Source organism: Chenopodium album, chromosome 21 (assembly GCF_948465745.1).
Source record: "Chenopodium album chromosome 21, dcCheAlbu1.1, whole genome shotgun sequence".
Classification (NCBI taxonomy): Eukaryota; Viridiplantae; Streptophyta; class Magnoliopsida; order Caryophyllales; family Amaranthaceae; genus Chenopodium; species Chenopodium album.
The window spans coordinates 26,935,791-27,079,969 of NC_137854.1; the positions used below are offsets into that span (position 1 = coordinate 26,935,791).

Sequence of the window (144,179 nt, forward strand, 5' to 3'; positions counted from 1 at the left end):
TTAGGTAATTAAGATGTTTTTGGAAAAATTGAGCTAAAAATAAAAGGTATAAAGAATATTGCATGATGTAACTGATATTTCTTAAATTTATACAAATTTTCTTATCTTTGTTAAATCTAAAATTGCATAATTTATTTATTTCACTTTCTCTAAGGTATATAGACAATATAGTCATCATCTCTATTAAAATAAAATATAGACATAATAGTATATAACCGAACTACTACTTGTTTGTTGTCAAAAGTAAGTCAAATATAAAGTTAAGTATAATATTACTTACTACTTGTATTAAGTATTACTTGTTAAAAAAAAATTGCAAAAATTATATTAATTGACCTTTCTTTTCTTTGTTAAGTCTTTTTTTGAAGGGTATATTTGTTAAGTCTAAGATTGTTTTTTTTTTAAGAGTATATTCGTTAAATCAAAGATTGTTTTTTTAAAGGGAAGATTGCATAATTATATATCATCATAATATATATATTAGGACAATCATGGTATATTTAGTATATTTACTTGGTGATTATTTTTGTTTCCTTAATTTTAGGAGATAATAAATTGATGATGGGAACATTTATATATTCATATCTTTGATATTATTAAATCTTTGTCATATAATTTCTCCATAGATCGTAAGATTTTTTTTTTTTAATTTAGATACATGCAAAATATTTGTTTCTTTAAATAATTTTTTGTTTTTAAAAAATATACTAAGAACACACCAGGAGATGACACGTGTCATGGCTGGTGTGTCTTTTAGTATATAGTTATTGATAACATAAAATACATCTTTAAATAATATAGTATACCTCTGAAAATAATATGATATGATAAAAACCTAGAGTACAAAGAGCATCGTACTCCAAGAGTATAATAGAAATTGCGAATAGGGATGGCAGGTGGGTATAAAAAAGCGGGTCCCGCACCGCACCAGCCCCAGTTGGTGCGGGTATGGGTACAAGCTTGGCGGGTATGGGTATAAAAGTCATACCCGCCGTGGATAGTGGGTAGGTGGTGGATTTTGAATAATACCCGCCCAATACCCGCCCAATACCCGCCTACCTGCCTAATTACCCGCATACCCGCCCAAATACCCACCAATGTAAGACTATTAGTATATTATTATTTTAGTTTTAGTTTTGATTTTTAGGAAATAAGACTATCATTATTTTAGTTTTAGTATTAGTATTTGTTATGATGTCAGACTACTTTAATTGTTTGTATTTCAAATTAACTATATATTTGCAATAATTTTTAGTGTATAATGACTGTTTATATGAGAAATTTATATAAAAAAACTGATATTTCGTTAGCGGGTAAAGGCGGGTAAACGCAGGTGGTAGATATCCACTTGGGTGGTGGAGCGGGTGTGGGTTTAGGTTTCTACCCGCTTAGGCGGGTGTGGGTGTTGAAAAATTACCCGCCGCGGGTGGCGGGTAGGTGGTGGGTATAAAATATTTTGGCGGGTGTGGGTATGGGGGAGGGGGTACCCGCACCCGCACCGCCCAATTGCCATCCCTAATTGCGAACTATGATTACCCATAACCTGGCCCTCTAGGTAGTTGCAAAGAAGACATTAGAAAGAATCTCATCAATGTGCTTGAAATTCTTTTGAATCTCAACAAAGGAAAAGGAAGAAATTACAAGTTTCAAGATGGCAAACATATAAATAAATAGTTAAAGATGTGCATCGTTGTAAAATCAGCTAATAGTGTAAGTGGTTCTAGTTCTACCATGAACAGTGCAAATTTCGGCCATTTATTTACATGTTTGCCCTTTGATAAACAACTCATGTTTATCAAAATGATAAACCAGATCTCCTTGAGGAAAAGGCAATTGATTGGATGTCTAAAGAGGTGTTGGAAAATCGCAAATCAGAAGTTTACATTAGAAAAAGGAATTTGTTAACATATAATAGAGCTTTAATCTTCAAACAAGATTGGAGAATTTACCAGATTCCCTGCTTTACTAGGTAGAGTTCTGAAGGAAATACAGGCGCTAAGTAGGAAAGTATGTAAATTTTCACGGTCCTATGAAAGCCTATGCAACACTGCAAGGATGGAAGCCTATGCAACACTGCTTGGATGGTGCAACCAGGAACTATAACAGCCTTAACAGGGATTGAAAATGGAATTTCGATATTTGGAAGAAGATACTTGGGTCACCAAAGAATAAACATAAATGACAATGTCAGCAATTTTGACTAGGAAAGGCTGAGCCATGGAAATGTGACGCTACTGTAGAGAATATCTACAGAAGCAATAGAGGGAGGGGGATCCTTGTTTACCATTAGTATACTACAAACAATAACAAGAATGACGAGCTTTATTGGAACATTACAGGCAATGAGAACTACCCTGAAAAATCAGGGTGTAGAGCTGTAGAATGTAGAAGCCCTAATAACCTTTCAGGATAATGAAACTGATGAACAAAAATATATTTTCTAGGAAATTTTGGAAGATCAATTTGCCATAAAGCCCATAAGTCTCTTCTGTGGGTGGAAGGTAATTAATGGAGTCACTCCTGCATTATGGGACTTTAGATACAAGGTGAAACTATTAAAACATCATAAAAGCCTTACTGTCTCATCAGAGATATCAATCAAACATTCCAATTGTCCGGTGTCTAGAAGAGATTTGCCATGCTCGAACCAAGAACAGAGTAGATGATCAAAACTTGGAACCCAGATGCTAGATTAAATCTTCATCAGATATATGTTAATGACAATGAAGATCCCATAATGGAGCAAAAAATTTCCTCCCAACCTTATAAAGCATTGAGCCGTGACCAAAACAGGAATATGGACAGTATAGATGAAGCAAGGAATTGATTTCAAACAAAAGCAGCTGAAGCTTTTAAGGCAGAGGACAAGTAGCTGAGAATGATCCTACCATTATGTATGTGGTTGGAGCTTGGGAGGGGAGGAAAGATTCCAAAAGATGGAATGGAGGAGCACAATGGGTCATCTACCAAAACAACATTCAGAAAGGATCATAGCAACTCAGGCACTGCAAACAAAGATGAAAGGCTATCTGCCTTTGTGATGGAATGGAGATCTAAACGAACTGCATGAAAGCTACTAAGGCAAAAAAAACACCCTACGACCGTGAAATTGGAATAACAGAACTTGGCATGGGTCAGGTGTCGCTAGAGCTCATGTGTGGCTATTAAGGCCAGAAAAGGAACAACCAATTTTTTAAAATAAATAAATAAATGAAAATATAAAATTAAATCAACAAATAAATGAATAAGATCTCAAATATTTAATAGGTAAACAAAACTTGACTTTTTCACAAAAGAAGTTTTCTAAAAAAGGAATTTTCTCATTGCTACTGAATAGAATCAACATTGGAAGATGCGAGACCATTGTCTCCTAGAGTCCACATTAGATTTTCTTAACAGCAGTAACACAACAGCACAGGTAAAAAATTTCAGAATTGTGATACAAGGGTATATACTACATTTGCTCAGCAAACTGCACAACATAGCTGTGAACTGTATCCTAGCAGCTCAAAAGCGCAAAAAGACAATGCCAGCTTTTAAGATCAAAAAGGTTTGCAACCTTCAGTGACTGCAATCCTCTATTTTAAGATTTAGTAATAAAAGGGATAACCCAAAGAACGAATTAATGAAAATCTTGATATACTAAAATATAATAAAGCTATTAACTTACATTAGGATAAAGTGCGCCTATTGAAAGATTCTATAGTTATGTTGGCTGTAAAAGCTGGAATTGAGTTCAGCTTTCGAATAAACATCTCAACCTACAAAAAAAAAGAGGGAAAATTGTTCCTCAATTCAAGGGAAAAGATTCAACGAGAAAACCTATATATGCTTCGGCTTGTAATTAGAATTCCATGTAATCTACCTGTCGCGATATGTCACGCTGTTTTGCATAGTCATTTATCTACAAGATCCAAATATCATATATTAATACAGCATCAAATTGAAAAACACAGTAACAGGAGTTAAAGTTTGTGAAGATTGAAGTCTCCCAATAAAACATTAGAAGATAGTGTGTATGCAGGAGGATATTACATATCATACAAGCTGTCAGAGCTTCACTATTCATGTAGATTCACTTGTTATTAGCACTTCTTGATACACAACATCAAAAATGTATTAAGCTGTTTATTTCCATATTATAAGATCATAAAATAATTTGCCTTACCAAAATGTTTGTGTTACCCGACTCGTATTCAAATTCTAGCTTCTCATCATCACTTTGCGCATAGATAGATTGAAGCGTGAAACGCGTTATAGGAATACCATTTGGACGATGTTGATCATCCATAACAATCTGTCAAATCATGTATGAGTAGATGCAAATGAGACTCAGCACATGTTCACACTTAATAAATTAGATCTGAACAAAATTGCATATGAAATGAATCTCAGCTCAAAACCTATAAACACTTTTGTGTATCTCCCTTTTGCGCTCCTAGCAGTTTCAAACTTTCAATTCATTCGATCACATCAATTTCTTGCTTAGCAATTATAGATTCTTTGATACAACACTTGCATGTTAATATTAATTTACACATCTACTAATGCAACAGATTTACTCCAAATTGCTATTTGCAGGAGCAACCAAAGTTGTACTCCATAGGAATCAGACCTAAGAAGATTTTTGAAATTTCATTTGTAGGATTTACTTGTTTATCATAATAAAAATATAAGAAGAAAATTAAGGGTTGATGAGTAAATTTTCTCCAAGTCATCTTGCATTCTCTGAATCTCAAATATTTCACTTTCTACATCTATGAAAAAAATTGTATTCTGATCAATCAGCGGATAATACTATGTTAGAAAAGAAAGAAGAAATTATTTTTAATCAAAGAAAGACGAATACATGTACTCCCTCCATTTATATTTCACTGTCTAATTTGAAATTAGTGGAAATTCCAATGCAAATGGAACCACCTAATATATTAAGGATAAACATATATTTCATCTGTTCTCCTAATATTACAACAATTACCATTTTAAGAAGTTTCACATGTATTGCAACATTACCATACATGCACATGTTCACATGGGTACTTTTCTTTATTTTTCTCTATCTCACTCCTTATCTTAAATCCTGTGTCTTCCCCCCTTGTACAATATTAGGGGAACAGAGGAATTACTTCAAAACATCATCATAAGGGGATTTTTTGTTTCCAAATATATATTATTTATATATTTTTGCAATACGTAACTTGAAATATGTTAGTTACAATATTGCATTGAGAAATGTGTAGATTCTAAATAGGATAATCAATTAGGAATAGAGGGAGTAATTTTTTGTTTCACAATAGGATATTTTTCCTCAAAAACATTTTAAGCCGATGCCTTCAAGACTATTCTAAAATTACAATTTATGATGTGTAATTTTTTTTTTTTTTTAATTGCAATATACCTTATAACCAAAAAGTTCACAGCATGCCCTCCTGAAAACTGAGATTCTATCAGCAAACACAGTCTTGTACCTGGCCCACAATAGTTTACATGTAAGTACATGTCGAAATATGGAGACTAAAGTTAGCAAATCAGCTACTAATCCTGACCTTTCCTCACGCTTCTCAAGTGTTGCTATTTGCTCTTTCAACTGCACTATTTTACCAGATATATAAGAGTCCACTAGCTGCCCCGCATCAGCTGTTACATTTATTAAAAAAAAAAAAAAGAAAAAAAAAAAGAAAGAAAAAAAAAAGAAAGAAGATAAAAAAAAAAAAATGTTAATTCCTGAAGGCGGCTCCACCGTCAACAAAGATCCATTTTCTTAGGAAAAAGCAAGAAGCTGCACCATAGAGGGCAAAGTAGCCAAAAATAAATGAAAAATTAAATTTAAAAATAAATAAATAAATAAAAAAAAAAAAAAAAAAAAAAGCCAATGCAAAATATATAAACTAAAAACAAAAAAATTCAGCATGCCTACCTTAAAAATGTGGTGAAAAAGAGAAATAAAGAAACAAAAGAATCATTTTTATTGAAACATAGCCTTGGTTGGGGAGGTCAGCCTATAACTGTTTCTAGTTAAAAGGATACTGTTCAATGTCATTTTTTTTTTTGTGGGGGGGGGGGGGGGGGGGGGGGGAATCAGGGAGCCTTTTAATAATTTGTTGTAAGTTCTGTAATAAACATACGAAAAGCTAAGTAATTTTCATGCTTTACTAGTTGCTAGCTGTTTAATGTTTTCCAGATAAGAGAATTAATGTCGTTATGGAGGAAGCGGATCAAATATCCATGTAAACAGAATATTAAAAGTGAAAAGTCCAATCCTGTTTTACATTTGACAGACACATTCAAGGTAAGACCCTGGTCCCAGACTCCCAGGACGCATAAGTTCAGACTCTAAAAACATTATTATATTCCCTCATGAATCTTTTCAGAAACGTATGTTTCATTATCATTACCCATATAGTAGACAGAATGAAGCAACAAGTAATAAACAAATAAGAGGACACATAGTTCACCAAATGATACTGAAACAGAGTGTTTAATACTTCCTTAGTTCCCTAGTAATGCCGGTAAAAAAGGAGAGGGGGTGGAGATGGAGGTTGTAATTGAAAAACATGAAGAACGTGGGAATGGTGACTGGGTCCTGGTGAAGTGGAAGAGTCAGAAGTGGGATATGTAGGGGTGGGTGGGTCATAAACATAGGGGGAGTATTGTGGAGTTTTTTAATTAATTTTTTTATTTAACAGTAAATAGGAATATTACATAACAAAAATTACCTGAAAAAGAAATGGGTCAATTAAACAGAAATTTCCTAAATATGAATGTTTTTTATTAGTTTCTCTTAAACTCTAATAGACCAGCTAGGAACAAAAGCTTTTCTAAAAAACCCATTTAGCAGGCACTAGAATTTGGGTGCACATGATGCTTTGCACTAAGGTTTAACAAAAAATAAGTCAAGTTCATTGTGTTTGGAAACATAAGTTCAGCAAATTCAAGTTCTCTAAGTCATTGAGCAACACTTGGGTTTTTCAACTTCAGTGTACAATGAGTTAGTCAACTATCTCACTAAATCACACTTTGGTTTACGATTACAATTTATTAAATCTACTATCTCAACCATCAATCCTTTAGCTTTAATTTGTGCAATACACAGTCAGGGAGTCAAGAGTTTAATAGAAATACTCCACTATTTTGTAGAGATAAGGTCAAAAAAGACTTTGCAATTTTGTGTTCAGCTTCAAAGAGTCTTATTACAGACTGCATGCGTCTAACCCTCGCCTCATATAAGAGTAGTGGTATGTATGCTACGTTTATTTCTAATGCTGAATCAACAAATGACGAGGCACTCATACATTCTTCCAAAGTCTAAAACTTTTGAACTTGAAACCTATAAAATGTTATTCCATAAAAAGGGATTTATTGTGTTGTTGACTGACATGGTAATATACCATGGAAAGGGAGACCTGAAGGGAAATTTTCAATAAGTTGCTCTGACTCTGGTACACAAATCTGACACGTATATAAATCCAAGCATCTAACTCAACAATTTTGAGACAAACTTTAACGATTTTGGTCAAATAAAAACGGTTGAAGTGTCCTACCCATTTTGAAGTGTCAAAATACGAAACGGGTACTTAAAAGTGAAATGAAGAGCCCAAGTAACATAGCTAACAAGGTTTCCTCAATATCAAATTGATCCTTTCTTTAGATAAAAGATGGTGGATACTTGTTTGACCCAACTAACATTCATAAGAAAATCATGGTTGAAAAATAGAAAGCTTCAAATGCTACCAAAGTTGAGTTATTCATATCCTTTAGCAGTTTAGCTACATACAAAAGAGAATAATTGAAATGACAGCCAAAGGAAGGAACAGGATATGAAAAACAAAATTACATTTTAATTTCAGGAACTGTGTGAATCATCGCAAGAATAAAATGCAATAAAGTTAAGTAAATATAGTTTGGACCTGATTGTTTCTTTAGTTCTTCCACAACCTGAAGTTTCTCATTAGCCTTCTGAAGTTCACATTGTAAGGCTTCTATAGTTTGTCTAGCCTCACTCTCAACCCCCAGAGCATTCACCATTCGCAGAACTTTTGTATTAGCAGATGAAAAATCACCATGTCCTAACTGCAGAGAAGAAAACAAATGAATCAATAATGCTGTATCAAGAAAAGAAAAGAAAAATTAGAAAAAAGAAAAGAAAAAAAAGAGGCACTATATAGCTGGTAGCATATTAACATTATGGTTCACTCTCTGTTGTAGAATGCACATACCTGCACCTGTCCTTTACAAAGTCAAAGCTCTTCCCCAACTAGCCTTAACATATCATGCATACACATCATTACAAGACAATGTCAATGACAAAAGAAAGCCACAATCAACTTGTGGGCTTGCTCACATAGACGAGGGAAGAACAATTGTAAGCTCCTACAACCCTCCCCTCCTCTCATCCTCCTCCACCCCCCCCCCCCCCAACCCACCCACCCACAAAAAAAAAATAAAAAAACACACTACGCTGAACATCAGCCATACAATTGTACAGGAGCATTTGAGTTATATATTGATCTTGCCAAGGAGACTACAAGAAAATCAGCAAAAGACTGATGCTCTAGGTATCTTAAATGCCACTATTAGCATTTTTTCTGCCCCTACACTTAACTTGGGCTTGTGGTCCAGTACCAGTGTACCAAATAAATCCAACTTCAAAGAAGAGAAAATTGATGCCAGCAATTTTTTAACAATATTCACTTCCCACTAGTATCAGTCTACACTTCAATAATGTGCATACATGTCACCCTAAAAATAAAAGAGGTAAAGGAATATAGAAAAATAACCACCCAGCACCCACAACTAACCACAGACCCACAACATATAACCATCCATCAATAGATAACCACACGTAACCAATCACTACCTGTAACTATGTGCTACATATAGAACTGTTGACAGTAACCTTCCAAGCATGCCTCTATCACACTACAGCTTTCCTGACCAGGTAATAATAGTCCAAGAACTTTTTGCTTTCTAAGCCCATACGTATAGAGCTTTAAACTTTGTTTATGGAAAGTATGGACCATGCTTGAGAATCCTATTGCACTTTGCAACATGTGATTCAAACTTTAATCGTTTGGAACTTCTCTTTAATTAAATTATGGTTTTGTCTTTATGTTAAAACGGTAACATCCAAAGATTTTCATATTAAGCATGGAGAAATTTTTATTTATGAAGACCAACTGTAACCTTCACTACTATCCTTCCATTACCTAAACTCCATTAATACTAATACTAATACTAATACTAATACTAATACTTACACTAATACTAATACTAATACTAATACTAATACTAATACTAATAGTAATACTAATACTAATACTAATAATAACACTAATACTAATACTTTACCAACATTAATACTAATACTACTATTAATGCTACTTCTAATACATATACTAAAGCATGCAGACTAAGTTAATGCCTCAGAAAAAGATGGTGGACACACACTGTATCCTAACCACATTAAACAAAACATTCAAGAGGAACATTGACAGCCAACAATGCAACAATGAATGATTTTCCATGTAATTATCACAGTACAAGACACACATCCAAGAACACCTAAATGAACTAGACAAATTTCAACTAGAGTAAAGAATATACAAAAACTTTAAAGCAATAATTCCTTTCTTTTTCGTAATAAGCAGTCATACTTTGGACTCCAAAAGAGCAATCTCAGAACGAAGTCGGTCACCCTCTCTCTCTAAAGACTTTATTTTTCGTGCTTCACTGTTTAGCTTCTCATTCAGCATCCTAATCTCGTTATGATGACGATCATCAGCAGCTTTATGTTCACTAAGATTGATCTCCAATTCTTTGATGTAAGTGTCTTTTTGGACAAGAGATGATTCAAGCCCCTGAATTCAGAACACAAATAAAATAAATTACTTAGACAACCATGCAAGTGCACAGTAATTACAAACTGATGAGGAAACTGAAAAAACCTGAGTTAAGGCTCTCCCGACAGCTTCATTACCAGGCTCTACATTCGTTTGCTGTTTCAGTTCATTATAAGCAGTTCTTAATTGATCTCTTTCTTCATTAACTGATGATAGCTGCATTTTTCAAAGGAAAATAAGAACAAAGGATGAGTGCAAAATAGGGTAAACAAGACGGAAAGGAAACCAATGAAAAGTATTTAAAGTTGAACAAATAGAAAATGCAAACCTCACTCAGACACGAAAAACTTTTCCATGTAAAAACTCAGACACCAACATCTCAATCTAATTGACGGCAAGCCTTTCATGAGACTAAATAGGATTCCCTAGTGCTAAAACTTATACATTATCAGCATGTCCTTAGGTTAGACACTATTTAGGGGGTGTTTGGTTTGAGTATTTTAAAGAGGTGGAAACGGAATCAGCTTTCCGTTACCCTTACAATGCGTTTGGTTCACGAGTAAAGAAACAAAACCCGTTACCTTGTGGTAACCGTTTCCACCCTTTTGTTTCCTGGGTAAATCTTGGGGAAACAATTAACGTTACTTGGCTTTAACACAAAAAACCAAACTCTTCTCCCTCCTCTCTCCTCTCTCCTCTCTCCTCTCCCCTCTCCTTCGACATTTTTCATCAGAATTCCCAAATTTTTTCAACAATTTTCCTGATAATTCTTTGAAGAAAACAGCAATTCTCCAAATTTCGCTCAATTTTTTTTCAATTACCTATTTCAAATCACCAAGAATCCACAATCTCAGGTTTGTTATCTCTCAATTTTTTGTCGAAAAAAACCCTAGATTTTGATTATGTGTTGAATTTGTATATTTTTCATTCTGATTGTTTGTATTATGATTTTATATCTCGAAATACAGATTGTTATTTAATTTCCATAATTTCGATTTTTTGCTGAAATTGATAGTATGTATTGCTATAATTGCTGATTATTTTGTATTTTCCCTTTAAATTTTCCCCAATCACCAAGAAGAAAGGGATTGGTTATCATTGTTTACGTTTCCTTAGTAATACCAAACAAGTAGTAAGGGTAACACTATATATTACCCTTTCCCCTCCTAATTTGTTTCCATTCCCTTACATTTTCTAATTTGATACCAAACACCCCCTTAAAGTGAAATGAAGAGTCCAATAGTGGTACTATGTACGCAAGTCTTCTTTCATGTTTAGGTGCCATGTGCATGAGGATTGTGGAATCTTCAGTTTGCCCCTAAATTATAGCAGATCTGTTGCAAATGTGCAGCTTGAAAAGTCTGGAACTGGCTAGGGAGAGGAAATTACTATGCATCCATGTAAGTGGTTTGAACCAAACTTGAGCATCATTTTAAAATCCACCTTTTCTGTAGGATATGGTAACTCATATAGCTTCCTTTTGGGCTCAGGTGACAAAGGTTTTCAAGTTTTACTCAGTTTTCAAGATTCAAAGCAATTAAAATAATTCGTAATAAATTTGAAAATTAATCTTCTACTTCTATATCTTTGTACAAACATATTTTTTACCTGACTACAAAATGTAGCTCCTTTCATAGTAGCACCTTTATTCACAGTGATTCTGTTCAGACTTATACCCTATTGTAACTTTTAGGGCTGCACTTTAGTGCTGAACATAAATCCTAGAATTTAACATGAGTCTCAGCTCTTGTAGTTACAAGATGGTGGGCTGCAACATTCAGGCTGTACTAAGCATAGGCTTATTTGTTCCCTCATTATATTTACAATTAGATATAGCATTAGTGCATTGCCCAATTCTAAAATATTTCAAGAAGATTATACTGTTATAAATAGCTACTTAAGACACATCACTTTTAGGTTCACTTTACAATCATAACATTGACAGACCACGAAAAAAGATGCATACGAATGAATTTAATTTTATCTGTAAGGTTAAATAGCTTTAAGCTCAGAGTCATGGGTTGGTAGCTGTAATTCATTATTTTACTATCTGGATTCTGGAGCAACTCTTAGACTCATTCCAATTATAAGTATATCAGACTTCTTAAATTTCCTTTACTTTTTGACATAAGAGCACTTAAGAGAAACTGCATAAAGAACAAGGGGCAACAGTATAAACAGAGGTAAAATGTCTCCCAGATTCTAAACGTTGTCTAGTCTAGAACTCTAATTCTCAACCTTTTCTTGCTCAAAATAACCTCTTGTGAAAGGACCACCTGTAACTCTACAGCAGTAGACCAATTAAACAACAATCAATCAACTGAAAACTAAAAGATTCATTGAAATTTGGGCAAACCAAAAATCTAAGTTAATTTACCAGAATACTGGAAAGGAAAGGGCAGTCAATTGAGCAACAAAGTAACAGTCAATCTGATTAAAGTATAGAAGTCCTTGAAAGAAAATTAGAGGAAAGAGTTACAGTAAAACATACTTTCGATTTGAGTTCCTTAATTTCTAACTTCAACAATTCCTCCCTCTCCTTAGCTAATGCTGTTTCTGATTCAACATTTTTTTTATCAAACTCAGCACCCTCTAGAGCTACCTCAAGTTGTTTCAAGCGTGTGTTTGCCTCTCCTAGCTTTGCCATGCCGTCTATCACCTCCCTGTATCACCAAAAAAACACTCAGCATGAAATCATGACATACTGTGGCACGCTTATTAGCACAAATGGACAAATCAGATAGATAAGGCAGATATATAAGAGGCACATCCCAAAGTCCAGCTTCATCTAAACTTGTGCTCATGTTTAAAAAATATCACGACTGTCGGGAGGATCACAGTAATGGTCGGTGTCATAGAAGCAACATCTCAAAGGTGTTACAGCCAGCTTTACTGCGATTGTGGCATGAATTTACAAATTGGAGAAATTCCACTTTATTGACCAAATGAATGTTGGAAACATACTTATTAGATGGTAAGAGCACACTTTTCATAGAACCTTATAATTTTATATTAATCACTGGAGGAAAAAAAAAAGGTACTCAGCATTTACAGTGCCTAAACAATGAAAGTAAACACTAACTATACTTAAACATACAAAGTATAGCAGTAACATAATAGACCATAATGGATTAACAAGCACATGATTTTAATAAACACATGTGCCAGAACAAATTTTCACAATAACACTAATCTGAGAATCTTTTATATGAAGACCTTCAAGTAACTAAACAGCCTTGATTTGATTCCATATGTATACAGCACATATCCAGCGTTCATCAAAACCTCTTTATAAGATAAGCAACTCTATATCTTGATGGATTAGTAGACAAAACAAAAGAATATAAATTGACAGCAGTACCCGTCAAATAATATTTATATAATCTTTTACATTGTTTAGAATAACACGGAATTTTAATCTCTGGCATCACAACAGCAGCACATGAGACTTTTTTTCTCCTTCATAAACATTGCACATCACATTTCATCCATGAAAGTTAGTCTTCTTTCTCAAATTTAATAAGTTCAATTTTTTTGTTTACCTGACAGCAAAAAGAACAAAATAAAAACAAAATGTAGGGTAACCATGAACCTTAGACTTAATGTTTGAGAAGAATAAGCGGAAGGAAAGGTGTCAGGGGGTTATATGAAATCAAATATTAGTGCGTAAGATAATAGGTTTATCTTAATGTATATTTTCAAAATGTAACTCCCTTCGTCCTCAAATTATTGTCCTCTTTAGGCTTAGGCATGCATATATATTAAGAATTAATAGTAGAGTAGTGTAGCTTTTTTTTGGTAGATAGTGGAAAAGTAAGGGTAAGAAAATATGATCAGGAGAGATAGGGTTAGAGGAGGCCCCATATCACATGAGATATCTAGAAAAAGAGTGATACTAGTAAAATTGGTAGAGGGACCAACAAAAAATGGGTAGGATGAGTTACATGAGTGAAATTATCAGGAATATATTTTGTTAAGGACTGACCAAAATAGAATACTAGACAATAATTGAGGATGGAAGAAGTAGAATCTTTTAATTAAATGTATCAATAGTCAAAATTGTGCATCGACAAACAAGTCAGTCTAAGGGAGAATATATTAATAATCAACTTAGTGCGTTGGACGTTGGTAACTAGTTTGGTAGAGTAAGTTATTCTGAAACCCATGTAATAAACTACTTCAACTTAATTCAAACTAAAATACGTTCTAAATTAAATTTTGGCGTTCCAACATATTCTACTAAGTTCCAACATATTCAGATTAGTTCTAATAGATCTAGGGTCAAATGAGAAAGACCTTATAATGAGAAGGATGAGAAGTAATCTAGTGCGTTCAAATAAATTGATCTAATGGCTCTCATTACATTTTATTAATGGAAAAGATGTAAATAATATAAAACCTACTTTCCCCAATTCCATTTCTCTTCCCTTGTTCCTCTCCTTCTCTTTCCTCCATATTAATCACTTTTCCCATTTTTTTATCTCTAAGTGTGATGAAAAGATGATTCAATAATACGAGAAAATTTCCCCCATTTCTCTCTCTCTCACTCTCTCTCTCTCTCTTTCTCCCCTCCCTAATCATCCCTTTCAAGTTTTCTATTTTCCTTTGTTTTACTTCATTTCAATTCTTGAAATTTTAATCTCTTCACTTTTCACTTAGTTGAACTCTAAATTCGGTGAGTAACTTTTTGTTCTTCTTAGTAATTTAGGGTTATGTTTGAGTGTGAGATGCATGGTTTATTGAAAGGAATTAAGTAGAGAAAATGGATATGGAAGAAAGAAAGCTGAGAAAAAGCTTGATGGAGGAGAGAAAGTCTGCTGTGGCAAAGAGCGATAAGGAGGGGAAAACTTGAAAAATAACTTTGCATAATTTTTAAGCTATATGTGCACATTTTTTCAAGTAAATGTGCATAAAATTTTAACTAAATGTGCATAAATTTTCAACTAAATGTGCAATAATTATATTTTTAAGCTAAATCTGCTTATACTTTTAAAGAAGTGTGCATATTTTTTGTTCAAAACGTGAGATTTTTTTAGCTAATCTCATATGCGGTGGTAGTCACAAATTATTTTTCTCTCTCCCTCATCTTTTCTCTTTCCAATGTCATCTTTCCTCTTATTTTTCCAAGATTAGAAATATCATAACCTGGTGCATGGAAGAATAAATAAGATTCTATGGAAGCATAATTTTACACAAATGAAATTTGATCGTTACTTAAATTTGCATGGTCTAGATTCCTTCTCATTTTTCTCATTATAAGATCCTTCTCATTGGATGTCAACCCAATTCTAATACATTCTACTAAGTTCAATTCATAGCTAAATAAACTTCTAAAGTTTTAATTATCCGATTCAAAAAGTCCCTACGAGTCAATGCAAATGCCACATTTGAAAAAGATTTAAAGTTAATAGATGGTTATAATAAGAATATTTAAATCAGTAATATACTTCATTTTAAGTCAATTGGGGATATCTTTAAGAGGGTCTTTAGTCCGAGTTATTAATGTTCGAGCTAATTTTAGGTTGGATTAGTCTCCCACGTTTGGGATGGGATTCGGGTCACATCTAGTCTAACATTTTTCAATCAGGTCAATTTGCCATTTATATTAGATCAATTTGCCATTTATATTAGACTAATTGGTTACCTATCTATAACATATTGATATTCTAATATGAATTTAAATAAAACAACATGGTATCCCCCATAGGCCATATGCTTCGCCATTCAAAAGGTATGATGTACTACTTAAAAAGGATATTGCAAGCATGTGAAAAAGGAATTTAAAGGAACTTGTTAATAGAATTTATGGGTAATTACATAATGGAAGTTATAGAATACAATTTTTTCCTCATGATTATATGGCATATAGATTTATGTCCAAATTATACACATCCATATGGTACATTGAATCATCACGATGACACTATTCAACGCTTTAATGTTTTGTATTCTATAAGGAAGTATTACCTTTATTCCTAAATGTTCTTAACACTTTACTTTCTTACACTACCAATGCAAATCTTTAACAATTAATATCTCTAAGTATGTATTTGTTACATATATGAAAAATATGATCCCAAAAGTGCACAATAAGACGAATCTCACAAGACAACACATGAATACATTCTTCCATAAAATCCTTATTTATAAATTACTCAAGATGGTCAAAGTGTAATTTGTAAATAGTGTCAAGAATGAAACTGTAAAGGACATTAAGCAATGGAGGCAGTAATTTCTATTTATTTATTATTTTCCAAGCATACAATAATATACTTAATTAAGCTTTTCTATCAAATGTGACTACTGAACTATTAAGAACTTGGCGAGAAAAGCCTTTGTTTGCTACCAGAAAACATATGTACTTCTAGAATTCCAAGGGTTTTAGCTCCATATTTGCATAAATTACGTATTGAACAAGAAGATAGAAATCAAAATTGTGCTGCAAGTTTAGGCACATACTTCTGTAGAGCAACAAACTTAAGGGGGACATCGTCAGAAGATTCAACTCCGGGAATTTCTTTCAAGATTTTCTTCCAAGAAGCCAATTCATCCTCCAGTACATTCATACTTAACTGAGTCTCTTGTAACTTGGTTAGCTCTGCCTCTGCTCTTTCCCTCCGCCTTTTTTCTTCTATGAGCTTCTCCTTCAACAACTCGATGTTCTCATGAGATGCTTTCAACTTCCTTGCCTCAAGCACTTCACACTCCTATAAATGTACAGAACCAAGAATAAAGAGATCTGGTGAGAATCAATACCACACATGTCAAGTTATCAGCAGATAACAAGCAGAAAAAAGCTGACAACAAAAAAAGCAATGAGACCAATGCCTGAAGCCTCGACTTTACACAGTCACGGAGAGAGCTTATCTAAATGCAAAGAATCTCTAACACTTCTGGCTTTATGTTAAACGATTTATTAAGTGACATAATAACACCCTTTTATCTATGAACTTACTTTGTTCACCCCCCCCCCCCCCCCAACCCACAATTTAGGTGATGTTCAAATAATATTGAGCAGAAAAATTAGAGAATCCACAGCAATATACTCCCCAGGAACTAGAAACAGATAAGAGCTACAAGAAAGAATCACTATACCAGCCTCATAAACACACATATCCAAAGTACCACTTGTCTTAGATTCAGAAATGATTTTTTTTTTTAAATGAAATACTGAGACAGTGTACCGTCAATCCTCTAGGGACCAAGAATACAATGAAACACTATACCAGCCTCGCCTCAATTGAGTAAACAAATTTCAGGAAAGACCAGTGATCAAGCGCCCAACTGTCCATAGAGTATAAAAAAATATAAATAAATAAATAAACACTCGCAAAAAGGGTTACTGCAAGACCCCTACTGATTTTTTTTTTAATCATTTTTCTTCGGTCAATTGACGGTAACTTGTAACAAATCATGTTACCCCAAATCATTTTGGGACTAAGGCTTTGTTGTTGTTTTCTTCAATTAATTACCCTCATAAGCTATGTTATTCAGAATCTATATTTTAATTAAAGTATATGTCGTATTCTGATTCTATGACCAAAATCCTGAAAAAAATTCATAAAATTGTTTAGTCGGACACTTGGACATTGTCAAAGACCGGTTTCTCAAGGCGAGGTTAAGCTAATTAATGACACGAATTAAGGGGAAAGCTTGATTACTTGATTGATTAAACGAAACTAAACGATTACAAAGGATTGTCAAGAGGTCATCAATCTCATGGTAGCTTTAGGCTACTACCTCTCTTAGGGTTTCTTCACTCAATACTTGACTTACTACACTCCATCCTTACTTATACTAAGTTTTACTAATACTAAGAAAATACATGTGACTGATAAACACTAAAATAGCAAAACCAAAATAAGACATAAATGAAACTAGCTGCTTGCTTCCCCTAATGTTCTCTTAATTAGTTTTGTCCCTTCTTCTTTGTTGAGATTAACTCAACTTGTTGTCTTGACTCAACTTGCTGTCTCCATCATTAACCCTTCTAGATGACCATTACTTGCTCCCTTTGATGACCGGTGTTCTCTCCTGGTTTGGGCCTCCTGTTGTACACTTTTATGGGATGGCCGTACCTCCAACTGAGTCCATAACAGCTGGGTTTGAGCAACAGCTGGGTTTGAGCAACGTAGTGCATAAGGTGCCACCAGTAAATTATGCTGCTCAATTCTACCAACACTCGTAACAATAGTACAGCACATGAAGTAGAGTTACAAAATATGGAATTCTCCTCTGCTCTTACAAAAAATTAAGGCAGTAAAAGGGAAAACAAAAGATTGGATCCACCAGCAGACACCTTGTCTCTGCTATCTAGGTTGCTATAGGAACAGAAAAAGAGGAGAAAATTAGGAACTGAGGCAACAACTATACAACTGACTAATACTAGCCTTAATCTCCTTCGACAAATTATTTCCCTTTTATATTTAGAATTATAAAAAATAAAAATAAAAAATAAATTAAAAAAAAAAAAGTCAAAGCCCTCATAAAACATTCACAATTCCAAGGAACCATATTCTACCCAATTGCTCATGTCAACAGAGAACTCCACTCGATTAATTATTAAGAGAATCACTAAAATATAAACCATCAGAAATACCAATTAACAATTCTTAATCCATCTTTCTCGTTTCCCAATATGTCCTTAATTATCACTGATGTGACACCCATCAATCCTTAAATCAGTTTGCAACGAAAGAAGCAATAACTAAAACATCTTACGATTTCATCTCTGCCCAAGCTTTACCAGTTAAGATAAAGGATTCACCATTTAACTAGAGCATTTTTGACAGAAGGCCTAAAAACTCTAAAAAAATTTAATCCCTACAACTTTTAATGTATCTAAGAGAACAAGCCTGAGCCACATCTTGCAGGTAAAACTAAAGCTGCAGATTTTCCAAGCTACCCTGCAGCCACAGCCCCTCTCCCTTCCTACCAATAATTCTTTTGGTGAGACAAAAGCCTTGACTTTTGAAATCCTATACATGCATTGAAAGAAAAAGGCACAAGAAAATGACTTTAAAATACAATACACATACATAATTTCTTAGCTCCTCCTGCAAATGCTTCACTAAGACATCATTCTGAGAAGAACCAGAACCCTCCTCTGGGCATGTAAAGCTTGATATTTTTGTTTCCAGCTCATTCTTTTCTTGCAAACACTGCAAATTTCACAACATACTATAAATAAAAAGTATAGAAGAGAAAAGGAGTCTTCTCAAAATATATATTTGTAACACATACAAATTAAAAATAAACTTTCAAAGAATAGAAACACTAGACCATGCCACCACACTCCTGAAAATCACGAGTTGGACTCCGCTAAAGCAAGTTATTAAATACATAATAAACTCTTTAAATATATACAAGTAAAACTCTGCACTTCCTTATTGGGGCTGTTTAGTCCTTTATTCTTGATCTTCATTAAATAGTCTAAAAATCAATTACGAAGCATTTCAATAGCAATTTCATTCAAAAATTTAATCTTTTATAAACCTCGACTAATTCAAGGAAGAGGATAATGGTTACATATTGCAATTTCAAAAGATATATATATAGAAAAAGGGGAAATACGCACGCATACACAAAACATACACACAAACACAAGTTAAGATATACAATTCTTTTAAAATGAGACTGAAATTACAAAAGGGGATAAGGACTGGAAGTCTATCATACTCAAGCATGGAGGCAAATATAGAAAAAGGAAAAAAATTCCAGACTCACAATGCATCAAAAAGGATATGACATAGATATTCCCATTAGATGTGTCTAAACCCTAAAGAGAGGCTAAAAACTCCACCTGATCCCATAAAGAAGCCTAAGAAGATTCTAAATCACAAAAAATCCATTAATTCCTCTCTGATTCTTTGAATCAGGTACTGCAATATGAGCCAAAAATGGCAATGCAGGAAAAAAAAAATTAAAAAAAAAAATAGTTTGTAGTAAGCCCCTTTGAGGTTGAATGACACCTATGGGATGACATAAAGTAAGCAAAAATATATAGAATTTTTCCAACCTTATTGAGCTGTTTGCTAACATCTTCCAGCTTCTCCTTTAACTGCTCTGACTCCTTTAAAGCATTATTAGATTGGAATTGCGCTCTTTCAAGCTTAAAAAAATGATCAAAAGAAATTAGGAAGAAACATGATAAATATATATTATAGATTTTTGAAAGGAACAATGTAATTAAAATCCATCATTTCTACTCACTTCAGCCCTTAACCTAGACATAGAAAGCTTTGAATCTCCTTTTAAATTCTTGAGTTCGTCTTGTAGATGCTTCTTTTCTCTTTCTGTGCTGTCTGAAAGCTGGTTTAGCTTCCGCTCTAAACTTTTAGCTTTTTCTTCAGCAGCAGCTGCTGAAGATTCTGAACTTCTGTGCATGCTTTCTTCCTTTTGGAGCTTAACCTGAAATGCAATTCCAAAAAAGAGCTCAAAGGTTAATAACATTGAGGTAAGTTTTATATCTCGTTGTAGTAAAATTTGTCTCCTTTATTCTTTCTATTACTAATTAAATCATCTCAAGCAAGTAAAAACTACAATACAAAAACACTAACATAGTATATCACAACCCCTAAATCTTAAGTTAGTACTCGCCTCAAGTTCATTGCATTGTTGTATTTGTTTCGTCAGTCGCTCCTGAGATTCCTTGATCTCCTTCAAGAGCTTATCCTGCAGTGACTGCTCACGGCCTCTAGCAGCAGCAAGCTCCTGCTCAGCATACAGAAATTGATCTCGATATTTCTTCCCTTCTTCTTCTGAAATGATATTATGAGCAGACATTTAACCAATTCCATCTCTATTGCTAGCAATAATGCCATACGAAGGAACCCGAAAGCATAATAAATAGATGAAGTATAGAAAAAATGAAAGAAACAGGTACTCCTTGACTTAATTATTTGACTCTAAGGCCAAAAAGAAGTTAATGTGAAGCTCAACTTTTATTCAGAATATAAAAGTGTTCAATACATAGAATATGTTGCTCAAATAAAATTTCTCATAAACTACCTGCTGTCAAGAGGTTTGTCGCTCAATGTCGCTAATTTGGACTGATTTTCAGCAATTGTTTTTTCCATGCTAGCATAATTATCCAAAAGCTCAGCTTTAACCTGCAAGACAATACAAGACTATTATAAGTACACGATCAATTTGTAAAACCATCAACGGCTACATTTACAAACTATAAAAGACCAAGACAAACAAGTATGCAACCAAAAAGAAACTTCTATTACTACTTCCATGGCTCCAGCCTCCACCTTCTGGAACTTATAGTCAATCAGTCACATTGCAACCTTCTGCTTTCATCACAACCTCGCTAATATACGTCACACAAAGTGTCATATTCCATCTCTCACCTACTTAGGTAAGGGTTATGTACCAAAATCTATTCATATTCTACAAAATGTAAAAATTTATCTCAACATACTAAAACAGTATACTCCGCATGTGACTTTAAATCCGGACCGAGGAGCATTTATTATTCAAATAAGCTAAGGCAATGATGAACATTTCGTGTCCTGCCATTACCTCAAAGTTGGTAAACACACTACTCACCATGAAATTATGAATTGGCAATAACCATGAAAATCAACATTGCATGCAATTGTTGGCATACAGGAGTAATATATAACAACAATTGCTTCAATTATAAAATCAAGCAAATAAATTTAGGCTAATCACTAGAAAAAATATGAATTGGCATTAACCATAAAAATCAACACTGCATTTGATTTCTTTATGCAATTGTTGGTATATAGTACCAACAATTGCTTCAATTATAAAATCAAGCAAATAAAACCACCATTTAATTTGACAAAGCAAAGTTATATAATAAGAAACCATACCATTTGGCGGCATTGATAGGTACAAAGCAAATGATCGGAAGGAAGAGGAGAAGATTCGGGTTGCGGCGAAGGAGGATCCTCGTAGATGACAAGGCGGCCGGCGGGAGAATCATCTTCCGGAGGAATAGATTCGGCCCTCCGTTTCCTTGGAGGTGGAGTTCTCAATATCATTTTTGGTCAAAATTCAATTCCTTAGTATGATATGCTAGGGTTCTGTGTGTTTTTGGAATTGCAAATTTGGGTTTTTGCTATCGACTATTTGAAATGAACTGAAAGGCGCCAAATTTGATGATTACAATTTCACGCTCTGCGTGTTGTTTTTAGTTGTATTAGAGTATCAAAATTGGAATTGGAACTGGAATTGGAAGGGATGAACAAATATGAAGTGTGACTTGTGTGAGGGTTGTACGGACGGAGAAGCGGTGAGTTCTTTGAATTTTTAAAAACACCAATTCAATGCTGGTGCCCTGGTGCTGTGGTGGACTGGGGTATATACTTAAGTCAAAAAATCCATTACTTTAACATGAAAATATATTTATGTTATATACAAGAATTTTAAGGATACACATTAGATAAATTTATTAAAATTTTTTTTAAAAAAATTACCTGTATGAAACTGTGCATCTGCCAAGCCAAAATGGCACTAGTTGCAAGACTAGGAGATTCGAACCTCGAACTACTTATAATAAAATTGACTACTCAACCATTTAAAGCCAATTATCAAATATGTTACAAATTTGAAAAATGAAATATACATAACTATAAACCACATAGTTAAATTATTAAAAAATAAAACACACATTCATTCAAAGCAAAAAATAAATAAAACGACAGATAGGCATTATCCGTATTAATGATTTAAGGCGGGTATTGAATTACCTTGACAACTTGACTCTTTATTCCCAATTATTTTTTATTTTTATTTGTTAAAAAAGAAGACCTTTATTTTTTTCATTAATGTAAAATTGAAGTGCCAGAACTATCTTATACTTTATAAAATTGATTAATTACATGAGTGGAGTAACCATGATTAAGAAAATTGGTGTTTTGTTGATGGCTTTGGATTTGGGATATAAGTTGATGGGACTTCACGGGATATTAAAATAATAATAATAATAATAATAATAAATTAAAAAAAAGAGGTTTGGTTTGACAATGTCGATGTCAAAATTCAAAATTCTTAGGAAAAAAAAAACACCAATTAAAGGATTACAAAAAATCAAAACTAAACAATCTTTGTTTACACAACAGTAATATAATATTGCAAGCACTAAAAAACAAATAGGGGGTATTACAAAAAAAAAAAAAAAAAAAAAAAAAAAAAAAAAAAAAAAGCCTTGACAAAGACAATTTCAAAATACAAAATCCATAAAATAAAATTCTCCCATTGTACAATAACAAAAGCAGAGGCAACGCCCGGGCTACTCACTAGTTATACATAATAATGTGAATTTTCAAAATTTTAAATAACTAGCTTAGATCTCGAACACAAAGTTGTAACAAAATTTTAAACGTAGTAATAAATTGCAACCTTTAGTAGTCAAACAATAATTTGCACAAAAGAGAGATCAGGCTTATTTTTTCTTCTTTATATATCTATAAACCATATAAAAGTTCAAGTGTGAAATCACTGTAGCTTAGTAACAGTGCTTTCTTATGAATAGTAAAAACTTGAGCTATTACACTCTTGCCCTCGATTGTAAAACCTTTCCAATTTCGCCCAAGATTGTGTTGACCGTTTTTTCTTGCATAGGTGGTTTTTCTTTTACTTGCATGGGTGGGTTTAGGTGTCTTGTCGTGTCTGACTGACAGGTAAGGCTAAGGTTAATTTATTTATTTATTTTTTTTAAGAAATTTCCTATTAATTGCCCATTAGGAGTTGAATGTTTCCTTATGTTGTTGTAAGCACAGTTTAGGCTTGATGGATTGCTATTTGTGTATTTGATTTTCGCTCTCAATAATGCATGATTAATTATATTATGATATTCGTTTCAATTAATCAGATTGTGTTACCGTAATTAGGCTTAGGGTGTATTGCATGTATAGTGAGTGGGAATAGGTAACTTACTCTTGAGCTATTGTACTTTCTACTACTGTTTCACTGTCTCCATTGCTTAAGTCGGTGATATTGGGATTATTAGCTTAGTTCATTTCTCATTTGTGGTTTGTGTGGAGGATTCTAGAGTAGCAGTAGTCATTCATTTCATCTCTGTAAGTGCGATTTGTACTGTTTATTTTGTTTCCTTTTGAATTTCCTTTTTTTTCCTCCTTCGTGTTACAGATTGGTAATTTACATTCTGTTTTTTTTTTTTAAAAAAAATGTCACCTTTTTTGAATCTGTTATATTAGAATTTAGCATTAAAATTTGGCTGAAAGAATTGCCTTATTGTATTGTATGTATATGATGGTGTACATTGTTAGGCATGCATTAATGTTTTGGATTAATAATTATAGATTCTGGTTCTGTTTAGAGGTGTTTTACTTTGTTATTTCTGTGCTTCCTGCTTCTTACAGATTATAAATGTTAATTTTGGGCGTATATCGTTAGTTGTGCATGAATGTTTTTGGTTACTCTTGGGTAGTAGATGTATTTTATCAGTTAGTTAGTTTGTTTCTTGTAAATTTTTAAAATTAGAGATATGCTTGCATAGTTTGTTTGTGATGATATTCACCTGTGTTTGTGTGGTTAATAATTAATGCTTATTTGTATGTTGCCTTTTAGCTTTTGTTTTTTTTTAACTTTTTCTCTTCTTTTTTGGGTTTTTTTTTTATTTTTTTGGGGTGGGGGTGGGGGTTGTTTGTGTTTCTTGGTGGGTCTTTCAGGCACGTTGGAAGCACTGTGGATCTTCTTGTTAGTGTTGGGTACTTGTCGTTTTCCAGGTGGTGTGCTCCTTAATGCATATGCTCTTACATTTCTATTATGCTTACTTGCTTTTGAATTGAAATATGTATGTCTTTATTTGTGTTGTTTGTTACACTGTTGGTATTCTGGCTTTAATACTTTATGTTTGTTGGTTGGAAGGTATTACAATTGGCTTTTATTCTTTTTTGATGGGTTATGTGTTGTTTGGGTATTCAAGCTTACTTCTTAGATGAGAGTAGGACTTTCTTTCTTGAGTACATAGGCCTTTCTTTCTTGAGTATATATAGAAATTGGATGAGAAAAGTAAATCGAGCCAAAAATGGTTTATAGTTGTTCTATGTCATGTTTTCAGGTTGGTTCAAGTAAAAAAATGGTACATAGCTTATCCTGTTTGTTATAGTCTTTAAAAAAAGGATGTTGAGTTGTTTTTTGGTCCATGTGCCTTGGATGTAGTGTCCAGCATGGTGTTTGTATTTGTTTTCATGTCCTTAGGGAAATGTCCGCTGCTGCGATGATGCAATGACTGTATGTCTAAATATGGGTGTTGCCATTACAGGTTATGCCTGCAAGACCCAGCAAGGTTTACATTCCTTTTGAGCCTCTTTTGCAAAAGATAACTTCTTAGCTGCAGTTCCCAGCACCAGTTTATGGTTTCATAGATAGTGCTAGGAATAATGCCTGGGTGCAAGATGTTCGGCCAAATAGTCGATCACATTTAACGTTCTTTGGTGGTGATGCAACTACAGTCTAGGAATCCCGTGAAAGGGCAGCCCATAAGGCTGTGAAAAAACTGATATTTCTTTTTGGTGTTAAGGTATCTGACTTTACATATGATCAGATTAGGCTCCATGAATTGTGTTTGAAGCTGTTTAGGAACAAATGTGCTGAATTATTGCAAAATAAAGGGAAATCTCCTTAGCCAGTTGCAAAGGAGAGCTCTAGACATGGCTTGGGTGTGGACAGTGTACATGTATCCATTGATTATGCACAAGTGTTGGTGATTGTTGTGCGGAAAACTGCTGCATCTGTAACAACAATTGAAACAACTTGGGTAGAGGGTCATGGCTTTGTCTCATGGGTTATGATTAGCTATCCCCGAAGTAATAGTGGAATGGAATGCATTTTTAGTGAGTTCTGTGCTTCAGCAAGCGTTGCTAAGCAAAGGGTTTCGAAGAAGACTGTGTTTTACTTAGCTTGTAAGTATAACCTTGAGATAGTTGATGCTAACTATGGAGCTACAGCGAAGATGAGTAGAGAGTGCTACTTGTTAAGAGAGAAGTACTTAATTTTAAAGGCACATCTTCACCGATTGGAACATGCTCCTCCACAAGCTCCTGCTAAATCGTCCGTAGTTCATGAGGAAAATGTAGCCCCAGTTGATGAAGCTGCCCATGTCCCCGTTGGGAGCACTCTGCCAGTTACTCCAGCTAAGTGTAAGAAACTACTACAAGTGGCTCATGAACAAGAATTAGAGGCAGGCACCTCGGGACAGGCAGTATCTGGTTTGCTGGAATTAGGACAGTTGTTTTGTGGTTCTGAGTCGACTTAGTTAGTTATGTTTAGCTGTAGGGGATGATGATTTTTGTGTCCTTTTGCTGTGTATATTTAAAGCCAGCTGATAATTCCCTTTGATTTGTATCATATTTTGTATAGAAAGTGTTGTTAGGGTATGGGGACTGTTGGTTTTGTTCCTGATAATGTTAGTATGGAGGCAGAGTGCTGCTCCTGTGTTTGTATTGTAAGGTAATTAGAGCAGCATATATAGGATTGCTGCTCCTTTTGTTGTAATGAAACTATGGCTTTAAGTGTCTATGTAGTAGTTCTCCATATGTAATGAATTGTTATATCTTTAATTATATTATTAGTGTTAGTTGTGATTAACATGTTGGATCATGTATGTTGATTAACAGTGTTATGTTGCTCATGTTTAATACTTGTTGCATAACTTGTGATCTACAAATGAAATTAAATGCATATTATTGTTTTTGGGATGCAGATTCCAAGCATATATATTATGATGCAAAATATCGGTGTTCCTATTATTGCATCTGGAAGTTAGCAGAAATTGGTGGTGTCTTTATTTATGGGTATTACTGCCTTCCTATTTACATAGTGATATGAATTGTATTGTGGAATGCAATTAGGTTTCATTAGTGCACTTATTAATATGTACATGTAGCGCTTTTTACTTTTTTAGTAAATAAACGTATTTTGAACTTCATAGATTGTCAGTATGGTATTCCGTGTTTATCACGTAAAAGTTATGACAGAATGAAAAAGGCTTCCCAACAGGCATCTCAGTTAGCTAAATATAGGTATATTTTTACACATTGTTGCCAATTGTATATAAGGCCTTTTTTGGAGTAAGGTGTGAGTTCAATATTAAACTGAATTTGTTTCATGGTCAATTACAAGTGAACAACAAGCCAGACAACCTTCTGTTTCACGCATTTCGAAACGAAATCGGTTACTGAATGGATCCATGGAAGTGCAGTCTGATAGGTATTCTTATATATTGAAGGGGATTAATTTTCTGAATTTGTGAGATTTTTAAATGTGCATAGGCTTGTGTGCAGAATACTGTCAGATTGTGTGCCTATTACGTCTAGCAATGAAACAGCCCAGGCATCCTTAAGGTACTTATCAGTATTTCCGGAGAATATATAAGTTGCTTGTGTTTTGAAACCACATGACTGATTCATTTGGTTTCTGTTGCCATACTTTCACTGAATTCAGTAAGCAGCACGGACCTAAGAAGCTATCACGATCACGTGTAACTAAAAAAAATGTAGTCTTGATGAAATGGCGCAGATACAACCAAAGAGGTACATGGTCTGTTAATCGGTGTTGTAGGTTTTTTGAATGATACCGGTTGTAATGCTGTTTTCTTTCTATGTAGTAGCTCAGTGCACAAGAAAAGGAAATCTCAGCCAAAACCCAAGCCACAGTGTAGGTTGCTGAGTAGCTACTTTTCATAGAAATATGTATTTGTCATTGCTGTGTTATTTGAGGATGGTTTGTTTATTCATATGTATAGAATTTGTATTCATGCAGTCATTCCTGTTGCTGTGTCTGGTCAACCACTTTCAATTGCACCTCTGAAATTACCGTCTCCTGCACGGTTTGTGAAATGTGGCGCAAAGAAGTTTGCTTTTGAAACTCTGAAATTCTATTGTGGTGATGGAGATATCAAAATTGCAACAAATGAATACCCTCCAGAACTTAAGCGATTGTTTACCTCAAAAGATGAAGATGCAGTTCACTTCCGAACTTATGTTAGGCTTTACAATAACTTATTTGCATTTAGTTCTTTAGGAGGGAAGTTTGATGCAGGAACATATAAAGGCATATATGTATTTAAGATGCACGGGCAGATGTATCATTTTGTTCCAAATTTATTACCTGATAATGGTGCCCCTAAATATTTGCAGCTGTACTTTTATGATGGACAGGATGAGGCTAAAAATAGACTTAAATGTTTTACAGAAGTGAGGCAAGAAGCGATTGATATTCTCATGCGTGTGTCTTAGCAGAATCCATATGTAGTGTTCTTTCGGTCTCTTAAGGAAAGGCAACTCACTGTAGACACAAAAATTATCCTGAATCAGAGTACAGTGCTAGATCAGCGTGTCTACAACGCTCCTGCTGTGGATGATGTTGCGGTAATATGGCAAGAAGATGCATCATCCAGTCAGAGCTTAGGTCCTCATATCTTAGTCTATGGAAAAGGTGAAGAGTCTCATAGGATATATCATAACTATGGCTGTTATGATCCACTACAATATCCTTTATTATTCCCTCGTGGAGAATGCGATTGGACTCAAGGATTAAAGAAGCAGTCTCATGGAACTGCAAGACAAACTGTTTCATTGCCAGATCCTATAATGTCCTGTGCCGTGCACAATGCTGAGGATTTGCTGAATGAAGAGGATAAGAGTAAGTTTGTTCTATAGAAGCCTAAATGTACTACATATTTTACGTAATTGTGTCCTGTTTAGTTAATGGATGATGAATAACTGTGAATGTTTTTATTATGCAGGAGCATCTAAGAAGAACACTAGAGCAGAGCAAGAGAGTACTACGCCTACAAGTTGCAAATTCGCCCTAAAAACCTGTTGCTGAGAGCTGGTAGATGTTTCCAGCAATATATAGTTGACATGTATGTCAAGATTGAAAACACTCATCTGGATTATTTTCGAAATAATCAACAGAGTATACGGGCTGAATTATATCAGGGTATTTTAGATTCATTAGACTATGGAGAGACTGTTGCTCGTAATGTAGGGCGTACGGTAATCTTACCCCCGACATTTATTGGAGGACCTCGAGATATGAAGAAACGGTACCTCAATGCCATGGCTTTGGTTCAACGATATGGAAAACTTGATTTCTTTGTAACTATTACTTGTAATGCTAACTGGCCTGAAATAAAAGCCGAGTTAGCCCCTGGTGAAACAGCACAGGATCGTCCTGATTTAGTAGCCAGGATTTTTAGAGCCAAATTATTACTTTTAAAGAAGGAAATAATGGATAAACAAATCATTGGTGAAGTTTCTGCAATGGTGTATGTAGTTGAGTTCCAAAAAAGAGGGTTACCACATGCTCATGTCTTAATCATATTGAAATCACAGTGGAAAATGAAATGTCCTGCTGATTATGATAAGTTTGTGTGCGCTGAGATACCATCTGTCAGTAATAATAGTCTACGTAAAACTGTTCTGGCACATATGATGCATGATCCTTGTGGTGTATTAAATCCAGAGTGCCCATGTATGCGTAACAAGGCTGGTACATTGGTCTGTAAAAATAAATTTCCAAAACAGTTTTCGGATGAAACTACTAATAATAAAGATGGTTATCCTATTTACAGGAGGCGTGATACGGTAGAAATGGTAAAGATACGTGGCACATATCTTGATAATCTGTGGGTTATTCCATATAATCTTTACCTTTCAACACTGTTTGATTGCTATTTAAGTGTTGAGGTCTGCTCTACGATTAAAGCAGTGAAGTATCTATATAAGTATGTATATAAGGGCCATGATAGAGTGTCATTCAATATAGTGCCTAGAGAGGATACTTCTGTTGATGAAATCAAGCAGTTCCAATCGGAAGATGGGTATCACCTTGTGAAGCTGCCTGGAGAATATTTAGTTTTGATTTATTTGAAATGCATCCTCCAGTTCTACCATTGCAAATACATTTGCCAAATGCACAAACTGTGCATTTGCATTCACATGAGAGATTACAAGCTATTGTTGCTAATTCTAAACGGTCACGTACTCAGCTGGCTGAATTTTTTGCAGTCAATGCAGCCATTGAAGGAGGTACAGGGCACCTGTATGGTGAATTTTGTGAACATTACAAATGGGAAGCAAGTAGTAAACAATGGAAGGAACGAGTTTTAGATAGATTTTCTGTTGGTCGGTTGGCATTTGTATATCCTGCAGAAGGGGAACGTTTTTTCTTACGCCTACTGCTACTCAATGTCAGAAGTCCAACTTCATTTAAGGATCTTCGAACTGTGAATGGCCATGTATACCCGACTTTTCATGATGCAGCCTTGAAGTTAGGTTTAATAGAAAATGATGATGTTGCAGACTTAATATTGTCCGAGGCTTCAGAGGTGCAAATGCCTAATGCTTTACGCAGATTATTTGCAACAGTGCTGATGTTTTGTCAGACAGCTGATCGATCTGCTTTATGGCTTAAGTTCTACCCCTTTTTGTCTGAGGATTTCAGTCATAAATATGCTAACAATGTGTTAAAGATTCATCAGTTAACTGTGCGGTCTATTGAGGGATACCTTGAAGCTATGGGCAAATCATTGTCAACATTTGGTTTAGAGTATCTAAATGCTCAGGCTGATGTTGAGTTTAGGAGAACAAAGGATATTATTGAGCTCTTGATGCTCCTATCCCAGAAGAATGCCTTTCATGCCGGTCTAGGCTAAAATTCTGAACAAAATGCTGCATTTTCATGTATTTTGCAATATGTCATGGAAGGGAAACCAGAAGCTTTTTTATTGATGGTCCGGGAGGGATTGGTAAAACGTTTTTATACAATGCTTTATATGCAGAGGTTAGACTCATGAACAAGATCGTTTTGCCAACAGCAACATCGAGTATTGCTGCAGCAAATATACCTTCAGGGCGCACAACCCATTCAAGGTTTAAGATCCCACTTGATAGTGATGCTTCATTGGCTTGTGATGTTCCTAAACAAGGAAGTTTGGCAGCATTATTGAAGGAAACTACATTGATAATCTGGGATGAAGCTTTGATGGCTAAAAAACATAATATTGAATCCTTGGATTTACTACTGCAAGATATATGTGATAATAAAACTATGTTTGGAGGTAAAGTTGTTGTGTTTGGAGGTGATTTTAGGCAAGTGTTGCCAGTTGTACCTCACAGGTTAATGAAAGAAGCAGTAGAAACCAGTATTGTGACTTCGTATTTATGGCCTAAATTCATCAAATACAGATTGGTAGAAAATATTAGAGCTCGAGAGGATTTATCTTACTCTAAATTCTTACTAGCCTTGGGTAATGGTGAGCTGCAAGATTCAGAATCTGCTTATATACATTTACTAGCTCAGGTTGCACAGTTTTGTGACAATGAAGAGGATTTAGCTTCTGAACTGCTAAGAACAACGTTCCCTGAAATGATGCAGGGTAATCTCTCTACAGACAGTTTTATCAATCGGGCAATCTTGACGCCGTTAAATGATGAAGTGGATTCCATTAATGCCTTTATGATAGAACAATTTCAGGGGAGATCTGTTACATACAAGAGTTTTGACATCATGTGGAATGATTCATGCAATATATATCCTACAAAGTTCATGAACAGCTTATGTCCAGGTGGAATGAGCCCTCATGAGCTTGTGCTCAAGGAAAACTGTCCAGTTATCTTGCTAAGCAACCTGCTTCCGTCATTAGGTTTGTGCAATGGTACATGTCTTACTTGTAAACGATTCTTTCCAAATGTCATTCAGTGTGAAATTGCTACTGGGCAGTACAAGGGAGTGACAGGCTAAATTCGTATAACCTAATAAAAAATAGTTACCTAAGTCCACTAGCTTATGCAGATAGGGAAGTAGGGTCGAATCCACAGGGAAACAAGTCTTTCTACTCCTAAATAATTAATATAGTCTAAATTATTAGAGTAACAAATATTTGTTGTGATTATAAACTATACTACGAAGATTATGAGTAAAGAGAGTAATTAAGGAAGAAATCAATAATAATAAAGCCTAGGGCATAGGTTCACTAATAAACAATATTCCAGGGCAAACACAATAATCAATCATCAATGCATTAATTAATCAGATCATAAAGGGCTTTCGCTACGTATTACAATCACAAAATTAATTTACCGGTATTAAATCTCATCTCTCGAATCTCGACCTAACCATTTATAAATTAATCTGCCTATTGAAACTAAGCCTAAACATCAATTCTCATCTCTCGAATCTCAAATCAATATTGCTAAACTCATACAATTAAACCTGGCCAAATCTAATTGCATAGCATTTAAACAATCAATAGGAAATCAATTAAGCATTAATAATCAACCATCATAAAATTACCCCTTCATATTATTTATTGGATCCCCATAAACCCTAGAAGGAAAACTACTCAGACATAATTAAAACTAAGCAAAACATAATAATTAAACAAGACATGAAGAAAATAGAATGAACAAAATACTGAGATTAATTAAGAGAGAAATCGTACCAAGACGGCGGAATTACAATAGAGTTGAGGAACAAGAAGGAATAAAAGTCTAGAGAGAGAAAGTTAAGTAGAGAGAAGGAAGAATAAAAACTAGAGTAAGGAATAATGAATAGATTCTAAACTTGCCTAAAAAATTACATTAATACTAAGCAAGCTTTATTCGCTAAAACAAATTAATCGGAACTAAGATTCCCTAAAAGCCACGCGCGCCCGGTCGGGCAAGGGGCCGCCCGACCGGGCCCGCCTTTTTTCTCCTCTGCTGGCTTCTCGCGCCCGTCCGGGCGCGTCTCTGGGCGCGTCTCTGGGCGCGTCTCCGGGCGCTCTGATGCTTCGCCCCGCCCGGCCGGGCGCGCCTTCGGGCGGAGCTCTTGGTCCGGGCAAAATGCTTGGGCCACCAAACAAACCTCGATTGGGCCTCTTATCCTTGGCCCAATCCGAGTTCCCTCCTTGGATCTTCATAACCGAGCCCTTAATCACCGATTGGTAACTCCGATCGGTCTTGGGCTATCGAACGTGGTCGCGGTCTTCCAACACTTGTAGATGCTCCTCGAAAAACCCGGGAAAATGCTCCAAGTACGCAAATTCCTACAAAACTCAAGCAAAACTACCAAAGCACTGGAAAACACAAATTAGTAATAAAAGTGGCTCGTAGGAGCCAAAAACACTGCTAATTACGACCAAGGGACGGGGATAAATATATATATGAAATGAACACATCAAACTCCCCCAAGCCAAACCTTTGTTTGTCCCTAAGCAAAGAGCTCCTCAATGAACAATAAAACATGCCTCACCCCAATATAAAAATTCAAGCACAAACCCTTCAAGGCAAATCAAATGAACATGCTTCAAAATCAACCAATCCTATCCATCTAATCACCCTTCCTCCCCAACAATTGTCAAGTAGAGCAAACCAGAAGAGCATATAGAATTCAAGACTAGTGCTCACACACTCAACTCTCATTTATGTGGCGAGTAAAAGATGTACTCGATCGCTCTCCACCCCAACCCCTTTAATGTGAACAATGCCCTCCCAAACTCACAACACTCGTGTGTTTAAAAAGACATACACTCAACCTAATAGTCGACTCGGAATATGTCAAGTCATAACTTGCATTGATAAACAACACTTTCATATTTACACAACTCTATGCACAAGATCAAAAGGTCTTTTAAAGCTTGTAACATAAGGCTAGGGTGAAAGGGTAGGATAAATTTAGGAATATGTGAGAGAAAAGCCTTGCTAAAAGGGAGCCATATCCTAACAAACCCATGACCAAAGATAATGATCATAATCATCTCCAACAAAACTAACTCCAACACAAATCCACCAAATATACTCCAATCAATATAAACAATCCCAATACTTACAAAATTCACTCATAAAAATATGATAATATAAACTAGAGTGAATAAACAAACTCAAACTCAAATATTTACAATGAAACTCAATTTTTTTCTTTCTTTTCTTTTGATAAACCTTCACTTAGAACATTTGAACATCAAACACTTTTTTTTTTCTTTTGCTCTTTTTTTTTCTCTTTTTTTTTTTTTTAGAAGTTCACTTTCTTTTTTTTTATTTTCTCACTTTTTTTTTTGAACTTCTTTTTTTCATCACACTTTTACTTTTTTTTTCTCAAATATATACACTATAAAACTCATCAAAACAAAAATATGATCAAGAACAAATAACTTCTCGAACCCACCCAAATTGTGCAAATAATGTGCACACTACAAACTCCCTCACCTCACTCACTAATAGCTCCCCCAAGCCAAGCTTGGGACTAGTAATCAATGGGGCAAACATGACTTGTAATGTGGCTAAAAACAATAAAAAGTCAAGGCAACAACATGGGTAGCAAGAAGGGAACAAATGTATCTAAAATCATCTGAAGGGGTGGTGGATAGGCCTAGCACTAGCATGTTGTGCAGAAACATGAGAAATACCAGTCAAAGCAAAATAAACATCCTCCATTTTAAACTCAGCATTCCATTGCCTATCTAATTCATGTTCCAGTTCAAATAATTTACAGAATTCCACAAAAGAAAGAGTGATGTTTTTATTATTAAGCCTAAAAATTAATTTTGGACCACTTTTATGATTTTGAATAACAAGAGAAGACAAAAATTCACAAGTTAATTCACGGTATGTCGAATAATGCATATCTACAAATTTACGCATACCAATATCATTCAGAAATCTCCTAACAAAACCATAAATACCTAAAGCTTCTAAAGTGGGACGGTGTAACCACCATGAGGGAATTACCTCTCGTCCGAAGAGCACCTCCAACTTCTCCCGTTGTTCCGCCGTCGCGATCTTGATCGTCGGCCATTGAGGGAGTTGAAGAGCCGGGTCATATTGTTGGGATGACCCGCTTGAGCTACCCCCGAGAAAGTTTCTCGCTCTTTTAGCCGCCATTAGTGGTGGTCGGAAATTAATTTTTTAGTGGAAACTGAAAAATTTTGATATAGGAATGTAGAGGATGAAGAGAGGAGTAAGAATATGTAAAAAAATTTGGATTTGGGTGAGAAATGGAGGAGAAATCTTAGAGAGAAGTTAGAGGAAAATATGAACTTAGAGAGAGAAAGTAATGGCGGAGAAGGAGAAGGAAAAAAGAAAGAAAGAAGAAAGGAGGAAGAAGAAGAAAAAGAAGGAGGAGACGCGGAAAAAAAGCGTCGCGCCCGGCCGGGCGGCATGTGGCCCGGTCGGGCGATCTGGTAGCCTTCCAGAATTGAGCTCGCGCCCGGTCGGGCGCTCATTCCGCCCGATCGGGCGATCTTTACCAATTTTCCAGCCTTCTTCTCGTGCCCGATCGGGCGTGCCTTCGCCCGATCGGGCGATTTTCTTTCCAAAACTTGTTTCTTCTCGCGCCCGATCGGGCGCCATCCAGCCCGGTCGGGCCAATTTAAAGTCCGTATACGTCAACTCTCGCGCCCGGTCGGGCGTGGCTCCGCCCGACCGGGCCCGAGAGTAAGGTTGGACGACTCAACTTTCTTCAAATTTGGCTAACTCTTTTCCTCTAATCTGCACCAAAAACTCATGAAATTCATTAAATTCCCTCCTCTCTCCTCTCATAAGAAAAAGAAGAAAAATAAAAACAAGTAAAATACGGGTTGCCTCCCGCAAAGCGCTGGTTTATCTAGGTCCCGCACGACCTTCTTACCATAGTTTTCTCAAGGTGAGCTGGAACTAGTCAGGTGTAGTAGTTCAACTGCACCAGTCGTAGCCCCGTCATGATAAATCTTAAGCCGCTGACCATTTACCTTGAACTCATTACCATGCTCATCAAACAACTCTACAGAACCGAACTTGTTGGCCCTTTTTACAGTGAAAGGACCCGACCACCTTGACTTCAACTTTCCTGGGAACAGTTTAAGCCTAGAGTTGAACAACAACACCTTATCACCCTCTTTGAATTCTCTCGGAAGGATCATCTTGTCGTGCCATCTCTTAGTCTTCTCCTTGTAGACTCCCGCACTATCATAGGCCATCAACCTAAACTCATCAAGCTGGTTAAGTTGTAGAAGCCTATTTTCTCCCGCTAGCTTAGCGTCCAAATTGAGCTCCTTAATAGCCCAATATGCCTTGTACTCTAATTCCACCGGAAGATGACATGCTTTACCATACACAAGTCTATAGGGAGTGGTACCTATAGGGGTCTTAAATGCGGTTCTATATGCCCAAAGGGTGTCATCCAACTTATCGCTCCAATCTTTCCTAGATTTTGCTACCACCTTCTCTAAGATGACCTTAATCTCACGATTAGACACTTCGACTTGGCCACTAGTTTGGGGATGGTAAGCTAACCCTGTCCTATGGTAAACACCATACTTCTTTAGGAGGGTATCTAACTTCCGCTCATGAAAGTGGGATCCTCCGTCACTGATTATGGCTCTAGGCACTCCAAATCTAGGAAAAATAGTCTTCTTGAAAAGCCTATGGACTACCTTGGCATCATTGGTAGGAGTGGCAATGGCTTCTACCCACTTGGATACATAATCTACGGCGACTAGTATATAACGGTTCCCTCTAGAAGAAGGGAACGGTCCCATGTAATCAACACCCCAAACATCAAAAATTTCAACTTCCAAAATCCCAGTTTGAGGCATCTCATGCCGCCGCGAGATGTTGCCAGTCCTCTGGCAAGAGTCACAAGCCTACACAAAAATGTTAGCATCCTTGAACATGGTGGGCCAATAGAATCCTGACTCATTTATCTTGGCCACTGTTTTAGAGGGACCATGATGTCCTCCATAAGGTGAAGTGTGGCAGCTAGTGAGAATACCATGCACCTCCCATTCGGGGACACACCTGCGAAATAATCCATCTGCACACTCACGAAACAAAAAAGGATCATCCCAAAAATAATGTTTAACATCATAAAGGAATTTCTTTTTTTGTTGGTAGGACAAGTCAAGAGGTAGAGTACCACCCACTAAATAATTTGCAAAATCGGCGTACCAGGGGTGTTGCTCTACAACTGCATACAGGTTGTCATCAGGGAATGAATCATCTATAGGGAGAGAATCCTTACCCTCATCATACCTGATTCGTGACAAGTGATCTGCCACTACGTTCTCTACACCCTTTTTGTCCCTTATTTCAATGTTGAAATCCTGGAGCAAGAGAACCCACCGGAGTAGCCTAGGTTTTGATTCAGCTTTGGCTATCAAGTACTTTAGAGCTGCATGGTCAGTAAAAACAATAACTTTAGAACCAACTAGATATGATCTAAATTTTTCTAAAGCATAAATGACAGCTAAAAACTCCTTCTCCGTGGTGGCATAATTGACTTGAGCCTCATCCAAAGTTTTACTAGCATAGTAGATAGCATGTAAAACTTTGTCCTTCCTCTGTCCAAGCACGGCTCCTAGAGCAAAGTCGCTTGCATCACACATGATCTCGAAAGGAAGATTCCAATCGGGAGCACATATGATGGGTGCCGATATCAAAGCCTGCTTAATCCTGTTGAAAGACTCAAGACACTCGTCATTAAAACAAAAGGTGCATCCTTAAGCAAAAGTTGAGTAAGTGGTTTAGCAATTTTAGAAAAATCTTTGATAAAACGGCGATAAAACCCCGCATGACCCAAGAAACTCCTAACTCCCTTAACATTAACTGGGGGAGGTAATTGCTCAATCACTGAAATCTTAGCTTTGTCTACCTGTATGCCCTTATCAGATACAATGTGACCCAGGACTACTCCCTCTGTCACCATAAAGTGACATTTCTCCCAATTTAAAACCAAGTTGCATTCTTCACATCTTTTCAGGATTTTAGCTAAATTAATTAGGCATGAATCAAATGAAGAACCATAGACACTAAAATCATCCATAAAGACTTCCATGATAGACTCTATGAAATCAGAAAAAATGCTCATCATGCAACGTTGAAAAGTAGCAGGTGCATTACATAAACCAAAAGGCATTCTACGATATGCAAAAGTGCCATAAGGGCATGTAAATGTAGTCTTTTCCTGATCTTCAGGGTGGATCGGAATTTGGAAAAATCCCGAATACCCATCCAAATAGCAAAAGAACTTATGGTTAGCTAACCTCTCAAGCATTTGATCAATAAAGGGGAGAGGGAAATGGTCCTTTTTAGTGGCGACATTTAATCTACGATAATCAATGCACATACGCCACCCTATAACAGTTCTAGTGGGAATTAATTCATTTTTAACATTTTTAATCACAGTCATCCCACCCTTCTTAGGAACCACCTGTACAGGACTTACCCATTTAGAGTCAGAAATAGGATAGATAATACCTGCATCAAGTAATTTCATAACCTCTTTCTTGACTACCTCTTGCATATTGGGATTCAACCTCCTCTGGGGTTGAATGCAGGGCTTGTAGTTGTCCTCTAAGTGTATCCTATGCATACAAAAATCTGGGCTTATACCCTTGAGATCATCAATACTGTACCCTATTGCCCTTTTATGGGTTCGGAGAACCTCTAGAAGTTGGGAAGTTTGTGGGTCATCAAGTGCAGTACTAATGATCACAGGGTGCATTTCCTGCTCATCAAGAAAAACATATTTTAAATGAGAAGGGAGAGGTTTTAGTTCAGGTTTCTTTACCTCTGCAGGTTTCGATTCCTGAACTAATTTTACTACCTTCTTATTCTCTTTGTCATCAAGTTCTTCTATGGCAAGAGCTTTCTCAATAACATCCACCTCCTTGCTCCAGACACTCGCATCACCTGCAGACAAATTACCACAAAGTATTTCTTCCAAGGGATCCCTTGCAAGAATCTGTGTCAAGCTATCTTCACAAATATCGTCCATTATATCGATAACATCAATCAAACAACAGTTTTCCTCAAGCATAGGACCTTTTAAAACCTTCCCTAAATTAAAAGTAATATTATCATCACCAACAGATAGGGTTAGTTTACCATTTTTAACATCTATAATGGCTCCTGCAGTATGGAGAAAAGGCCTACCTAATATAATGGGTATTTGTGTATCCTCAGCCATGTCTAAAACAACAAAATCAACAGGGATGAAAAATTTACCAACTCTAACAGGGACGTCCTCTAAAATACCTAGGGGATATTTAATAGAACGGTCTGCCATTTGCAAAGTAATGTTAGTAATTTTTAATTCTCCCATATTCAATTTAGAACAGATAGACGATGGCATTAAACTAACAGAAGCACCCAAATCACATAATGCTTTATCTATGAAGACATTACCAATATGACAAGGGATAGAAAAACTACCAGGATCCTTTAATTTTGGGGGAGATTTATTTTGTAACAATGCACTACACTCCTCAGTAAAAGCTACAGTTTCTACCTCATTAAAGGCCCTCTTCCTAGTCAAAATATCTTTCATAAATTTAGCATATGCAGGAACCTGTGTGATAAGTTCAGTAAAAGGAACCGTTACCTGCAAATTTTTAACAACCTCCAGAAACTTACCAAACTGCTTATCCAACTTAGTCTTTAGTTGGCGATTAGGGAATGGTAATTTGATAACTGGTGGTGCTTCCCTACTCTTCCCCTGGGGTGCATCCTTCCCTGAGGTTGTACCCTGCAATGAATCATCAGAAATATTAGTGTCTAGAATTTTACCCTGCAGCCCTGCAGGGGGAATCGGTACAACGGAATCAGGATTAGCAATATTAGTTAATTCAGGTTCATCCTCTTTGGGCATTTGGGGCCCATCGTAGTGTGAACCACTCCTTAGGGTGATTTCATTAGCATGATCCGTAGGTTGAATTCCCTGCGCTGGTAAAGCTCCCTGCTGACGAGATTGAAGGGTAGAGGACAATTGAGCTATTTGGGTGTCCATGACTTTATTATGGGCTATAATAGAGTCAATCTGTTGGTCTCTACTCTCCATATGTTTTTGCATACTGGTCAGCATTGCCCTAATTTCTGATAAAGCAGGGTCAGAAGATGTAGTAGGGGCTTGTGATGGGGGTTTTTGGTTAGCACGAGGGTGATAATATTTCTGCTATGGAGGGGGTGCTTGTTGTGGTTGTTGTGGAGGTGGAGGATTTTGAACATTGGTGCTACGGTAAGATAGGTAGGGATGGTTCTTGTAGCCAGGATTGTAAGAATTGGAGTATGGGTTATTTTGCTTGTAGGTTTGAAAGCATTAACTTGCTCCATTGAACTCCTGCAATCTTGTTCATAATGACCTACACTTCCACAATTTTCACAGAAAGCATCATTAGCATTATTAGAAACAGCAGAAACATTAGCAACAGAATTAGGATTGTTAGTAGTAAGGTTATCTAGTTTCTGGCAAATAGAAGTAAGCTGGGCTTGCAATAAAGTTACTGAATGAACATGATGCTTGCCCTTGTTAGCATAACCTCTAGCATTCCCATATTGGGAATTATGGATTGCCATATCTTCAATAACCTGACCTGCATCATCAACATTTAAATTCATAAATCTACCGCTAGCTGCGGAATCTAAAATTGTCCTAGATGCATTTCCTAAGCCATTGTAAAAAGCTTAAATCAACTGCCACTTTGCCAAATTGTGGTGGGGACACTCCCTCTGCAGATCCTTAAATCTTTCCCAAGCTTCATATATGATGTGTGTCATAAATGGCACACATTTGATGAGCATTTAGGTCCTTTTTGTCCTCTTTTCATAGCTTTCTTGCTCAATAAATGTTCGATTTTATGCTTTCTCTCTCTTTTCTACCTTCCTATGGTTTTCTAGTATTTTCTCTTTTATTTCTTTTATTTTCGTTATTATAGTTGTTTTCTCTTTACTTTAGATTTCATAGGTTTAGTTTTATTTTATTTTAGTTTATTTGATTTTACTTTCATTTCATTTCCTTTACTTTATTTTATTTTCATTTTATTATTTTTCCTTCCTTTATTATTTTCATTTTTATTTTATTTCTTTTACTTTTATTTGTCGGTTTTAGTTTTATTTCACTTTGTTTTATTTCTCGGTTTTATATGTGTTTTGTAGGTATTTGTTCCAAGTCCGAGTTGGTATTAGCTACTGCTTAGTTTGGTCTTCATCATCATCATGGTAATGATAGTGACGGTGATGAAAGGAGGCAGGAAATTCTCCTCCATTTCCCCTGTTCCCGCTCCTCACATCAACAACAATTACTCTACCCCAAGCTGCTGCCTTTCCCCTGTTCCCGCAACTCCCTCACCACGCAATTAACCACCTCTTCCAGCCAGCCACCAACACGCCGTCAAGTCAGCCACCATTTCCAGCAGCAACTAATCAGCAATCGCAGCCACTCAAGCAAACACCTCAGCCACCACGCAACACACAACAACAATTCCCGCAAACCACCTCACAACAACAATTGCAGCAACACCAGTCACCACCAATTGCGCCTCCCTTTCCTCCGCAACCGCCGCTGCTCCTCCTTCATTCATACCTCAGCAGGTGCGGGCGCACATTCTACGAATGCGGCCGCACCCAGCTGGGTATTGTTTGAGCCGTTGATTGATGAAGTTTGATGATGATGAGCGGCTCTGATTGTTCGTGATTAAGGGAATGGCTGTGCGAAGCATGGGATAATTCCCAATATTAGAGCAGCAATTCGAAGCCTCCCCTGATTCCTTATTTGGGGATTTTGGTTTTATTTTATTTTCCAATTAATTTTCTATTTTCCTTTTTACTTTCTTTTCCTTTTGTTATTTTTATTTTATTATTTCTTTCCTTTTCCTTTTCTCTTTATTTTTATTTTCTATTTTAATTCCTATTTTATTTTCTTTTATCCTTGTATTTTATAAATACCCATTTTTGGGTAGAGAGAGAAACAAGTAGAATTATATTAGAATTACAATTAGATCATTTTCCTAGCTTAGTTGAGAGCTTCTCTCTCTAGTTTAGGGTTAATTTTAGGAGTAGATTTTAGAGAGAGAAAGTGAGGAATTTCAATAGTGATTGAGAGATTGAAGATCCAAATGTGACAATTGTATTGGAGATCTACTCTATTATCAAAGAGCATTTCTAAACTCTATCTCATTTATTGCTTTGTTTAATATTCATTGTTTTGATTGATTGATTAGATTGGAATTTTATGATTTGATGATTGATTTTGGATATTCATGTTTGTATTGGTAGTATTGATGATCATGTTTGAGTAGTTGTTTGGTTAGGGATTTGGTGAAGCTTTGATGTAATGAATTGATGTAAATTGGGGATAATTGATGGAGTTGATGATGTGATTAAACTTGGTTGATTGATCATGTGCATGTGTGTGATTAATTAGAGAGTAGCTAACTTTGATTATTGCACTAGATTGCATTGTAAGTTCACATTGATACGGACCATTGATTTGTGGCTTGCATTTACACGATTGAGGTGTCTTGTGATGTTTCCTAGCTAGAGTTTATCGTAGTTGACGCTAGTTAGACCTCTAGGAGAATAGCTTGACATGCTCTTTTTGTTGCATGATTGATTTTCCCTCACATTGCTTGACTTAGTCGACTTTCCATTCCAATTTGCATTGTTCATTGCTATTATAAGTGAATCCTAATCCCTAGCTCTTATATTTGTTTGGTTTCTTCGTTTTAGTAGTTGTTAGAGTCACCTTTTATCTCTTGTCTTCGACCTGGCTTAGGCATATAATTGGAAGCACTTAGGCATTACCGTTCCTTTGGGTTCGACCCTTGACTTACCTCTATACTTTTATTTAGGTTTGTTGAGTGTTTATAAATTTTGTTTGGCTTAGGGAGAATTAGCCCAACGACCTAGTTTTCCCAACGTCAAAATGGCGCCGTTGCCGGGGAACGGTGTCTATGTTTGAGTGTTTTTGATTGCTTGAGTCTAGGTCTTTGTTTATAGTTTTCTTTTATTTGATTTCTTTTGTTTGCTTTATATAAAATGGCATGTCTCTCATTTCCTCAATATGATAATGAGCCTTTTTGTGAATATTTTAATAGACTAGAGGGATTTCTTGATTGTAATTGTAGTAGCCTTTGGGAGGCTTGTGAGATTTGTTATTTTGGTTTGAATGAGCAAACTAGGGATGAAGTTGAATGCATGCACAATGGTGAATTTAGAGCTTTGTCAATTGATGATGCTTGGGATTTTTATGTTTGGTTTGCTAGGGATGCCTATAATAGGGATAATCATGTTCCTGATATTGATGTGCAATGTCTTGATTCTTCTAATGTTAGCATGATTTCCCATGATTTGTCACATGATCCCATTAGTGAACCTAGAACACATGATTTCAACTCTATTTCCCCTTTTGTTCATGATGATGGAGTACATGCTCAAGTTGATGCTAATGGTGTGTTTCAATATTCTTCATTATTTACCATGCCTTCTTGTGATGTGCTTCGTTCCCTTGATAATGAATCTCATGTTCTTGATTTTGCCCCTGCCCCCCAATGTGATGTACATGCTCATGATTTCAATGTTGATTCTTCCAATCTTGGTTGTACTTTTTCTTCTTTTGTTGAGCCTCAATCTCCTACATCCTTTGAATCTCTTATTGCTACCTTGGAAACTCGAATTAGGCATGTTGAGCTTAGTAATGATCTTGGGCCTAAAATGGAGTCTACTCTTAATTGTTTGAGAAGTCAATTAGAGATGATGAAAAAGAGTGAGGAGCGTCTTGAGGAGGGAAGAAGGACAAATGAAGAGCTAGAAAGCCAATTGTCATCTTTGATGCTTGTGTGTGAAAATAACAAATCCAATGTGTGTGTTGAGGATGATGATGGTGATTTTGAGCAACCAAGAGTGTGTGAGGATACTATTGGTGAGCATATGAGTGATGGTGAAGGAGTTGAGAGAGAAGAGAGTGTTGAATTTGAAAATCCCAACCCACTCACCCATTGTGATGAGTCTCAAGTGTGTGAATGTGACTCTTCTATCCATGAGTATTTGGACTCGTTTGAGGTTATGTCAAATGTGTTTATTGAGTGCATAAGGAATAGCCATAGCCTTTTAAGCAAGTTGATTGAGAAAGCTTCATGGGAGAGAGATGATTTTGAAGTGAATTTGCCTCCATTCATGCATGGTTTTGAGACTCTAGGCTTTAAGGAAGTTGAGGGAGCTTTTGTTCATGAAGGTAGTGGAAGAGATTATGTGGTTCCTCTTGGGAGTTGGATGTTTGAGGGAGATGGTGATCACGAGTGTTCTTCTTTTGAGGATTCTATGATTGATTTTCATGCCCTCATTGGCGATGTGAGACCTTGTGTCGAGGGAGTCGCGAACCCTTTACCTATTTCTCATACCCCTTTCTCTCAAAAGTTTGACCACATCCCCTATTGCCCTATTTTTCTCCCTTCCTTTGTTGGTAAGCCCATTGGGGACCCTTTGGTCTATGAGGATTTGCTTGCGGCTAATTTGTCTTTAATTGAGGAAAAGGGTGATGTTGCCACCCAAAAATATCCTAGTGAGGAGGATTTGCCTTTTTCTTTTTCTTTTCCCCCTTCTTCTTATTTTCTTGTTTTTCCTTTTGACCCTTCTTCTTCTTTCTTTTGGCACCTCCCTTCTCACTTGCGTGCAATGATCTTGTTGCACGTTTTTCTTCCGTCATTTGCCTACATTCTATCTTATGAATTGTGTAGTAGTGCATTTGAAAAGCTCTTGCGTGCGTTGAATTATTATTTTACTAGAGCGGTCACGCTTGGACCTTAAGCAAGCCTTTCTCGGGAAGTAACCCGTGTTTTAGATTAGATTTTCCTTTTCTTTTTAGAATAGATTTTCTCTCATGGAAATTTTTGTGTGCCTTTTGCTAGGTACATAACTTGATATACTTTGGTGCTTCGTTTGGATCAAGAATCAAGGAAGGTTAGCTCCTATTTTGCTAAGCATATGGAGACAAGGTTCAACTCTTGAGAAATTAGCTTTGAAAGGTTTAATTTGGTCATTTGCGGGTATTTACACCCACCTCAAATCCAGTAATATCTTTCCTTGCCCTTTCTCTAATGGATGATGCCATGTTGGACATATGTTGGTTTGTTGGATTAATCCCCTTGTTTTCCCCTCCCATGGATTATATGATTTATGTTTGAGTGTATTGTCTCATTCAAGCTTGGGGGAGGGTATTCTATCATGTTTGGTAGGATATTGATCCTTATATGTTAAGCACCTTTGTATATGTTTTTCCATGTTTCTTATATTTTGAAAAACTCCAAAAAGATTTTTGTTTCTATCAAGGCTAATTTTGCAATGTGTTTTGTTTTGTTCTTGCTTTGGACATAATAACATTTGGACTTGTATAATTGAATGCTTTTCTTCTTAAATGGTAACGGTGTGCACGGTTTGAGAGTACGCTTGGTTGATTCTAGGATAAAGCATGCTAAGGTAGTTGGTTAGAACTAGTGGGAACATGAAGCCGGATTCTACTTGTTTGTGGCATGTTTGGTAGTTGCTTCCTATATTTGATTTGACACCAATAGTGAGTTTTTGCTACAACCATGTGAGTTCTATGTTTTTCAAGCCTTCTACCTATATTTGCATGAGCGGCATGGATCCTTGACTTCTTGCAAACCTAATCTTGAAATTTGACTCATAGATCTTGAATCCGAGACCGAACCATTTAGGGAGGACAAAGGCATATTTTCGGGGTGGTATTTTTCATTTTTAGGATAGTTTTATTCATTTTCTTTATTTTTGGGTTTACATTTGCCTTCTTGCAACCATTTGAGCCTATATCTTTCTTTTCTAGCCACGTACTTAGATTCTTGAGCCTTTTGTTTCTTTTTGTTCCATTTTTGGTTTTTGTGAAGCAAATGGTCATCTTTTGGAGTTGTGGTGTGTAGGTTTGGTTTTGGTTCTTATGAAAGCAAGATTGTGTTATGATTTCTTTGTGAATAATGGCAAATGAGTATGAGTAAAAGCCGTCCTACATTATAAAAGGCATGGACAAATAAATGCAAAAGTCGAAAAAGCCGTCCAAAGTTAAAAGAGGCGAGGACAATGCACTATTAAAATGAAAAAAATAAAAAAAAGTGAAAAATGAAAAAAATTTAAAAATATTTTGTTGTGAGTTTTCTCCCTTTTTGAGCATTGAGGACAATGCTCCATTTAAGCTTGGGGGGAAGCGTTCTCACGCTTTTTGTGTATATGTTTGTGGTTTATAGCTTTGAATAAGCTTGGGGGTGTTGTTGTTTTTGTTTGGTGATTACTTGGTTTTGATGTAAAGAAATGCGCAATCTTTGCTTCACTATTAGGAAAACCACCAAATTTTAATTTTTTAGCCTACCCTCACCCTTTTGCCTTAACGTTACAACCTTGGGGAGAGACCTTTTGACCTAAATTGTTGAGTCATTCATCGGTGGAGAGGGATGTGAGTTTTAGGAATAGGGAGAGGGGATGCAAAAGTCAAGATGTCGAGTAGCCTAAAAATTCTCTTTTTCCGGTTCCTTCGTGGAATCATGGGATGCTCATTAGAGGTCGATTTGAAGCTATTAGGAAGAACGCGGTAAGATCGTTTGGGATGAAAGTGGATTGTGAAAGCTAGTTCCTATGCTTAGCATATTTATGTTTCAATCAACCTTGGGTATCTTGGAACGTGCACTCCCTTACTTGTTTAGAAAGATTTGCTTCCACTTGTGCTTGTACATTTGCAAAAGTCCTTTCATGAACATTTGTTTGCTTTTCTTGTATTTTGTTTTCTTTTTCATGCTTTGCCTTGATTGTATTATTATGAGAGTTATGGGTCAAACTCTTAGGATACCCTTACGAGACCTCACTCGTCCTCATAGGCGACTTTGGGGTTTAAAGGGCTTGTTGTAGCTAAAAACAACCGTGATTCCTACGACAGTGAGTTAGTGTATATTCTCATCTCGTCTCCTGTTTAGTTTATTTTAATAAGCTCGTCATTTTCACTCCCTTGGTTTTGTTTTGCTCGAGGACGAGCAAAAGGTAAGCTTGGGGGTATTTGATGTGTGTCATAAATGACACACATTTGATGAGCATTTAGGTCCTTTTTGTCCTCTTTTCATAGCTTTCTTGCTCAATAAATGTTCGATTTTATGCTTTCTCTCTCTTTTCTACCTTCCTATGGTTTTCTAGTATTTTCTCTTTTATTTCTTTTATTTTCGTTATTTTAGTTGTTTTCTCTTTACTTTAGATTTCATAGGTTTAGTTTTATTTTATTTTAGTTTATTTGATTTTACTTTCATTTCATTTCCTTTACTTTATTTTATTTTCATTTTATTATTTTTCCTTCCTTTATTATTTTCATTTTTATTTTATTTCTTTTACTTTTATTTGTCGGTTTTAGTTTTATTTCACTTTGTTTTATTTCTCGGTTTTATATGTGTTTTGTAGGTATTTGTTCCAAGTCCGAGTTGGTGATGATTGTTCGTGATTAAGGGAATGGCTGTGCGAAGCATGGGATAATTCCCAATATTAGAGCAGCAATTCGAAGCCTTCCCTGATTCCTTATTTGGGGATTTTGGTTTTATTTTATTTTCCAATTAATTTTCTATTTTCCTTTTTACTTTCTTTTCCTTTTGTTATTTTTATTTTATTATTTCTTTCCTTTTCCTTTTCTCTTTATTTTTATTTTCTATTTTAATTCCTATTTTATTTTCTTTTATCCTTGTATTTTACAAATACCCATTTTTGGGTAGAGAGAGAAACAAGTAGAATTAGATTAGAATTACAATTAGATCATTTTCCTAGCTTAGTTGAGAGCTTCTCTCTCTAGTTTAGGGTTAATTTTAGGAGTAGATTTTTGAGAGAGAAAGTGAGGAATTTCAATGGTGATTAGAGATTGAAGATCCAAATGTGACAATTGTATTGGAGATCTACTCTATTATCAAAGAGCATTTCTAAACTCTATCTCATTTATTGCTTTGTTTAATATTCATTGTTTTGATTGATTGATTTGATTGGAATTTTATGATTTAATGATTGATTTTGGATATTCTTGTTAGTATTGGTAGTATTGATGATCATGTTTGAGTAGTTGTTTGGTTAGGGATTTGGTGAAGCTTTGATGTAATGAATTGATGTAAATTGGGGATAACTGATGGAGTTGATGATGTGATTAAACTTGGTTGATTGATCATGTGCATGTGTGTGATTAATTAGAGAGTAGCTAACTTTGATTATTGCACTAGATTGCATTGTAAGTTCACATTGATACGGACCATTGATTTGTGGCTTGCATTTACACGATTGAGGTGTCTTGTGATGTTTCCTAGCTAGAGTTTATCGTAGTTGACGCTAGTTAGACCTCTAGGAGAATAGCTTGACATGCTCTTTTGGTTGCATGATTGATTTTCCCTCACATTGCTTGACTTAGTCGACTTTCCATTCCAATTTGCATTGTTCATTGCTATTATAAGTGAATCCTAATCCCTAGCTCTTATATTTGTTTGGTTTCTTCGTTTTAGTAGTTGTTAGAGTCACCTTTTATCTCTTGTCTTCGACCTAGCTTAGGCATATAATTGGAAGCACTTAGGCATTACCGTTCCTTTGGGTTCGACCCTTGACTTACCTCTATACTTGTATTTAGGTTTGTTGAGTGTTTATAAATTTTGTTTGGCTTAGGGAGAATTAGCCCAACGACCTAGTTTTCCCAACGTCAAAATGGCGCCGTTGCCGGGGAACGGTGTCTATGTTTGAGTGTTTTTGATTGCTTGAGTCTAGGTCTTTGTTTATAGTTTTCTTTTATTTGATTTCTTTTGTTTGCTTTATATAAAATGGCATGTCTCTCATTGCCTCAATATGATAATGAGCCTTTTTGTGAATATTTTAATAGACTAGAGGGATTTCTTGATTGTAATTGTAGTAGCCTTTGGGAGGCTTGTGAGATTTGTTATTTTGGTTTGAATGAGCAAACTTGGGATGAAGTTGAATGCATTCACAATGGTGAATTTAGAGCATTGTCAATTGATGATGCTTGGGATTTTTATGTTTGGTTTGCTAGGGATGCCTATAATAGGGATAATCATGTTCCTAATATTGATGTGCAATGTCTTGATTCTTCTAATGTTAGCATGATTTCCCATGATTTGTCACATGATCCCATTAGTGAACCTAGAACACATGATTTCAACTCTATTTCACCTTTTGTTCATGATGATGGAGTACATGCTCAAGTTGATGCTAATGGTGTGTTTCAATATTCTTCATTATTTACCATGCCTTCTTGTGATGTGCTTCGTTCCCTTGATAATGAATCTCATGTTCTTGATTTTGCCCCCGCCCCCCAATGTGATGTACATGCTCATGATTTCAATGTTGATTCTTCCAATCTTGGTTGTACTTTTTCTTCTTTTGTTGAGCCTCAATCTCCTACATCCTTTGAATCTCTTATTGCTACCTTGGAAACTCGAATTAGGCATGTTGAGCTTAGTAATGATCTTGGGCCTAAAGTGGAGTCTACTCTTAATTGTTTGAGAAGTCAATTAGAGATGATGAAAAAGAGTGAGGAGCGTCTTGAGGATGGAAGAAGGACAAATGAAGAGCTAGAAAGCCAATTGTCATCTTTGATGCTTGTGTGTGAAAATAACAAATCCAATGTGTGTGTTGAGGATGATGATGGTGATTTTGAGCAACCAAGAGTGTGTGAGGATACTATTGGTGAGCATATGAGTGATGGTGAAGGAGTTGAGAGAGAAGAGAGTGTTGAATTTGAAAATCCCAACCCACCCACCCATTGTGATGAGTCTCAAGTGTGTGAATGTGACTCTTCTATCCATGAGTATTTGGACTCGTTTGAGGTTATGTCAAATGTGTTTATTGAGTGCATAAGGAATAGCCATAGCCTTTTAAGCAAGTTGATTGAGAAAGCTTCATGGGAGAGAGATGATTTTGAAGTGAATTTGCCTCCATTCATGCATGGTTTTGAGACTCTAGGCTTTAAGGAAGTTGAGGGAGCTTTTGTTCATGAAGGTAGCGGAGGAGATTATGTGGTTCCTCTTGGGAGTTGGATGTTTGAGGGAGATGGTGATCACGAGTGTTCTTCTTTTGAGGATTCTATGATTGATTTTCATGCCCTCATTGGCGATGTGAGACCTTGTGTCGAGGGAGTCGCGAACCCTTTACCTATTTCTCATACCCCTTTCTCTCAAAAGTTTGACCACATCCCCTATTGCCCTATTTTTCTCCCTTCCTTTGTTGGTAAGCCCATTGGGGACCCTTTTCTCTATGAGGATTTGCTTGCGGCTAATTTGTCTTTAATTGAGGAAGAGGGTGATGTTGCCACCCAAAAATATCCTAGTGAGGAGGATTTGCCTTTTTCTTTTTCTTTTCCCCCTTCTTCTTCTTATTTTCTTGTTTTTCCTTTTGACCCTTCTTCTTCTTTCTTTTGGCACCTCCCTTCTCACTTGCGTGCAATGATCTTGTTGCACGTTTTTCTTCCGTCATTTGCCTACATTCTATCTTATGAATTGTGTAGTAGTGCATTTGACAAGCTCTTGCGTGCGTTGAATTATTATTTTACTAGAGCGGTCACGCTTGGACCTTAAGCAAGCCTTTCTCGGGAAGTAACCCGTGTTTTAGATTAGATTTTCCTTTTCTTTTTAGAATAGATTTTCTCTCATGGAAATTTTTGTGTGCCTTTTGCTAGGTACATAACTTGATATACTTTGGTGCTTCGTTTGGATCAAGAATCAAGGAAGGTTAGCTCCTATTTTGCTAAGTATATGGAGACAAGGTTCAACTCTTGAGAAATTAGCTTTGAAAGGTTTAATTTGGTCATTTGCGGGTATTTACACCCACCTCAAATCCGGTAATATCTTTCCTTGCTCTTTCTCTAGTGGATGATGCCATGTTGGACATATGTTGGTTTGTTGGATTAATCCCCTTGTTTTCCCCTCCCATGGATTATATGATTTATGTTTGAGTGTATTGTCTCATTCAAGCTTGGGGGAGGGTATTCTATCATGTTTGGTGGGATATTGATCCTTATATGTTATGCACCTTTGTATATGTTTTTCCATGTTTCTTATATTTTGAAAAACTCCAAAAAGATTTTTGTTTCTATCAAGGCAAATTTTGCAATGTGTTTTGTTTTGTTCTTGCTTTGGACATAATAACATTTGGACTTGTATAATTGAATGCTTTTCTTCTTAAATGGTAACGGTGTGCACGGTTTGAGAGTACGCTTGGTTGATTCTAGGATAAAGCATGCTAAGGTAGTTGGTTAGAACTAGTGGTAACATGAAGCCGGATTCTACTTGTTTGTGGCATGTTTGGTAGTTGCTTCCTATAGTTGATTTGACACCAATAGTGAGTTTTTGCTACAACCATGTGAGTTCTATGTTTTTCAAGCCTTCTACCTATATTTGCATGAGCGGCATGGATCCTTGACTTCTTGCAAACCTAATCTTGAAACTTGACTCATAGATCTTGAATCCGAGACCGAACCATTTAGGGAGGACAAAGGCATATTTTCGGGGTGGTATTTTTCATTTTTAGGATAGTTTTATTCATTTTCTTTATTTTTGGGTTTACATTTGCCTTCTTGCAACCATTTGAGCCTATACCTTTCTTTTCTAGCCACGTACTTAGATTCTTGAGCCTTTTGTTTCTTTTTGTTCCATTTTTGGTTTTTGTGAAGCAAATGGTCATCTTTTGGAGTTGTGGTGTGTAGGTTTGGTTTTGGTTCTTATGAAAGCAAGATTGTGTTATGATTTCTTTGTGAATAATGGCAAATGAGTATGAGTAAAAGCCGTCCTACATTATAAAAGGCATGGACAAATAATTGCAAAAGTCGAAAAAGCCGTCCAAAGTTAAAAGAGGCGAGGACAATGCACTATTAAAATGAAAAAAATAAAAAAAAGTGAAAAATGAAAAAAATTCAAAAATATTTTGTTGTGAGTTTTCTCCCTTTTTGAGCATTGAGGACAATGCTCCATTTAAGCTTGGGGGGAAGCGTTCTCACGCTTTTTGTGTATATGTTTGTGGTTTATAGCTTTGAATAAGCTTGGGGGTGTAGTTGTTTTTGTTTGGTGATTACTTGGTTTTGATGTAAAGAAATGCGCAATCTTTGCTTCACTATTAGGAAAACCACCAAATTTTAATTTTTTAGCCTACCCTCACCCTTTTGCCTTAACGTTACAACCTTGGGGAAAGACCTTTTGACCTAAATGGTTGAGTCATTCATCGGTGGTGAGGGATGTGAGTTTTAGGAATAGGGAGAGGGGATGCAAAAGTCAAGATGTCGAGTAGCCTAAAAATTCTCTTTTTCCGGTTCCTTCGTGGAATCATGGGATGCTCATTAGAGGTCGATTTGAAGCTATTAGGAAGAACGCGGTAAGATCGTTTGGGATGAAAGTGGATTGTGAAAGCTAGTTCCTATGATTAGCATATTTATGTTTCAATCAACCTTGGGTATCTTGGAACGTGCACTCCCTTACTTGTTTAGAAAGATTTGCTTCCACTTGTGCTTGTACATTTGCAAAAGTCCTTTCATGAACATTTGTTTGCTTTTCTTGTATTTTGTTTTTTTTTCATGCTTTGCCTTGATTGTATTATTATGAGAGTTATGGGTCAAACTCTTAGGATACCCTTACGAGACCTCACTCGTCCTCATAGGCGACTTTGGGGTTTAAAGGGCTTGTTGTAGCTAAAAACAACCGTGATTCCTACGACAGTGAGTTAGTGTATATTCTCATCTCGTCTCTTGTTTAGTTTGTTTTAATAAGCTCGTCATTTTCACTCCCTTGGTTTTGTTTTGCTCGAGGACGAGCAAAAGGTAAGCTTGGGGGTATTTGATGTGTGTCATAAATGGCACACATTTGATGAGCATTTAGGTCCTTTTTGTCCTCTTTTCATAGCTTTCTTGCTCAATAAATGTTCGATTTTATGCTTTCTCTCTCTTTTCTACCTTCCTATGGTTTTCTAGTATTTTCTCTTTTATTTCTTTTATTTTCGTTATTTTAGTTGTTTTCTCTTTACTTTAGATTTCATAGGTTTAGTTTTATTTTATTTTAGTTTATTTGATTTTACTTTCATTTCATTTCCTTTACTTTATTTTATTTTCATTTTATTATTTTTCCTTCCTTTATTATTTTCATTTTTATTTTATTCCTTTTACTTTTATTTGTCGGTTTTAGTTTTATTTCACTTTGTTTTATTTCTCGGTTTTATATGTGTTTTGTAGGTATTTGTTCCAAGTCCGAGTTGGTATTAGCTACTGCTTAGTTTGGTCTTCATCATCATCATGGTAATGATAGTGACGGTGATGAAAGGAGGCAGGAAATTCTCCTCAATTTCCCCTGTTCCCGCTCCTCACATCAACAACAATTACTCTACCCCAAGCTGCTGCCTTTCCCCTGTTCCCGCAACTCCCTCACCACGCAATTAACCACCTCTTCCAGCCAGCCACCAACACGCCGTCAAGTCAGCCACCATTTCCACCAACAACTAATCAGCAATCGCAGCCACTCAAGCAAACACCTCAGCTACCACGCAACACACAACAACAATTCCCGCAAACCACCTCACAACAACAATTGCAGCAACACCAGTCACCACCAATTGCGCCTCCCTTTCCTCCGCAACCGCCGCTGCTCCTCCTTCATTCATACCTCAGCAGGTGCGGGCGCACATTCTACGAATGCGGCCGCACCCAGCTGGGTATTGTTTGAGCCGTTGATTGATGAAGTTTGATGATGATGAGCGGCTCTGATTGTTCGTGATTAAGGGAATGGCTGTGCGAAGCATGGGATAATTCCCAATATTAGAGCAGCAATTCGAAGCCTCCGCTGATTCCTTATTTGGGGATTTTGGTTTTATTTTATTTTCCAATTAATTTTCTATTTTCCTTTTTACTTTCTTTTCCTTTTGTTATTTTTATTTTATTATTTCTTTCCTTTTCCTTTTCTCTTTATTTTTATTTTCTATTTTAATTCCTATTTTATTTTCTTTTATCTTTGTATTTTATAAATACCCATTTTTGGGTAGAGAGAGAAACAAGTAGAATTAGATTAGAATTACAATTAGATCATTTTCCTAGCTTAGTTGAGAGCTTCTCTCTCTAGTTTAGGGTTAATTTTAGGAGTAGATTTTTGAGAGAGAAAGTGAGGAATTTCAATGGTGATTAGAGATTGAAGATCCAAATGTGACAATTGTATTGGAGATCTACTCTATTATCAAAGAGCATTTCTAAACTCTATCTCATTTATTGCTTTGTTTAATATTCATTGTTTTGATTGATTGATTTGATTGGAATTTTATGATTTAATGATTGATTTTGGATATTCTTGTTAGTATTGGTAGTATTGATGATCATGTTTGAGTAGTTGTTTGGTTAGGGATTTGGTGAAGCTTTGATGTAATGAATTGATGTAAATTGGGGATAACTGATGGAGTTGATGATGTGATTAAACTTGGTTGATTGATCATGTGCATGTGTGTGATTAATTAGAGAGTAGCTAACTTTGATTATTGCACTAGATTGCATTGTAAGTTCACATTGATACGGACCATTGATTTGTGGCTTGCATTTACACGATTGAGGTGTCTTGTGATGTTTCCTAGCTAGAGTTTATCGTAGTTGACGCTAGTTAGACCTCTAGGAGAATAGCTTGACATGCTCTTTTGGTTGCATGATTGATTTTCCCTCACATTGCTTGACTTAGTCGACTTTCCATTCCAATTTGCATTGTTCATTGCTATTATAAGTGAATCCTAATCCCTAGCTCTTATATTTGTTTGGTTTCTTCGTTTTAGTAGTTGTTAGAGTCACCTTTTATCTCTTGTCTTCGACCTAGCTTAGGCATATAATTGGAAGCACTTAGGCATTACCGTTCCTTTGGGTTCGACCCTTGACTTACCTCTATACTTGTATTTAGGTTTGTTGAGTGTTTATAAATTTTGTTTGGCTTAGGGAGAATTAGCCCAACGACCTAGTTTTCCCAACGTCAAAATGGCGCCGTTGCCGGGGAACGGTGTCTATGTTTGAGTGTTTTTGATTGCTTGAGTCTAGGTCTTTGTTTATAGTTTTCTTTTATTTGATTTCTTTTGTTTGCTTTATATAAAATGGCATGTCTCTCATTGCCTCAATATGATAATGAGCCTTTTTGTGAATATTTTAATAGACTAGAGGGATTTCTTGATTGTAATTGTAGTAGCCTTTGGGAGGCTTGTGAGATTTGTTATTTTGGTTTGAATGAGCAAACTAGGGATGAAGTTGAATGCATGCACAATGGTGAATTTAGAGCATTGTCAATTGATGATGCTTGGGATTTTTATGTTTGGTTTGCTAGGGATGCCTATAATAGGGATAATCATGTTCCTAATATTGATGTGCAATGTCTTGATTCTTCTAATGTTAGGATGATTTCCCATGATTTGTCACATGATCCCATTAGTGAACCTAGAACACATGATTTCAACTCTATTTCCCCTTTTGTTCATGATGATGGAGTACATGCTCAAGTTGATGCTAATGGTGTGTTTCAATATTCTTCATTATTTACCATGCCTTCTTGTGATGTGCTTCGTTCCCTTGATAATGAATCTCATGTTCTTGATTTTGCCCCCGCCCCCCAATGTGATGTACATGCTCATGATTTCAATGTTGATTCTTCCAATCTTGGTTGTACTTTTTCTTCTTTTGTTGATCCTCAATCTCCTACATTCTTTGAATCTCTTATTGCTACCTTGGAAATTCGAATTAGGCATGTTGAGCTTAGTAATGATCTTTGGCCGAAAATGGAGTCTACTCTTAATTGTTTGAGAAGTCAATTAGAGATGATGAAAAAGAGTGAGGAGCGTCTTGAGGAGGGAAGAAGGAGAAATGAAGAGCTAGAAAGCCAATTGTCATCTTTGATGTTTGTGTGTGAAAATAACAAATCCAATGTGTGTGTTGAGGATGATGATGGTGATTTTGAGCAACCAAGAGTGTGTGAGGATACTATTGGTGAGCATATGAGTGATGGTGAAGGAGTTGAGAGAGAAGAGAGTGTTGAATTTGAAAATCCCAACCCACCCACCCCATGTGATGAGTCTCAAGTGTGTGAATGTGACTCTTCTATCCATGAGTATTTGGACTCGTTTGAGGTTATGTCAAATGTGTTTATTGAGTGCATAAGGAATAGCCATAGCCTTTTAAGCAAGTTGATTGAGAAAGCTTCATGGGAGAGAGATGATTTTGAAGTGAATTTGCCTCCATTCATGCATGGTTTTGAGACTCTAGGCTTTAAGGAAGTTGAGGGAGCTTTTGTTCATGAAGGTAGTGGAGGAGATTATGTGGTTCCTCTTGGGAGTTGGATGTTTGAGGGAGATGGTGATCACGAGTGTTCTTCTTTTGAGGATTCTATGATTGATTTTCATGCCCTCATTGGCGATGTGAGACCTTGTGTCGAGGGAGTCGCGAACCCTTTACCTATTTCTCATACCCCTTTCTCTCAAAAGTTTGACCACATCCCCTATTGCCCTATTTTTCTCCCTTCCTTTGTTGGTAAGCCCATTGGGGACCCTTTTGTCTATGAGGATTTGCTTGCGGCTAATTTGTGTTTAATTGAGGAAGAGGGTGATGTTGCCACCCAAAAATATCCTAGTGAGGAGGATTTGCCTTTTTCTTTTTCTTTTCCCCCTTCTTCTTCTTATTTTCTTGTTTTTCCTTTTGACCCTTCTTCTTCTTTCTTTTGGCACCTCCCTTCTCACTTGCGTGCAATGATCTTGTTGCACGTTTTTCTTCTGTCATTTGCCTACATTCTATCTTATGAATTGTGTAGTAGTGCATTTGACAAGCTCTTGCGTGCGTTGAATTATTATTTTACTAGAGCGGTCGCGCTTGGACCTTAAGCAAGCCTTTCTCGGGAAGTAACCCGTGTTTTAGATTAGATTTTCCTTTTCTTTTTAGAATAGATTTTCTCTCATGGAAATTTTTGTGTGCCTTTTGCTAGGTACATAACTTGATATACTTTGGTGCTTCGTTTGGATCAAGAATCAAGGAAGGTTAGCTCCTATTTTGCTAAGCATATGGAGACAAGGTTCAACTCTTGAGAAATTAGCTTTGAAAGGTTTAATTTGGTCATTTGCGGGTATTTACACCCACCTCAAATCCGGTAATATCTTTCCTTGCTCTTTCTCTAGTGGATGATGCCATGTTGGACATATGTTGGTTTGTTGGATTAATCCCCTTGTTTTCCCCTCCCATGGATTATATGATTTGTGTTTGAGTTTATTGTCTCATTCAAGCTTGGGGGAGGGTATTCTATCATGTTTGGTGGGATATTGATCCTTATATGTTATTGTAGACACCCATTTGTGTCTCCCCAAAACCAAACCCAGTGATGAATGCCTTGCACGTTGTGTTATTATCGAATTAGGTGAAAGTGATTCGAAAGTCGGGTGTTGCGGTTTAGTTTTAATTAAATTCTTTCCTTCTGTTTTTGAAAACGACCTTATTTATTTGAAAACGTCCATTTCAGTTTATTTTGGTCCATGATAAGGGTCGAATAATGGTGTAGTTGGATGGGGATTTAAAAAACCTTTCCAACGATATATTATAAGCCCAATTCCGATGAATAATGAGGAAGTTATGGCCAAAATACTAAACTGGGCCCAAACCGGATTTTACCTACGACCCAATGATCATGAGGAGGGTCCAAAGGTTTAATCCTTTTCCTAAACTAATTAGGATTGATTAGAATCTTTTATAAGTTTCTAAAATATCTTAATTATCCTTTTTTGAAAAGATATGATCATAGAATTTGATTTGAATATAAACTTTCCTTTTTAAAACTTTCCTAATTCTATTCGGATTTAAACATGTTCAAAGATAGTCAGATATTATTTTTGTGCCTTATAATTTTTATCCAAATTTTATATGTTTGGATAGATCTTGAAATTATCTTTCCAATGATATATTATAATATCAAATCCGAGCTATAACGAAAAAGATATGAAAAGAATACGAAACTCTATCCAAAACTGACACCGTCCCACTATTTCGGTCATATCTTTTTTTCTACAAAAGATTTTAATCTGATTCAAATTTTATTAGAAAGTAGACTTCAAGAGCTTTCCAACGACATATTATATGACTTATTTGGACTTCTAGATCAAAAGATATGATAAAAACAAAATCCGCAAAAAACTGTCTTGTCGCGAAACGACAGGCTTGTCGCCTCGCGACAGACTCTGTCGCCTGGCGACAAGGTCGGTTTGATTAGCGACAGAGTGGAGTTTTATTCCTTATCAAATTCTATAATTTTCCGGACTGTTTTCTTATAAATAGGGTCCGAACCTCTGTTTTTATTCATCAACTCTCATCATCTACAATCAATTCTCATCAACTCTTCCTTAATTCTCTCTTTTCTCTCTTAAGCAATATAGCTTAATTCTTATTTTCTCTCTCTCTTTCTAAACCAACTAGCTTTTTACAATACAATATTCCGCATTCACAAGATCTTGAATCTCTTAGCCAAGTTCTAAGTTGCCTTCGCCCTAGACGTGCAAGGTTCGATATTTCTGAGGGTTTGGTCCAAAACTAGTCAAAACTTTATTGAATTTGATTTCAATTTAATTCTTTAATTGTTCTTTATTGATTTTCATTGAAGTTTACTAACTTGTGTATTTTATTATTAGAAAGAGGTACGAGGCTTCAAAGTAAGTAGATTAGCTTACTCTCTATTTCTTTCACAATGTAGATTGCATGCTTATTATTGTTAATTCCTAGTATCATGTTAGGATGCTTTTAATGCTTTCTAGTATCATGTTAGGATGTTATTTATGCTTTCTAGAATCATGTTTAGGGTGCCTTTATCCTTTCTAATATCATGTTAGTACCTTGTTAGGTTTAAAGCTTTGATCTTTATTGTTTAGTGACATACTAGGATTTGTTATTAATCTTGTTAGTATCATGCCTAGGATCTTGCTATTATTATCAAGCTTTATTATGCCTTATCATGCTATCATAATTATTGTTTATTATTATGTTGCTTGATATATTCTATTGTTATTGCTTGATCACACCTTTTATGATTGTTAAAGGGAATTTGTACTTGAAATCACGCTTAATAAGATAATTATTAATTTGGTTTAGGCTAATGTGATTTTAACTCAAGTGATCGCCAATAATAGTATTATTTGTGCATTAATATTTCAACCAACATAGATAAACAGGGTAGGTTTAATATAATGTTTGTATGTTATTCGAAAAACGCACATGAATACGAGCAGAACAAAGTAGAGGCCTATTTTAATAGGGCGGGTCCTTTCTTTTGTAGATTGGATTCGTACCCTCATCCCCGGACCCTATTTGGTTCAAGACCTTATGGAGTAGTTGACGGTCCTTTGGATTGTCTTTTGGGTTTACAAGTTCCTAAAACTTGTTGGCGACTCTTTTTGCTCTTTGTCTTTCCCTTTGGAACGCCACCATACTTTAGTGTATGATTACAGTGGGGTTCAAGTTTGGGGTTATCATGATGCTTGAAATATTTCCTACAGTTTTTGGCGACTCCACTGGGGAGGATTTCTATTTATATTCCTGAAATTTATTTAATTTTGGCAATTATTTAGAATGAGCGGATGAGACTCGAAAAATTCTAAGTATTTCATGTGCGTGATTTGATTAACATTATTGTCATATGCATTAAAAGGTCCTCATGGGAGCACCCCATGAGTCAATCCATAGGAATTTTACACGTAGGAAATTTGAGAAATATCTTTCATGACTAGAATCGAAAAGATGATGCGAAATCTGGAAAATTCGAAGAACACAGAAACTTGCCAAGGCATGTAGGAACTAGCGTCTAGAAAACAGGGCTTGTCGCCCGTAAAAAGTTTCTGTCGCCTGGCGACAGTTCTGTCGCTTGGTGACAGGAGCTTTTTTGCGGCGACTGTCCCTGTAGTCTGGCGCCAAGTTCTTCCAATACCGAGCCAGGGGTCTGCCTTCTTGCTTTGACCATTTCTAGTGTTGTTGGCTCGATTTTGCTTATTGATTGAGTTATTTTCTCACTTTTCTGAACCCATATGTGTTCTACATATGGAAATAACCCTCTGGGGGTTCCTGCTTCACCTGCCCAATGGAATATCCCACTATCATGTGCAAAGTTCAGATTTGGGTACGTGTAATGTTTGTGAATCCACCAAACCATGGAGTCGAGTCCGATTTCATCTCGCACTCGCGGAATCCTGTCCATTCGCTCCAACCCTCCCGGTAGGCTTGTGTGCAATGCATATGGATTCTTAACCATGGACCTTTTTGACTTAACCCATATCCTCGAACTTTAGTGAACTAGAGCCATGGTTAGGTTGCAAACTCATCTTGTGACTATGTGAACTACTTGTGCACCCTTGCTTGTATATATTATATATGTGTTAACCGTTTGTTTGACTTGTGTTAAAAACTAAATAAATTGACTAATGACTAAAAGGACTTTGTCTAATTAATTAATTTTGAATTAATTAAAGGCTAATAAATTAATCAATTCGCCTTAGTACGACTTTAGGCATGTCCATTTAGAGTAAAATTACTGGAAACAGTCCAGATTAATGTTCCAGCAATGGCACAGGAATTTGGACTGTGGCGCTGCAGTTTAGTGTCTGTCGCCTGGCGACAATTTTGTCGTCTGGCGACAAGCTCTAAACAGTGGCGACAGTCCTGTTGTTTTAGCGACAGTCCAGTTTTCTTGCTCGAGTCATCACGACGAGTCTAATTAACAGTCTACTAATCGGTTAATCAATTTATTAATGGTTCAAACCATGTTTAAGTCTTTAATTGAGTTTAGGCACTTAAAGTCCAATGGTCATACACTAAGAGTCAAAGACTTTGTTTAATTAATTAATTAATTTGAACTAATAAATAAGCCTAAAATCGAGTCATAGTTCCTTTAAGTCAACCCGGATTTTTATTCCCGTATACTGCACATGCGTCAACTTGTTTTGGTCATAGCCGGAGCTCTAGGAAGAACCACGAGTCGTACAACCTATGGATCTGTAGCCCCGAGTTTTATCTTTAATTAGGCGTTGGTTTCGTCCCAATCAGAGTCACAGATTAAAAGTTATGACTAAAATACTACAGCCTGTCCAGTTTAAAGCACATACGTGAAGTCTTAATTTAGTCTGTGCTTAAGTCTAGTCACATAGTCTAGCCACATGGTCATGACACAAGTCTTAACATGTCACCTACACTCATTACTCTTAGCACACACATAACATGTTTGTCACACTATGACCATGTCTTAGGTTCATGCATGAGTCGTTTTTCCGTCATTTGAGTGGGGGTCCATTCTATTCCTATTTCTTCAATATTTCTTCATCTACATCTTCTTCCTATTCTCCACATACTTTCTTCCATATTTCTTCATCTACATCATCTTCCCACTCTCCACATACTTTCTCCACATATATCACTCCCTTCATTCTTTCATGATCTCTTCCCATCTATGCATGTTGAATCGAGTTCGAGTTATGTGATTGACAATAATAATAATAAAAAAAGGAGTAATGATGAGACAAAATACAAGGCAAGCTTCTCACTAAGATTTCATGCTTTCTTCTTCTTTTTTCAAACCTTTCCCCAATAAGTCTAGCATAGGCACCATTTGTCTACCTTAGATTTATTACATAGGTTTTTCCTTTTTCCCTTTTAATAAAATGAGCATTTTATTCCTTGCATATGATCATTGCATTGTCAAAAAAAAAAAATAAACAAAAAAAAAAAAAAAAGAGAAAGAAAGCTCAAAAATGAGAAACCTCAAGCATAAAAATAAAAAAAAGATTCAAAAGCAAGGTTGCACACCTTGGGGGCTTATTTAGGGTCTTGAGCCTTTATCCCATTCTTCTTCAACCTTTAGCCTAACCACGTTACAACCCTTAAAAGATCTTTTTGAGGTATACATACACTTGTGCGAGGTTCGGCTAGAGCTACGTTTGGCCTGATTCCTAAAGGATACGTAGGCAACCTCACAATGAGGTGCGACCATAATAAAAATGCATTCATTTTCACATTCACACACTTACACCATGATCATGTCAAGGGATCTCCAATGCTCATCCCTATTCACTTAGAGCTAGACTTGGGGGCTTGATCCTTACATCATTAGCCTACCTAGCCTAAGAGTCATCATTATTTGACTCTTATCAAATAATACTTTTCCATACACTTAGCCTTTGCAGCTTAACTTTAGTGTCACTTTCACACACATCATAGATACATGACCAAATAGACTTCCAATTAGGAACCCTTTGTCATGAATTCTTAACATAACGTTGAAGCATGCTTTGTCATATCAACATCACTCATCACTTATAATCATCATTGTATCAAAGTATGAAGTGCTTAGCCTCCGCGCCTAAGTTACTTAAATACTTTCATAATCGAGTCAACTAAGATAGTTTAGGATGAATTAATCCTTGCACCTTGAGGGATAATATCAAATGCATATACTTGATCAAGCTCATTCAACATGCACCATCAAACACTTCGATTCTTTTTCGCGTCTTTCTTTTTCGGGAAAAGTCGGTACCCTCCAAAAAGATGACAGAATTTTTTTGTTTTTTGAGTCATGTGAGTCATATACACGAGTCATGTACATTGAGTCATGTTGTGTCATATCACATCGAGTGGAGTTTAGCTAACACATGTGTCAAACGATTTGAGTTAAGTCATGTCAAATCAATGAGTCAAGCAACACTAAGCCTTAGGTCAACCCTAAGATAATAAAAGATGAGCAAAGTCCTATAGTCTGAAATATAGATGCAGGTACATTCCAGTGAGCAAGAATATTCCCGGATTTTTTCGAAAAAACCGCGAATATAGATATATGAGATTCTTCCAAGATGAGAGAAGTTTGAGCAAAATTTCCAAAAGATTTGAGCAGATTTGGTCGTAAGGAAACGACCAAATTGAAAGTTCGGAACGAAACCGAGCAATGAACATCAGCAGCAGCGGTAGAAATGAGAAAGAAGAAGAAGACGGGTTTTAAAACCCCGATTCTGTCGCCAAACGACAGAATTGTCGCGAGGCGACAGACTCTGTCGCGTGGCAACAGATGAAAATGCTCGCGACAGGTGTCTCCGGCCAACGCTGGAGCGGCGACAAAATGCTGGGCCCCTCTTTATGACTTTGTGGGCTATTTTAGTAGTTTGGGTTCCTTGGTACGCCAGTTAGCCCCTTTAAGCAAATTGACATGATTTAGTCAGCTTGATCAAAATGCACTGAGTGATCGACTTGATGAAAGATCGTCTCACTTTAGCTTAAAGCGCCTAAGTATTGGCTCATAATAAAGCACCGAAGTATTGGCTCATAATAAAGCACCGAAATATTGGTTCAACAAATAAGGCACCGAAATATTGGTTCAATAGATGCACCAAAGTAATGGTTTACGAAGGCAAAAGCACCAAAGTACCGGCACGAATATAAAAAACAATGATAACAACATATTAAGGGTCAATAGGTAAAGTGATTCTTTGGCAATGTCTCAACATAAAGGGAAATTGTTTAGTGGCGAAGTACGGTCGTGACGAGGTAGTGTCACAAATGGTGGGGATGGCGAAGCAAGGCCACCTTCGGCGGTCCCTCAAGGTAAAGAAGAGATTGTTTATAGCGGCGACATACTGCTGTGGCGACGTACGGCCACACCCAGGAGATAACGACATACAGTGATTTTCGACGATGTTCCCGAAATACTGTGGAGGATTGTCACCAAGGATATTGAAGGCGACGACATACGGTTATCTTCAACGATGGCGTTCACGAGGCACAGTGGAGGTTGTCACAAACAACAAATGAAGCAACAAAAATGGTTACTTTCAGAGACGTGTGCTTGACAGTGCAAGATACGCGTTTCTTAACTCTTTTATCTGTTTAACTAATGATTGTTTTACAGGTATCGGCGTTATAAGAATGATTTGGAATCGCAGAACGTTTTGAATCATTCTCCGTCCCTATCGATACTTTGACTATCGTTTTCGAAACCTAAGTTTCTCCAAACTCAGTCAAAGTGGGGGCTTCAAAAAACTGTAGGGAATATTTCAAGCATCATGATAACCCCAAACTTGAACCCCACTTTAATCATACACTAAAGTATGGTGGCGTTCCAAAGGGAAAGACAAAGAGCAAAAAGAGTCGCCAACAAGTTTTAGGAACTTGTAAACCCAAAAGACAATCCAAAGGACCGTCAACTACTCCATAAGGTCTTGAACCAAATAGGGTCCGGGGATGAGGGTACGAATCCAATCTACAAAAGAAAGGACCCGCCCTATTAAAATAGGCCTCTACTTTGTTCTGCTCGTATTCATGTGCGTTTTTCGAATAACATACAAACATTATATTAAACCTACCCTGTTTATCTATGTTGGTTGAAATATTAATGCACAAATAATACTATTATTGGCGATCACTTGAGTTAAAATCACATTAGCCTAAACCAAATTAATAATTATCTTATTAAGCGTGATTTCAAGTACAAATTCCCTTTAACAATCATAAAAAGTGTGATCAAGCAATAACAATAGAATATATCAAGCAACATAATAATAAACAATAATTATGATAGCATGATAAGGCATAATAAAGTGACGTGGGGAAAACTAGGTCGTTGGGCTAATTTTCCCTAAGCCAAACAAAATTTATAAACACTCAACAAACCTAAATACAAGTATAGAGGTAAGTCAAGGGTCGAACCCAAAGGAACGGTAATGTCTAAGTGCTTCCAATTATGTGCCTAAGCTAGGTCGAAGACAAAGGGTAAAAGAGGACACTAACAACTACTAAGACAAAGAAATCAAACAAATAAAATGCTAGGGATTAGGATTCACTTATATTAGCAATGAACAAAGCAAATTGGTTTAGGAAGTTGACTAAGTCAAGCAATGTGAGGGAAAATTAAATATGCAACCAAAAGAGCATATCAAGTTATTCTCCTAGAGGTCTAACTAGCGTCAACTACGATAAACTCTAGCTAGGAAACATCACAAGACACCTCAATCGTGTAAATGCAAGCCACAAATCAATGGTCCGTATCAATGTGAACTTACAATGCAATCTAGTGTGAATAACTAGGGTGATCAAGCCTAAATCAAACACACACATGCACATAATCAATCAACCAATTTAATCACATCATCAACTCCATCAAAATCCCCAATCTACATCAATCCATTACATAATACAAGCTTCACCAAATCCCTAACCAAACAACTACTCTAGAAACATCATCAATTCAACAAACAACTAAAGTAATCAACAATCAAAGAAGAACAATTACTCTAATCAAACATCAATCATCAAATCATCAAATCCAATCAAAATCAAACAATCTAAACATGAATACTAAACAAAACAATAAATGAGATAGAGTTTAGAAATGCTTATTGATAATAGAGTAGATCTCCAATACAATTGTCACCATTGGATCTTCAATCTCTCAATCACCATTGAAATTCTTCACTTTCTCTCTCTAAAATCTACTCCTAAAACTAACCCCTAATCTAGAGAGAGAAGCTCTCAACTAAGCTAAGAATATGATCTAATTCTATTATTAAAACTTCCTACAAAAATTGGGTTCAAATAGGTATAAGAAGAGAGAGAAAATCGTCAAAATCCAATCGGAAAAGACCCACGTTGGTGCGGCCACACAACAGGGGATGTGCGCCCGCACAACCATGGTGTGCGGCCGCACATCCTTCGTGTGCGCCCGCACATTCTGCGCGTGCGGCCGCACGCAGCTGGGTTTCTTCGAATCTTCAACTCTTCAAGCTCAAGGGGTGCACACATGATTTATGATGGTGATGGAGGACAAGGTAGGCAGTAGCTAAGGCTTAATATTGAGGGCACACACTTCCTTTGAAGGGAGCACAAGAGAAGAGCCAAGACTTGGAACTTCCACTTCTTTGCATCTTGAGCTTCCCAAACTCCATGAACTTGATCCTAAAGCTTCTTCCACCATAATGGATCACCAAAATCACGACCCGAACCTCTTCCAATACCTACAACCACGAAAATAGAGCAAATAAAGAAGAAAAGACTAGAAAACCAACGAAAAGCACAAAAGCTACAAAATAAGAGAAGAAAGGTAAAACTAAGCAACAAAGCATAAAACTAAGCACTTATTAAGCATGAAAGCTATGAAAAGAGAATAGAAATGACCTAAATGCTCGTCAAATGTGTGCCATTTATGACACACATCATAAAGCTTGATAATAATAGCAAGATCCTAGGCATGATACTAACAAGATTAATAACAAATCCTAGTATGTCACTAAACAATAAAGATCAAAGCTTTAAACCTAACATGGTACTAACATGATATTAGAAAGGATAAAGGCACCCTAAACATGATTCTAGAAAGCATAAATAACATCCTAACATGATACTAGAAAGCATTAAAAGATTCCTAACATGATACTAGGAATTAACAATAATAAGCATGCAATCTACATTGTGAAAGAAATAGAGAGTAAGCTAATCTACTTACTTTGAAGCCTCGTACCTCTTTCTAATAACAAAATACACAAGTTAGTAAACTTCAATGAAAATCAATAAAGAACAATTAAAGAATTAAATTGAAATCAAATTCAATAAAGTTTTGACTAGTTTTGGACCAAACCCTCAGAAATATCGAACCTTGCACGTCTAGGGCGAAGGCAACTTAGAACTTGGCTAAGAGATTAAAGATCTTGTGAATGCGGAATATTGTATTGTAAAAAGCTAGTTGGTTTAGAAAGAGAGAGAGAAAATAAGGATTAAGCTATATTGCTTAAGAGAGAAAAGAGAGAATTAAGGAAGAGTTGATGAGAATTGATTGTAGATGATGAGAGTTGATGAATAAAAACAGAGGTTCGGACCCTATTTATAAGAAAACAGTCCGGAAAATCATAGAATTTGATAAGGAATAAAACTCCACTCTGTCGTTAATCAAACCGACCTTGTCGCCAAAGATTTATCTTGTCGCCAGGCGACAGAGTCTGTCGCGAGGCGACAAGCCTGTCGTTTCGCGACAAGACAGTTTTTTGCGGATTTTGTTTTTATCATATCTTTTGATCTAGAAGTCCAAAAAAGTCATATAATATGTCGTTGGAAAGCTCTTGAAGTCTACTTTCTAATGAAATTTGAATCAGATTAAAATTTTTTGTAGACAAAAAGATATGACCGAAATAGTGGGACGGTGTCAGTTTTGAATAGAGTTTCGTATTCTTTTCATATCTTTTTCGTTATAGCTCGGATTTGATATTATAATATATCATTGGAAAGATAATTTCAAGATCTATCCAACCATATAAAATTTGGATAAAAATTATAAGGCACGAAAATAATATCTTACTATCTTTGAACATGTTTAAATCCGAATAGAATTAGGAAAGTCTTAAAAAGGAAAGTTTATATTCAAATCAAATTCTATGATCTTTTCTTTTCAAAAAAGGATAATTAAGATATTTTAGAAACTTATAAAAGATTCTAATCAATCCTAATTAGTTTAGGAATAGGATTAAACCTTTGGACCCTCCTCATGATCATTGGGTCGTAGGTAAAATCCAGTTTGGGCCCAGTTTAGTATTTTGGCCATAACTTCCTCATTATTCATCGGAATTGGGCTTATCATATATCTTTGGAAAAGTCTTTTAAATCCCCATCCAACTACACCATTATTGGACCCTTATCATGGACCAAAATAAACTGAAATGGACGTTTTCAAATAAATAAGGTCGTTTTCAAAAACAGAAGGAAAGAATTTAATTAAAACTAAACCGCAACACCCGACTTTCGAATCACTTTCACCTAATTCGATAATAACACAACGTGCAAGGCATTCATCACTGGGTTTGGTTTTGGGGAGACACAAATGGGTGTCTACAGTTATGCACCTTTGTATATGTTTTTCCATGTTTCTTATATTTTGAAAAACTCCAAAAAGATTTTTGTTTCTATCAAGGCAAATTTTACAATGTGTTTTGTTTTGTTCTTGCTTTGGACATAATAACATTTGGACTTGTATAATTGAATGCTTTTCTTCTTAAATGGTAACGGTGTGCACGGTTTGAGAGTACGCTTGGTTGATTCTAGGATAAAGCATGCTAAGGTAGTTGGTTAGAACTAGTGGTAACATGAAGCCGGATTCTACTTGTTTGTGGCATGTTTGGTAGTTGCTTCCTATAGTTGATTTGACACCAATAGTGAGTTTTTGCTACAACCATGTGAGTTCTATGTTTTTCAAGCCTTCTACCTATATTTGCATGAGCGACATGGATCCTTGACTTCTTGCAAACCTAATCCTTAAACTTGACTCATAGATCTTGAATCCGAGACCGAACCATTTAGGGAGGACAAAGGCATATTTTCGGGGTGGTATTTTTCATTTTTAGGATAGTTTTATTCATTTTCTTTATTTTTGGGTTTACATTTGCCTTCTTGCAACCATTTGAGCCTATACCTTTCTTTTCTAGCCACGTGCTTAGATTCTTGAGCCTTTTGTTTCTTTTTGTTCCATTTTTTGTTTTTGTGAAGCAAATGGTCATCTTTTGGAGTTGTGGTGTGTAGGTTTGGTTTTGGTTCTTATGAAAGCAAGATTGTGTTATGATTTCTTTGTGAATAATGGCAAATGAGTATGAGTAAAAGCCGTCCTACATTATAAAAGGCATGGACAAATAAGTGCAAAAGTCGAAAAAGCCGTCCAATGTTAAAAGAGGCGAGGACAATGCACTATTAAAATGAAAAAAATAAAAAAAAGTGAAAAATGAAAAAAATTCAAAAATATTTTGTTGTGAGTTTTCTCCCTTTTTGAGCATTGAGGACAATGCTCCATTTAAGCTTGGGGGGAAGCGTTCTCACGCTTTTTGTGTATATGTTTGTGGTTTATAGCTTTGAATAAGCTTGGGGGTGTTGTTGTTTTTGTTTGGTGATTACTTGGTTTTGATGTAAAGAAATGCGCAATCTTTGCTTCACTATTAGGAAAACCACCAAATTTTAATTTTTTAGCCTACCCTCACCCTTTTGCCTTAACGTTACAACCTTGGGGAAAGACCTTTTGACCTAAATGGTTGAGTCATTCATCGGTGGAGAGGGATGTGAGTTTTAGGAATAGGGAGAGGGGATGCAAAAGTCAAGATGTCGAGTAGCCTAAAAATTCTCTTTTTCCGGTTCCTTCGTGGAATCATGGGATGCTCATTAGAGGTCGATTTGAAGCTATTAAGAAGAACGCGGTAAGATCGTTTGGGATGAAAGTGGATTGTGAAAGCTAGTTCCTATGCTTAGCATATTTATGTTTCAATCAACCTTGGGTATCTTGGAATGTGCACTCCCTTACTTGTTTAGAAAGATTTGCATCCACTTGTGCTTGTACATTTGCAAAAGTCCTTTCATGAACATTTGTTTGCTTTTCTTGTATTTTGTTTTCTTTTTCATGCTTTGCCTTGATTGTATTATTATGAGAGTTATAGGTTAAACTCTTAGGATACCCTTACGAGACCTCACTCGTCCTCATAGGCGACTTTGGGGTTCAAAGGGCTTGTTGTAGCTAAAAACAACCGTGATTCCTACGACAGTGAGTTAGTGTATATTCTCATCTCGTCTCTTGTTTAGTTTGTTTTAATAAGCTCGTCATTTTCACTCCCTTGGTTTTGTTTTGCTCGAGGACGAGCAAAAGGTAAGCTTGGGGGTATTTGATGTGTGTCATAAATGGCACACATTTGATGAGCATTTAGGTCCTTTTTGTCCTCTTTTCATAGCTTTCTTGCTCAATAAATGTTCGATTTTATGCTTTCTCTCTCTTTTCTACCTTCCTATGGTTTTCTAGTATTTTCTCTTTTATTTCTTTTATTTTCGTTATTTTAGTTGTTTTCTCTTTACTTTAGATTTCATAGGTTTAGTTTTATTTTATTTTAGTTTATTTTATTTTACTTTCATTTCATTTCCTTTACTTTACTTTATTTTCATTTTATTATTTTTCCTTCCTTTATTATTTTCATTTTTATTTTATTTCTTTTACTTTTATTTGTCGGTTTTAGTTTTATTTCACTTTGTTTTATTTCTCGGTTTTATATGTGTTTTGTAGGTATTTGTTCCAAGTCCGAGTTGGTATTAGCTACTGCTTAGTTTGGTCTTCATCATCATCATGGTAATGATAGTGACGGTGATGAAAGGAGGCAGGAAATTCTCCTCCATTTCCCCTGTTCCCGCTCCTCACATCAACAACAATTACTCTACCCCAAGCTGCTGCCTTTCCCCTGTTCCCGCAACTCCCTCACCACGCAGTTAACCACCTCTTCTAGCCAGCCACCAACACGCCGTCAAGTAAGCCACCATTTCCACCAGCAACTAATCAGCAATCGCAGCCACTCAAGCAAACACCTCAGCCACCACGCAACACACAACAACAATTCCCGCAAACCACCTCACAACAACAATTGCAGCAACACCAGTCACCACCAATTGCGCCTCCCTTTCCTCCGCAACCGCCGCTGCTCCTCCTTCATTCATACCTCAGCAGGTGCGGGCGCACATTCTACGAATGCGGCCGCACCCAGCTGGGTATTGTTTGAGCCGTTGATTGATGAAGTTTGATGATGATGAGCGGCTCTGATTGTTCGTGATTAAGGGAATGGCTGTGCGAAGCATGGGATAATTCCCAATATTAGAGCAGCAATTCGAAGCCTCCCCTGATTCCTTATTTGGGGATTTTGGTTTTATTTTATTTTCCAATTAATTTTCTATTTTCCTTTTTACTTTCTTTTCCTTTTGTTATTTTTATTTTATTATTTCTTTCCTTTTCCTTTTCTCTTTATTTTTATTTTCTATTTTAATTCCTATTTTATTTTCTTTTATCCTTGTATTTTATAAATACCCATTTTTGGGTAGAGAGAGAAACAAGTAGAATTAGATTAGAATTACAATTAGATCATTTTCCTAGCTTAGTTGAGAGCTTCTCTCTCTAGTTTAGGGTTAATTTTAGGAGTAGATTTTAGAGAGAGAAAGTGAGGAATTTCAATGGTGATTGAGAGATTGAAGATCCAAATGTGACAATTGTATTGGAGATCTACTCTATTATCAAAGAGCATTTCTAAACTCTATCTCATTTATTGCTTTGTTTAATATTCATTGTTTTGATTGATTGATTTGATTGGAATTTTATGATTTGATGATTGATTTTGGATATTCATGTTTGTATTGTTAGTATTGATGATCATGTTTGAGTAGTTGTTTGGTTAGGGATTTGGTGAAGCTTTGATGTAATGAATTGATGTAAATTGGGGATAATTGATGGAGTTGATGATGTGATTAAACTTGGTTGATTGATCATGTGCATGTGTGTGATTAATTAGAGAGTAGCTAACTTTGATTATTGCACTAGATTGCATTGTAAGTTCACATTGATACGGACCATTGATTTGTGGCTTGCATTTACACGATTGAGGTGTCTTGTGATGTTTCCTAGCTAGAGTTTATCGTAGTTGACGCTAGTTAGACCTCTAGGAGAATAGCTTGACATGCTCTTTTGGTTGCATGATTGATTTTCCCTCACATTGCTTGACTTAGGGCCTGTTCATATTTACTGAATTGAGCTGAACTGAACTTAACTGAACTGGTTGGAACTGAACTGAATTGAACTGAACTGATTGGAACTAAACTGAACTGAACTGAACTGAATTGAGCTGAAATGAATATTTTATGTGAGAGAGAAATTAAGAACTGAACTGAACTGAACTGAACTGAACTGATTGGAACTGAACTGAACTGAACTGAACTGAACTGATTGGAACTGAACTGAACTGAACTGAACTGAAATTAAGTAAATGTGAACAGGCCCTTAGTCGACTTTCCATTCCAATTTGCATTGTTCATTGCTATTATAAGTGAATCCTAATCCCTAGCTCTTATATTTGTTTGGTTTCTTCGTTTTAGTAGTTGTTAGAGTCACCTTTTATCTCTTGTCTTCGACCTAGCTTAGACATATAATTTGAAGTACTTAGGCATTACCGTTCCTTTGGGTTCGACCCTTGACTTACCTCTATACTTGTATTTAGGTTTGTTGAGTGTTCATAAATTTTGTTTGGCTTAGGGAGAATTAGCCCAACGACCTAGTTTTCCCAACGTCAATATAATGCTTCATCTGTCTCTTGGGCAAAATTCTGGATGGCGCTTCTCAATAAAGCTGTTTTCTCTGCAGGGTAATATTTATTATAAAAATTCAAAGCAAAAGTCTCCCAGTAAGTAATACCAAGTGGAGCTCTATTCAAATCATTAAACCATAATTTAGCTTTTCCACATAAAGAAAAGGGAAAAAGAATCTCCCTGATTTGATCCTGCGTTACACCATTCTGCCTAATAGTATTGCAGTATTGACAGAAATCTGCAATGTGAAGATTAGGATCTTCACCCTTAGCTCCACTAAATTGCTTTCTTTCTATCATCGTTATGAACTGGGGCTTGATCTCGAACTGGACTCCCTCGAGATCGGGTGTAGGAGAAAGATGTGGAAAATCCGTCAGGGATGGTTGCGAATAATCGCTAAGCTTGCGAGGTGGAGGTGGTGGTGGTGTACCCATCTCTAGTTCTGAATCAGAAGAATGCTCCGAATCACTAGAAGTAGGTAATGGATTTCTAGGAATATTATTACTCCCAGAACCTGCTAGGATCTGCCTATAAAAATTCTTCTGTCTATTGAACGAGCGTTCGATCTCAGGATCGAATGGAATATAACCTGATCTGGAACACCTGGGCATAAACAAAGAACTAAAAAGACAAATATTAGAACTACCTCAAAGAACTAATGTCCTCTGAGGCAAAAAGGAAAATAATCTAAACTACAAAAACAATTAGAAATAAAAATAAAACCGTCTCCCCGGCAACGGCGCCAAATTTTGACAGGCTAAAGTCGTATCACCTAATCAAAAATAGTTACCTAAGTCCACTAGCTTATGCAGATAGGGAAGTAGGGTCGAATCCACAGGGAAACAAGTCTTTCTACTCCTAAATAATTAATATAGTCTAAATTATTAGAGTAACCAATATTTGTTGTGATTATAAACTATACTACGAAGATTATGAGTAAAGAGAGTAATTAAGGAAGAAATCAATAATAATAAAGCCTAGGGCATAGGTTCACTAATAAACAATATTCCAGGGCAAACACAATAATCAATCATCAATGCATTAATTAATCAGATCATAAAGGGCTTTCGCTACGTATTACAATCACAGAATTTATTTACCGGTATTAAATCTCATCTCTTGAATCTCGACCTAACCATTTATAAATTAATCTGCCTATTGAAACTAAGCCTAAACATCAATTCTCATCTCTCGAATCTCGAATCAATATTGCTAAACTCATACAATTAAACCTGGCCAAATCTAATTGCATAGCATTTAAACAATCAATAGGAAATCAATTAAGCATTAATAATCAACCATCATAAAATTACCCCTTCATATTATTTATTAGATCCCCATAAACCCTAGAAGGAAAACAACTCAGACATAATTAAAACTAAGCAAAACATAATAATTAAACAAGACATGAAGAAAATAGAATGAACAAAATACTGAGATTAATTAAGAGAGAAATCGTACCAAGACGGCGGAATTACAATAGAGTTGAGGAACAAGAAGGAATAAAAGTCTAGAGAGAGAAAGTTAAGTAGAGAGAAGGAAGAATAAAAACTAGAGTAAGGAATAATGAATAGATTCTAAACTTGCCTAAAAAATTACATTAATACTAAGCAAGCTTTATTCGCTAAAACAAATTATTCGGAACTAAGATTCCCTAAAAGCCATACGCGCCCGGTCGGGTATGGGGCCGCCCGACCGGGCCCGCCTTTTTTCTCCTATGTTGGCTTCTCGTGCCCGTCCGGGCGCGTCTCCGGGCGCGTCTCCGGGCGCTCTGATGCTTCGCCCCGCCCGGCCGGGCGCGCCTTCGGGCGGAGCTCTTGGTCCGGGCAAAATGCTTGGGCCACCATACAAGCCTCGATTGGGCCTCTTATCCTTGGCCCAATCCGAGTTCCCTCCTTGGATCTTCATAACCGAGCCCTTAATCACCGATTGGTAACTCCGATCGGTCTTGGGCTATCGAACGTGGTCGCGGTCTTCCAACACTTGTAGATGCTCCTCGAAAAACCCGGGAAAATGCTCCAAGTACGCAAATTCCTACAAAACTCAAGCAAAACTACCAAAGCACTGGACAACACAAATTAGTAATAAAAGTGGCTCGTAGGATCCAAAAACACTGCTAATTACGACCAAGGGACGGGGATAAATATATATATGAAATGAACACATCAGGGAGATCATGTCTTTATACATAGAATTAACCTCCGCCCATCTGGGTCTATGAATTACCCTTTCCAGTTTGAAAGGAAGCAGTTCCCTATCAAGTTAAGCTTTGCAATGACAATAAACAAATCTTAGGGTCAGACCCTTAATCAAGTGTCCATTCATCTTCCACGGCCATGTTTTTCTCATGGGCAGTTATATGTTGCTTTGTCCAGAGCTAAGAAAGCAAAAGGTGTTGCTGTTTTTTATGCTAAGCCTCCGGAACAATATCCACCGAACACTGTTAAGAATGTAGTAGCTTATGAAGTTCTAAGGCAAGCAGGCATTACTCGAGACAATGTAGAGAAATCTAGGTAAGCAATGACTCTTGAGAGGAAATAGTTAAGAAGCAGCCTTTGTTGTTGTTAACAAAAACAAGTGAGTATATACACTGTGCTTCAGTTGTCTCTTTTTTTTTGGGCTTCAATTATATGAACAGTTAAGTTTATGATTGGAAAATAGTGGTTCTAAGTGTACTCATTATTTATGTTCAGCTTGTTAGAAGGACTATGCAAAGCTTATTTGTATATGAGAATTTCATCTTGTATCCATAAAAATAATCAACCTCTTAGCAGTTGTAGTGGATGCTCAGGCTTGTATACTAGGGATTATACTGAACAGCTACATTGAAGCAATAGCATTTCTAATTTCCACAAAACCAAGCAAAGAGCACATAAGTAAAGATAGTATTGTACCTAGCTGAAAACTTTATATTTAAATGCTACTTGTTTATTGCCTGAACAGAAACATAAACGTACAGCTTAGGAAAGACAACATAAACGGAGCCACAGGGAAGGCAAAAAAAAAAAAAAAGAGCATACATTAAAAGTACTTGTAATGCACTCTCTTAATCGAAACAGAATCACACTTCAGGTGGACTATGGCCATGCTTATTCTGCCTTATATGACCTTCATCAGGTGCACATTTAAATGTCAATATCATCATTTGAAATAGTTAACACTTGGATGTGGAATATTCCACGGCCATCATAGCGTACATTTAAAATATCACCCTGCGTCACTTCATTGTCAAATACAAACTTCTCCCATCCAGTATACATAAACACAGCTTGTCTTTCGCGGAAATCAGCACCTAAAATTTCCACCTCCCACATTGGACCTCCGTCACAGCGTTGAATACATACAAGACCAGAGAAGTTTGACAGAAAAGGCTTCCAACTGGCTGGCAGGGGCTATAAGTAGAAAGAAATGCATGAATTAATCATTCTGTTATCGAATACAAATACATGCAGATAAGCATGTGGCAAACATAGATATAATCATACACAAATGCATACTTAAAAGATGATCATATATACCTGCACTTTAGATTAAAGAACATGTGTGCAAGAACACAAACAAGTAAATGACACAACATACAGAAATTAGGCTTTATATATTTAGATTATTTACAAGGTTTGATAATATACCAAAGCATTTCTGTAGTAGTTTCGATATTCAGTGATATAATTTGGGACATTTGTAGTCATTTTCTCACCTCTTGCAGTAGAAGATTGACATCTTATGTCTTCAATTTTGATTTTTTGTTAATTTTTTTGTTTTTTTGTTTTTGTTTTTTTTTTTTTTTTTTTGGGGGTTGCAAAATCATGAATAGAGCAGAGTTGTTGTGGAAGTAATTCATTTACTGCCTATTCCTTTTATATACAGATCTTACAAGTGATGATAATGGATGCCTATACTATTTCTTTTTAGTTGGATCCCTCTAATTTCTAAATCTGTAGGTATGCATGCGTGAAACTATTCACAGTGTCAAATATGAATGTCATTTCATATCGATAGGCCTAAGGAATCTATATAAAGCTTAATATATAGTGCACATGTTAATGAAACTAAGCATGGCATTGATCATTGGATATGACTATAATCTGAATGTTGGCAGGATTCTGTTTACAGATTCTGAATTATGGAATCATTTAGGTGGCAGCAAGTTGTATCATTACTTCTGTGTTACAGTTAAGTTTCCAAGTGCCATTGAATAGTCTAAACAAAACATCTGTCAATGAGATATCAACAAAGCGTTTTGGAGTATTATACCACGGATGGAAAGGAGCTAGCACTATTGAGCTGAACTATACATGTTGATATCTAATCACTTACAACCAGATTCAGTCTCAGACAATTGCTGCTCAATTTTAGTACATGTATATAACTATACCAAGCAACAATTACATGGGATGAACATAGAGCTGCACATTATGTAAACATTTCTTTGAAGCCAATTTAAAACACATTAGAATACCTTTACAGAACACTTTACTTTAGGTTCTTTCACAGTACTAGCTACACAACTATTTGTTGAAGAGCTATATACAATCTTACTTATATAATACATCTGTGGGTAAAGTATTTACAGTGGGAATCTCACTGACAGTAATTCCAGGTAGAGTTTGCATTGATGAGTGCTGACCACATTTCAAACATCTTATTACCAATATATATATGACAGATATGAGCAATCAAATGTCCATGATGATTGTACTTTACACCAGTTGGAGCTACCTGACTGGTGCCTTGCCTACATATGTAATTATATATTGCTGCACTATAAATGCAAGTGGTTAGTGGAATTAAGCACTGTGATCATCTAAGCAACTTGATTATTTAGAAATGTCTATGAAAAAACTGTCTCCTTATATGTCAGCGTAGAGTATTTGAACTTCCCTTGGGAATTTGTTAAAATTCAGAGTTTCAAATTATATATGCTCATCTATGTATTCCGTACATCATTGCTAATCTAAGTTCCAAATGTAAATAAAGTACTCTGTATAGGGTTCTCCCATTTAGAGTTATGCATAACACATGCACTTAATGGCTACATGTATAGGTTAGCATTTGAATTACACGATAATTTCAGTTTAAATATGAGCCTATTCATCCCTCATTTGAAACTGCTCATATAGATCTGTCCAGCTTAGCGATCCTAATTTACATGTAACAAGGATACATGTTATAAGCCCATTTAACTATTTATATAGGTGATCCAGAAAACTGCAACGCCTTATATAATACACTACCACTTCCTTCCATTATTTAATACAAGAATATGAAAACTGCAGCATAAGTTTCTTACATAAATAAACTAGCCAGTTGCTTCTTAACCAAGAACACGAAACACTAAATATGCAAGGTTATATACCTTGCAACAAATACGAAATACTTATATTAGCAGTTGCTCAACTACTTAGGGTAACAAAATATTATTAGGGCTGCAGAAGGTTAACATGCAAAACAAAGCAGCTTATGGGAAAAGCTATGCTGGCCCAAGCATCACTTCAAATAGAAGTGGATATCCTGGTCAATAAACCACTAAAGCACCTAACCCGATCACAACACTTGCATGTTCATAGAAAGAGGTCACGCCATTGCATAAGGTGCATGATATGATCCTGCCTCCTTCTCGAACTACATGTAATTCAACACACCATTGATCCCTTCTATGACGCAAGAGAACGACCGTACATGGATCCACTATCCAAAAATGCATTGTAGCAAACTCTATGGGAACAATCTATTACAGGAAGAACAACATCACATGATTAGCTGATTAGCCATTTATCAATAACCTTACTTGTATTTAACCACAGTGCATATAAATATACATGTAAACTGTCAAATTAGAAACTTACTATAACTCCTTGGTGAATACAGTGAGCATTGAAGATATAAGTAAATGACGCCTCTGAGAGTTGTTGTTGCATTAGCCTCAAATGAATTTCCATTTCTGCATCATTTAATGTAAGTCTTCTACGAGTAACTATTGTTTGTGTTACTGGAATCCCTAATTGGGTCTTATCATGACCATGACAAGAGAAAATTTGAGTATGAAATGTGCGTTCACCTTTATAATACATTATCAAGGTGTCTCTAACCTCAATATCATTATGAGAGATGAATTCTTTCCAGCCTCCTTCGACATACATTCTAGTAATCATATTCCCACATTTAGTTCTTCTAATAACAATATCCCATGATGGACCATCACAACCTCGCAAGATTTTACCTGCTCCACACTAATTCCATAGTATATTATAAAAAAACACGAATCTCTTGAATCATACCAGCCAACTGACAAGTTAGAAATAGAAGCATCTAGATATGAATGAGTATTAATAGGAATAGGTGCTAATACATACTGCCATGTCTTTATGATCTTCTTCGATTTTTAGTATCCACTTCATGATGGCATCATCATAAGCCTACAAACACAAAAAGAAAGTTTTAGATTTGACACACATTTTTAGAAAATATTATTGACATTGATTATTTTAAACGGATAAACTAAGATTAGTGCAACCTACGCATACCATCTTTAGGAAAGATAGGTGTTTAATTAGAATGCTATGTTTTGTCAAATGCCCGTCTATTCTCTATATATAGAATGTATGATAAGCTTCATTTATAAGGTGAATTGATAAAAGGTTTGACAAAGAATCTTACTATTGACTGTAGCCACGTGAAATGTACAAAACTATGACATTATTATTTGCACTATACACAAGGCATGCAACATTGAACGGTCAATCGAAAAAAAGGAAAAGGTACTTATTCAAAATTATTAGATTCTGCATCAGTGTTTATTATAACAATTAACAGGAAAAAGATTAAATTTGCTATAAAGAATTTCAATACTTTTAGTACACATATAAACCTATTCCAAATAAGTAAATTAGTAGTGTATCATCGGAGAGGCACATGGCTACACTAATGCATATAATTAAAGATTGGACCATAGTATACATTTAATACTCATAGCTTAGTGTGTTGGGATTTATTATACTACAATTGGGAACTTACATCAATTTACAATCCATGTATGAAGCTCACAAAAAAAAAATAGAAATATGGAATTCAATATGCATTGTTAGCAATATTAAAGTCTTTACCTACTATAGAAGTATAACTTATGGTCAAAAATACTATTACTTACTTACTTACCTCCTTTGTAGTACCTTAGAATTTGTACTTGCCAATTAACAACCACAAAAAAAGAAAAAAGGAGAACCAATTTTAAAAAGGGAAATATAATTTTAGATTTTAGATATCCACAATAATCACATATCAAAACACAAATAAACTTTCCACATTGTTTTGTAAAAATTGATATTAGATATGTATCTCACCAAACATTCCCACCCCATACCTATTACTGTTTCGATTTTGACTAGCATTGTGACATCATAATCTGCAACTAAACCCAATATCAAGTAAGAAGAAGAAAAAAGAAACACCTATCCCCCCTAAAATTTGTTTCCTTTTTAAAGAAAAAAAAAAAAGAAAAGGAAACCCAAAGCTGAAATCTGAAAAATGAAATCAAGCAAAAATAGGGTGTACTATGTTACTGTTGAAGCCATTCTTCAGTATGGGCTATGTACTGTGCGAATTCTGTATAAGGGAAGAACATATGCAATTGTTTGCTTAATTGCTACTCATTACTTACCTTGATTGCCTATAAATAGCAATCCTAATTTTGCTAGAAAGTCACCGTTTTCAATCTGTGAACTCTGCTTTCCACTGAAGGTACTCCTATTTTCCATAGCATTTTAACTTTTATTCTTGTGCTGCATTATCATATAAGATGTTTAGTTATTTTTGCATTTATGAGAACTAGATGAATTCTATACAAAAAAATCTAAATTTCGCTGTCATTGCATGCTACAATAGGTAATAGACTAGCATTTATTTCAGTAGTTTTTTTCGACAAAGTGATATCATATATCGAAGTGTTTATTGCTTTAATGTTATGTCACTGCATGCTAAAAAGTAGAAAAAATTATTCATTGTGAAAAAGTTATTAATGGAATATTTGTTAGATCACAATAAATCCTTCTGGTAGATTCTTTTGACAAAAATATCAACATTTCAATACTCCTGTTTAATTTTCTTCTATGCATTAATGATTAGCTGTGACTTGCATAGAGTAATAACTATTTTAGAAAGATTTGTATGCAATACATACCTTTCTGTAACACAATTACACAATGCATGAGTATCTTAAGAATAGACAACCTTTACATCTGATTTGGCTTGAAACTTCTGTGAACATGTTGCAAAAAAGAGCTTATTTGTAGGTTAATGCTTGAAATGTGCAACTTTATAATTTGAATATGAACAGGTCCTTAGGCTAATTTAAGTATGAAATGAAATCAGGCTACACATGTAATTCCATTCTCACATTTATATAACCTGTTTATTTGAAATACTTGTATATGTTCTAATCCTTTGGAATGAATATCTTCACAAGTGTACATGACATCTACATCACTTGCATATTCTATTTGTAAATTAATTGTGTTTTATAATCTAGAATTACAAGCAACGTGATGTTATCTTGCCTATTGATATGCAACTTACATACTCCCTTTGTTTGAGCTTATATGTGTGGAATAACTGAACTGATTTTTTTGTTAATCTTTCATGCTATTTTTAGACTTGAATTGATCTACAAAATGAAGCTCGAATCAAATTATTTGGATGAACTCAATACACAAAGCAAAGACTACAAGGTCAAGGTCACAATTGCTGAAAAAGGCCGTCCTCGAGAATCCCCAAAGAAACCAGGGCTGGTGTTCCAAACTCTGATCATGGAAGATGAAAGGGTCAGTACATAATTCCTTTATATCCTATTCCTTTCTATTCTCTTGTACATGATTATCTATCAAATCCTCCATTTTTAATAATAGTTTTGGTAAATGATGATTTGTTTAGTAGACTAGCAATAAAGTGTTAGTGTAGCTATCTTATCAGAAAATTATTTCCAACTTACTTTATGTTTTCTATGTATAATAAAAAGGCACATAAGTTAAAAAAACATAAATGCCTTAATTTGTTTAAGCATCTTACAAGTAATAATATGTGAAAATTACAGTATAGATATATATGCATATTCTATAATGGACAAATATAATGCACTTGTTATTTTTAATACCTGATTGTCATACAATTTTTCTAGAGAAATTATGTGTCACCCTGTTGTTTTATCTACTGGCTAGATTCAATTGCTTAATGGGTTTTCGTTTAATTTTTATGATTCTGTTGAATTTTTTCGGGGTTAGATTTTGTAGATTTCTGTTGAATTTCTAGGGGTGAACTTGAAGAAAATCAGGGACTAATATAGTAATATGGGAATAGCTAAATTTGTCTTTTTTCCATGCTTCTCTGCATTGAATTGTAGGAAGAGATTGTGTACTTTGTTGGTTGATATGTTTTTTACGAATGCTGTTTGATATGGTTTATAGATTCATATATCATTCAGCTATTCTGAAATGTGCTGCTTATAATGTGTGTATCACACAGAAAAACAAAATGCGGTGTTCTCTTTTTGGAGAACAAATACAAGCCTATGAAGATATCCTAAAGCCAACTGGAAAATATGAAATATCCAGAGCTACTATAAGTGTTATCGATGATCAGTACAAATTCAACAATGAGGAACTTCCATACCAAATGACTATTGGATCTCAGACAGTTGTGCAGCGTTTGAACTCTGAGGCTAGTCCTATTGTTCTTAATTATCAGCCCTTGTCAACTATACCAAGGACAGCTGAACCAGAGAACAGATTTGGTATACATTTTAATTTGGTCATTGCATATTTTTATATACCTTGGAAATTTACTTGCTTTCTGATTAATATTATTAACAGTTCCTTTTATTGTAGATGTTGTTATCGTAGTCCTTTTCGTTGAGGAGCAGCCACGCATGATTGTTAATGCACGTGGACGTGAGAGCCCAGTTCGTGAAATTGTTGTCACTGACACAAGGTAATTTAACAAACCAAACATTCATTACTTTAATAATTCAAGAATTAAGCATTTAGGTCTCTCAATTACTAACTGCAACTACAATACATATCTGCACATGTATGTGATAGCCATGAAAAATCAGTCACCATCTCAGCATGGAATGATCTTGCTATCAATGATTGTAATGCATTAAACAACTGGGCTGATAGGTTTAATGTAGTAGGCCTCACTGCTCTTAGGGCTCAGAACACTCCAAGAGGTGAAATATTTCATTATTCATACTTCTATTATACAATAACAGAATTATAGCATACTGTTATAATTAAACACATGAGCTATTGCAGGATTCATTCTAGGAACTACTATGTCAACTCGAATTATTCATGAGCCTCAAGGAGATAGAGCAAACGTGCTTCGTGAATGGTATATGAATTGCATTCCCAAATGTTTACATATCTGTTACTATGTACACTATGACTGATTATTACTTTATTTTTTTTGCAGGGCAAGAGTATACCCACAGGTTCTGCTTGATAGACAAGCTAGGGTGCTTACTGTCAGATTCCCTAATGAAGAGAAAAGAATGTACACAATTGCAGAACTTAGGAACAAAAAGGTTATACCATCATTAAGAATTTCTGAAATGCTATTTAGCTGTTAATATTATTAAGCCTTTAATCTATACCTAATGTATACATCCTGATGTAAATGCAGCCATCTAATACTATGCAAGAAGAAGTTGCATGGATAGAAGTCACCATCCCAAATGCTGAATTGAATAGAATTCATGCTTATGCTGGCTGTCTTGAATGCTCCAAACGCACAAGCCTTCCTGTAGGAACTCGTTATCGTTGCTCAGTCTGCAAAAAAGGAGATACTGGTTTTTCTCACAAGTAATTTACACATATCCTCTTTCAACGGCTAGAATTGATACTTTAAAATGCTTCTAATTACATTGCATTCACATTCAACAGAGTGATCTTCAAGTTTGAAGAAGTGGACAATACCGGAGCTATGTCATTTACCACTTTTAATGACGACACGGAAAGACTCTTATCAGCATATGAGAACTGCAACATGAAGAACACTGTAAGCAATCTCCAGCTCAGTTTACCTTCCTCTGTTGAAAATTTCCTGCTATAACCTTAGCTCAATCATGGATTTTGATACTCATTTACATTCATTCACTAGTGAACCATACACATATTCTTGCATATATGAAATTAGTTTAAATTATAGGTAAGACTAATATGCATAGTATGATACTATTGGTGCACCTCAGTCTATTAATATGCAAATTCATTAAGATCAAACTTCTATATGCACTGCTAATTAGTTATTATTAGCCATGTAGATTTCATACTATCTTTTAAAATTAACCTTGTGTTACCATTAAATGTACACTACATACTTGTTTCAGGAGAACTTAGAAGCTTTTGCAGCTATACAACATATTCTTTCCACCAAACCATTCTTTATTAAGGTTGGACCCACAAAGGAGCTGTCAATCAACAATGTGCTCATATGGACTCTTAAATGTGTTGAAGTAGTAGATGAAGCACCACAACCAACTCCTGAATCAACATTGGCTACAATGGATACAGACCAAGATGAATCTGCTATAACAGAGCAATAGGCAAAGCTGGACAAAGAACTGATGCTAGAGGAGATTGCACATGGTAAAAAACCTCTAATGATTGACTTGAAGTCAGTTACTTCTGCGTCTCAAGATGCAGCAACTAAGAAGCATGCTAAATTGGCTGAACTTGCTCAGTTGCAAGAAATGAAACTAGCCTCTCAAGAATTTGATGTAGATGTGTATCTTTTGTCTGATTCAAATTTAGTGCCTATTGGGCTTCCACAGATTAACACTCCTCCAAAAGAAGTACTTCCGAATTGGACTCAACTTTCACGCAAACGCAGCCCACTAAAGAGCAAGGAATCTCCTGCCTTGGATACACAGACACCCAATGCTGATGCTGAAGTTCAGCCTAGGAAGAAGGTGAAGACAGCACTCTTTCAAGAAGTCAATATGGAGCAGACTACAGATGAATTTGCTTCCCCTACCAGCCAGCTTGACAAGCCATAATTCTATTCAGGTCAAACAATGTCTGATCTCAAACTTTTTCTACTACTATTAGTGAAAAAAAAGAGTCGATATGATGATGTAAGTGTAAGCTATGTACTGCCTATTTATAGAAAGGCATAAATCTTTTGGGGGTTTTGTAGGAACAAATGTCCACTCAATTGTTCCCAATAAACACCAGTTATGTAAGTAGTAATGCTGCTAGGTATCTAAGAATATAATTCTAGGGTTAAGTAAAAAATGTTAGCATTTTGGGATTAAAAACTAGAAATGCACTAGCAAGTATGCATTGTACAAAGTAATATGAACATGTGCTGCCTTATAATGCAGCACTGTTTTATGTACTGATATCCTTAAAACAGGATACTTATATATAATATTAGTAGATTTTAGTACTTCTCTTATTTTTATTTCAAAGTTACCATATTAAACTAAGCATACTCATGTTAATGGCTTCATTTATGTTACAAGATCAACAAACTTGGATTCAAAAATACAGCTAAATTTAATATAATATTCTGATCATACATGGATATGCATCTACCCTGTTCAAATTATCTAACTTATCTTAGTGTTTTTATATTCACTATCACAACTGCAATATTAGAATCAGTAATACAGCTTCAGTTCGTTTATTCAATCTCATCTGATGTAAATAACAACTTAAGGACTTTCAACTTAACAGGTCTGATTACCTATCTAACATGACCAATATAAAAAAATATGGAATGCCTCTATAACAGCCTTGTAGAACGTAATTTATTCCAACTTTTTTCAAATGATCTTTACCAGTCATGTAAAATTCATTTATCACATACACATTTTCAGTGGTGAATATGTTAAACAATATAAATGAGCTTTAGACAAATAAATCAGCCACACGAGAATTAAAAACTAAGACATTCGATATAAAAACTGACAATCAACATGAGAGATTGATCTAGACCAATTAAAAAACACACTGTACAATTCTTAAATTTGCCACGAAGCAATTACAAGAACCTAAATACAGATTCATACTGCTAAGATTCTATATCTAAATTACTTTTAAGCTTCCCAATCATATCTATCCTGAATAAATAATCAGCAAAATGACAAACTAAATTATTAGCACTTGCACCATTGACAGGGCATTATAAAATGAAGCATATCGTAGTGTGCTTCTTCGTTAATAGTCCCTACACTAAAACCGCTGCTTCTTATCATTAACTGATGCTACACTTTGTTCTGACTCTGCTTCTACAACCTCTTCACGACGGTGCTGCCCAGCCCTCCTAGCAATATCCACAGCATCCTGCAGTTCCTCCATCTATCCTTCTACCTGTCTGCAAGATATCTTCGTCTACCTGCAACATAGACTTCTGTAATTCGGCCATTTCTTCCTCCAATTCATTCTTCCGAGTCTGTAGATTCTTTAATCGCCGGCATAACAAAGCTATTTGAATCCAATCAGCATAACCAGAAAAGGGGACATTCTTAGGAGCTGTAGATGAAGACGATGCCCTATTACTCTTACTTGCCATTCCTAACTTGAACTGGCCTTTAGATAATATACTCTGAAACGAGACAAGAAGCAATATAAAAGTATTTTACAATTCAGAAGTTGTGAACAATAAGATCACAAAAGACCTTGTCTTTTATAGAAGTCTAAGCATTGATTGTTATGCATTGCACCCATATGAAACCTTTCACATTCTTATGGGAAACTATATTATATTTCATATGTATATTGTGCACCAAATGTAGCTCGAAACTGTATCTCTTGTCATGTAATTATAACGTACGATTCCTTTTTATTGAAAACATGCACAATAGATTCTTTTGTTGCAAAGCACCTGTTCTTACTGAGCTCTCGAATTACATTGCGTATGACATAGGAACCAAGATTCACTGAATCATATCTTCTAATAGATTTAGGATCAGGGCAAAATGGCATGTACCTCTACATACAATAATAATGGTATTTTACATGGATTAGATTTCCTTTTTTGGTTACAAAAAAGAAGAAGGCAATTCAAGGGGTCCATTTTCCTCCCGTTTAATACAGGTAATACACCAAGCTACTCACAAGCACAAGCCAAGAAGTTATGGTATAGACTTTCTAAATTAGCTTGAACAACACACATAAATTTCTTAAAGGCAAGGTAATTAACAAGGAGCTATTAAAAACAAACTTACTTTTCCATTGCAATATTAGTCAACATTGTTATAGCATCAGTCTAATGTAACGTGCCTAGAATTTATGATCAACACAAAAAACACAGGGGAAGCCACCAGGAAAAAAAACAGGAAAAAAACAAGAGTACAAAAAATGAATATAAGTAAAAAACAATAAGTACCATAACAAATATATTCCATATAACTTTTAAACATTCCACAGTTTATTCAAAACCTTGTTACTAATATAACTGATTACATATAGTCTAAAGCAACTCCCCATTAAGTAATTAAACTTGAACTAAATCAACATCGAACACTATAGGATAACCTTTCCTATATTTGAAAAGCCCAGCATCATCCACATGCACATTATAATGGTCAATGAACATCTTAACTCCATTTTTCAGAGAACACTGAATAATCTTGTTCTTCTTTATCATGACCTTAAGCTTGACATCAAAGTGCATATCAAAATTCTGTAGTTTAACTTTGGTTGTTGGAGGGAATCCCATGAAATGTGCCTTTGCAAAGGACAATGGAATATTCTGCCAATGAGAAAAGCAAAACATCACAAACATCACCAACCAAAAAAATAGAACAAGAAACATTATTATATATACACAAATGAACTACGCTGCAAAATGTATAGAAAGCATAAAGAGTAATTGAATAGCAAACATACAATTATCCTTTGTTTGAAATACTCCTTAGTAAAAGAGAACTTGAAGCAATCTTCACCACAGGCTTCTACGAGTTGATCAAGCCAAGTATTTGCCTGAATCATTTTGGCTGAACCACTTTCAAGAGCTGCCTTACGCCCACGCTTCTTGCTAGATCCAGCAGTTTATTGACATGTCCCGTTTCCACACTTCGAGGAACTCTAGTGCAGTAGATAATTCGAACTATGAAGGAATTATTTCCTCCCCACTTAAACATTATAACATCTCCAATATTTAAATGATTATCATACACAAAGTCTGACCACCCTATATCAAGATATCTCTTCCAACCAACATCAGCTTCCTCATGCAATAGAGTGACAAACCACGAGTCATCACTACCATCTAGCAACAATTCAATGTTTAGAAATCCATCTTCCAATACCTCTTCAAAACAAGCTAGGACACGCTGTAATACATAAATAATTAAATACATTAATGAAAACACAGGAAATGTTGTAAAAATCCCAGCACAGAGAAAAAAGCAAACGGCCATAATCAAATCTAAAATGGACGCTTCCAGTGCATGAACCTTAGCATAATGGAAAATTCAAAGACAATGTCTTACCAGTTTATCTCGATCATCTCTTTCTAAACGGACAACAAACGTCATTGCAAATTCACCCATGCCACTATCGTCAATGATCAGCCAATTAAATAGTAAATGAAACCCTCACCAAAGACAATACGACACTTGGAGGGCGATATATCTATTAAATTTAATTATGAACCAAAACAACGAAGCTACAGTGAGAAGCCTATATATATATAACCTTAAGCAACCTAAAAGACTCCCTGTCAACAAAAAAAAAAATTAAAAGAATACGAAAGGAAACCTAACATTTTCAGAATAAATTGGCATTAAATAAGTAACTGTCCAGCCAAATTAAACACACATATCTCAATGGCTATGCCTCTTTATATTCCACAAGATCCTTTTTTCCAAAGTTCAACCTACATCATCATTATTATTCCCTTTAAATAATCCTGAATAAATACATTTGCTATTATTAAAAATGGAATTCATCTATTTTCTGTAATTTCCCAATATACAGATTGGCTTTGTTATATCATGACATTCAAGACTTGCCAGTATATATCATACCCCTGTATGCTATTAAGGTATAATACATCGACACTACATATACATGAACAAAAATAAAGCATCAATCACACTTCAAATATGATCGATATCATAGCATTTTCCTTTAAAAATTACTACACACATACAACTACAATGGCGTACCACGTTAATATGTCCAAATTGAGCACTGCCTTGGGTCACTTAATATCTTGAATTGTATCGCTAATCCACATTATCTTAGCATACTCAAAGCAATAACCATCCAATTAACAACATCCTAACATCCCGAACAGTAGTCGTAGCATAGCGTTTGGGGGGCGCGCGCACCAACAACTAGTATAAACAAAAGAGAGATCAGAGTTATTTTTTTTCTTTAGTTAGTTGTGCAATGTTCAAAACTTTAGTAAAGCTACTTTGATATAGGAGGGAACAATAAAAAAAATATTAATTTCTAGAAATATAAATGTCTAAAAAAATTAAGTATTTATATTGACAAATTGAATAAATTTAATGAAACATCACACAATTATATATTTCTTTGAACAACATATATATTAAAGAAAAAAATTAGAAATAATAATCCCAACTTTCATCAATTTTGGTAGAATAATCCCAACTTTTAATTATACTGGAATAATCCGAACTTTGGGGGGGTCTTCTTTTCTTCAATCCTTAACCGGTCAACAAAAATCAATGACCTATCATATTAGGTCACTTGACACGTGTCAAGTCCTGATTGGTCCAAAAATTAAAAAAAATTAAAAAAAAAACAAAAAAAAAATCAAAATACCCAACTAACCTTCCCTTCCCACACCGTCCCACCCTAACCTCCACCAGACCACTACCAATGCCCAGTCTGCCGCCGATTGTCGACAGCCATTCTTCCCACGTCGGCCGCCTATTTCTCACGTTGTTTTCCCCCTTCCACGAAATACCCTCCAAACCCTCTGCGCAAGCACGAGTCCACCACACAAAACCCCTTTCCCACTCCTAAAAAACCCCAAAAACTCCTCTTCCTCCTCGAAACCCTAGCGGCTAGGGTTTTCAATGGATGTGGTTACATTCAAAATTATTCAAAGAAAGTAAATCAAATCATTATATTTACAATTATAAAATGCACGATAATCACTCTTCTTTTATACCATTTAAGAATATTCGAACATCATTAATACATTGTTCATTCGAAAAAACATGTCGGTTTGAATTGTTAACTTACTCCAAACATTTAAACCTTTTCACATATAACACATTGAACGAAGATAAAGGAGATTAAAAAAAAAGGAAAATATTCTTTGGTGAACTCCAATTTTTTAATTTTCTAAGTGGTAAATTCTTTAAAAAATCATTATCAATGGTAAACCTTAATCAACTTTACTAATGCATTGGTAACCTTAATGATAATTTTTACTAATTCTTTGGCTAACCCTAATTAACTACATCACTAATGACTTTAAAAAAATTAGCTTTTTCTCCAAAACGAATTCCCTACTTCCCTCTTAAACATTCCCCCAATTATCTTATTTATATGAACCCTAGTTCTACTAAAATCAATTCACTTCTCTCTCTGTGCTCACCAATTTCCCCCAATTTAAATGAGAAATTCTCGATCTTCTACTACGAGTAAGGCTATCACCATGGATGACAACATTGCGTGGGTGAAGCATACTCGCCGCGACTGTTCCCCCCCCCCCCCCAATCGCTGATGTGATGATTTTAGAGACAACTAAAAACCCACGAAGGTTGTTCTTCAAATGCAGAACTTGAGATTTCTTTGTGTGGTAGAAGGAAAGGGATATAATTAGGGTAGGCGATGAAATGGAGGTTGAGCAAGGTGGTAGTGTTGTTGTTATTGATAGGCTTGATGAGTTGCTGAATTTTATCAAATTAATTGTGAGGGTGGCCCTGATTTTATATTTTGTTCTTTTGTTTGTAGTTGCTAAGTGATGATTAAGGTTGTTAGGATGGTGGGGGTATGTTTTTAGGAATTATGGTGTACTAGGAGAACAAATCTCAACTTATATACTGCATTTTAATGAATAAAAGCACTATGTTTTATATAAGATTGTCTGAAATTTCAGGTAATATCAATACTTTTGCTTAAATTATCCAAAAAAATTTGAAAATTGGCAGCACCTGATATGTGCACAAATAATTGAACAAAAACAAGTGATTCATATTGTCATAAACTTGAACCACCTCATACTTGTTCGAAAAACAACCAAACAAAAGACCAAGTGTTATAAGTCAGAATTTGGTGCCATTCAAAGCAGAAATTGTTTGATTTCTTAGAGTTGTCACACAAAAAATAGGCCAGGCATTATAATTAGACTCTGAAATGCATAATCTAACAAGGCTGTAATGCTGAAACTCCTTTCTTTGCCCTGGTTCTTGGTGACTGTCTTACTGGCTATGATGAAGATGTCATTGTAGCAGGATCTGGTTGGCTCAAACTGTAACACCCCCAAATCCCCCTCTACGGAAATACCAGTATAATACGTATAATTGTATCGTAAAGATAGACTTGGGCGTATTACCGCCGCGTCATTACGCAAGGATACTCAAAATACTTAACTCGATAACCAAACTTGCAGCGAAAACTCAACTTTCTTTTATTAATACTTATGAAAAATAGTAACATTGTAATGAGTACTCAAAATAAAGACAAGACCAACATTCCTAAACTAGGTGAAGCGAATCCCGGGACTCCCACATGCTCATTCATGACTCCATCTGAAAATAGTCAACACTGCTTACTATTACGGTAAACAGGGAAAACCAAAACAAATAAGAAATACGGATTAGCAAAATATGCTAAGTATGATAAGTGCAAGATAATGTAAATTCAATTTATTCGCACACATGCTTTTAAAACCAATTCCAATAAATAATCCAATAATTCCAAACTCATGATTCAAAACCAATTCCAATGATTCAACATTCAAAATAATTGATAAACCAATTGCTTTAAAATCTAATTCCTTTTTGAACCAATTTCTTTTAATCCAATTCCTCACCCAAGTGTGCACTAGTCTCCTCATATTACAAGGCTATTTTTGAGTAAAGACCCGGTCATACAAAGTCCAAGGTCTTATCAATAAACCAAATCCGCATAGTGGGATTACCAACATGAGCATTAATAATAATAATTCAACGGTTCAATAAATCCTTTTAGTAATTCCAATATAATTCAAATTTCTTTTGAATAATTCCACATACTTTCAAAATCAAAACATTTTAAATAAATACTTGAGAATAAAATCTCATTTTAATAACTTTTTAAAATTAATAACTCTTCCTTGAAAAACCTTCTATTTAATTAAATAAACTTTTCAAATCAATTCCTTTATACATGATAAGTAATTCGATCAAACCATTCAAAACATGATTTAAAAATCAATCGTTTAAAAATATTTTTATGAAAAAAAATATTAAAATCAATACATCCAAACATACTTTATTTCATAAATCTTAATTCAATTCAATCAATTCAATCACCAATCAAATCATGTAAAAACATGATATTCAAACCAATCACTTTCGAAGGTATCTAGCCACATAAACGTACCTTGATCTTTGCTTAGCAAAACACACAAAAAGAACCTCAAGAAACTTGATCGAACACACCCTACAAATAAATATAACCTTAATCAATATAAGGTTAACAAATAATTACAATAATCTAATTGAAAACCTCCCAACTATATGTACATGAACCTTTTAAATTAATTTATCATAAACATCATTAAAATCTGATTTTATATAATTAAAAATACTCATAATAATCATTTATAAATCCCCCATAATAATAATAATAATTGAATAAGAGAAGAGAAGAAGAAAAGATAAGAAAACAAGAAAGAAAGAGGAATTGGATTTGCGTTGGAAAGAATAGGCAGAGCTTGCAGAGGCTATAACTCCTTTGTTATAACTCTGAATTAGGTGATTCTTGAGTCTAACCTCAAGGATTTTTTGAGAGGAACAATCTTTTGTGAAACGTCAATACCCTAAAAACTGACAAGAAGTGCCTGAAAATTGGCTTCAAAGATAAATGGGATGTTTTGTGTAAAATTGAGGAGAAGAAAAGAAGAGAATTGGTGTCAAGAATGTGAAAGGTATGAAGGGGTATTTATAAGCTAGCTCATGCAAGAATTATGACAAGAGAATGTGGGAAGAATTATGGCAAGTAGGGTTTGTGGGATTACTTGGAGAAGTGAATAAAAGAATCATGGAAGGTTTTGATATTAAGGTGATTGTGTATAATTAAATATGGAAGGTGTGTATGTCATGAAAAAAAATATAGCAAGGAAGATTACTGAAAGGAATGGTGTCCTTCGAACAAGTGTATTATTCTGATAGCGGGTTCAGAATTATAAGAAAGCTAATATATTCAGCAAGGTCAAGTGATCGGAATGCCTGGGTGGAGGCCGCTTCCGATAAGTAATATTAATATAATTAATGTTACAGTTTAATCTTAACTAAACCCTTCGGGTCACACCCAAGCAAAATATACGAACCGACTCGACGAATTAATTCGGAAAAAAATTAATTCGTCACCCGAGCGTTAAATATTTAGACGTCGGTAATTCGAGCTTGGAGTGTCGAAACCGATCGTCGGAAGTCGAGTCAAAAAATTATAAAAAGACGAGACGCGTAAAATAATAATAAATCGACCATATTCCCAAAATATCCCTAGCATCGGAGTGCCCCGAGCATCTGAATGCTAGGGGCAAAAATATCCTAGCATAGGTGGCTAGCAAGCACCAAGCCGAGCCTAGCTGGCTGGCTAGGTGCGTGCTAGCAGCCACGCACAGCAGCAGCTAGCAGCCGCAGCACATGGTGCGTGCAGCAGCTAGCTGCCGCAGCTAGGCATGCTAGCACAGCAGCAGCAAGCCCGCACCAAGTGCATGGCTTGGGCGCACAGCAGCAGCCCGCAACTTGGTGCGGGGCTGGGTGCGGGCTGGGCTCGTGGCTTGGGCCATAAGGCCGGTCACTATGGGAAGCTTGGGGAATATAGGAGCAAGTAGGTGAGGACATGTGGCATAAGGAGAGTATTGAGTGGGGAGCAAGTATGGTCCCCTACTCTCCATGTGGTCCTCACCAACCCATTTCACATGGTAATGCCACTTGTAGATTTATTATTAGTTTGCAATTTTAATTTAATTTAGCTTTAAATTAATTTGTGGAGTTTCATCATCCCACATTGATGGGATAGAAATTCCCACTCATACTTTCCTCTATAAATACCAACCTTGGGATTCTGAGTAAAGTGCTTGAGTGGGAGTTAGAAAGAGCATTCCATTTTTTTGGGAAAACTCTTAAACTCCATTAACACTTGGGTTTTGGTCGGACCTTGCTAACTCCAAGGTAGCGGACCTAAAAAGTCGTGTTCGTCGTTTGTGGGTGGATACCGTTGGAGGCACGGCATTCGCGGTGCTCAAGGCTTTCAAGTAAGAGCCCGTTTTGTGAGGGCGAAGCTCGCTTCAAGGGTATGATTCGTTCTTCCTTTTCTTATGATTATTTATTTATGCTTTATGGTTTTATTAATTATGAGTGGTTCCTTGGGTCGGGGTTGTTTCCGCGGTAAGTCGGACTCACCAAACCCCAACAGCGGTATCGGAGCCCCGCTCGTTTATTTTTATAACCATGTTTTTCAAGGTTTATTTTGGCTTATTTTTCTGGTTTAAGTTGCTAATTAGATTAGTAGCTCGGTTTATTTATTTTAATCCCGTTTTTAATGTCGAATTTGGCCCAGAACCTAGATTTTCGCCCAAGACTAGTGAATTTTGGGTGGAAAAGGTGTTCTTGAAACGTTTTTTATCCTTATGGGACTGTGATTTTAGCCAAATTCGGACCAGAAACGCCTTTTTCGAGGGATTTTTCGTTTTTGACGAAAAATTTTAAGTCTTTTCTAACCTTGAAATTAATGGCATAACTTGTTGATTATGTGGTTGATTATTTACATTATTTTCTGCATTTTTAAGTCCCCTTAAAGCACACTTACTTGGTAGTATTTGATGCTTAAAGGTTGATTTATTTTCACATAATTGCAAACTAATTGCTTTTTAGTGTGAAGATTTTTGTTTTGAGGCTTCCTAAGTGTTAAAGATTCAATCTTTATTTGTGATAAGTGATTGAAACTTTAAAAAGCACTAAATTCCATGTTATTTTGTGTTAAACTTTGTTGTTTTAATCATTTTGAGTTGATTGGAAACATAAAGTTTCAATTTTTGTGATAGAAATTTGGTTATCTTCATGTTGGAAGATATTATTTTCAAGGATTCACAAAATTTAGATGTTGGAATTTTTCATTTGAACATTAAAGTTCATATTTTTCCAACTTCCCCTTACTTTGTCAAATTCTCAAGTTTAATTTAAATTGATTAAATTAAAAGTGAGAAATTGCCTCAACTTAGTTAATGCTGACGCAGGTGCATGGAACTTAGTGGAAGAAGTGGAAGATATGCCACGTGTCATGACACGAAGTAGGGCCAAGCTCCTTGGAGGTCACCTTTCGGGCTAACCATCATCACACTTGAAGACAAGAAGCTTATCAATATATGATGCAACTACTTCATTCAGCCATATCTCCTTCGTTACAAGGAATTTTTAGGTGATTAAAGTTGGAGGTGAAAGTAGAGTTCAAGAACTTTCCAACGACTGGTCACATGCCAAATTTTAGCGAGAAACGAAGAAGTTATGAACATTTGAAGTTAAGCTGTCCAGGAGCAGGGGAGTTCGGCCGAACCTACACTGTGGTTCGCCCGAACCTTCCTGGCAGTTTCAGAGCTGATTTTTGCATCTTTGTAGGAGTGGCCGAACTCCAAAAGTTCGACCGAACATACCCACAAGTTTGACAGAACTTACCCAGAGTTCGGCCGAACCTTTTCCCGTTTTTCTGTCAGTTTGTGCGAACTATTTAAGTTGTTTTAAGACGTTTTTGCATATGAATTTTTGTTGAACTTTGTAATCAAGAGACTTTCTCTCTCTACCATAATCTTTGTGATTATCTTGTTTTCTTTGTGATTGCATCTCTTTTAATCTTTGTGGTTACACCTTAATCTTAGCTTTACTTGGTGTTGGCTTTGATTAAGACCCCTATTTCATCTATCTTTGTGAATTTGAGATAGGTTATCTTGGTTTGTTGGTTTAATTTGAACTTGTTGTTACTTGATTTCTCCTCCCTTTTATTTGTCTTTCCTTGGTTATTTCATATCATTTGATATCAAGAGCCTAGGTTATTAGCTTAGAAAGATCCTACCTTTTTTATTTCTCTTTCCCCCTCTCAAAAGATCTCATCTTTTCCCACAAAATTTGAAATTTTTTTCTCAAAGATACAAACTTTCTATCTTGAAACATGGGTGATAGATACTATTATGAAGATGATGAAAGTCACAATGAAAACTCTAGATTAGATGCTCTAGAAAGGAAGTTTGATAGACTTCTTGAGGTCGGAGAATAGAAGAAGTCCTAGAAGGAGGAGGAGCCCTAGTGAAGAAGATGACTCTCACTCTCCGCACCGGAGAAGGGAACACCGCCAACGACACCATGAGTACAACCGCGACCGAGACATCAAGTTGGAATTTCCGGACTTTGAAGGTAATCTTGATCCCAATGGATTTCTTGATTGGGTTAGAAGTATGGAGAATGTGTTTGAATATAAGGGTTATAATGATGAAAAACGTTTCAAATTGGCCATCCTTAAACTCAAAAAACATGCTTCTTTGAGGTATGAGAACTTTAAGAATCGTAGGAGGAAAGATGGAGAATCAAAAATCACTTCTTGGGAGAAATTGAAGAAACATATCAAGGCTTTTGTGCCTAGAGATTATTTGCAAGATGCTTAACTTAAATTGAACTCTCTAAAGCAAGGAACTATGTCGGTAGAGAAGTATACTAGGGAGTTTGAAAAACTTTCTATCATGAGTGGAGTTGAGGAAGCACCGGAGCATAAGATTGCTAGGTATCCACCCATAAAAAGGCAAACACAACTTTAAGGTTTGCTACCTTGGAGTTAACAAGGTCCGACCAAAACCCGAGTGTTATATGAGTTTAAGAGTTTTCTCAAAATTATGGAATGCTCTTTCTAACTCCCACTCAAGCACTTTACTCCAAATCCCAAGGTTGGTATTTATAGAGGAAAGTATGAGTGGGAATTTCTATCCCATCAATGTGGGATCATGAAATTCCACAAATTAATTTAAAGCTAAATTAAATTAAAATTGCAAACTAATAATAAATCTACAAGTGGCTGCTGCTATCCGCTTCTAGCTTATATCCTTGAAGGAGAGGTTACGAAGTAGCTCGAACAACGGGAGAGGTCAAAAAACGGCTTTTTCTTAGGCGCAGGCCAGCTTTAATCGAACTCAGGTTCAGCTAAAGAAGATCCTGTCAAAAGATTGAGTCTGGAAGACTATCTCTAGAAAGTCTTACCGCGTTTCCGGCTCTGCTTGCGGCATCGTCCCACACAGAAAGAAATGCCTTAGAATAGAATCAGCAATTCCCATCCTCTCTCTTCTCTTACAACCAAGTCAATCTTAGCGCCCTTTTTAAGATTGAATTCCATTCCAATAAGAAAGAACATCATATATGATATTAATAAGATTAACGGAGCGTCTGGATCAAAAATGCCTTCAGTTATTCTTCAGGGGATTCCGGTTCCTCCGGATATAGATCTATCCTCAGTATACTCATCTCCTTTTTTCTTTAGCACATCGGTTTGTATCCCTGGTGATATTGATGACCCGCTTACTATCTCCAGGCTAACTAATTAAAAAAAATCTTGGTCATTATGCGGCATGATTTTTTTAAAGGGGTCATACAACCGGACTATATCCAATCCCTCCAACGGGAATTGGACAAAACTTGTCCGGGTTTACTCTCGTCTAAGCTAAGCCACATGCTTACTCGAGAATACGACTATTAATATAACTTTAATTATAATAATATAGGAGGAAGTAGGTCCAACCATGATTGGTATGTTTATAAATTCGGTAGTTTGGTCCCTTCCCCCCTCGAGCCCCTATTGAATGACCATTTATCTTTTTATATTATGATAATAATCCTTTACCATGTGAGATGGGTTGGTGAGGACCACATGGAGAGTAGGGGACCATACTTGCTCCCCACTCAATACTCTCCTTCTGCCACATGTCCTCACCCACTTGCTCGCATATTCCTATGCTTCCCCTAATACACGGCCCTATGGCCCGAGCCTAGCCACGAGCCCAGCCCGCACCCAGCCTCACACCAAGCTGCTGCTGTGATAGCGTGCCTAGCCGCGGCAGCTAGCTGCTGCACGCACCACGTGCTGCGGCTGCTAGCTGCTGCTGGCCGTGGCTGCTAGAATGGTGCGCTAGCACGCACCTAGCCAGCCATGCTAGGCTCGGCTTGGTGCTTGCTAGCCACCTTTGCTAGGACATTTTTGCCCCTAGCATTCGGATGCTCGGGGCACTCCGATCCTAGGGGTATTTTGGGAATCGATTTATTATTATTTTTGCGCGTCTCGTCTTTTATTATTTTGACTCGACTTCCGACGATCGGTTTTGACGCTCCAAGCTCGAATTACTGACGTCTAAATATTTAACACTCGGGCGACGAATTAATTTCTTCCGAATTAATTCGTCCAGTTGGTTTGTATATTTTGCTTGGGTGTGACTCGAAGGGTTCAGTCAAGATTAAGCTGTAATATTAATTATATTAATGTTACTGATCGGAAGCGGCCTCCACCCAGGCATTCCGATCACTTGACCTTACTGAAAATATTAGCTTTCTAATAATTCTGAACCCGCTATCAGAATAATACACTTGTTCGAAGGACACCATTTCTTTCAATCTCCCACTTGTCCTTCCGGACAAGTGCGCATTTAGTGTATAGCCCTTTTCCTATATCTCTTCATGTCTCTTCATGAATTACAGAGTAAGATTACTCGTCATCTCTGTTACGTCTTGAAGTGTTTCTCGAAATCCGAGTTTGACTGTCAATAAGCAGATGATTTCTAAAATCCATCTGAGCATGGCCATGCATTTTCACAGTCTCGCTCTTCGAGGGGCCTTGTAAACAACAAGACATGTTCCCTATTGTTAGTAGGGAGACATTTCCAGTCTTGTAATGTAGCTTCTCTTACTAAAAGGACTCACCCGCCTGATATCTGTCTTTATAATCCCCAGTTACGGCAGACGTTTGGCGGATACCAAAGCGGACCAGTACTCAAACAAGAGATCTCCCACTACTCATGGTCAAAGGAAAAGAGTTCCGATAGTAATAATGAGAAAATACTTGTGACGATTTTTAAATCTCTTAAAGTATCCTCATAGGTCGATCCAGTATGGTTCTAAACCAATACCTGTGCAAATGATTTATATCCTCATAGCACAAGAAACGGTGCTATAAATCATACTACACACTAATCTCTGATGGTCATCAATCGTCCACAAAATATGACCTTGATTAGGGATAATTTTCGATTAAAATATTCAATGTTCACTTAATAGGTGTTTCTTTATCCAAGCCATTGACTTGATACCCTATTTTGAATATTTATTAAAATCGAATGGACTCATTATTTAATTCTAAACCACAATTAAATAGTTTTGTGGAATATTTAGAAATATTTTATTCCACTATGAAACTTCACAATGTTTCATCTTATGATAAATGGTTTTTCCCAAATGTTTAAAGAGTAATACTCTTCATAAAACATTCATAGAAATCACACCCATATTTGATATGCTTGATTTCTTTCATGCAATTATGAATGTTGTCGTTCACTTATTGCAAAGGTTTAGTTAAAATTACTTTGCAAACCTTAGCATCTTCATTATCCACCATTTCCATAATAAGATAATAAAATTTTGAAAGTGTTAATGGATTACATGTGATTAAGGATTTATTGTCCAAGCAATGGCTCCCACTCATTTTCATGATTTGAGACCTTCTACTTGACAACCTACAATCATTAATGTTCAACAACGAACCTTTCCATTTAACATCTATCTTATTATTGCCTTTAAGGCAACAATATTCTCAACATATATTTTAGTAGATTCCCGATGATGCCTTGATTGGGTTTTACTCCAAGCGACTCAATACGATTTGGGATAGCCTAATCACTTGTGATCATGGAAATTTTCCTTAGATTCCCGCACATCATATATGGATGCACATCCATGTTACCATTCTTAAGCCACAATGCTTCTTGCCTCGTGCTTATAAATGTCTTCCTTGCTAAGGATCTAATCCTTGTTAAGGTTTGTACTTGCAACATCAAAACTCAAATTATATTTGTTTCCATGCGTCAAGAACTTCATCCTACTACTTATCTAAGTTCTATGGATGTTCTTGACTATAATCTAATGATCTAATACTTAGATTAATGTCGATTGGTATTATATACGTACTTCACATGCTCTAAGCATGTAAGTCATCTGACGATTCCATATCATAGCCTTACATGATGGATTTAATTCTAGAATGATTCTCAATTTTATTCCATCCATGTGACATTTAGCTCATACAGTTACACTGAGTCTTGCCAAATTGTTTGCTATATGATATGATTGAAAGTATCTTACTAGAGTCTTTCTTGTTTGATTTAGTACTTAGCCTAGCTTATACTTAGTTCAAACATTTACATAGCTTCATACATATGGGTCGAAAGCCTTTCAAAGTCCTTCATGTTTAACATGGTAATTTCCTTTACTCATTCAAACATTTTAATTAAGTCTATACCATAGAACTTAATTCCCAACATGTACTAAGTATTGTCTTTAGCTCGGTCCATTGTCGACAATACTTTTAAATCTAAGCATTTAACATTTGATAGTTGTTTCACAATAGAGTTCGTAAACATCTTGTTGGACCATTACTTTTGCTCGCACTAAACTTCTTGTTCATCAGAATTTCTATGTTTCTCCATAAGTCAATCTTCTTATTAACTTTATGAGAAAACACGTTCCAATTCCTTCATGCAATGCTTCCTTTAATCCCATGACGGATTCCATGTGCTTGCTTTCAAATCTAGCATTATTTAGATTTTCAAAACCCTTAGACTATTCCATAGTCACTTCCAAAATTTTATTTTGGGAAGGCGGTTTTGGTATCTATTTTGCCATATTTCATATGCGCAATTTTGCTAGATCAATCACGAAAAGACTTGAGCATTCCGATTGGTGAATGGGATTTTATTAAAATCAACTCCTTGAAATTAATTATATCCTTTACAACCAATCTAGCTATGTATGCATATACATTTCCACATTTGTTAGTTTTCTCCTTGAAAACTTATTTGCAATCGATGGGTCTTTCACCTTTCATGCAAATTAATCAAGTTTCAAACATGATTATCAAACATGGAGTCTATTTCGGATTTTCATGGCTTTAAACCATTATTCGGAATTTGGATTTGTCGTAGCTATCTTACAAGACATTATTCCTTTACTATCTAATAGTAAATAGTATGCTTGTAAGTCTTAGGTTTGTTTCTAACTTAATAGAAAATTTATAGGATTCAATCCAAGCCTTTGGTGAATTCTATACCTATACGGGGCAATTGCATCAAACACTGAGTTTTAAGGCGCTTTCAAAGCCCTTTTATTATGTTGATCTTACTCCAACATCTTTAATGTTTTGTGAGTAATGAATTCTCTTTTAAGGCACTTGTAAAGTCCTTTTGAGCATTCTTGATCAAGCATTATCACGAAGTCCTTTAAGGTCTTCCGAGATTCTCAGTTCTAGTTTGTTGCTAAGCTCGATGGTCATCGAGTTCATTTTCCTCCCACTTGTCGTTTTGGAAACGTGTTACTTTCCATAAAGACACCACTTAGAGCAACAAACATTATGTTCTCAATTAGGATGTGGAGGTAATGCCCGTAGTCTTACTTGAATGCTTACAAAGAGACATGTATATTGTCTTTGGGTAAAAGTTTGTTGTGAAACAAACAGTTAGCTCCTACTTGAGCTATCTTAGTCTTTATTGAGCCATTCAGCTCCAACTGAGCCACTTAGCTCCCACTGAGCTAGTGAACTCCCACTGAGACTAAGAGCCTTAGACATATACTTGAAAAGACTTTTAGAAGTTATTTCTATCCATAACTAAATATGGCGTCCTTTCTTAGCTTCGACATTTTGTTTAGTGTAACATTAGTCATTTGTGCAAATCTTTAATAACTTTATAGGAAGGGTTGTGAACCATCATCGTTCGAGTCATTTTCAAATGACACCGAGGTCTCCGTGAAGACACACCATGTTCTTTGTGGAGTTATTTATGAAAATTTCCATTCATAACTTTGAGATAGTCACGCTTGGCTCAAGCAAACATCGCTCGATCTAATCTAGACGTTTTGATATCTTGCCAAGTCGATTCTGTACTTCACTGAACTCTTGAGCTACTCAAGTCAAGTTTGTTCACATTTGATGAATATAGCCATATCCTTTCAAATTGTTTGTGAAACGTTGAAGTAATTGAATCCTCTTTAGCCTTCAGAGTCAATTGTCTATACCAAGAACAATAGCTCTCTGCTTTGTCGGTTTCAACAAGTAAGACTTTCTTGTCTTAGAACGATTCCAATTCGAGCAACTATCAAGAGCCTATCTAATAGAGCCTTGAGTACGTTCTTGTCGATGTGACATTGCTAAAGATGTTTAGAACGCAAATCAAGCCCATGACTTAAACTTAGTGAGTTTATCATGTTAGAGAAATATTTGTTTAATCAAGCATTCTTAACTCAACGCTTGGATAACCATCCCATTCAAATAAATCTCGCAACTATTGCTCATTACTTTTAATGTGAGTCTTTCCGTGTGTAAACGGATCAATTGCTGATTATGGAACATAATAACCATTACTTGTTCCAGCCTTTGGCTTAAAAGGTCTTTAAACAAAACATACGACCTTACAACTGATGTAGCTCTTTTTGCTTCATTCTAAGCTTGTAAGTCGATAACTTAGCTTAACTTCAATAGTTTGAGGTCACTATCATAGTGGAACACTCAAGCAGTATCCGATACTTGTGAAGATAACGAATTGCTAAGTAAACTACAATAACATGAACTCATGAGTTGAAATGAAATCTAATTCCTTTTCTTCGTTCCTTCTTTCCTATATTTCTTATCATACAATATCTCATAATCTTACTTTAAGAATCATTTCTTTAAGTACCTTGGCTCTTATACTTTGTTAGGCATAATCAAGCACCCAGTGCGCCGTTAAACAAAGTTCCATCTTTTCCATTAATTCTTACTCGAATTACTACATCAATGAGTCCTACTCAATTGTGATGCGAAAAGATACGTTGGTTGTCAAACATTGACAATCTTGAGTTTGCAACTCAATACCTCATGTTTTATCAAAACTACCTAGTATTTTGAATACATGATGTCCAACCGTCCTTTCGGACTTAGTTATAAAAGTCATTTATGAGGATTGTATTTTAGAAATGCTTTTCCTTTCTTTGAGAACTATTTTCAAGGATTACCTTTACCAATCATGGAAACAATATTATTTGATTTAGAGTACTATTAATATAAGTGCAAAGTATAACCATTTATCAAGAACATAATAAGTTTGAAATTTAATAGCATTCATGAAAACTTCAATCTTATTAAACGTCTTATTTACGCATAAAAATTGTCCCTATTTGGCGAAAATAAGGCGATTCCAAGATCCGAAGAAAAAAAGAGTGGTTAAGCATACTTTGGCTTGTCTTAAACACTCAATCTTCTAGGGTAAGCATTGCCTTGCTAATGGCTCTAAGCCACTCTTGGTTAGACAATCGTCGCATCTAATGCATCTTTGACGATGTATCTCTTTTGCCACGGTATATGAGGACTCCTCACTCATACCGATGAGTTAAACCAAAACCAACGTCCACACCCGGTGTGCCTTACGCCCCTTGGAGAAGTGATGGCACCTCGCTTTGGCGTAGCCTACCATCACCATCGTCCGGTTAGTAAGTGTTGTTTTGGAAAGGCAAGTTTGAGTCAATATTATTAGGGACCTAGGATTTCTATGTTGGTTGATTTAAGTGAACTTAAATAACCATCGCAACATCAAGAAAACCTAAACATGCATCTAACGAATAATTCACATATATATAAGCATAAAATATAAAGCGAAATTATAGATGCATATTGGCAACTAGCATGACCCCTTGAAATCTTCATATCTTTCCCAAGGTCTTCATTTGCAATTCAAGGCTTTGTCTTCCAAGATACGCCGTCTTTAAGACTTAACCAGACTATGCAAAAACTAGTGTCTACAACTAGGAATAATCTAAATATTAAAGTACAAAAATACTTAACGGTGCGTAGACCGTATTTAGATTTACAAAAATACATAACGGCACGTAGTCCGTATTTCACTACTAGAAATAGGCTAAATTCCGACGGAAAAATTCCGTCGGAAACACCCTGAAATCCGTCGAAAATAGGGTTTCCGACGGAATTCCGTCGGAAGCGGTTGTCGGAAAAGCATTTGTAGGAAAAATGAACTTTTCCGACGAAAATTCCGTCGCAAACACTATTCCGACGGAATTTTCCGCCGGAACTGTTCAGGTACTGCAACAATCTGTCGGAAAATTCCGACGGATTCAATTCCGTCGAAAATTAACAAAAAACAAACAAAAAAAATTAAAATGAAAACTTAAAACCCGAAAAATTCTTTGAAAACAGAATAAAAAAAAAGAAAAATAATAAACAAAAAATGAAAACATACCTACCGCCACCACCCACCTAAAACCACCGTCGAAACCCACCTAAACCAACGCCGAAACCCACCTAAAACTACCGCCGAAACCCAAACAAATTAACAAAAAAAAGAAGAAAAAAAATTAAAATCCCAACACCCTAAACCCGAACTTCAACAGCCAAACCCTAACCCAAACCCATACCCAGATCCAAGCACCTAAAACACCCGAACCCTAACCTAGATCTACACCACCGCCACCAACAAGTCCACCACCACCACTGCAATTCAACCAAAATTCACTATAAAATTAAAAAAAAAAATCTCAAAAAACAAAAATAAGTAAGAAAAAAGGTACATACCTTGAATTTCACCCAAAAAGCCCCAAAATTGGCTCGAATTTGGGTTTTAAAGGTCAAATTCGAACCTAAAAACTCTAGATCTAAAGTTTTCAGGGTCGAATTTGACATGAAAAACCATTTATTTCTAAAAATTGGCAAGAAATCGACTTGAACACCACCAACCAAACTCACCGGCGTGTTGAACACCACCAAACCAAACTCGTCGGCATCATGAACACCACCTACCAAGAATAAAAGAAAGTAAGAGAAGAGGAGAGGCCGACAATGGAGAAAAAGAGAACAGAAAGGAGAGAGAAGAAGAGGAGAAAGGAAAACGAGAAGGAGAGGAAGCAGAGAGAGAATAAGAGGAGATAGGAAGTAGAGAAGAGGAAGGAGAGAGAAGAAGAGGAGAACGGCGCATGAGGGAGAAGGAGGAAGGAGAGAGAAGGAGGAGAAAAGGATAGGAGGAAAGAGAGTGGAACCCTCTTATTTTAGGTTTTCTCTAAAGGGGTTTTTTAAAGGTTTTTTTTTAAATTAATTTCCGACGGATTTTAATTCCGTCGGAAATAGAACTGTACAACGGAAAATTCCGTCGCAAAAGTCGAAATTTCCGACGGATTTTATTTCCGTCGGAAATGTCCGATGGATTTCCGAAGAACTTTTAGAATTCGTCGGAAATATCCGACGGAATAAAAATCCGTCGTAAATTTCGACTTTTGCGACGGAATTTTATGTCCGTCGGAACGATTCCGTCGCTATTTGTCTTTTCTTGTAGTGTTTTCTATCCTAGTCGGGTCCCACTAGTTGCCATTTCATAAAACCTATGAGAGAGAATATACATTCCATTCATCCATTCACTATTTGTGAATAGCCCATGCAATTTACAAAATCAAACAAGTAAAATAATGCATTTAAACAACGCGCGCACTAGTAACTAATCTAGGTGGTTAATCCGATTAACACGCCTAATTAAAACTAGTCAAAGTTGTTTAACCGATTATGTAATTGACGTCATTAATAATGTAAGCTCCCACTAAATTCCGCATTTCCCTTATATAATTTAATTAATTAAGTCAGTAGCACCCAAACTTGTCAAAATGAAATTTTGCCAATGCCGCTTAAAACCGAGGCCTAGCCTCCCAAAATTTTAATTAAAATAAACAAAATTAATTAAAATAAATAAAACGGCAAAATAAATAACATTAAGCCTACTACGGCTAGTCACCTCACCGCACCAAGCATACACACACGCCAAAAAACGAACACACGGCCCATGGCCCGCGTGCTGCTGTCGCGCGTATGCTGCTATCGTGCGTGTGCTGCTGCCCCGCGTGTGGCCGCAAGCAAGGCGGCGTAGCCACATGCGGGCTGCTGTGCAGCCCGGCTCGCCAAGGTGGTTCGTTGCCTCGTTTTGCGTGCCATGGCCTCGGGATTTGATCCCTTTTCGCGAGACAAAAGTAATTAATTCTAAATTAATTTTAGAACTAATTTAGTGAGCAAAATAAAATTTTAAACAAGTCTAACTTAATAAAATTTTCAAAGGGCAAATAACCAAAATAATTCCAAGAACCATTCTTAATTAAATTGGTTTAGCTTGGTGCAAAATTAAATTGAGGCAATTTCTCACTTTCAATTTAATCAATTTAAATTAAACTTGAGAATTTGACAAAGTAAGGGAAGTTGGAAAAATATGAGCTTTAATGTTCAAATGAAAATTCCAACATCTAAATTTTGTGAATCCTTGAAAATTATATCTTCCAACATGAAGATAACCAAATTTCTATCACAAAAATCGAAACTTTATGTTTCCAATCAACTCAAAATGATTAAAACAACAAAGTTTAACACAAAATAACATGGAATTTAGTGGTTTTTAAAGTTTCAATCACTTATCACAAATAAAGATTGAATCTTTAACACTTAGGAAGCCTCAAAAATAAAATTTTCACACTAAAAAGCAATTAGTTTGCAATTATGTGAAAATAAATCAATCTTTAAGCATCAAATACTACCAAGTAAGTGTGTTTTAAGGGGACATAAAAATGCAGAAAATAATGCAAATAATCAACCATATAATCAACAATTTATGCCATTAATTTCAAGGTTAGAAAAGACTTAAAATTTTTCGTCAAAAACGAAAAACCCCTCGAAAAAGGCATTTCTGGTCAGAATTTGGCTAAAATCACATTCCCGTTGGAATAAAAACCTTTCCAGAACATGTTTTCCACCCAAAATTCACTAGTCTTCGGCAAAAATCTGGGTTCTGGGCCAAACTCGACATTAAAAACGGGATTAAAAAAAATAAAACCGAGCTACTAATCTAATTAGTAACTTAAACCAGAGAAATAAGCCAAAATAAACCTTGAAAAACATGATTATAAAAATAAACGAGCGGGGCTCCGATACCGCTATTGGGGTTTGGTGAGTCCGACTCACCGCGGAAACAACCCCGACCCGATGAACCACTCGCAATTAATAAAATCATAATGCATAAATAAATAATCACAAAGAAAAGATAACGAATCTTACCCTCGAAGTGAGCTTCGCCCAAAAACCGGGGCTCTTACTTGAAAGCTACGAGCACGTCAAGCGTCGTGCCTCCGACGGTATCCACCCACAAAAAGGCGAACACAACTTTAAGGTCCGCTACCTTGGAGTTAGCAAGGTCCGACCAAAACTCGAGTGTTATATGAGTTTAAGAGTTTTCCCAAAATTATGGAATGCTCTTTCTAACTCCCACTCAAGCACTCTACTCCAAATCCCAAGACTGGTATTTATAGAGGAAAGTATGAGTGGGAATTTTTATCCCATCAATGTGGGATCATGAAATTCCACAAATTAATTTAAAGCTAAATTAAATTAAAATTGCAAACTCATAATAAATCTACAAGTGGCATTACCATGTGAGATGGGTTGGTGAGGACCACATGGAGAGTAGGGGACCATACTTGCTCCCCACTCAATACTCTCCTTGTGCCACATTTCCTCACCCACTTGCTCCCATATTTCCATGCTTCCCCTAATATACGGCCCCGTGGCCCGAGCCTAGCCACGAGCCCATCCCGCACCCAACCTCGCACCAAGCTGCTGCTGTGCTAGCGTGCCTAGCCGCGGCAGCTAGCTGCTGCACGCACCATGTGCTGCGGCTGCTAGCTGCTGCTGGCCGTGGCTGCTAGCATGGTGCGCTAGCACGCACCTAGCCAGCCATGCTAGGCCTGGCTTGGTGCTTGCTAGCCACCTTTACTAGGACATTTTTGCCCCTAGCATTCGGATGCTCGGGGCACTCCGATGCTAGGGGTATTTTGGGAATATGGTCGATTTTTTATCATTTTTTCGCGTCTTGTCTTTTATTATTTTGACTCGACTTCCGACGATCGGTTTCGACGCTCCAAGCTTGAATTACCGACGTCTAAATATTTAACACTCGGGCGACGAATTAATTTCTTCCGAATTAATTCGTCGAGTTGGTTCGTATATTTTTCTTGGGTGTGACCCGAAGGGTTCAGTCAAGATTAAGCTGTAATATTAATTATATTAATGTTACTGATCGGAAGCGGCCTCCACCCAGGCATTCCGATCACTTGACCCAACTGAAAATATTAGCTTTCTAATAATTCTGAACTCGCTATCAGAATAATACACTTGTTCGAAGGACACCATTCCTTTCAAGGCTATGGACATTTTGCTAATGAGTGTCCAAATAGTAGAGCTATGATGATTCGTGAAATGGATGATGATGAGTACGAAGATGAGAAGAGGGATTTTGGTGACCCTATATATGATGAGGAGGATGAAATTGTAGTTGACGCCGATGAGGGTCAAATCCTTATTGTGAGGAGAGCACTTCACTCCATTTCCACCCCTATAGCGGAAGAGCAAAGGGAAAACATCTTCCAAACTCGATGCACCATCAAGGATCGGGTTTGTAATCTTATCATCGATAGTGGCTCTTGCACTAATGTGGCTTCAACAACATTGGTGAGCAAGCTAAATCTTGAAACTACCGACCATCCTACTCCCTAGAAGCTTCAATGGCTTAACAATCACAATGAGGTGAAGGTAACAAAACAAACTCTTCTTTCTTTCTCAATTGGCAAGTTATATAAGGATGAGGTGCTTTGTGATGTATTGCCTATAGATGCTTGTCATGTATTGCTTGGTAGACCTTGGCAATTGAATAGAGATGTGATGCATGATGGAAGAAAGAACACTTATTCATTCATGATGGATAAGAAAAAGATTATACTCAACCCCTTGTCCCCCACCATCAAACACAAAGAACCCTTGGGTACGGGAAACAAAATCAAAGAGAACCTTCTCATTAGGGAAAATGAGATGGGAAAGGAGATAAATCAAGGACACATTGTCTTTAATTGTCTTCTTAGGGAAACACAAGAAAGTGAGAAAGAGAACCCAATCCACCCCCTTGTCAAGGAAGTATTGGTTGAGTACCATGACGTTTACCCCGATGATCTCCAACCCGGTTTGCCACCTATTAGGGGAATTTAACATCAAATAGATCTTATTCCTGGATCACAACTCCCTAATAGACCGGCTTATAGGTGTACCCCCGATGATGCAAGAGAGCTTCAAAGACAAGTTGGTGAGTTGATTGAAAGAGGATTTGTAAGGGAATCCCTTAGCCCTTGTTCGGTTCCGGCTCTTTTGGTACCGAAAAAGGATGGTACATGGAGGATGTGTGTGGATAGTAGGGCCATCAATAACATCACCACCAAGTATCGCTTCCCTATTCCCCAACTTGATGATATGCTTGATGAGTTACATGGTTCCAAAGTGTTTTCGAAGATTGACTTGAGGATGGGGTACCATCAAATTCGTATGCGTGAAGGAGATGAGTGGAAGACCGCTTTCAAGACAAATCAAGGCTTGTATGAGTGGCTAGTTATGCCATTTGGGCTCTCTAATGCTCCTAGCACTTTCATGAGGCTCATGAATGAGGTACTTCGCACTTTCATTGGTAAATTTGTTGTTGTTTATTTTGATGACATACTTGTTTATAGCAAATTTGAACTTGATCATGTTAAACATTTGAGGCAAGTATTTGAAACATTGAGAAGTAGGCGGCTTTTTGCCAAGTTGGAAAAATGTACTTTTATGGTGGATAGTATTGTTTTTCTTGGTTATGTGATTTCAAATGTAGGGATCTCAATGGACCCTAGTAAAGTGGAGGCCATTCAATCTTGGCCTACTCCTACTACTATCACTCAAGTTAGGAGCTTCCATGGTCTAGCTTCCTTCTATCGAAGGTTTGTGAAGAATTTTAGCACTATTTTGGCCGCGGTGACCGAATGAATGAAGAAGGGTACTTTTGAGTGGACACCATCGGCTCAAAGGGCTTTTGAGAATCTAAAGAAGAAGTTGTGTGAGGCTCCAATCTTAGCTCTTCCGAATTTTGATCAACCCTTTGAAGTTGAATGTGATGCTAGTGGGGTTGTAGTTGGAGCGGTTCTTGTGCAAGAAGGGAAGCTGTTTGCCTATTTTAGTGAGAATATTGGTGGAGCAAGAATGAGATATAGTACCTATGACAAGGAGTTCTATGCTATTGTGAGGGCTCTTGATCATTGGTCACATTACTTGAGGCCTAGACCATTTGTACTACACTCCGATCATGAATCTCTCAAGTACATCTATGGTTCTTATAAACTCAATGCAAGGCATGCCAAATGGGTTGAATTCCTACAATCATTCACTTTCTCTTCAAAGTACAAGGAAGGGAAGAGCAATGTTGTTGACGATGCTCTTTCTAGGAGGCATTGTATGATCACTATTCTTGATGCGAAGTTTTTAGGGTTTGAGTTGCTTAAAGAGTTTTATCACGATGATGAGGATTTTGGTGGGTTGATGAAGAAATGTGAGGAAGGGGTTGATGGTTCTTTCATTGTGCAAGAGGGTTTCCTTTTCAAGGGAAACAAGCTTTGTGTTCCGAAATGCTCTCATCGACGGTTGGTTGTTAAAGAAGCTCATCAAGGAGGGCTAGCCGGACACTTTGGGGTTGCTAAAACATATGACATTCTTCGAGAGCATTTTTATTGGCCCAAGATGTTTGGTGATGTGCAAGATGTGATAGCTCGTTGTGGGGCTTGTCACAAGGCTAAGAGTCAATTCCGTGAAGGACTCTACTCTCCTCTTCCGGTCCCTAGTCACCCTTGGGATGATCTTAGCATGGATTTTGTGGTTGCTCTCCTCACACTCGAAGGCAAAATGATTCCGTGTTTGTTGTGGTTGATCGTTTTAGCAAGATGGCTCACTTCATTCCTTGCTATAAGACCAATGACGCTTCTCATGTGGCTACCTTGTTCTTTAGAGAAGTGGTGAAGCTTCATGGCATTCCAAAAAGTATTGTGTCGGACCGTGATCCTAAGTTGTTGAGCTACTTTTGGAAGACTTTGTGGAAGTTAGTGGGAACAAAGCTCTTGTTTTGTACCTCTAGTCACCCTCAAACTGATGGCCAAACCGAGGTGACTAATCGTACCATGTCCACCGTTCTCCGATCTATCATTAGCAAACACATGAAAGATTGGGATCTTAAGCTACCTCAAGTTGAATTTGCTTACAACCGCTCTCATCGCATAGCTACCGGGAAAACACCATTTGAAGTAGTGTATGGTTTTAATCCCCGCCTACCACTTGACTTGTTGCCTAGTATCTCTCAAGAGGAGTTGAGCTTTGAGGCAAAAGATAGAGTTGAAACGATGAAAAGGCTTCATGAAGATGTCAAGAAGAGAATTGAGAAGACAAATTAGATTTACAAGGCAAGGGCAAACAAATTCAAAAAGCCAAGGGAATTCAATGTAGGTGATCTTGTGTGGCTCCATCTTCGGAAGGAAAGATTCCCGGCGAAGAGAAAGAACAAGCTCATGCCAAGATCCGAAGGCCCCTTTGAAGTTGTGGAAAGAGTTGGGCCTAATGCTTATAAGCTCAAACTACCGGGAGACTTTGGTGTTCATGCTACCTTTAATGTTGGTGATCTTGCTTCTTTTCTCTTTGAAGATGATATTGGTGATGATAATCCGGAATTGAGGGCAATTCCTTTTGAAGATGAGGGGTTTGACGCAGGTGCATGGAACTTAGTGGAAGAAATGGAAGACATGCCACGTGTCATGACAAGAAGTAGGGCCAAGCTCCTTGGAGGTCACCTTTCGAGGTAACCATCATCACACTTGAAGACAAGAAGCTTATCAATATATGATGCAACTACTTCATTCAGCCATATTTCCTTCGTTACAAGGAATTTTTAGGTGATTAAAGTTGGAGGTGAAAGTAAAGTTCAAGAACTTTCCAACGACTGGTCACATGCAAAATTTGAGCGAGAAACAAAGAAGTTATGAACATTTGAAGTTAAGCTGTCCAGGAGCAGGGGAGTTCGGCCGAACCTACACTGTGGTTCGCCCGAACCTTCCTGGCATTTTCAAAGCTGATTTTTGCATCTTTGTAGGAGTGGCCGAACTCCAAAATTTCGACCGTACCTACCCACAAGTTCGACCGAACTTACCCAGAGTTCGGCCGAACCTTTTCCAGTTTTTCTGCCAGTTTGTGCGAACTATTTAAGTTGTTTTAAGACGTTTTTGCATATGAATTTTTGTTGAACTTTGTAATCAAGAGACTTTCTCTCTCTACCATAATCTTTGTGATTATCTTGCTTTCTTTGTGATTGCATCTCTTGTAATCTTTATGGTTACACCTTAATCTTAGCTTTACTTGGTGTTGGCTTTGATTAAGACCCCTATTTCATCTATCTTTGTGAATTTGAGATAGGTTATCTTGGTTTGTTAGTTTGAACTTGTTGTTACTTGATTTCTCCTCCCTTTTACTTGTCTTTCCTTGGTTATTTCATATCAATTGCACCAAGCTAAACCAATTTAATTAAGAATGGTTCTTGGAATTATTTTGGTTATTTGCACTTTGAAATTTTATTAAGTTGGACTTGTTTAAAATTTTTATTCTTTGCTTATTAAGTTAGTTCATAAATTAATTTAGAATTAATTAATTATGTCTCGCGAAATGGGATCAAATCCTGAGGCCATGGCACGCAAAACGAGGCAAAGAACCACCTTAGCTAGCCGTGCTGCATAGCAGCCCGCATGTGGCTGCCAAGGTGGCTGCCCCACCTTGCGTGCGGCCACACGCGCGGTAGCAGCACACAGCCGCAGCAGCCACGCACCAGCCAGCGTGCGTGCGGCAGTGGCAGCAGCCCATAGCTGCTTGCCGCGGCCGTGTGTGCGAAGTTTTTGGTGTGTGCATATGCTTGGTGCGGTGAGGTGACTAGCCGTAATATGCTTGGTTTGCATGAGCCACGATTATTCGAGTTTCCTTGGCAAAATGCTTAAAGCAAAAGCCACTTGAAATGCGGTTGGCTTAATATTGCTTATTTTGCCGTTTTATTTATTTTTTTATTTTAATTAAAATTTTGGGAGGCTAGGCCTCGGTTTTGAGCGGCATTGGAAAAATTTTATTTTGACAAGTTTGGGTGCTACTGACTTAATTAATTGGATTAACCAAGGGAAATGCGGAATTTAGTGGGGGCTTCAACTATTAATGACGTCAATTACATAATCGGTTAAACAACTTTGACTAGTTTTAAATAGGCGTGTTAATTGGATTAACCACCAAGATTAGTTACTAGTACGCGCGTTGTTTAAATGCATTTTACTTGTTCGATTTTGTAAATTGCATGGGCCATTCACAAATAGTGTAATGGCAACTAGTGGGACCCGACTGGGATAGAAAATACGGACTACGTGCCGTTATGTATCTTTGTAAATCTAAATACGGTTTACTCACCGTTAAGTATTTTTGTACCTTAATATTTAGATTATTCCTAGTCGTAGACACTAGTATTTGCATAGTTTGGTTAAGTCTGGAAAACGGCGTATCTTGGAAGACAAAGCCTTGAATTGCAAATGAAGACCTTTTGAAGACTTGAAGAATTCAAGGGGTCATGCTAGTTGCCAATATGCATCTATAATTTCTCTTTACATTTTATGCTTATATATATACATGTGAATTATTCGTTAGATGCATGTTTAGGTTTTCTTTATGTTGCGACGATTAGTTAAGTTCACTTAAATCAGCCAACATAGAAATCCTAAGTCCCTAATAATATTGAGTCAAACTTGCCTTTCTAAAACAACACTTACCAACCGGACGAGGGTGATGGTAGGCTACGCCAAAGCGAGGTGCCATCACTTCTCCAAGGCTCATAAGGCACACCGGGTGTCCACGTTGGTTTTGGTTTAACTTATCGGTATGATTGAGGAGTCCTCACATACCGTGGCAAAAGAGATACATCGTCAAAGATGCATTAGATGCGACGATTATCTAACCAAGAGTGACTTAGAGCCATTAGCAAGGCAATGCTTACCCTAGAAGATTGAGTGTTAAGACAAGCCAAAGCATGGTTAACCACTCTTTGTTTTTTCGGATCTTGGAATCGCCTTATTTTCACCAAATAGGGACAATTTTTATGCGCAAATAAGACGTTTAATAAGATTGAAGTTTGCATGAATGCTTTTAAATTTCAAACTTATTATGTTCTTGATAAATGGTCATACTTTGCACTTATATTTATAGTACTCTAAATCAAATAATATTGTTTCCATGATTGGTAAAGGAAATCCTTGAGAATAGTTCTCAAAGAAAGGAAAAGCATTTCTAAAATACAATTCTCATAAATGACTTTTATAATTAAGTCCGAAAGGACGGTTGGAAATCATGTATTCAAAATACTAGGTAGTTTTGATTAAACATGAGGTATTGAGTTGTAAACTTAAGATTGTCAATGTTTGACAACCAACGTATCTTTTCGCATCATACATAATTGAGTAGGACTCATTGATGTAGTAATATGAATAAGAATTAATGGAAAGGATGGAACTTTGTTTTACGGCGCACTAGGTGCTTGATTATGCCTAACAAGGTATAAGAGTCAAGGTATTTAACGAAATGATTCTTAAAGTAAGATTATGAGATATTGTATGATAAGAAATATAGGAAAGAAGGAACGAAGAAAAGGAATTAGATTTCATTTCAACTCATGAGTTCATGTTATTGTAGTTAACTTAGCAATTCGTTATCTTCACAAGTATCAGATACTGCTTGAGTGTTCCACTATGATAGTGACCTCAAACTATTGAAGTTAAGCTAAGTTATCGACTTACAAGATTAGAATGAAGCTAGAAGAACCACATCAGTTGTAAGGTCGTATGTTTTGTTTAAAGAACTTTTAAGACAAAGGCTGGAACAAATAAAGGCTATTATGTTCCATAATCAGCAATTGATCCGTTCACACACGGAAAGACTCACATACAAAGTAATGAGCAATAGTTGTGAGATTTATTTGAATGGCATGGTTATCCAAGCATTGAGTCAAGAATGATTGATTACAAACAAACATTTCCCTAACATGATAAACTCACTAAGTTCAAGTCGTGGGCTTGATTTGCGTTCCAAACATATTTAGCAATGTCATATCGACAAGAACGTACTCAAGGCTCTATTAGATAGGCTCTTGATAGTTGCTCGATTTGGAATCATTCTAAGACAAGCAAGGCTTACTTGTTGAAACCGACAAAGCAGAGAGCTATTGTTCTTGGTTTAGACAATTGACTCCGAAGGCTAAGGATTCAATTACTTCAATGTTTCACAAAGAATTTGAAAGGATATGGCTATATTCATCAAATGTGAACAATCTTGACCTGAGTAGCTCAAGAGTCCAGTGAAGTACAGAATCGACTTGGCAAGATATCAAAACGTCTAGATTAGATGAAGCAATGTTTGCTTGAGCCAAGCGTGACCATCTCAAAGTAATGAATGGAAATTTTCATAAAGAACTCCACAAAGAACATAGTGTGTCTTCACGGAGACCTCGGTGTCATTTGAAAATGACTCGAACGATGATGGTTCACAACCCTTCTTATAAAGTTCTTAAAGATTTGCACAAATGACTAATGTTACGCTAAACAATATGTCGAAGCTAAGAAAGGACGCCATATTCAGTTATGGATAGAATTAACTTCTAAAAGTCTTTTCAAGTATATGTCTAAGGCTCTTAGTCTCAGTGGGAGTTCACTAGTTCAGTGGGAGCTAAGTGGCTCAGTGGGATCTAGGTGGCTCAGTGGGAGCTGAATGACTCAATAAAGACTAAGATAGCTCAAGTGGGAGCTAACTATTTGTTTCACAACGAACTTTAACCCAAAGACAATATACATGTCTCTTTGTAAGCATTCAAGTGAGACTACGGGCATTACCTCCACATCCTAATTGAAAACAAAAATGTTTGTTGCTCTAAGTAGTGTCTTTCTGGAAAGTAACATGTTTCCAAAACGAAGTGGGAGGAAAATGAACTCGATGACCATCGAGCTTAGCAAGAAACTAGAATTGAGAATCTCGGAAGACCTTAAAGGACTTCATGAGAATGCTTGATCAAGAATAATCAAAAGGACTTTACAAGTGCCTTAAAAGAGAATTCATTACTCACAAAACATTAAAAATGTTGGAATAAGATCAACATAATAAACGGGCTTTGAAAGCGCCTTAAAACTCAGTGTTTGATGCAATTACCCCGTATAGGTATAGAATTCACCAAAGGCTTGGATTGAATCCTATAAATTTTCTATTAAGTTAGAAATAAACCTAAGACTTACAAGCAAAGGAATAATGTCTTGTAAGATAGCTACGATAAATCCAAATTCCGAATGATGGTTAGAGGCCATGAAAATCCGAAATAGACTCCATGTTTGAAAATCTTGTTCGAAACTTGATTAATTTGCATGAAGGATAAAAGATCCATTGAGTGCAAATAAGTTTTCCAGGAGGAAACTAACAAATGTGGAAATGTATATGCATACATAGCTAGATTGGTTGAAAAGGATATAATTAATTTCAAGGAGTTGTTTTTAATAAAAAAAAACTATTCACCAATCGGAATGCTTAAGTCTTTTCGTGATTGATCTAGCAAAATTGCACATATGAAATATGGCAAAATAGATACCAAAACCGCCTACCCAAAATAGGATTTTGGAAGTGACTATGGAATAGTCTAAGGGTTTTAAAAATCTAAATAATGCTAGATTTGAAAGCAAGCACATGGAATCTGTTATGGGATTAAAGGAAGCATTGCATGAAGGAATTGGAACGTGTTTTCTCATAAAGTTAATAAGAGGATTGACTTATGGAGAAACATAGAAATTCTGATGAACAAGAAGTTTAGTGGGAGCAAAAGTAATTGTCCAACAAGAAGTTTACGAACTCTATTGTGAAACAACTATCAAATGCTAAATGCTTAGATTTGAAAGTTTTTTCGACAATGGACCGACCTAATGACGATACTTAGTACATGTTGGGAATTAAGTTCTAAGGTATAGACTTAATTAAATGTTTAAATGAGTAAAAGAAATTACCATGTTAAACATGAAGGACTTTGAAAGGCTTTCGACCCATATGTATGAAGCTAAGTAAATGTTTGAACTAAGTATAAGCTAGGCTAAGTACTAAGTCAAACAAGAAAGACTCTAGTAAGAGACTTTCAACCATATCATATAGCGAACAATTTGGCAAGACTCGGTGTAACTGTAGTCACGTGGATGGAATAAAATTGAGAGTCATTCTAGAATTGAATCCATCATGTAAAGCTATGATATGGAATCGCCAGACGACTTAATTGTTTAGAGCATGTGAAGTACGTATATAATACCAATCGACATTAATCTAAGTATTAAATCATTAGATTATAGTCGAACATCCATAGAACTTAGATAAGTAGTTGGATGAGTTCTTGACGCATGAAAATAAATATAATTTGAGTTTTGATGTTGCAAGCACAAACCTTAACAAGGATTAGATCCTTAGCAAGGAAGCCATTTATAAGCACGAGGCAAGAAGTGTCGTGGCTTGAGAATAGTAACATGGATATGCATCTATGTATAATGTGCGGAAATTTAAGATAAATTTCCATGATCACAAGTGATTAGAGTATTCCAAATCATTGTGAGTTGTTTGGAGTGAAATCCATGCAAGGCATCATCAAAGAGTCTACTAAAACATATGTTGAAAATATAGTTGCCTTAAAGGCAATAATAAGATAGATGTTAAATGGAAAAGTTCGTTGTTGAACATTGATGATTGTAGGTTGTCAAGTAGAAGGTCTCAAATCATAAAAATGAGTGGGAGCATTTGCTTGGACAATAAATCCCGAATCACATGCAATCCATTAACAGTCTCAAAAATTTTATCATCTTATTATGGAAATGGTGGATAATGAAGATGCTAAGGTTTGCAAAGTAATTATAACTAAACCTATGCAATAAGTGAACGACAACATTCATAATTGCATGAAAGAAATCAAGCATATCAAATATGAGTGTGATTTCTATGAATGTTTTATAAAGAGTACTACTCTTAAAACATTTGAGAAAAACCATTTATCATAAGATGAAACATTGTGAAGTTTCATAGTGGAATAAAATATTTCTAAATATTCCACAAAACTATTTAATCGTGGTTTAGAATTAAGTAATGAATCCATTCGATTTTAATAAATATTCAAAATTGGGTATCAAGTCAATGGTTTGGATAAAGAAACACCTATTAAGTGAACATTGAATATTTTAATCGAAAATTATCCCTAATTGAGGTCATATATTTGTGGACGATTAATGACCGTTAGAGATTAGTGTGTAGTATGAATTATAGAACCGTTTCTTGTGCTATGAGGATATAAATAATTTGCACATGTATTGGTGTAGAACCATACTGGATCGACCTATGAGAATACTTTAAGAGATTTAAAAATTGTCATAAGTATTTTTCTCATTATTACTATCGGTACTCTTTTCCTTTAACCATGAGTAGTGGGAGATCTCTTGTTTGAGTACTGGTCCGCTTTGGTGTCCGCCAAACGTCTGCCGTAACTGGGGATTATAAAGACAGACATCAGGCGGGTAGGTTCTCTTAGTAAGAAAAGCTACATTACAAGACTGGAAATGTCCCCCTACTAACACTAGGGAACATGTCTTGTTGTTTACAAGGCCTCTCGAAGAGCGAGACTTTGAAAATGCATGGTTGTGCTCAAATGGATTTTAGAAATCATCTGCTTATTGACAGTCAAACTTGGACTTCGAGAAACACTTCTGGACGTAATAGAGATGACGAGTAATCTTACTCTGTAGTTCATGAAGAGACATAGGAAAGGGGCTATACACTAAATGCACACTTGTCCGGAAGGACAAGTGGGAGATTGAAAGGAATGGTGTCCTTCGAACATGTGTATTATTCTGATAGCGGGTTCAAAATTATTAGAAAAGCTAATATATTCAGCAAGGTCAAGTGATCGAAATGCCAGGGTGGAGGCCGCTTCCGATCAGTAATATTAATATAATTAATGTTATAGCTTAATCTTAACTTAACCATTTGGGTCACACCCAAGCAAAATATACGAACCGACTCGACGAATTAATTCGGAAAAAATTAATTCGTCGCCCGAGTGTTAAATATTTAAACGTCGGTAATTCGAGCTTAGAGCGTCGAAACCGATCGTCAGAAGTCGACTCAAAAAATAATAAAAAGACGAGACGCGCAAAATAATAATAAATCGACCATATTCCCAAAATACCCCTAGCATCGGAGTGCCCCGAGCATCCGAATGCTAGGGGCAAAAACATCCTAGCATAGGTGGCTAGCAACCACCAAGCCGAGCTTAGCATGGCTGGCTAGGTGCGTGCTAGCGCACCGTGCTAGCAGCCACGCACAGCAGCAGCTAGCAGCCGCAACACGTGGTGCGTGCAGCAGCTAGCTGCCGTAGCTAGGTGTGCTAGCACAGCCGCACAACAGCAGCAAGCCCGCACCAAGTGCGTGGCTTGCGCGCACAACAGCAGCCCGCAACTTGGTGCGGGCTGGGTGCGGGTTGGGTTCGTGGCTTGGGACATAGGGCCGGTCACTATGGGAAGCTTGGGGAATATGGGAGCAAGTGGGTGAGGACAGTACATGTGGCATAAGGAGAGTATTTATTGGGGAGCAAGTATGGTCCCCTACTCTCCATGTGGTCCTCACCAACCCATTTCACATGGTAATGCCACTTGTAGATTTATTATTAGTTTGCAATTTTAATTTAATTTAGCTTTAAATTAATTTGTGGAATTTCATGATCCCACATTGATGGGATAGAAATTCCCACTCATACTTTCCTCTATAAATACCAACCTTGGGATTTGGAGTAAAGTGCTTGAGTGGGAGTTAGAAAGAGCATTCCATATTTTTGGGAAAACTCTTAAACTCCATTAACACTTGGGTTTTGGTCGGACCTTGCTAACTCCAAGATAGTGGACCTAAAAAGTCGTGTTCGTCCTTTGTGGGTGGATACCGTTGGAGGCACGGCATTTGCGGTGCTCAAGGCTTTCAAGTAAGAGCCCATTTTGTGATGACGAAGCTCGCTTCAAGGGTATGATTCGTTCTTCCTTTTCTTGTGATTATTTATTTATGCTTTATGGTTTTATTAATTATGAGTGGTTCCTTGGGTCGGGGTTGTTTCCGCGGTGAGTCGGACTCACCAAACCCCAACAATTACTTGGGGAGTAATCAAGAGGAATAAAATAATTGTGTAAATAATATAGAATAATTAATTAATTATATTCCAACTATTCACCAACAAAATAACTAAGAAAAATCAGATTTCCTACACATAGGAAATCCGAAATTCCTAACTAATTAATGGGAATTTTTGGACATGTTAATTTATTAATAAAATGTAGTTTTTGCCTTAAATAAAATGTGTGAAATATATAAATAATCCGGTTTTTAAATAGGATAAATGGATAATAAATCTTATCCAAAATAATAATTTAATTTCAAAATGCTTTTGGCGCCAAAATTCAAATATCGTTTTGGCTCCAAATAATAAATTTACTAAAATACCCTTTTATAAAATAGTTCCTAATTAATTAATTAGGAAAATACGCATGAAAATACGGGGTATTACACAAACTGATTCTTTTCTTTTGCTTTGGGGCTTGCTTTGGTGTTGTCCCTGTTGTTTGCTTCCCCTTAGCCTGAGATGTTGAAGTTGCTCCAGATTTAGCCTTCCCTTTCTTAAGGCCTGATCTGATTTACTGAACTGAGCTGAACTGAACTAAACTAAATATTTTATGAGAGGAGGAAATTGGGAACTGAACTAAACTAAACTGAAGCTGAAGAGAATAGGCCCTTAGTCAGTCTACCTTGACATGTTTGTGAATTGTGCCCAAACTATTGCCATTTGCTACATTTCATAGTCTTAGATCTCTTCCCTTTGCCTACTCACCTTCTTCTCTCCTTCTGTTCTTAGTAGGCCTCCATATCCCTATTTTCATTGGTGGTGGACCAATCTCTTCATAATGGCTATCAAGCCATTGCTCACATCAGGTCTGCCTTTGATGGTGTTTGCATAGGTGAGCTTGTACCTTTGGACTGAGTACCACTCACTGATGTACTTTCTAGGGTCATCATGTGAGTGCAATATTGCCCTCATAGCATGTTTACAAGGCAATCTAGATATATAATTGTCATGCATTACACACACATGTTTTATCCCTAAGGTTCACAGTAAGAACAGACCTGTCATCCAAGACTTCAAACTATCCATCACCAGATTTTAAGCACTTACATGACCTAGACTCAAGCCTTATAACTTGAATCCTCATCATGATGTTAGGACAAAAGTCATCTCTCCAACCTTCACAAGCTTCTCTTCTAGTAACCATTCTTACCATAGTCAACCTTCTAATACCTACATTCAAAGTTAGGAAAATATATTAGCATGTGTTTTAGTTGCCAAAATTAGTAATCATCAACTGAGAGCTTGATTAATGTTGTTACCTTCAAGCAAGGTCAACACTAGTCTGCATCTATCTACTTCCAAAGTAGAATTGAAGCTTTCAACAAAGTTGGAATTGTTGATATCATTTTTTATTGTTGGATTGAAAGCATGCTTTGTCCAAGTTGATTGTGGCCCAACATCTGTAAGCCACACCAATGCTAGAGGACTTGCCTTTTGTAAAGCTGTCATAGCTTTCTTGAAAGTGAATGGGTTATATGCCCCAGCAGCTTTCCAAGAAAGTTGGAACATCAACAATCCAGGGATTTGGCCCTTGAAATTCTTCACTAAATGCTTACAGTAGTATCCTCTTCCCACTTTTAGCCATTAAACAGTTAAGGCTGGATCAATTCCCTATAAAAACAAAGGATTGTTATTATCATCCATACAAAGAAAAGCATATATAGATGATGTCAACTGTGTTACATTCTCTCTATCAGACATTATGCACCATTCATCACCCCTCCCAGAATCTTTTAGTGCATTCTTCAAATGCCAAATGAAGAATTTCCAGCTATCAGCATTTTCAACACCCACAGTTCCCAATGCAACTGGAAATATCTCAATTATTTCCATCTATGGCTACTGTAGAAAGCAACATACCACCATAATTACACTTAAGATGGGCTCCATCAACTTTAATCAAGCTTCTGCAACCAGCTTTCAACCTATCTAATACAGCTTAAAAAGCAATAAAAATGTCGCTGAACTGTAGAGGCCTCTCAAGGTGGGGTCTGGTCCAATCAACATTAGCAATAGAGTGTGGTTTAAGATTTCTGATAATGATGAGTGTTATTTATGGCACTCAATTGGTTCTTTTTAGGGTGAATTTTATGCTATTTTATAGCTATTTTATCTAGTTTTCCTTAGTTTTATTTCTTATTTCTTTAGTTTGTGCTTTTCTTAGTTAGTTTTCTTTTTATGTATTTCTTGGTTTATTTTATTATTTTCCCTTTTATTTGCTTGTTTTCGTTTATTTTTCAGGTTGAGATCGTGATCCAAGGATTCTCGAGTCTCCTTCCCTCATTTCACATCATTTTGGATGCCTCTTGCTTGCCATTTGGAGCTCAAGTGTGATGGAATACAAGGGTGAAGTTTATGAGTTGGTGCACGCATGCGGTGGGGGCACCATTTTGGTGTTGAACCCACCGTGGAAGCCATTTCAAGACTGCCTACCTTAGTGTTCATCACCATCACCAAGACAAGCGCACGAGGATGAGCAACATCGGAGAAGAGAAGGAGCCACCCTGCACCCAGGTGCAGGGCGCCTGGCCATGGCGCGGTCGCGCAGCCTGGTGGTGCGGGTGCAACTCCCTGTGGCGCGGGCGCGCCTCCTGGTGCCCTTTCCATACCCAGTTTTGAGCGGTCGCGCTTCTTCTCTTGCACTGGCCGCGCCTTTCCGGGTCTTTTTGGGACGATCTAACCGATTAATTGTGATATACATAGTTTTTCCTTCTATTTTTATGGGGAGAAGATTTAGAAGAAAATTTAAAATTAGTTTTAGGTTAGATTTTTGGAGAGAGAAACTCTAGATTGTTAGAGAGAGAAACTTGAAGATTAATGGTTGATGATTGAAGATAGCTACATTTCCTTTGATTTTGTTCAAGTTTGTAAAAATTTCCTTTCCTTTAATTCAATCTTTAGTTTTGATTCAATTTTTTTTGTTGAATGTTCAAGTTTATTGATTGTTAGACTGATTTGGTTTGATTTCAATTGATGAAGATGAATTTGTTGATTGATTTAGTTTTGATCTTAGTTTTCTTGATGAATTGTGAGTAGTTTCCTTGCTAGGGTGATGGTAAAGCATATATGATGTGATGGATTGATGTAAATTGGGGAATTTTGATGGAGTTGATGATGTGATTAAATTGGTTGTTTGATTATGTGCATGTGTGCTTTGATTGAAGAGTTGCTAACTTTGATTGATGCACTAGATTGCATTGTAGGTTCACATTGATACGGTCCATTGATTTGTGTCTTACATTTGTTGATTGAGGTGATTTGTAAGGTTCCTAGTTAGTGTCTCTCGTAGTTGGCGCTAGTTTGACCTATAGGAGATTAACCTATCACTCTCTCTCTTGATGCATAATCGAACTTCCCTTGCATCATTCGACTTAGTCAACGTCCAACCCCAATTTTCCATGTTCATTGCTAATATATGTGGATCCTAAACCCTAGTGTTTCATTACATTGATTTCTAGTTGATTGTTTAGTTGTTTAGATCACACACAAACACCTTTCACCTTCACTCCGGAATAGCTTGACTTCGACAATAGAGACCGCACCATTCCTTTGGGTTCGACCCTTGACTTGCCATTATATATGTATGAAGGTGTGTCGAGTTTTTACAAATTTTGTTTTGGCATAGAAAAGTTAGTCCAACGACCTAGCTTCTACCTCGTTGTCAGACAACATCATCATACATTGGCAAGTGTTTATATGACTCATCATGGCAACCATGTATTTCTTCTAAAGCTTTTGTCTTAACTCTGTATAATGTGCTCTGTGCCATGTCAACACCTTATCTCTTCCACAACAATTCATTCAAGGACTTAGCAGGGATGTCGTTGTTAGCCCTGATATCATCCAGCAACACTCTTTTAGCCCACATCACATTCACCATAGGGTTCTCGGTCTCAAGTCCCTGGCATGTGTGCTCTGATTACTAATGAGTTTGATTGCTCATGTAGTGTCCTCTAGTAGAACTGATGCATGTAGTATCCAGTTACAATGTATGTCTGAGCATCTTGCTGCATATATCTTTTAGTACTAGCATAATCAACAGAAATAGCAAGCCCACACTGTATACAATAATCCTTAACAACATCTTTGAGGTGTTGTTTGTCAACAAAAAGCTGCCATTCCTTCAAAACAATTTTCCCAAACTCCTCATCCTTGTAAACTTCCCCATTGTTATACAGTTTATTCAAGTAGTTATCTTGCTTATCCTCACACTCAAATTATGCTTCCTCAAAAGGATCATAGGAATCGTCAACCATAGGGTCATATTAATCCTTGGATAGATCTTCCTCTTCATCAAGACTCTGACTATCCTCATCATCCATATCATCATCAGACTGCTCATTTGGGTTATACCCTTCTTCACCCCCATCTTCATCATCTCCATACACTATCAAAGCTGTCTCAACAGTGTCTTCACCTAAACTGCCTGAAGTTCTCATGTTCTCACCTTCACTCCCAGTTCTATTGTCATCCAATTGCTGCACAATGTTGATATCACTCTCACCTCCACTTGTACTACTAATTACAATACCCTTTCTTTTAGCACTAGTTCTAGGCATCTTCCTTTGGAAAAAAGTTGACACTCTAGATGACTTAGAAGATTCATTGAGTCTTGAACTACTGTTACTAACACCAAATCCTCCAACATTTTACAAAGGTGGTACAATATTATGAGAAGATGGTTTAAGTTGTGTGTCTTGGATGATCAATTCTGCAGGAGCTATGTATTGAGGTTGTGTGTCTTGGGTGTTAACAACTTGCTCGGTTGCTCACCTTCCCAAGGGGTTGGGAAAATATTGAACCAGTGTTCTAATGCATTTCATCTCCCTTTTCCCCTTCCTCTCCCAGACACGCACTGTTCCTCTCCTTCTACCTCTCACACCACCCCTCCCTCTCACACTAATCCTACCCATACCTCTAACTCTTTCCCTCCCTCTACCTCTACCTCTACCTCTACCCTCTTCTTCCAATCTCTATTCCATTTCAGGCGATGTTTCCTCAAGATCATAGTCAAGCACTTCAGGTTCAACTACTGTAGGTTGTTTACCCACAGCTGTCATATGTCTATCAAAGTCTTCGTTACTTACAACTTTAGCTTCTACTTATTTAGTCTTTCTCTTCCTAGGTGTAACTCTCTTCCTAGGTCCAATAACTAGAGGCCTCACAACTTCAGGCTCAACCATTAGCTCCTTACCCACCTCAGATTCATCCATTGGAAGCTTTCCCTTCACCAAAGACCTAGCAGCTGCTACCACTTTACTATCTTTAAGACCATCCCCAACTCATATGTAAATTTCTTTTTTGTCTGGCAAGTTTGTAAACATTTTCATCAAATCATTGTCATTTTCAAGTTTGACATGGTATACATAATTGAATGTGGGATTTTTAGCTGTCTCTACATTATTTTCCTTTGCGTTTTCCAAATACTCTACAATTAGGTCTATTAGATAAACCTTATTAGTATCCACAACCAAAATAGGCACATCTATAGCCCTGTATTGAAATTATAACACTACATTATCAGCCATTCTACATCAATCACAAAAATGAACACAAGCAACAACACTTGTTTAAGATTCATAACCCAGACAGATAATATAACAATCAAACTAAACAACAACTTTGACAAGAATTACAAACAATTCACACATCTAAACCATGAAAAATAACGTCTATATCATTTAATAATATCGATTTGACATAATAAACAAGCATAATTAACAACATTACATACATCATCCATACGAAACCAAAAAACAGAGCATAACACAAATGTAAGCATAAAACCACAAACCTGACTTTAATTTACGCTCCAGTTGAATAATGTTCACCAAAGATTGCATCCACTACAATGTTCGACAATCCAGAATTTTGCCCCAAACAACTGCAATTTTTTTGGAATTAATCCCTACAAATCCACAATACGCTTTAGATTACCCTAAAAATCACTCCAAAAATATCTTCGACCTCTAAACAATTAAACAAAAATACGAAATTTCTAATCCTAGAATTTTGTCTCCCACGCAAATTTCAGGCTTTTTCTGCAATCAAGCTCAGAAATTCGTATTAGAAGATGAAATAAGGGAGACAATGAGTTAATATGATTAGGCATAGTTGGTTGAGGGTAGTAAATAGGGCATGTAATGTCATTTCAGGTTTTTTTAAAGGCTAACCATGGTTAAAGAATTAGTTAAAATCATCATTAAGGTTGCCAATGTATTAATAAAGCTAATTAAGGCTTACCATTAATCATCATAAGATTAATAATGTGGAAGTCTATTCTTCCCATTAGGGGGTAGGAGTACACGTGGGGGAGGGGTGCAATGAAGAAAATCTTATGGCTAGTGGGGGTGTGAGTTTAGGAGAGGAAAATACTCAATTACTTTCTGGGAAGGGTAGAGGTTTATGAAAAGTCAAGATTTTTAAAGAAGACAAAAAAGAAAATATGAGTGGAAAAGTTTTGACAGGAAGTAAAAGGGGAGAGAGGGAGATGGAAGAGGGTGGTTATGATGTTATGATGGTGGATGAAACTGATCAGATTGACCAAAATAAAAAACGAAAGGTTATGACTCTGAAGCAAAATGTGGCAGTCCCCACACCATGGGCTCTCGGTGATCAATGAATTACATCCTTTTGTGGAATTGTAGAGGTTTGGGGAATGCCTCAGCGGTCACAGCGCTTAAAAATGTTGTTTTCTTAGAAAAACCCCAACTGATTTTTTTTATCGGAAACGAGATTAAAATCACATGAAATGGAAAAAATAAAACATAAGCTGAATTTTAGCAATATGTTTGCGGTTGATTGTGAAGGCTATGGAGAAAGAGAAGTGGAGGGCTGGTGATGATGTGGAAGGTAGCCTTTGATATTGAGATAAAATCTTACTCCCTTAACCACATTGATGTGTGGGCAATGGTGGAAAATTCTGGGAAATGGAGGTTTACAAGGCTATATGGTCATTCGGAGGAGGAAAATAAGTATAAAACTGGGCTGTTATTTGAGATGCTTTTTAAATATCATATTGGGCCGTGGTTGTGTGGGGGTGATCTTAACCTTATGCTTACCTCAAATGAGAAGACAGGGGGAAGGGATTTCAACAATGTAGAAGCTGACATTTTAAGAAGTGCTATTGATTATTGTGATCTTGAGGACTTGGGGTATGTAGGACACGACTACACTTGGACTAACAATAGAGGTGGGGAAAAAAATGTGCAAGAAAGGATAGATAGGTTTTTTGCAAATAGGGAATGGAAAGACATGTTCAGTGGTTCTTTTGTGTCTCACCTTTCGAAACGAAAGTCCGATCATCTACCTCTGCTGCTGTGCATTAGTAAGGGAGTTGGGAAACAAAAAAAGAAAAAAAAGAAGGCAATATAGATTCGAGGAAATGTTGCTTAAGGAGGAAACGTGTGGTGACATTGTGGCAAGTGCTTGGGAGGGAGGAGGTGACATCTGTTCAAAAATAGCTCATACTTCGATGAACTTGAGTGCTTGGAGTCGTAACAAATTTGGTGATTTTCTCAAAGAAATGAAAGATTGCAGAGCTCGTATGGTGTTTTTGATGGGGGAAGCTCAAACAGATGATAATATAGCTCAGATGCGTGTGTTGGATGACAGAATGGATGAGCTAGAATATAGAGAAGAGTTGTATTGGAGACAAAGGAGTAGACAAGATTGGCTTATGAATGGTGATAAAAATACTACTTTTTTCACCAAAAAGCTAGTCAACAAAAAGCGAGAAATCACATTCGAGACATTAAAGATGCTGCGGGTAATGTCTATGATGAAGAAGAACAGATTTCAGAAGTTTTCGTGAACCATTTTGCTGCTCTTTTTGCGTCCGATGGCCATGATGAAGCTGAATGTGTGATAGAGAAGGTCGATACTGAGATTTCGGAAGCCCAACATGGCGAGTTAGCTTCTCCTTTTACAGGCGATGAAGTTCGTGAGGGTCTATTCCAAATGCACCCTACAAAAGCTCCTGGCCCGGATGGTATGTCGGCTATCTTTTTTCAAAAATTCTGGACTATTGTTGGTTGTGATGTAGTGAGCAAGGTCTTGAATATTCTTAATAATGTAGGTGATTTAGGTTCTATAAATCAGACACACGTTGTTTTAATTTCGAAAAAAAAAAGAGTGATTTAGGTGTTAGTCTCCTGTTGATTATAGGCCTATTAGTCTGTGTAATGTTTTGTATAAAATTGTGTCAAAAGTTCTAGAAAACAGGCTAAAAAAAGTACTACCTACTATTATTAGTGAGTCGCAGAGTGGTTTTGTTCCTGGGAGACTTATCACAGACAATATTCTAGTGGCGTATGAATGTTTTCATTATCTGAGAAAAAAGAAGTCTGGCAAACAGGGTTACCTTGGTTTAAAATTGGACATGAGCTAAGCCTACGAACAGAGTTGAACGGGGTTTCTTGGAGAAAATGATGAAGAAATTTGGTTTCCCGGGGAATTTTGTTGCTAATATCATGAATTGTGTTAAATCTACTTCTTTTGATGTATTGGTTAATGGGCAACCGTCCCGGGAGTTTAGACCTAGCAGGGGACTCCGGCAAGGAGATCCTTTGTCACCTTTTTTGTTCATTATGTGTGCAGAGGGCTTATCAGCTTTGCTTCGGGATGCCAAAAGGAAAAAGATCATTCATGGGGTTAAAATTGGGAGACATGTTGAGCCAATCTCACATTTGTTCTTTGCAGACGATAGCCTACTTTTTGTACGAGCAAATGAGGATGAAACTGATAAAGTGCTTGATATTCTTTCTACCTATAAGGTAGCTTCAGGCCAAAAGTTGAATATGGAGAAATCGGAGGTGTCTTTTAGCCGAAATGTAGATCATGAAAAGAGAAATTTGCTTCAGATGAAGTTATCTTTTAAGGCTGTCGATGGATACGAAAAATATTTAGGCCTTCCAACGTACATTGGGGTATCTAAAAAAGCCGTTTTTCAGAATATTCAAGATCGCGTCTGGAAAAAACTCAAGGGATGGAAAGAAAAATTTTTATCTCAAGCAGGAAGAGAGATTCTTATTAAGTCGGTGGCCCAGGCTATTCCTACTTATGCTATGCAGTGTTTAACAATCCCGGTGAGCATTCTGAACGAGGTGGAAAAAATGTGCCGGAATTTTTTTTGGGGACAAAAAAGTGAAGAAAGAAAGATGTCGTGGGTGGATTGGAACAAATTATATCGTGCAAAAAATAATGGTGGATTGGGGTTCCGAAATATGAAATTGTTTAACAAAGCTATGCTTGCTAAACAGGCTTGGAGGATTATAACCAATGAGAATTCCCTCATGTCTCGGGTTCTCAAAGGTAAATATTTCCCCTCCTCGAAATATTTTGATGTTAAGATTGCTTCCAACTCGAGCTTCACCTGGAGATCCATTTTGAGTGTGCGGGATATGGTGGAGAGAGGAGCGAGAAGGACTGTTGGGAAGGGATGCAATGTCAGAATCTGGGATGATCCGTGGGTGCCTTAACTTCCCAATTTTCGTGTTCTGTCACCAAGGGGTTCTGGGGATGATGTTCCAACCTTTGTTAATGAACTTTGGGTTGACAGAAAATGAAACGAAATGCTGCTAGCTGAGCATTTCACTCATCGTGAAGTGGAAAATATTTGTAGCATTCCCATCCCCATTTTTGAGGAAGAGGATGGTTGGTGCTGGCATTTTTCGAAGGATGGCTGCTATAATATGAAAGGTGCTTACAATATGCTGATTGAGAGTGAAGAAAGGGAGCGAGCTTCTGGTTCAAATAGGCAGCGTGACTTTAAATGGAAAGTTATCTGGCACTAAAAAATCCCCCCAAAATTAAACTCTTTGCGTGGAGATGTGTGAAGGAAAGCCTACCTGTGAGGGTAGCTCTGGCTGCTAGAGGAATGTGCATAGATAGACAGTGTCTATTGTGCGGTGAAGAGGAAGAATCAACTCTATATATGCTGCTAAACTGCTCGTTTGTTAGTTCAATCTGGAAGATATCTGCTCTTAGGCTCGACACAAGCATGATGGAAGCTAGTGATTTCAGAAGTTGGTGCACTGAAATGAATGAGAAAATTAAAGAAGGAGAGTGGTGGGGTGTCTTTTGGTGCCTTGCGTGGGGGATTTGGCTTAGGCAAAATAGCTGGGTGTTTGAGAGGAAAAGAAAGCCTGATATTGAAATTATTCATAAGGCCCTCAGTTTGGTTGGTGAATATGTTGTAGCAATGGAAAAGGCTGCTGTTACTCAACCTGTGCAGCAGCTTGGTTCTGTCTGGAAAGCCCCTGCTGCTGGAATTTACAAGCTAAATTCTGATGCTGGTTTTGTGGGACAACGGCATCTCAATGTTGGTGGAGTGTTGAGGGATGCTGTCGGGGATGTAGTGATGGCTTACTGCTCGTGCTTTAAAGGGCAATTTGATGTGGATGTAGGAGAAGCTATAGCTATGAGGCAGAGTGTCCTAATTACAAGACAAGCGGACTTCATTGATCTTGAAATTGAAACAGACAACATCAAACTGTTTAGCCATCTGAAAAAAGGCATTAATCCTCCGAATGAATTTGGCTATGTCATGAAGGATATTCGCAAGCTTATTAATGACTGTAGAGCAGTGTCTTTTTCTTTTGTTAAGAGAGCCGGCAATATTGTGGCTCATAGTTTAGCTAAATTAAGTTGCAATTTTAGTGAAAGTCGTATATGGCTTGAGGAGTGTCCCCTTGAATTACAAGGGGTAATTTGTAACGATATTGCAAACTTGACGGTGTGATTAATAAAGCTAAGCTTTGAGGCGTGTCAAAAAAAAAGATAATAATTTTTAAAAAAGTTTACCACTTAGAAAGTTAAAATATTGGAGTTCACCAGAGAGAATTTCCCAAAAAAAATCTTTCTTTCTAACACTAAAAAAATCACACTATTTACTCAAATAGTCTAATTCGAAATTCACAAAATAATTCAGTATCCCTTTTTCTTTTTGCAAGGTGTTGTGTTGCATCCTTCATCGTTTAATAACCTTTTGCGTTTGTGATGAACATTCTCTCAAGTAGATCATGTCAACATTAACGATAAAATTCATTTTTTTTGTAATTACCATAGTCGATAAGTGTCAACACACATTTTGAAAACATAAATTCATGCATCTTTACTGCAATTAGTTTCCAAATAAGCACATTCAATATATATTCAATATAAAAAAACAAAAGTATCTAACACATTAAGACATGATCATATGATCTCTACTTACATATTCTTTAATAAATGAATCTAATATAGGCAATTCATTAAATTCGAACTTTACTAAAAATAAGATATTATTAATTTATATATGTGAATAATGAGTATAATAGTATAACATATCTAATAATAATCAGAAAAATTGATTATGTGAAAATAACTAATACATAAAACTTCTTTCTCTTCTTCCATGTTATTTGGGTTAATCTCTTTGATCTCCATTTCCAAATGTGGTGAATTGTACTAGAATTATGTGAAAATAAAGTAAAAATGGATGTTGAACAATGAACTGATTTATATAAAAGTTAATTGTAACCATTTTTCCTTTTTCAAAAAAAAAAAATATATAATTTAAAATATAATCATTTGTTTATTGGTAATATTGTAGTGTAACCGTTTTTTTAAGAATACATTATGAAAGTTACAGTTAATTTTTCACACCTTTGGTTGAAGGAAGTTATAGTTTTTTTTGTTTTTTTTGACAAAATATAAAAAATAAATATAGTAACCTCCCCCAACCCCCCCCCCCCCCCCAAAAAAAAAAAATGTTTCATCAAAATAAACTAAAAAAATAACTGTAAAATTAAAAATATTTAATCTGTGTTACGGTTTATAAAAGAAAAAAAATAACAAAAAAAAATGTCATTTGTGAAGGTATTAACAAAATCAAAAAAAATATTAATGTTAAAAATTTAAACCTGACATGTATTAAATAAAAAAAAAGTAGTACATTAACAAAAATGGTATTTTTATATATTAGAGTTATTGACATTGTTTTACAGCAAATTAGCAACTATTCAACATTGAAATTGTAGAATAATAAGGCATGTATTATATATAAGATATTGCATAATGGCAGGTATTCTATATAAGATTTTGCCTCAAGTAGAAAATTATGGTGATTGATTACTTATAGGAAAAATGATCCCGTTATAAATTCTAATAACTTTTTAAGTTTGGATACAAATCTTCATAATTAATTGGATTGGTTTATACAGGGAAAAAAATAAGTTCTTTTTTTTTACAAATTCGTGTAATCAAATTTATTGTTAAATCAATTTATAGCTAAATATACCACAAAGCACATTGGTGTTTTGTTCAAGCATAATAGGTATAAGGTATGGGTTTAGAATGACCAAAACCCATACCTTGCGTTTGTTTTTAGAAATTTCATTTTTCAAACCCATACCTCAAACCCCCAAGGTATGGGTTTTTGAAACCCAAGGGGGGAGGTGGGTATGGCTCATACCCATATCATTAGGTTTAAAATTAAAAGAATAACTATCATTCCTACATAAAAACCAAACACATGAAATCAAGTATCAAGTTCTAACCCAATACCACCCAAGTTTCATTCCTCATTCCAAACTCATACCATTGTTTGAACCAAACGCCCCCTAATTGATGGTAATACTTGACATGATTACAATTCACATATAACAATGACATGGCCACTCATATATGAATTCACATATGTCACCCTCAACAAATTATTGAATTCTTTATACTCCATGTAACACATACTTTGTATATACTATTAGATAACTTAGCTACTTTTTTGTATAAAGATTACTCATGTTGTCAAATGTTTGCATAAGAAAAAAAAAAGTAACGCCTAATTTAGATTACCAAATTTATTATTGTGTGATTGTTGGGTATTATCCTATAATATAATTACCAATTACCCAAAACATTGTGGGTTTATTTATTCAATAGGTACTAGCATATAATATATTTGATAATTAGGAATAGTAATACAAGACATTAAAAAAAAGTAGTATTGGAATTGCATTGTTGTATAGAGGTTTTAGACACAAATTGTAGTAGGATATTACCAGTTAACATTGCAAAGTATAGGAAATACAATTTATCTTTGTCACATTATTACAACCTCAATTAGATTTTTGTTACATTTTCTAAAAATATAGTTATATGTAAAAATTAAAAAAAAAATAAACATTTAATGTCATCATTACCATATCTACCTAAACACTCCATCTTATCCCAATCACATATACACACCTTGGTTAAAGGGAAAAAATTCGAAAAAAAAGAAACCGTCAAATTTTTAAAACAAAAGGTAAAAAATAATTCCTCCTATACACCGCCATTCACAATCCCCAATTTTCCAAAACCACTTTTCTCAACAAAACCTCTCCAACCTCCCCATTCACATTTAACCTTCTTCAAACTCGAGTACAAGGTATATAAATTCATTTTAGTTTAGTTTAATCTGTTTATGTTTTTAATTTTGTTTATCATTGTATTTACAAAATTTACGGCATGATTATACCTAAAGCACAAATTAAAAAAAATAGTTTCCTTATTTTATGGTAATTATGTACAAAATTTTATCAAAATATTCGTATTACAATTTTTTGTGAAATTTATTTTAGGTTTTATAAAATTGCTGCCATCGATTTGTTGTATAGTTTTTGCATAAACTATGTATTTAGATTTCATTTCAATGGTGAATTCGATTCTGTAGTTTTATAGTGAATGAAGTAACTCTGTTTTTTATATTTTTTTATTTTTTAATATCCAATTTATTTATTTTTCGGTTCCGATTATAGGTTACTTTTATAGTTCATATACAAAATTGTGTTAGTATAATTTGTCATGTCGATTGAAAAATTATAATGTCCAAATTTACTTTTTAACATAAGTAAACTGATTGTTCGAATTTACATTTTATTATTTTGTCATGTTAGTGACAATATGTTTTTCAAATTAAAAAAAGGATTCACATGTTGTTGATTTTTGCCTCTTTTCCAATAAATGTATATTTTATTGTCTGGCACATAACAATAGTTTTACTCTACTTGTTTGGAAAATCAAAATTTGTTTGGAAAATCAAAATTGTAGTTGTGCAACAGCGGAAGTAGATACATGTTCTGTTTTTTTTTTGGTCTTTAGTTGCTAGTGACACTAATTTTTGCACCTTTGTGTATATACATCTTATGTTTTTTGTTGGCAATGAGCCTTGGTATGTTTGGTGAATACTAGTTTGTTGACCTCTTAATTTTTGGATCTTTGGGTATGTATAGTAAATCTTTTTTTTTTTTTTAGCATTGACCTTTTAGAATTTTGGTGACTACCAATTTACCTTTGACAGTCACATAGTACTTTATTTTTTTAGCTTTTATTTTTTTTTTTTTTTGGCAATAACTCTTAAATTTTTGCATCTTTGGGTATATACATGTTATGTTTGTGTTCACAATGACCTTTGGGAAATTTGGTCAATACCTGTTATTTTTTAAGAGTAATGTCAACATGATACTTCTTATTGGCAATAGCCTATTGATATTATGGTTAATACCTGATTACATATACCAGTAAAACTACATTACAATTTTTGCTTGGTAATGGCCATTTAATTATGTTTGGCCCTTTTTTTTTCCTTTATGTGTTTTATTTCTCACAATGCTACATTTATTTTTATTTTTATTTTCGGTTAAATGGCTAGAGTAAAGTAACAAGTAAGGCGACAGACACCGCATAAGAGAAAAGGGCCATATATAATCATTGGCCTTGAAGAAGCCAACTCTCCAAACACAAGGTCAAAAAGGAAAGCTTTGGCCGCTACTACCCCACCCTCTCCTGCTGTAGCTGGTAGTAGCAGAGGCCAAACATCAACTGATGATGAAAGGTTCCGGTCCTCCCTGTACCGTCTCGTTAGTTGCTTGGGTGTGACCCGAAGGGTTCAGTTAAGATTAAGTTGTAATATTAATTATGCGTTAATATTACTGATCGGAAGCGGCCTCCACCCAGGCATTCTGATCACTTGACCTTACAGAATATATTAGCTTTCTAATAATTCTGAACCCACTATCAGAATAATAAACTTGTTCGAAGGACACCATTCCTTTCAAATCGCTCTTTCGGATTTAAAGTTAAGCCAATTTTGACTCCCCTTTCTGTTCTCATTAGTTCCTATATTGATTATTTCAAAATCTTCAATTATAGGGTTCTTTAATTCTCGTTCATTCATTAATTCAACCAATTTATTAACGTTTTCATCTTAATTATATTGATTATTATAGCATTTAAAAGATTCAAGAGAAGGCATATACTCGAAAATAGAGTTCATATTATTGAAATCAAAAGAAAGTACATCAAGAGAAGAATCCTTTTTGGGATCTTCGTCCTTAGAACTAGAAAATAAAGACTCGGTAATGGCCACAAGGCTCAAACTTTCAGCTTCCTTAAAGTCTATACTAAATTCATGTCAGATTCTTCAAACATATCTTCCCTTCGCTTGTGATGATTTCTAGCTTATCACCTTTATGGTTAATCCATTTGAAAGACTTCCTCCATCCATGCTTGAAGGTTTCATTAGAAGAGGTGATCAACGAGGTTGGGTTAAAAGCTTCGTCTTAGATGGCATTATGATTAATCATTATAGCAACATGATTTTGCTCTAGTCCAAATAGCAAGTTGAATGATTGCCTATCATAGCACCCTAGAGTTGGGTGTTTTCAGTGAGCGATTTCAAAATCGTCATTTAAGAAGTAGCAATCGTGGAATATTTTAAATCCAGGCTTCTTGATACCTTCTAGAACCAATTGTTCTGGAAAGTCATAACATAGGTAATCTTCTCCCTTCCTAATGAATTGTCCATTAAGGGTTTGATTGTAGGATGGGAGTAAAGTGATTATCCTTTTCTTATTGTTTTCTCTACGTGCTTTGGTTTTGGCATCGTGAGACTCTAGTTCTTCTTTGGTTGGTTTATATCCCAATCCAAAAGATAAACTTTTCTTTGGTATAGGAAGAAAAAGAGATTTTTTTCATACCTATTCCTAAAGGCATCTTAGGAAAGTAACCACTCTTAAATAAGATGTTGTTTACTATTGGTTTATTTCTAGAAGCGATTGATCATTTATCACTATCTTGAAAGGAGAAGCGTGTATAGGGATGTCAATGGGGCGGGTCGGGGCGGATGTTGGCCTTCCCATCCCCATCCCCATCTAAAAATTCATACCCATCCCCGTCCCCATCCCCGCGGGCGGGTCCAAAATTCATCCCCATCCCCGCTCCGACGGGTACAATTCCAAAACCATCCCCCCCCCCCCTTGGATATCCATCCCCACCTAAGACCCGCTTAATCCCCACCCTAAGACCCACCTCCCAATACATAATCCAACATATTTAATACTACGTATAAATAACAACAAATAAAATTATTATTAATATTACACACTTTTTTTTAATTATAAAATTAGTGTATTATAAATTATTATATCTACTATTTTGTTTTACATTTTTTTTATATATAAAATAGTATATAAAATATATAGATGTGGGTGTGAGGTGGGGATGAGGCGGGTACGAAGTGGGGCGGGTGGGGATAGGGCGGGTACGAAGTGGGGCGGTTGGAGCGGGGCGGTTGGAGCGAGGCGGTTGGAGCGGGGCGGTGATGGGGCAGGTACAATGTAAAATTCACCCCCGCCCCATCACCCATGGCGGGTATGACTTTTATCCCTATCCCCGCCCCACCACCCACCAAACCAAGACCAGGGATGGGGCGGGTCTCCTACTTGACCCGCCCCACTGACATCCCTAAGCGTGTATAGGCATAGGAAGACCTTGATAGTTCAACCTAATACTTTGATGATGGGAGGATGGTATCGCTCCAAGCTCATGTATCCAAGGACGTCTAAGAAGAAGGTCGAATGTAGGTTTAATGTCCATGACATGAAATTCAACCATCTTTTGAATTAGGCCTGTGGTAATTGATAGCTCAACAGTTCCGCACACCGATCTCCTTGAATTGATATAGGCCCTAATGCTTTATGTTGTTGATTGAAAATCTTTTTCTTGATTGAGGTCTAAGTATTTTGCAGTTCGTAATGGGCACACATTTACAATTGACCCATTGTTGATCCGTGCCATTTATGGCACCTTTAGGCTATGTTTTTTTTTATATTTCTATGCTCGTTTTTGGTCATTTATGTTGTGTTTTTAGAGATTAATGTCCGATTTGCGTGATTTTGTGTTAGTTTAGAGAAATGCATGCTTTTAATGGTTTTCTTATCATATTATTCATTTCTCGGCAATTTCACTCGCTTCTCCGTTTCTTTGTGTTGTTTTGTAGGTACGTCGCGGGCTATATGCATGGAAATGTTGGTTTCTGGGTCTCTTATGATTTTAAACTTCTTTTCTTCTTTTGTTTATATAGTTTTTGGTTTCCTTTATTCTTCATTCATGTAATTCCTTAGTTTTAGAATAGTGTTCTCTCTCTTAGGTTGAGAGCTTCTCTCTCTAGATTAGGCTAGATTAGGAGTAGTTTTAGAGAGAGAAAGTGAGGAATTTCAATGGTGATTGAGAGATTGAAGATGCAAGTGTGACAATTGTGTTGGAGATCTTCTTAATTATCAATGAGCATTTCTAAACTCTATCTCATTCAATTGCTTTGTTTAATTTGATGTTTGTTTTATTTGATTTTGATATTTGATGTTTGATTAGAGTATTTGTTCTTGATATTTTGTTGATTCTTGTTCTCTATAGTTGATTTGATGATGTTGTTTGAGTAGTTGTTGGCTAGAAATTGGGTGAAACTTGTATGATTGATTAATTGTGATTAATTTTTGAATTGTGTTGATTAATTGTTGAGATTAAAGTGATTAATGAAGGTTTGCATGTGTGTAATTCAATTAGGCCTTGAGAATTATGCTAGATTGCATTGTAATTGCTAATGACACGAACAATTGATTTAGGGATTGCAATTGTCGATTGGTTTTGATTATGATTCTCTTGATTTTTTATTCATAGTGAACCCTAGCTTAACAATTAGGAGATAGCTCTTTGTATCCAATTGATTGCTCTTTTCATTAGTCCTCACAACCTTTGATTGGCATACTCTTCCAAGTTGTTGCAATTGACATGATTACTTGTTGATCCCCATTCCTAGTGTTTTATTTCCTTGGTTACTTGTTTTGTTAGTTGTTAGTATTCTCTCTTACCTTAGTTTTCGGCCTAGCTTAGGCGCAATAATTAGAAATACTTTAACATAACCGTTCCTAGTGGTTCGACCCTTGACTTACCTCTATACTTGTATTTAGATTAGTTGAGTGATTATAAATTTGTTTGACCGTAGGGAGGATTAGTTTAATGACCTAGTTTTCCCCACGTCAATTGTCCACCAAAGTAAGAGGGATGTTGTATCCCTTGCACCCCAAAATTAAGTATAATGCGTTGTTGTGGGTAGTGTCTTTTGAAGGTGAATCATCATTAGTAAAAATGATTGATTTGTCGGATTTCTCGCTAGTAAGAAAGCTAACGAGATCCTAGGGAGTTGTGTCCGTACTCAAAGACAAAGTCGTTAGAGCATTCTTAAGAGAATTCCTATTTTCTTTAGAAGTACGTAAGAGTTCCCAAATGTTAACTTTCGCCTTAGATTGGCGAGTTGTTTGACCAATGGATCTTCCACCTCAAGTGGAGGTGGTATTGGACTTTGAACCTGATTTTGGTTTTGGTTTTGAGTGGCTGAATATCCATTTGATGGTGCTTGATAACCTCACCCCGAACGAGTTAGATGATCTACCTCGTTTGTGTTAGTTGTAGGACTTATGTACCAACTTTCTTCTAGAGGCTTTAAGTGCGCCTCCATTTCAAAATGCTCCATAAGTTGTGCTTGATGCCATTGTTCATTTAAGGAGAGATTTGATAAATCTTGTGATTTCCCTAAGAAGTGATCCCAATTAGGTGCTCCACTTGTCTCGTTTTGTAGACAAGGTAGAGGTGGGACGGCAGCGTACTTAGAGACATATAAGTCTTGAAAATCGTCATCCCATAACCCATACACTTCATTAGTTGCCCCTATGACTGTTGTGGTTAGAGACTTCCCTATAGGTGTGATATAGTCTAAAGGATTGAATGTATCACTACCCATATGATCCTCATCAATATGAAATGTCCCTAGTGGTGATACATTGTTGTTGGGTTTAGGCATGGGAATTCTCCCGTCGTCTACTAGGTCTTGAATCTTGTGCTTTAGGACGAAGTAACGTTCAGTATCATTCCCAACACCTCTATGATAAGCACAATAGGCATTGCCATCCCATTGAGCATTTCTTTTTTCTGGAGGAGTGGGTGGCGTTCGCCCTGTTGGTGGAAGTAACCCTTTTTCACTTAATTTTTCTAACAACTCCTTGTATATCATAGGATATTGTCCATCTTCTTTGAGGGTCATTTCTATGATATTAATTAGTGCTATTATATTGCGTGGAAGTAGAAAATACATCAATAGAGGATGATGTATTATCATTCCCATTTTTGTAGTTATTCTTAGGTTGATGATGATAATGGAGTTTATTTGCTTTTTCTTTAGCAAGATAATCTTCAATCCTAGTAGCCACATAATAGACCTTTTGAAAAGTGTCTAATCCAAGGTAGCGTAGATGTTTGTTGCACTTTTCATGACAATTGTCATGAACTTTTGTACTAACTCGAGTTCAGGTGGCCTTTGGGCATGGTGAGCCGCCTTTTCTCGCCATCTACCATAGAAAGCAAGGAAACTTTCATTGTCGCCTTACTTAAGCATCTTGAGCTCACGTAAAGTTGATTGGACTGTACGTTACTCTCATATTGGGTGGTGAGAGCCGAAACTACATCATCCCATGTTGTCTTGAACTTAACATCTAGCCCATAGTACCACTCACTTGCGGCTAGGTCTAGAGATAAAGGGAAAGTCAAAGCATAAAGCTTAGGATCAACACCGTTTAATGCCATGGTGCCAGTAAAACACATTAAATGATTTTTTGGATTGTTAGTCACCTTGAATATTGGCAAGTCCGTAGCTACGAACTTTTCTGGTAAAGAGAGTCCTGTAGGAGGAGCAAACTTTTCTGTGTCAAAGTACTAGTTCCCCATTGTGGAACGAAGAACAAGCTTCTCCAACGATTTTTCTTTGATGGATAATTCCTCCATCTTTTGTTGCAAGGCCAAAGTTTCGGCAATTTTCTTTTCAGCTTTTTCAAGTTTTTAACACGTAATATGTTTGGGATCAATGACGATGTTGTCATTTGATCACTTGTATGTCGATTGGGATATATGTGCTTAACTTGCTTTTTAGTTCTTTTCTCTTATTCTTCTTTATCTATGACTTTCTTTTCCTTTTCTTTTCTTTTCTCTTATTTTTCTTTTCCTTTTATTTTCCTTTGTTCTTATTTTGGTTTGTGGATTGATTTTGAGGCTTAATTTCATTTTTGTTCTCCTTATGAGTTGGACTTTGTACATTGGACTTGTCTTTTGCATGACTTTCTTCCTAGGTAGTAAAGGTATGCACAGTTTGAGACTATGTTTGGTTGACTCGAGCTGAGGATAGGTGTATGCTAGGGTAGTTGGTTTGAACTAGGAGGATCATGAAGCCAGATTCCACTTGTTTGAGGAATTCTTGGTAGTTGCTCCCTATAGTCGATTTGACACCACTAGTGAGTATTTGCTACATCCATGTGAGGTTCATCGTTTTTCAAGCCTTCAACCTATCTTGTATGAGCGGCGTGGATCCTTGACTTTGCAAACCTAATCTATTAAGCTTGATTTATGATTCTTAAACCCGAGACCGAGCTGTCTAGGGAGGACAAAGGCACCTTTTTCGAGGTGTTATTTTTCAATTTTTAGGATAGTTCGTTTAATATTTGTTTTTGGGTTTACATTTGCCTTCTTGTAACCATTTGAGCCTATTTCCTTCTTTTCAAGCCACATCTTTAGATCTTTGGCCTTTTGTTTCATTTTCTTTCTTTTCTTGTTTTTGTGAAGCAATTGCTCATTCTTGAAGGAGTTGTGGTGATATAGTTGGGATATGTGGTTCCATTCATGCAAGCTTGTGACTTTAATCTTCTTTGTGAATAATGGCAAATGAGTATGAGTAAAAGTCGTCCTACATTTAAAAAGGCATGGACTAATAAGTGCATTATTGAAAAAGCCGTCCGAATTGAGTAAAAGGCAAGGATAAAGCAAAGCATTTCAAAAAAAAAAAAAAAAAAAAAAAAAAAACAACAACAAAAAAATTGAAAAAGTGAAAATTCAAAAATATTTTGATGTATTCTTTTCTCCTTCTAAGCATTGAGGACAATGCTTCATTTAAGCTTGGGGGAGAAGCGTTTACGCTTTTTGTATATATTTCTTGTGAGTATAGCTTTGAATAATCTTGGGGGTGCTGTTTTTGTTTGGTGATTTCTTGATCGTGTTGTTAAGGATTGATCACCCTTTTGCTTCACTTTTTAGGAAAACCGCCAAATTTTAAATTTTAGTCTACCTTCACCCTTTATGCCTTACATTACAACCTTGGGGAAAGACCTTTCGACCTAGAAAGTTGAGTCACTATTCGGGGGAGGGAATCATGGGTCATTACCTAAGGAAAGGGGATGCATAGTCAAGATTGTCGAGTAGCCTAAATAAATCTCTTTTTCCGGTTCCTTCGAGGAATCATTGGGATGCTCACTAAGGGGAGATTTGAGACTAGTGGGGAGAACACGGTAAGATCGTTTGGGATGAACGTGGATTGTGATGTCTAGTTCCTATGCCTAGCATACTCTATGTTTCAATCAACCGTAGATATCTTGAAAAGTGCATACCTTGACTACTTGAGAAAGATTTTCATTCATTTGCATTATAGTCTCTTTGTAAGTCCATTTCGCAAAGGTTTTGTTTTCCTTTTTCCCTTTTCTTTTCTTTTTATGGTTTTGCCTCTTTGATGTTGGTGGAGAGTTGTGGGTAAACTCTTAGGAAACCCTTGCGAGACCTTACTCGTCCTCATAGGCGACTTTGGGGTTTAAAGGGCTTGTTGTAGCTAAAAACAACCGTGATTCCTACGGCATTGAATCTTAGTGTATATTCTCGTCTTGAGTTTTTCTTTATCTTTTTGAATAAGTCTTTCATCCTTTTTCTTTCTTGCTTTGTTTTGCTCGAGGACGAGCAAAAGTTTAGCTTGGGGGAATTTGATGAGTGTCATTTAGGCACTCATTTTGTCTCTTTTAGGATGATTTTCATGCTATTTTATAGCTCTTTTCCTTAGTTTTTCTTCGTTTTGTTCTTTATTTTGTTAGTTTGTGCTTTCCGTAGTTAGTTTTCTTGTTTTGTGCATCTCTTTGTTTCTTTGTTCTTTTTCCCTTTTATTTGTTTGTTTTCAGGTTATGATCGTGTTTTCAAGGATTCCCGAGCCTTTCTCTCACATTTCTCATCAATTTGGATGCCTCGTGTTCCCTTTCGAAGCTTCAAGTTTGAAGGAACGCAAGGAGCAAGTCAAGAGATCGATGCACGCATGCGGTGGATGGGGGCATCATCTTTGCCATGAACCCACCAAATTATCCATTTCAAGACTGCCTACCTTAGTGTTCATCATCATCACCGAGACGAGCGCACGAGAATGAACTAGGACGAAGAAGAGGAAGTATACCCTACTACTAGGTGCGGGCGCGTACGCATGTGGTCTCTGTCTGTACCCTTTTTCCCGCGCCCGCGCCTCTTCCTTGATGCGACCGCACCTTCCGGGGTTTCTTTTGGGACAATCTAACTAACTCTTCTTTTGTATATTTCCTATATATGGTCTTTCCTTCTTTTTTAGAGAGAGAATTTAAGGAGAATCATTTTAGAGAACTTTTGTGATCATATTTTAGAGAGAGAAATTCTAGGTTTTAGTGAGAGAAATTCATGGTGTATTGTTGATGATTGAAGATTTCTACATTGCTTTTGATTTTTGATCAAGTTTGTAAGGATTACTTTTCTTTAATTCAATCTTTAGTTTGATCTTTAGTTAGATTCATTTGCTTATTTGAATGTTCAAGTTTGATTAAAGTTTGATTGATTTTGTGTTGATTTTAGCTTGTTTGAATTTGATCATGATGAATTTGTTGATTAGTGTTGTTTTGATCTTAATTTCAATGGCTAGTGAGTAGATTACTTGCTAGGGTAATGGTGAAGCATGTATGAGTAATGGATTAGTGCTAATTGGGGATAATTGATAGAGTTGATAATGTGATTAAATTTGGTTGATGATCATGTGCATGTGTGTGATTGATTGAAGATTGGCCAACTTTGATTCTTGCACTAGATTGCATTGTAAGTTCACATTGATACGGACCATTGATTTGTGGCTTGCATTTACACGATTGAGGTATCTTGTGATGTTTCCTAACTAGAGTTTATCGTAGTTGTCGCTAGTTAGACCTCTAGGAGAATAGCTTGATATGCTCTATTGGCTGCATGATTGATCTTCACTCACATTGTTTGACTTAGCCAATTTGACCTCCCAATATTCAATTCCATTATGAATACATGTGGATCCTAGCCCTAGTGCTTATTACATTTGATTTCTTCTCGTTTATTTGTCGTGTTTGTCCTAGTTTAGAATTCACACCCTACCTATAGACTTCGGGATAGGTTGACTATAGACATTAGGCAAAAGCCCACCATTCCTTTGGGTTCGACCCTTGACTTACCATATACTAGTATAGGGTTGGTTAAGTATTTATAAATTTTGTTTGACCTTGGGTAGGGGTTAGCCCCAACGACCTAGCTTCGACCCTCGATCAAGTGTAGCGGACAGTGTTTGGAGGATTGATGTGGTGTGAGCGGATCTTGACTGCCTACAAGGTATTTTACTCATGGAGGTTGTTTAATAGTCTGTGTAACCTTAGCTTATGATAAGCCTTTCTATCATTCCATGTAGTATATTGACTGTTCTATACTCTAGTAAGTTGGAACATGTGTGTTAGACAATGAGTAACCTTAAGATATCAATGTCACTTAAGTATTTAGATTGTGTTATGTTACCAATGTTATGTACTCTTGTTAAATTAATCGGATCATTTGTTAGACAATATCCAACCCTAAGTTCTAAGTTATGTAGTATCTATTATGTATATTCTAAACTCTTGTAAGTTGGAACATTATGCTAAGTAAGTATTATGTACTCGTTTTGTTTAACATATATCTTCGCACATACATTTACAAAACAAAATTCTATATGTTCCTTTAAACTATGACACTTAAACATGGGCAAATGGCCCACTATTATGCCTGATAATGACGATACTACTTGACTATGAAACTAAAAAATTAAAACAAGTCCAACTAGTATATTTATGCTTTAGAAAACAACTACCGGTCATTAAAATTTGTAGTTGGGCCCAAAGTCCAACCGTTGTTTGTTATCTATAGTGTATATGGTTGGTGAACATCAATAGTTGGGTCCTATTTATAATTTGTTCAACTAATGGGCCAAACCAATGATATAATAATTGAACTAGCTCTTTTGAATTGAAAGTTCATAATACAGTTTTTGGACACCGAACATGAAAGGATAACATTATTGGAACACATCACTTTTAAATTGAAAGTTCATTAATACATGTTTTGGACACCAAACTTGGGTCCCCATAGTATTTGATAGTTAAAGGACAAATCAATTACGGATATAGTGTATTAAGATGCCACACATTTACTAAGCCCAACCCACAAGGAGATGTTATGAGATGTAAACATATACAGACATGAGTTTATTTTTGGAACCCTTTGGTCTTCCACATTTCCTTATACGTGTTGTGGGATCAAGTTTGGTTTAGACGGCTGCTGTGGGATCACGTCATCCAAGTCAAGGCATTCACCACTACTACCATT

General features: G+C 36.2%; 5 protein-coding genes and 1 pseudogene across 6 annotated transcripts; 4 read left to right on the forward strand and 2 right to left on the reverse strand.

Annotated features, from left to right (window-relative positions):
• Positions 1-3,345: 3,345 nt before the first annotated feature.
• LOC145601916 (mitotic spindle checkpoint protein MAD1-like) lies at positions 3,346-22,127 on the reverse strand (annotated as a pseudogene). Its single transcript, XR_014104468.1, has 16 exons — positions 21,686-22,127; positions 20,850-20,950; positions 20,439-20,599; positions 20,052-20,249; positions 19,858-19,950; positions 18,878-19,000; positions 16,299-16,546; positions 12,331-12,502; positions 9,945-10,055; positions 9,654-9,857; positions 7,908-8,070; positions 5,547-5,637; positions 5,399-5,468; positions 4,169-4,297; positions 3,866-3,904; positions 3,346-3,761 (listed from the first exon to the last, which is right to left on the reverse strand). The product of XR_014104468.1 is annotated as a mitotic spindle checkpoint protein MAD1-like (transcript).
• Positions 22,128-28,705: 6,578 nt separating this feature from the next.
• Positions 28,706-74,546, forward strand: LOC145600580 (uncharacterized). Its single transcript, XM_081656465.1, has 5 exons — positions 28,706-29,571; positions 29,664-30,490; positions 30,628-31,567; positions 74,093-74,230; positions 74,411-74,546. The coding sequence occupies exons 1-5, from the start codon at positions 28,706-28,708 to the stop codon at positions 74,544-74,546; spliced, it is 2,907 nt and encodes a 968-aa protein (XP_081512591.1).
• A 4,695-nt stretch (positions 74,547-79,241) lies between these two features.
• Positions 79,242-83,313, forward strand: LOC145600581 (replication protein A 70 kDa DNA-binding subunit D-like). Its single transcript, XM_081656466.1, has 10 exons — positions 79,242-79,321; positions 80,365-80,533; positions 81,231-81,498; positions 81,593-81,695; positions 81,806-81,936; positions 82,022-82,100; positions 82,182-82,293; positions 82,392-82,570; positions 82,652-82,766; positions 83,098-83,313. Exons 1-10 carry the CDS (start codon positions 79,242-79,244, stop codon positions 83,311-83,313), a joined length of 1,452 nt encoding a protein of 483 aa, XP_081512592.1.
• Positions 83,314-120,372: 37,059 nt separating this feature from the next.
• LOC145600582 (uncharacterized) lies at positions 120,373-121,187 on the reverse strand. Its single transcript, XM_081656467.1, has 3 exons — positions 121,001-121,187; positions 120,614-120,928; positions 120,373-120,524 (listed from the first exon to the last, which is right to left on the reverse strand). The coding sequence occupies exons 1-3, from the start codon at positions 121,185-121,187 to the stop codon at positions 120,373-120,375; spliced, it is 654 nt and encodes a 217-aa protein (XP_081512593.1).
• A 5,551-nt stretch (positions 121,188-126,738) lies between these two features.
• On the forward strand, positions 126,739-128,833 carry LOC145600583 (uncharacterized). Its single transcript, XM_081656468.1, has 3 exons — positions 126,739-127,015; positions 127,072-127,344; positions 127,953-128,833. Exons 1-3 carry the CDS (start codon positions 126,739-126,741, stop codon positions 128,831-128,833), a joined length of 1,431 nt encoding a protein of 476 aa, XP_081512594.1.
• A 93-nt stretch (positions 128,834-128,926) lies between these two features.
• Positions 128,927-130,095, forward strand: LOC145600584 (uncharacterized). The gene is made up of 2 exons (XM_081656470.1): positions 128,927-129,133; positions 129,328-130,095. Exons 1-2 carry the CDS (start codon positions 128,927-128,929, stop codon positions 130,093-130,095), a joined length of 975 nt encoding a protein of 324 aa, XP_081512596.1.
• The last annotated feature ends 14,084 nt before the right edge of the window (positions 130,096-144,179 follow it).

Excerpts from the sequence above, each read along its gene's own strand:
- LOC145600580 (XM_081656465.1), top strand. The coding sequence starts at position 28,706 with ATGTATGTCAAGATTGAAAACACTCATCTGGATTATTTTCGAAATAAT. Across the intron at positions 30,491-30,627 it reads GAAGAATGCCTTTCATGCCG|AGGTTAGACTCATGAACAAG; the intron begins GTCTAGGCTAAA and ends CTTTATATGCAG. Across the intron at positions 74,231-74,410 it reads GACAATGTAGAGAAATCTAG|CTTGTTAGAAGGACTATGCA; the intron begins GTAAGCAATGAC and ends ATTTATGTTCAG.
- LOC145600581 (XM_081656466.1), top strand. The coding sequence starts at position 79,242 with ATGAAATCAAGCAAAAATAGGGTGTACTATGTTACTGTTGAAGCCATT. Across the intron at positions 79,322-80,364 it reads CTATGTACTGTGCGAATTCT|ACTTGAATTGATCTACAAAA; the intron begins GTATAAGGGAAG and ends TGCTATTTTTAG. Across the intron at positions 82,571-82,651 it reads GATACTGGTTTTTCTCACAA|AGTGATCTTCAAGTTTGAAG; the intron begins GTAATTTACACA and ends CACATTCAACAG.
- LOC145600582 (XM_081656467.1), bottom strand. The coding sequence starts at position 121,187 with ATGGAAATAATTGAGATATTTCCAGTTGCATTGGGAACTGTGGGTGTT. Across the intron at positions 120,929-121,000 it reads ATCTATATATGCTTTTCTTT|TGGGAAGAGGATACTACTGT; the intron begins GTATGGATGATA and ends AATGGCTAAAAG. Across the intron at positions 120,525-120,613 it reads AGTGTTGACCTTGCTTGAAG|GTATTAGAAGGTTGACTATG; the intron begins GTAACAACATTA and ends CTTTGAATGTAG.
- LOC145600583 (XM_081656468.1), top strand. The coding sequence starts at position 126,739 with ATGTTGCTTAAGGAGGAAACGTGTGGTGACATTGTGGCAAGTGCTTGG. Across the intron at positions 127,016-127,071 it reads GTTGTATTGGAGACAAAGGA|CTAGTCAACAAAAAGCGAGA; the intron begins GTAGACAAGATT and ends TTCACCAAAAAG. Across the intron at positions 127,345-127,952 it reads AAAAGCTCCTGGCCCGGATG|AGGGCTTATCAGCTTTGCTT; the intron begins GTATGTCGGCTA and ends TTATGTGTGCAG.
- LOC145600584 (XM_081656470.1), top strand. The coding sequence starts at position 128,927 with ATGCTGCTAGCTGAGCATTTCACTCATCGTGAAGTGGAAAATATTTGT. Across the intron at positions 129,134-129,327 it reads AGCGTGACTTTAAATGGAAA|ATATCTGCTCTTAGGCTCGA; the intron begins GTTATCTGGCAC and ends TCAATCTGGAAG.